Source organism: Thermobia domestica, chromosome 8, assembly GCF_964235325.1.
Source record: "Thermobia domestica chromosome 8, izTheDome1.hap1.1, whole genome shotgun sequence".
NCBI lineage: Eukaryota > Metazoa > Arthropoda > Insecta > Zygentoma > Lepismatidae > Thermobia > Thermobia domestica.
Genome location: NC_137461.1, coordinates 236,783,837 through 236,904,627, shown reverse-complemented (window position 1 = coordinate 236,904,627; position 120,791 = coordinate 236,783,837). Strand labels below are relative to the sequence as shown.

Sequence of the window (120,791 nt, the reverse complement as noted above, 5' to 3'; positions counted from 1 at the left end):
AGTCGTTGACTGTAATTTATATAACTAATTAATAATATGTTAGTACTAGAATGTTCATTAGGACCGGTGTTTCCGGACCTGTGTTAATTAGGATTTGTTTGCTTCTTTTTACGTGTGTATTCATGTACCAAGCGTTACGGGGAACGTTGTAACTCTGTGTATATTGTTCGAAATAGCCCATCTTCGTAAATTTGAGATTGAATAGTACACAGTAAGAACACAGTAACAAAGCACATTGTACCTCAAATCAACATTCTGTATATATATACCATCTCATACACTAGCTACCTTACGAATTCTTCGACAGACTACGTGTGTTTTCTCACAGTTACTCAACCTAATTTACAGAGGTTGTTTAGCCTACGTTTGGCCGATTTCGTTCCTTCCCCTTCCCGGGCAGAATGGACTCACCCGACCTGGCTAGTGGCTTCCTGGGAACGGAGTTGTTTTTCCGCGCGGACGATAATAACGCACAAAACAGGACCATTGTTGTGAGTGTTGTGTTAAATTTGTTTCCCAGTGTATGGGTTTCAGCTCTGTGACCAAAATCCCGCCCAAACTAAGTCGGTTTTGGGAAGGCTGTATTGCTGCTCTTTATGACGCCTACTTTAGTGTTTCTGTCATTAAAAAACAGTGCAAGAAGAATGTTGCAACATCAGTTTAAGAGGAATAAAAAATGTTATTAAAAAGTACAAGGGCAACGAAGCTCCACCATTTGGATCACCAACGAAGTTGCCTAGGAAGCGGGAATGCACCAAAGCCACCTCCACCATGCAGAGGAAACTTTGCAAAATGGCAATGCAAGAAAATCCACCAACACAAAGGTGTATGGATAATCGTCTTGACATGTCTTTAGGGACTGTGAGCCGGACGTTACACCATCAACTCAAGCTGGAAAAAGTCATGAAAGCTCTCGGACATCTTCTCACGGATGCCCACTAAAAGGAACGAAAGTGTAACGCCCGGAAGCTGTACGAACGGCATCTGGCAAAACAAAGGTGGATGTACGTCGTAACGCTCGATGAAGCATAGATTTACCTTTCCGACTGCGGCAAACCGAGAGCCATCATGTACCGAGAGAAAGGCGCCAAGAACTTCAGAAGGTGGGTCCGTGTCTGTAAAGAATCCTTCCCAAAAGGGTTCATGGTCGTTACTGGCTACTGTTACCGAGGTAAACTGAAGATTCATAGGGTGGCGAAGAACTGCAAAATACATTCGCAGTATTTTCAGGAGCAGAACATGCGGCCGATCTACGAGCATGAGATTCCAACAATGTATGGAAATGACGCCAATGTGGTGCGTATTCACATGGACAAGGCCTCATCACATACCTCACGATCGTCCCTCGCATTCTGCAGGGAGATGGAGGAGGCAAGTGGTATACAGGTGATACCTTTCAATGAGGTACCTGTTAAATCTCCAGATGCAAGTCCTATGAACTATTGTGGATTTGGATTGCTGAAGCGGGCTTTGGGAAAACGGCGTGTGACAACTGTGGAAGGACTTTGGAAAGCTGTGCAAAGGGAATGGGACAAGATTCCCCTCCCAGTTCTTCAGAGAAGCCTATTACAGTGGAAATTACGCTGTCGGGCTATTGTTAGGAACCAAGGGAAACACATCGTGCACTTAACGGACCTGTCGCCATGGATTCTTCTAAATGTTTAGGTAAGTCGAAATTGGCCAAATGTAGACTGAATAACCGCTGTATTTAGAACGTTTAAAAATTTAATGTTATATCAGTAATAGAGTCAAGTTAGAAAATCCACTTATATATAAACTGTTTAGCGGTGTAAAAGTATGTGGACTTTCTTTTCCAAATTTTTCCAATATATTTACTCGCGTAAAACATATTGTAAGTAAATATACTTTTATTCGTACACTAAATATAATAAAATAAGACAATACGGTTCAGTATATACATTTTAAAGAATCCTCTGAAGACAACAATAATAAATATACTGTGATAAATTAATTTTATTTTGATATAATAACGTAGTAATAGAATGAATTTTCTTTGTTTTTGTACATAAATTCCCGGAATATTCCAATTTTGGGAATCTTCACGGGAATATTCCCGAAAAATATTTTCTCTAGAATTTGCCCATCACAAGTCGTGCAGGTGGGAGGAGGAATGAAAAAAATTGACTGCTAGACTACTGGAAACTCGAATCCTAATTTCTCGCGTGCTGAACGGACAACTTACCACTTGAACTATCGGCGACATGATGAGTTTTCTGTTGATACGCTTGCTTTTGCACCAGCTAATCAGATTACTTCTAGTGTTATATTTTCTAATATTACTATCTAAAAATAATGATAAAAAGAAATTTACTGTACTTCTCACTCCTGTGTAACCGAAGTTCATCTTGATAGTTTAATCCGTTATGGGACTCTTCCTTGGAGGAAATAAAATAGCTAACTACAGATATGTAAAAAGGTTAAAAACAAGAATAAAATAAAAGAACATACGTGAAACAGCAGTTACGAGTTGTTAAAGAATATATGTGCAATACCTAGCCTTCTGCTTGAGTAAGTCACAGAGATGCGAGTGTTATGTCATAATATGGTACCTATATTTGATTTTGCTGCTCCCTGTTAGTTATCTTTATACACAAGGTGCGGTAATCATATTGTACTGAGATAAGGATTTAACGTCCCGTTTCAAATAGAGATCTGTGAATTGGAACCTACCGATAAAGTGGATACAGTGAATTTCTTATTACTTAAAATTTCCAATTCGTCGTGGACATATAAAAGTACAATAATTTCAAATATGCACTTTAAAGCTGAAAACTCTTCACACAAAATATATTCAATAGGTGGATTGCCACTACGAAGAACTGATAGAAACTTCTCAATAGTTAAGAGGAGAGGAAGAAGCAAGAAACAAAGTTATTATGTTGCTTGTAGCCGCGAGGTTAAACATACGCGTGGCAAGTGGAAGATCGCGGTTCGAATCCTTGTCCGTTCAAAGATTTTTCTTGTTTGCATTTCAGTTTCATACGTTTTGCAAAAAAAAAAAAAAAAAAGTTGATTTTAGAAAGTTTCCTTTTTTTTTAAGTTAGCGTAATTGAGACTTAGTAGGCCATAAATTATCCACTTTCGCACGACATTACTTTATTATTATTGTTACATTATTTGCCGCCTTTGATCTCTGCTACTCCAGTTCTTTGTTTATTTGTTGCTGCCGTATGGTTGGCTTCTTGCAATCTCTGAAACCAACTTTTTTGCCTTAGTCCCTTAAGATTTTCCCAAAAGTTTATTTTGCACTAGGCCATAAAGATAATATTGATTTACGAATACGAAACAGCGAAGAATTTCTCAGTTTTCAATTATGGTAGCTAGTGAATGAGAAACTTGGATTATGAAGTTTCAAGGTCGTATTTTTTATATTTTTGTCAAAGGTGTGAAAAAAACTAGTGAATTATTTTTTCTAATATACTCTGAATTAGATCTGATCCTTATCGTAGTAATTTTGATTCCATTTACTAAGCACCCAAAAAAGCTTGTCAGATATTAACCCTATGAAAAAGTCGATAACATGAAGTTACACGTACCTGGAAAATAAGAAATCGCCTTCATTATTAGCAATATAATGTCTTTCTAAATTGTGCAAACAATGGATTCCACAGTTGTGCAACTCTTTCACAATAATTCTTTCGAAACGTGAAGTGGGTCTGTCCTCCTCCTCCTCCCCCCTCCCAATGATTGTCTTGCAAATGAAACAAATAATAGGCGGATGATACAATGCCTTAGAAATATGGAAGATTCATTAATTTTGAACCAAATCAGATAATGGTGTAACGGGTAATCCTAAAAACATGTCTTCGCGTTTCTCTACATCTCTCAGATTCTTGATCCACACGTTCTACTTCTAGTGAGTACATAATGATCGTCTGCCCATGTAATATCAATTTGCGTTACGAAAACCTGAACAGTACATCAAGTAACAGAATATAATCTGTAAATGCAGTTACTTCTATTATTTGGGAGTGAGTCCGTGTGGCGCCAGCCAATTATCTCAGTGCCGCAGAGTGTCGTTCGTAAAGAACTCACTTCTCACCGCACGTCATCACTATCCTAAAACAGACTTTTCCCCCAATAAACAGGCATTTGCTCGTATCGCTTTGGGAGTTGCAGTCAACCTATCGTTTCACTTTATATCTCAGTGGTTCCCAACCTTATTTCTTGATGCGTCCATTCGTAAATCCTGCATACTTCATGTCCCCTTCCTTTCCATGACAAAGGCAAGTGTCAAACTTAGCAAATTATAAATGATCATTACAAGTGGTGCATTATTCATAATTCACAGATTTATTATTATTATTGTTTTTTTTTTTTTTTTTTTTTCTGTTCGTAGCTTGTGCCACCTTGCTCGCTCTTCACGATTCTCGAGTTGGGAACTACGGTTATCCGAAACTGGTGGTAAATGGTTTCTGTACTGAAATTAAATACTTTTCGCACTGCCTCATGTGTTGACTATTATCGGCTCCAATAGCCGCCTGGAAACACTCACTAGCATTACTTTATTTTTCTAAAAAAAAAAAAAAAAAAGAAAGAAAGAAAAAAAAGAAAAGAAAGAAAGGCGTACGGGGCACAGGCCAAATATTTAAAAGTTCTAAGTACTATCAGTTTTTCACTAAAATACTGTCAGTACTACCTGTACATAACTTTAGAGCTTTTTCTCTGACATGTAAGTTTTCAACGTACTGTTGTTATTGATTAAAAATCGTGAATAACTATTTTCAACAAGATAAATTTTATTTTTGCGAATGTATGTATATTACATAACCTGAGACCAAAAATTACGTCAACAAATCTAGAGCAAAAGAATCAACAAAGGTAATTGATGAATTTACCAGGAACACAAAAGATTTACTCTGTTTTTAATTACAGTATTGTTTAAAGAGTTCAACTTCCACAGGAAATACAATTTCCTATACTTAGAAGCTCTCGCCCTATGCATCTCCCGGCAGCTGGCATTAGTGATGCATATAAATACAACGTGCGAATACTGATAGCACTGGAAGTCAGTCAGTCTTCCGTCTAAATGTTGGCCACACGTGTTCGAGTGGATAAAGCTATGTTGGTGTCCAAAAAAGGAATTATCTTTTCTGATACATAGGTAGCGACAATTGGCGTTCTTTCCTCAATTAGAGTTTCCGTGGTACTATGACCTAGCAAGGTTCTCCATGGCTTCTCGGTTCATTCTGTAGTGATGCCAGCCTTCTTTCTCTGTCAAGTCCAAAGCGCCTTTATCTTTGTAGAACTCTCTCGCAGGATTCCAATCCAATACGGTGAAGTCCATACGACTGCACCCCTTTTCGATACCTCTCTGGAATAAAGAAAACAGTTACATTTTACATTGAAAAACATATTTGTAATACAACCAGTTGTAACCCATAAATTAGTCTTATATGTAAATACTCAAATTTTATAATTTGTAAAATTCATATAAAACTACAGCGATTAGAACTACTTTCAATTCATAGTTTTAACTTGGCGTTAGTGTTGCACTAGGTTCGTTTCAATACAGTTCCTGGCAGACAGAGTGTAAACTTTACAGTTATTTATTTATTTTTACTTTTTATTTATTTATTTTGGTCCTAAATTAACCAAAAGTCTTCCTACAAATTAGACTCGATAATGGAAAGAAGCCGAGCAGTTTCAAAATTATAAAAAAAATATATATTATTTCCATTTTCGAATATTTCTAATCGAAATAATTTGCTTTAATTTTCATTTGATGGTTGCACAAATCGAAAAATTTGACCGTATATGTATATGATGTGTGAAGAGTATCAGGTAAAAATATGAAGATGTAAACTACAACCGAAGTTATTTGAATATTGTATAGTCGGAAACAACAGAATTGAAAGCCTATTTCAAAAATCTTGCTATAAAGGATAATGCAGTTTCTTTGATAGGGAACCTTAGGTTATCTTAAGATTTTAGTAGATCATTGAGTCATATCCCTATAACGTCTAACCCCTCCAGGTTGATATACTGGTTAGCGCGTGTACCTGTAATGAACGTAGTCCCGGGTTCGATTCCTGGTGGGAGACAACAAAAAAATTCAATTTCATAATCATTCACTTTCAGCAACCCTCCGTCTCTTTGGCCTAAAGGCCACAACAGTGTAATGATACACTAAAAAGTTCATTTCATTTTAATATGGTTTAGCGGCCGATGAGTGTTCAGAATAAACTCATATACGAAGGAAATAATAAATATCTGAATAGATTATTATAAATACCTGAGTAATAGGAGCCTGAGTAGATTACTGTTATATAACCTCCAATGAATCCGTGTATTTTTTTTTTTTTTTCAATTGGAATAGTAATTGTCTTGGTTTGCAGTAGAGAAGTTGGCTCGCTAGGCTTAACCCGTGAAAGTAAATATAATAGGTGATAAAATACTTCACATTGTTTCTAGTGTCTAGTCTTCTAATAGATTTCTGTTGATATAGTAGTTAGGGTACGCGCTTCCTTTTTATATAACATTAAATTTCAATAAGCGTAGCGTATATCATTTTCCAGGGAAGTTTTCTGTATTTTCGAGGAATTCCTTTTTTCGTTATAAAAAAAAAAATCTCAGTTTTTCGGCGGTTTAATTTTAAATTAAACAAGCCCGTACCTTTTACTGAATTTCTATAGTTATCTTCTTGAATTACATAAACAGAGTTTTCAGCTAGTTATCACTTACACTAAATCTTTCCTATAATCTCACAAACATAAAACAATCATGAAAGAGGAAATATATTGGAAACCTAAGTGCATCCTCTTGGCACAAAATGCATATCACTATGTATACGGAAGTTAACTACGGAAGTACAGAAAAGTTCACGAAATCACTTGCTCCTTAGAGCAATTTTCTAGGCAGGGCTGATGCGAGGACCCAAGTAGTATAGAGTAAATGAACTCAATTATTCGATTACCAAAGTTGGCTCTATCTCCAGTGCGACTAGTCTGTGCGCACTTTTTATTCCTATTCACTATTGTAACTCTTGAAGTTTAGCTTGAATAAAAGTCACTAATAGGTTAAATCGGAGTGGTTTTCAAAATCTTATTGATACTACAAGCTTAAAACTTATTATATTCTACCAGATAGACTTATGAAATCCTTAGACAATGAAATATATAAGGCATGCTCAACACAGGATTTCATATAAGCCCCTTGAATTGGAAGTTTTACGTTCCTTTCAGCACAGAGGCTATATAAAATCTGGACCTACAACTTAGCTCTGTGAATTGAAGTAAAAATCAAGTTATACCTAGCTATAATTATCTTACGTAGAAAGTGCACAAAAATTAGCAATCTGGATACCTCTTTAAAACTGGTATGCTGTGATTGTAACTGTTTAAATATAAAAAGTTTGGAACTGAAATGATTCATCATTTTCTATTCGTAGTTCACATTATTAAAAAATATTAAAATACTTCCTTTGTATTCAAGATGTTTATACACCCTATGAACACGTCTTGGCGCCATCTCTATTAATTTTCTTCAACCTTCTGGACCAGTATATCCGTGAGTCCTTGTCTATTCACTCTGTTCTCTTGCATTAAATCAGCGTAACTTAAAACATTATTGTATAACCTTATGATTAAAATGGCTTTTTACCTTTGCAACATTAGCTATAAGCTTTGATCCAAGTCCTTTAGTTCTTTGTGACGGTGTTACATAAAGGTCTTCCAGATACACCGACCTTCCTTCCCATGTGGAGTATGTGTAATAATACAGAGCATATCCCACTAGGCCTGGATTCTCTGCCCCGTAATGTTCAGCAACTATACAGCGAAAGTAGGGATCTGATCCAAAACCATCCTCCTCCAAAGCTGGAAAATAAACATAATATAGGTAAGAACTTGTATACCGGTACATGAAATGAAAATATAACTAAATTATTAAGTTAATAGCAAACGAAAGAATACAAAGCATATAATAGATTTAATAGATTTTGTCCTAATTATCACTGGCGGTTTTTCAGGACAATTACATCGGTAGAAACTTAAATGTTATCGCTACAAGTTTTCGACTTGAGTGCAGGCTGACGCCCTACGTTGACAATGTAACCTATGGCAAGTATTGCATTGTTCGTTTGTGAAACCGTTAAGTGCGTTTTGTGTAAACTGATTATTCTGGACATTTCTTACCCAATACTATGGAAAGTGAGCCAATAAGTGCTACTGAATCTATCAAAGGAAATCACACATCATATTCAATATAGAATTTGTGTGTCCTCGCACAGATATCTGTAGTACTCGTAACGAATATGAGCCAAAATGAAATATCTGGAAATAGAAAAAGAAGAAATGCAGTGAAATATCTGCACTGAGGGTTACTAACTCTCAAATGATGGATTTGAAACCCTAAATGATGCCCACAAAAGGACTGCCAATACGTTTTAAGAAAGGAAGAAAACCAAAAAGGGAAGTAGGGAAACGGATAAGAAAGCACTATGTATGGACTTCGGAAAAAATTTAGCACTGCCAAACATTTCGACTGTAAATGCTGTATACTGTGAATGTAAATACTGTATACTGTAAATGGCAGTTATCTATGCATGTTCTTAATATGCCTTGTTTGTCAAATTCAGAGAATTCATTTTTCTTCATCCAGATTATTTTTTCCAAAAAAAAAAAGAAAAAGAAAGTGATAATGGGTGCTCAATACTCCATACATTTTGTTACAATAACTCCATGACTATTAAAAATAGGGAAAGATCATGTGATTCGTGTGCAAGGCAAAATGAAAACTATACTCTTATTCGTATCTTACATAACTTGGTGACAGCAGAGAGAAGATTTGACATAGTGGAGATCATTCAGTTAGAGGGCATTCGTATCCGGTATGCGAGTGTGAGGGTGAGTGGGTGGGATTTACAAACCTGAAATCTCACACAAAAATTACCCACAGACTAGATACAAGTGTTCCAATTAACGCAATCCAGCAGTGTCGGATTTATGTATAAGCTAAACAAGCTATAGTTTGGGGCCTCACTCGCTTGGGGGCCCCAAAAAATTTAAAGAAAAAAAACTGATTTTAATATAATTTCCAAATAACAAGAAAAAGCAAATAAGATAAAACGCACATGCAACAATGGTGTTTTGTACTTTATGTGCTAAACTGTTACGAAGCAAGTAATCTGGCTCTATTTCTCAGCCCCACTTATAATGGAGCCCCCGTTTCCCAGACCTGCTTGTAATGAGTCTTCTGTTTCCATTTAGACATATATTAGGCCCATAAATTAGCATATAACATATATTCAAACCTAAAAAACGGAGACATTTTGTCGCTGAAAATAAAAGCTTGACGTATAAAGGGCCCCATCAAACCTAAATCCGGCACTGGATCTAGACCATTATCATTCAATGCTTTTGAAGCTACTTCTGATAGGTTTCACTATTCTGAAGCCTTTGTACTGTATAAGCAGAACTGTTCTTTCCCCAACTGCCCAATAAAAGAACTAGTTGTAGGTAAATATCATCCAAGACTAGTGAAATTTAGAACAACTTACAATGGTCCAAGGGGAACAGCAGTTTTGAAACCAGTTTCTGCATCTGATTTGCCAGGTTTCCTGTAACTGTCTTCTAGAAACGCGGATCTTCAGGTTCTGAAGAGGTTTTGTGAACCGGAAACCCAAAGTTGTTATGAAAAACCTGCCTTTTCTTTGCAACTTTAAAAGGGCTGATTTCACAAAATTATATATAGAATTGTCAAACTTATCTTGGGATTGTCTTTCTCAAAATGATGATGTTAATTGTACTGTTTCAAAATTCTACGAAATGATTTATAACGTATTCAGCCGATGCGTCCCTGCTAAAAAGCACGTCAATGCCAGTTATCCGTGCTGGTTTACCTATGATATAATCAAAAAAATCAAACGGAAATCTTACCATCGTAAAAAGTGGAAAGAGGGGCTAAATAATATTTCATACCATCGTGAACAGTTCCTGAAACTACGAAAAGAAATTAAATCAGAAATTTCGAGAGCATACAAGGCATTTATTTCACATTCTGAATTTACTGTAGAAAAAGACCCACGGCAGTTCTGGTATTTTATTAAAAGTAAAACCAAGCATCTTTCGTCAGATTCTCTAACATATAATAGTAACGAATTAAAACATAACAAAGAGATTTCTGAGGCATTCGCGCATTATTTTCAGTCGGTATATAGTAGTGTACCCGCTAAATACGACACAGATTATCTAATAACAAATAATTCGGAATGTAGTATATTAGACACCTTTCATATAAAGGAAATAGAATTAGAAGAAATTGAGCAGGCTATTAAAGCGCTGAAACCCAAAACATCTTGTAGTATAGATGACATTCCACCGTATGTGGTGAAGGGCTGTTTAGATATATTCAAGCATCCACTCCACATTATCTTTAATATGTCCATTAAAACCAATATATTTCCGAATAAATGGAAAGAAGGTCTCATTTGCCCTATTCCTAAATCTGGAAACAGGAATGAGATAGAGAACTTCAGACCCGTAGCCATCCTATCTCCCTTTGCAAAAGTTCTTGAAACCATATTATACAACAGAATTTTAAACCATGTTAAGCCTGTCATATCTAAACATCAACACGGATTTTTAAGGAATAAATCCACAACAACCAATCTAGCAATAATAACGGATTACATAGCAAGAGAGTTAGACAAAGGCGGTCAAGTGGACGTCATTTATACGGATTTCAGTAAGGCTTTCGACAGAGTTGACCATGACGTGCTACTACAGAAATTGGTATCTTTCAATTTTTCTAAACGAGCAATAGAGTACTTCGCTTCCTACTTGTGCGATCGAGAGCAAGCTGTCTCTTACAAGGGATACATTACCATGAAATTTACCACATTATCAGGTGTTCCTCAAGGATCCCATTTAGGTCCGCTATTATTTCTTCTTGTAATTAATGATATCTCAACCTATGTTAAAAACTCTCACTTTCTGTTGTTTGCCGATGATCTCAAATTATATTCTAAAATAAGCACAATAGATGACTGCACACAACTCGAGCAGGATTTACAGGGTGTTGAGCAATGGTGTGCCAAAAACAAACTTTCATTGAATATCTCTAAATGCAAGTCTTTATCGTTCTCAAGGAAAGAAAATCCCATCAATCATCTGTATATAATTAATGGCATATCTCTGTGTAAACCAAATTCAGTTAAAGATTTAGGAGTAATTTTTGATTCAAAATTGACCTTCTCTCATCACATTGATGCAATCTCTAACGCTGCATTCAGAAACCTCGGTTTTATCTATAGAATGGGTAAAGAGTTTAGAAACGAGTCAACATTCATTAAACTTTATAATTTGTACGTAAGGTCCCGATTAGAATATGCGTGCGTTATTTGGACACCGAATGTAAATAAATACTTACAAGCGATAGAAAACATACAATTTAAATTTCTAAAAATGCTTACGTACAAGAAAACAGCTTTCTATCCCAAACAGATTCCCTACGTGGATTTAGTAAGGAGTTTGAATTTCCTAACGTTGACGAATCGACGAAAGATGTTTGATTTACTATTTTTATATAAAGTATTAAATAATAAAATTGACTGTCCAGACCTACTCACGAAAATATATCTGAGCGTTCCAACAGGCAGAACAAGACCAGGGAATACTGGTATATTTTTCTGTGAAAGGGCACGAACAAATATTCTCAATAAATCTCCGCTGTGGAGAATGTGTGACTCCTACAATGAATTAAGTCATAAAACTGATGTATTAGATATATTCAGTATGTCAGAATATGTATTTAGAAACAGGATTATTACCGAGTACCTGACACTCGAAGTGCATTGATTAATTGTACGGGTAAAAGTATATATGTATATGTATGTATTATACGACACTATAATTAGGCATTAAGCCTGTTGTGTTGCTTTCTAAAATAAAAAAAAAAAAAAACAATACTCCGAAGAGTCACGATCATAATATCCTTTAGCAATTTTCAGAAGTAATTAGCTATAGAAACATGAAGCATTTACATTAGTATGCTTTGAATGTTATGCACTGAGGCCTTTTCTTCCTTGCAAAAATTTGATCTTACTGTATTTGTTCCATATTATATTAATAAATTGTTATAAATGTGGAATAACATTCATGTAAAGTAGCAAATTATACCTTCATGCTTTGTAATTTTACTAACAAGGATTTTAGGAATGATTAAAAAAAAATGGATCAGAAGATTGAGATCTTGGCTAATAATTAGTTTTGGCATCAGGGACCACAAAATTTTTGAACAGCCTCTAAATCGAGTTTTTTTTTTTTTTTTTTTTTAAGAAATAAGAACATGTTATTGAGTTAAGTGATAGTTTTTTGGTTTGGCTACACTATACGTACGGTAATTCTCCAAGTATAAGGCCTACAAGAAAAAATTTAGTATAAATATATTGGATCTTTTGATCCAAAAATAAATAACCTATTAGACTTGAACAAACGAGAAGAGATTTGATTACAAAAATAGCTCTCTTATAAAATTAACAAAACTGGACTTAGCCCTTTCTCTCTCTGTAACCTTCATTTAATTATCTATACTATTCTGACAGACAAAATATCTCCAACTGCCAAATTGACAATTATATTAGACAAGAGCAAATGTTAAGTTTTAGACAAGAGGGACCAACCTGTTAACGAAAGTTCCAAAGGAGAAGTCAAAGTCAGAGATAAGAAATTGAATAAAATTCTTTCAGAATAGTGTATACTGCTGATCAGTGGAGTACGCAAGGAAGGTTTCAAGGTTTTAACTTCCTGTGAGCGAAAGTAAATTTTGCCATAATTTGGGAGCTTGAACCCCTTCTATAGAACTTCTGCGTATGTCACTGATGCTGAGAGTTGTGGTGATATAGTCAGTAAGACATGTACCCATCAACTGGGCGGCAGGTAATTTGTCATGGCCGGTGAAGACAAAAAATTTTTCGTCATTTAGTAGATAGACCGTCTATATATTTTTTATCACAATGTTTAACACAGGGTGGCTGCAAACCTGGAAAATCGGAAAATGTCAGGAAATTTGAGACATCAAGGTATTTCTTTTAACACTTGCGGAATTTCAATTTGCTAACAATAGCCTATTTTTAAACGATTTTAAAATGAATATATGAAGACAAATTTCAGATGTGGTTGAGTGCTTGTTTTTTTTGATTGGTGCTTTACTTCCTACTGTATATTTGTTCCTTCTCCAGTCTTGTTGTTGTACATTTGTTCGTTTCATTGTACAGACCCTATAATTTCTCAACTTTAGAGTCTCATATATCCATTATCTGGCAATACTGATAACCCACTTTTTGCTTATTTCACGTTTTATGCCAGTTCTTTTAATGACATAAAATGCTATACGTTCTATTTGAAAAATTACAAGTTTGTGTTGGGATGGCAACACTGCTTGCATGACAGTACTGCCTTGTTGCTCACGTGTCCCCCTTCCGTAGGTATCAGATTAACTCCATACATTTTTTTATTTTCTGCCTTTTCCCGCATTTTTGGGGTATAACTGGGTCACTGATTGGTAGGCCTATATGTTAGGGATGGCCAATTCCAGAATTTTTACTTTCCGGTCCGAATTCCAGAATTTTCTCAATTCCAAACTTTTGCCGAAATAGGGATTTTTCCGAAATCCGGAAAATTTTGGCCATCCCTAGTATATGTATTATACGTAGGAATAAACAAGGCATTTCCGCACCGAGTAACTATCACTAGTCAGACTACCAATTTTCATACCTAATTATCTAGCTATCACGATTTACATACGTCCCTTGTTAGATATGTACACTAAATATATATATATATATATATTACATATCTTATTATTAAAATTACGGAACAATTGTTCATGAGAAATTAGGAGCCCATTATCAATCGTACCAAAGTCTAAACTTTATCATATTATGTATGACAACATTGATATCCTTCCTTCATCCATGTGAATACCCCAATACCCGTCTATGTGAATAGCTCAATATGTGAATACCCCTAATGGATTCTGTGGTTCTGATTTTCTAACTGGCGCTTGACTGCCGCGAATACCTCAATGCTTTGGACATCTCTCCCGAGATTTTCACACGTGTCTTGTGTCCTTGTATCCATCTTGATTATAACTTGTAACTTGTTTCTTTTGTGTGTATGTGTGTGTGTGAGGCATCATCTCCCGATTTTTATCGTTTTAATATTATCCTCTATAACAAGACTAAAAGCAAGTCTCACACACCTCACTACTATCGATTCCTGTAGTATAGAATAATGTAGTGGTTCTCAACCTAATTCCTATTACGACATCCATTTTATCACATCCTCTTGCCAGCGACCCCCTTATAATTTCTAGTTTACAACACGCTTGTATGGGATTTTTAATATACCTATTGCGGAGATCTCACAATATCTATCTATTTCTAAAATAGTAGAATCTATTTCTTGTATAGACCCTATAGTGAATACAGTAACTTCCCTAAAAGCGAATGGATTAAAACCACATTTGGTCAGTTCATTCATATTAGAAATATCGAATCCGATCCGTCTTACTGTTTCAAAATGGAGGCCGTTCAAAAATGTTAAAACTTCATAACTCCCTTAATGTTGGATCATATGATAAAACAAATAAAGTGATTTCTAAGTTTGGTTTTAAAAACTTGGACAGTTGTTGAAAAAGTTTGAGTATTTTAAATAACTTAATAATGTGCGTCACAAAGACTGAACCGGACATTGCCGCACCAGTGAAATCACACCATGCTCAGGTATCTCATTGGCTTTCAATTTTAATCGTATTTCAATTTGCAGGTTTTGTTGCATTTGTATTTTTCTGGTATTTCAATATGCAGTTCTCATTAGTTTCATATCGTACCTCTTTCATTTAAATTGATTTTTAAACAACTCTGCTCCTGTTGAAAATATTTAGTAGACCTATTTTTTGTTGTTCTTAACAGTATGTATAAAAATAAAAATATGCCTATCAGAACAAAATTCAAAAAATTATTTAAAAATATTTTCCGGTATTAGATTTTCATATTTATCTCTTCCGCTTATCTTCGCGACTCCTAGGTTAAGAAACCCTGGAATAGTGTATACAGTAGATTTCTATCCCGCGAAACAATGTTTGCAAGCATTAACAACATCACATAGCAACAACTTTCCAAGGTCAAAAAGTTAACAAGAAATCTTCAACACGCAATTGACACGAATTCTACAAAGCAATTGTCGTTGATTGCTCTTTGAAGCCTTAAAAAACCTCCAGTTCTTCAATTAGATATGTTCACGCCTTGATTAGATTCTTCATTAATTTTACCTTGAGTTGTTTAGCGTTAGTGAACATCTTGTTCATATCGGCCAACGAGTCGTATTGATTCTCATGTAACGAAACAAACATTCGGCTTCTACACGCACGGTAAAAACTTTTAAATATAGTGGATTCACTTATTCTTTTATTGGTTTTACTTTTTCGGTAAAGAAGTAGCTACTTTAGAATAGGCTACTCCAGGTGCTCGCAGAAGAAGTAACTTTCGAAAAGAAGTGTCCTCCCCTTTAAAATAATTTACTACATTCCCTAGTACATTACTGCTTTCATGAAGCACGTATTGTAATTCTGGTCCATTGACTAAAATATTTCATTACTAACAACACTACAGACTGCAATTCTCTCTGAAATAACATTTAAAATATCAAGAGATTATTTCACTTTTAAAGGGATAATTTTTTTTTCGCTTTTCAAAATAAAATTCAAATTAGAAAACAGCAAATGTGTAATTTTGGTTAAATTGCAAATTTATTTCAGCATTTTGCTTCCAAATTTGAAGTAACAAATTTACAATAATTTCTGGTTACAAGTAATCATGTAAATACTTACATGGGAGACACTAACACACATGTTACAAAGTGGGATCGAACTTGGCACCATGCGCACTAGAGGCAAGTGCTTATCCAGGTGACTTCGCTTGTTTGTTGAAATGTAACAGCCTTGTCAGCACCAAGGTTATACGTGACTTGGGCCTACAGTTTAAGGTGGAATTCGAACCACTGTTACGTGTTCAAATTTTTTTAATAATCTCCCATCGGAATTCGAACCAAAGGTGCACGCGCTCGATATTAGACCAGCAGAGAGGTCTGAAGTACAAACTTTCTCGTTTTAGAAGCTCGCAGTTTGTAGGAATGCAAATGGCTGACATTAAAACTGGTCCAAAACGCTGCAAATCTACATAGTTAGCTACGTTAGTGTTATACTTACGTTATGTATGAGCTCAAACGATTTATATTTGTACACTCACGGAAATAATTGGATTACCACCCTCCCCATAATGAGTACACGTTGATGAGATAGCAACATTCTACCTGCAAAATTTAGCAACGGTGTAGCAGATCCTGTTATCCTGACATAACTAATGAGTGAAACGAAGGATATGAAGGTTTCATTTGTAAAAAAATGAAATGAAATCTTTAAGTTTTACGTCCCACGGTTATGCCGGTTAGGCTAAAGAAGACGGTGATTATGAGAAATGAGTGAAATGGTGGAATGAAGAAAATGGGAGGAAACGGGAGAACCCGACGGAACCCACGCACACGGTGTTTGTCCACCACAAAGTTCACTTGGCGGGGGAGTTTCATTTGGGTTAATTCTTGAATATATATATAAAAGTTATATGATATCTCCTGTATTGATATTTCTAAGTTCACTTACGAAGTAGCAAATTCGTAATTAATTCTCAAAGAGTAATTAAAACATTGGAAAAGATTTTCTACCAAAAGCATAAAATTAAACCTGGCGTTAGCATGTAGTGTCTCAGTGCCTCCGTAGTATAGTGGTCTAATCCCTGAGTTCATTTCTTATTTAATTAAAAATATAGTTTCTTTATAGATGTATACACGACTAAAAAAGTGCATTCCCACCTGCAATTATCCCTTTCCTGCAATAGTAGGCAACCCAAAAAACAAAGGTTTTGGATCAAACCTGCATTTCGTTACAAATATATCAATGTGGCAAACTGCAAAGAAGAAAATAAGATACATTGTTAAGAATGACGACTTTATTATCGTGAGAGCAATGGATGACAGAGTTACAAAATAATCTTATTTAAGCAGTTCAAACGAGATAAATGGTAAGAAATAGGTATCAGAAGAAAGCAATTTCTCTCCATTTAAAAAAAAAATCCTAAAACAACAAAACTGTTACATAACGTAAAAGTTTAAGATAAAAGCGTAACAGCACAAAAACAACATCCACATGAAACGGAAAGAGATACAAACACAAATTAAGGAACACCAGTGGCATAGCACATGCCACTCCCATGCAAGATAGAGATGGAACCTTAGTTGTAAACTCAATTGTTATATTATTATTATTATTATTATAAACTCGTTTCCTTTCCAAAATCTGATTCTGCCCAAGAGTGTGTCTGCATATAACGATCATCTGTGCACTTTTGTCAATAAGAGGTCGGTCCCAAAGGCCAAAAGGGATGGAAATCTCCGAGACAGAGGAACAAAAAAATTTTCGTATGATAAATAAGGTCAAAGTTCGAAGTACTTGCTTTCGATAGGTGCTTTTTTTCGGGAACAAAAGTTCTGGCGGGTAAGAAATTACAGTATATATTACAAATTTGCAAGTGGATTTATTTACATGCGGTTTGTGATAATAAAAAATCTCGTTAAAAGACCATTATTGTAAAAATTAAGTTTTATTTCATCATCCATTGCAAGTCTTAGGGGCCTCGTATATCTCGTCCTTCCTCCCCTCGATTATTGATATCGAAAATATAGGATGATATATCGATGTCGTTATATTTCCAATATGGAATCTTAATGTCAAAATCGATATCGACGATTTCGATATATCGACGTATCCCACAGGTTTAGATCCGAGAAATGATGCTTGAAATATACTGGAATCAACAACCAAAATCTAAATGTTCTTCCATTTTCGAACCCAGGTTAAGGGGGAAAGGAGTGAACCCGAACAAAAACTGTAGGCCAAAAAAATTGTTAAAATAAAAGTAGTTATACTTCCCCTTAATAGAGAACTAATAATAGAAAACTTACTGTAATTTAATTTTAACTTTCATTTCTGATTGTCATCACAAATCAGAGAGGACCCATACTTTAAACAGTACAGCAGGCGCGCGGTGGCTCACTGGTAGAGCGTTCACCTCCGATGCATGGGGTCTAGTTCGATCCCAGCGCCAAGCGAACTTTGTGGTAGACAAACACCGTGTGTATGGATTTCCTTGGGGTAATCCCGTTTCCCCCACATTCCACTTTTTCATTCATTTCTCATCATCACCATCTCCTTTAGCCTAACCGGCTCAAACGTGGGACATAAAACCCAAAGATTTCATATAGCAATATACTCTGTAATTGTTCACAACTAAGGAAACTGGAAGATGAAATTCCTGTGATATTCAAGTGAAATGTTCTACAAAACAATCATAATTCATTGTCTTTATTTCTATCAGTGCTTTTGCCACATACTCAGAGCTACAAGACTAATAGAACTAGAAATTAGAGATTTCATTCTTTTTTCTCTCAGACTAAAAGACTCCTGCATTTTGCTGATTGCCATGTTTTTAAATATATAAGCCCCTATCCCGGGCTAATTCTGGCTAACGGATTTCGAGCTAATCGGTACCCGAAAGTGTCAAGTTTGTCGACATTCAAATCTCGACATTTTGTTAAGAGAGATTTCATAATTCATATTTCTTCATTACAAAAACGCTTCTGGTTGACTATTCATGGTGAATTACTAAACTTATATATTTACAATTATTAAAATATGAATAATTACTTTTAAACAAAAAAATTACAAATCAGTAGAATGCAGTAGTAGATGCATAAAAATAACAAGGAAATTAAAATATTGTTTATTTGTTGAGACATGAAAACTGAATGTGAATAAAGTTTATGCACCCATACCCTTGCGTGGCAGAGTGTGAAGGCATGAGGCTTGTGTGATTAATGATCCTGTTTTCTAGGGATGGGCATAGGCAAGTTGGAGCAAGTTTTATTTGAAACTTGACTCGACTCGCAAAATTTTCTCCAACTGAACTCGAGTCCATTCAAGATTAAGCATATTCTGGAAATAATACATAAGGACGTGAAGCACAAGAATACGAAGGATCATACGGAATTTCAATATTCACTGCACTATAATTATACTACTAGTACTAATAATAATAATAATAATATATAAAGAGGACGCTTGAAACATTCATGTCAGTTTCAAAATGAGTAGAGGAACTGTACCAAACCCGGGCCCGGGTCCATAAAGCGGGCCCCCTCAATTGCTGCTCCGGGTATTGGCGTATAATGCTAGAAATAAGCTGAATTGTAGTTTACCGTTACTGTTGCATGCAGCGCTAGTTTCTGTGTTGATCAGTTAATCCTTTGTTCTGCAATCAACATTTGACGAGTTTTCATACAGTGGAAAGTTTTGAAGCTCCGACGAGCAAGCATTGTTTTCCATAGTTAGTAAAGAGGTAAGTGAGAGAACTATTTATTTTTTTAATCTTAATGGTAAGAGGTATGTTCGATGTAATTAGCTAGTAATTTAGACGTAGGAGTGACAAATTATATGCAGCGAAAGTAAAAACATGTATGGTCGTAAAGTGGGCCCCCTTGTCAATCCTAAAGCGAGCCCCTACTATGTTGTTCAAAAGTAAAAAATATGTTTCATACCAAATTCTCATAATTCGTGCAATTTATTTACAATTTTCAAGAGGACCAAAATGGCCAAAATAAAGCCGAAACTAATAACACAATATCGTGGCGAGGGCATGGTAGTGTCAAGTCATTATCAAGATCCTATAATCCAGGAAAGTAAAAGACACAGCTGAAGGTGAAAGGAAGAGCCAAGGAAGACGATTCTGATTGTGGCTCAATCTCTGATATAAGGAAGCATCAACAATATTCTCAACTTTAAACGTTCCACCTGGGAAAACATCGTCCACGGATGACGATGCCACATGCATGTCCTGCACTGAAAATTTTTCGAGTGATACGAGAATTGAACTCTGGGTCCATTGTATCATGTGCTCTTAGTGGGCCCATGGAGATTGAGAGGAGACTGACAAAGTCAATTATATTTGTGACTTTTGCCAGCAGAAATCTTAACTTCATGAAACATTTCATTTATCACGTTTAATTTAGAAGTTTCGGTTCTGAAGTTTGAGGATTCTTTTAGATGCCGAATAAGGAGGTTGGAGAAAGAAAGAGGTTTAGATTTATTTCTACCAGTAGAATATTGGATATTTCAGTTTTGAAAGTTTCAGTCTTCAAGTTTAGCCTATATGAAAGTTGTTCTGGAGTTTAAAAAAGAAAAAAAAGACATTTTGATTTGCTATTTCCGTCAGTAAAATGTGGAATATTTAAGTTTAGATATTTTCAGTTTATAAGTTTAATCTATTTGAAAGGTTGTGCTGGAGTTAAGAAAAAGACTTTCATATTGCATTTTGGCCACTAGAATGTGGAATATTTAAGTTTTAAGTTCAATTTTAATGTGTTCTTTACTTTTCGAAATTTGTTTCAATTTCTTCCAATAAAGTCTTTTAAACATTCATATTTCATTTTATTTCAATCCCCAGTGTTTACGATGTTGTTTTTAGCTTAAATACGTAACTCATTTAAAGTAATACAGGTTTTCGCTTTGGGTAATTCATCTAAATTTAGAGGGGCCCGGTTTTGGAACAGTTTTTTCGAATGCCGAAAATGCAGTCCATATGAAAATCCATTTTTTCTCAACCCATTTTTTCCTTGATTGCGATGGGAAGAAACAAGCAAAGTAATTACATATCATATTATTCTCAGCCTGGATAGCATTTTTTTCTGATCAATATTTTCTTAGATATATGGAAAAAACAAAATGGGGGCCCACTTTTGGTACAGTTCCTCTACCAAATTTGGTGGTCAAATAAAATACTCAACTTCCAGATGTAGATCTACAAGACACATTTAGGATAAGATCAAAAGTTTAACACATGCTTTGTTTCGGCGTGGTGCGGTTGCAAATTCGGTAGTATTCATTGGACGTCCTGATCCGAAATACATTCTAATAAACCCAGGAAGTAGCGTATGTCATACCTTCCATTCCAGAGTACTAATGCAAACTTAAAAAGGGAAGAAAAACGAAAAAAGAAAGAAGAAAGTGAATAAGTGCTATTTTACTACTAAATTTCTATCATAAACACTCTATATTAAAAGTTCAAACTATATAATAATGAAAAGTTACACATATTCAAAAGTAAAATTGGACGAAACTCTGCAGCCATTATTTTATGCGAAAAGTTGATACCACATGGTGGGGAATCGAACCAAAATTTCCATTTGGAAGTCTTACACGAAACCACTATTCCATCGACTGCTCTACCCAAACGTTGTTGAACAAGTGGTGTAATGTTTCTGAGAACGATAACGAAAAGTGTATATTACAGATCAATGAAGTGTTTCGAGTGTCCTGGTAATTTTCTTCCCATTTCGCAACCAACATTTGTAAATCGTCTCTATCATGATACAGGTGTTAGTTCCACATTCTTTGAATTGAATTGAATTTCTCTTTATTTCAGTGGGCGAGGTTCAGCCGGAGGCTGCTCTGCCACCTAACCCTTGTCATCATTACAAAGAAAAGAAAGAAAAAATAGACACAAATAAGATACAAGATACAAATAACAACATAACATGATACATTCAATAATACTAATGATAAACAAAACACTCAGTAAATGTAAATGAAAAAAAAACTATACTCATACTGCTAGTCCAATTTCAAACTGTAGTAAACCTTTCATGTGTGCCAATGCTTTGTCTCTGATCTCTAAATAATAATGTTTGGAGTGATGATTTAAATAAATTATACGGTTTGTCAGTGATTGACTTTGGTAGGGAGTTCCAGATTCTTACTGCCGAAATTGAAAATGCCTTCTCTGTTATTTTTAAAGAATGCCGGGACATATTCAGTTTATTACTTCCTCGGGTATTGTAACGGTGAATTTCTGATCTACATGTTAATTTATGATGCAAGTAAGGTGGTGCTTTATGTGAATTTATTTTGTAAAGTAAACAACAGTATCGGAGATATCGTCTTCGAGACATGGTTAGGATATTGTATTCATTAAGTACCGGCAGAATATGCTGAGACTTCCTGTAATTGAGAGAGAAGCGTATAGAGTAATTCTGTATTTTCTGAATTGCTCTAGTATTTTGAGTGGAGAGAGAGCTACCATATATTGAATCGCAGTAATCGAACAGAGGCAAAATGAGAGTGTTAACAAAATATAGTCTTGTTTCTTGCTATAAATAGCCTTTCAATTTATAAAGCTGTCGTAAGATGCACTTAGCTTTAATACACTGTTCAGAAATGTGTTTATTCCAGCTAAGCCCTTGGTCCATTATTAAGCCTAGATCTTTTACAAAGGGAGAAAATGGAATACTGGAATTCACTACAGTTACTTTTAGGTCATCAGGGTTGATTATGCTCAATTGATGTAATGTTCCCAATACAGTGAAAACACATTTTAATGGATTAAGTAAAAGACCATTCTTAAGGCACCAGTTGCTAACAGCTAAAAGATCCGTATTAAGTAACTCTATTGTGTCCATAATATTTTCGTGTGTCATCCGCATAGAAGTGAACTGATGAATATTTTATGACTAGAAAGATCTGCTGAAAAAAGTGAAAATAATAGGGGACCTAATATTGAACCTTGCGGAACTCCTGCCTTTATCAGGGATGGGCTAGATACCTGAGTCTTTTCTCTTCTTAGTATTACTTGTTGCTATCTACAAGAGAGATAGCTGTGGAACCATTTAATAACTGATTCCGAGAAGTTGTAATATTTCATTTTGACCAGTAGGAGTTCATGATTTACTAGATCAAAAGCCTTCGAAAGACCCAACAAGACCAAAACTGTTACCATCGAATTTTCTATTGAATTCAAAATTGAATCTGTAATTTCTAAAAGGGCTGTGGTTGTGCTATGTTCTTTACGGAAGCCGGATTGAGTAACAGGCAATATTTCATTTTTATTGATATAAGTTGTTAATTGGTGAAATGCTACCTTTTCTAGTACTTTGGAGATAATTGGAAGTATACTGATGGGACGAAGCTCATCAAGCAACTATACAACTGTCTTCTTGGGCAGTGGAACCACCTTCGCTCGCTTCCACAGTTCTGGAAAACAACCTTGAGTTAATGAGTAATTTACTATGTGAGTAAGTGGAGTTAAAATAAACGGAACAGACAGTCGAAGCATTTTTCCTGTTATTCCATCAAACGCACATGTGTTGGACTTAATACTGTGTATTGCAGTTTTAACTTCTGTTTCGTTTACAGTGTGAAACTTAAACGTTTCAATATTGCTATTTAGTTTACGCGATGAAATCTAATGCGTTTGTTGATCAAGTACTTCAGTGCTTGTCTCAGACATTTTATAGACACTTGTGAAATGTGAATTTATAGCTTCAATGTCATTTACATCATCTGGAAGAATCAAGCATGAATCGCATTCTTTAGGATTGTTCGTGTAGTATGAAAAGTCGATTCTTCACGATCACTGTAAAAAGACAAATTCGCGGTGAACAGGATTTGAACCTATAATGGATAGCTGTATTACTCGTAAGTCCGTTACGTTACTCTTATACTATCAGTTCAACTAAACCTATAACACAAATATCACTAACTTCAGACCTGATCTTTGGAATGAACGCTTCTTCCTCTAAGGTTATTAAGACCGTAGTGCATAACGAAATTCATTTATTCGACGACCTAGAGACAAATTAGTGCCCACTAATAAACGAGATAACATACTACCCAGGAACATTACAGAAATAACATTATGTAGTAATTTCACAATGCAATTTCAAAAGTACGCGAATAGTAATAATAATATCTATATTAAAAACTGAAAGTGGCTATGTTAAGTTTGTGACTTAATCTATTGAACCGCCTGACCGATTTCGATCGATTTTTTGCCGTTGCTGTTGTTCTGGCCTGGGAGTGTTTCTAGCTATTCACTGATCGTAATACTTACGGATGGGGGAGGAGGCAAGATATGTATATAAAAAATAATAAAAGTAAAATTGATTAATTTTGTGACTTAACTCTTGAACCATCACACCGATCTCAATCAAATTTTCAACAGAAAGGAGGTTCGGAACGAACGTTTTTTATATAATTTCACCTTGACGGTAGTACCTAGGGGGAGGAGAGAAGGATGTATATATATATAAAACCACCCAACCAATCTCGATCAAATTTTCAACATAGATGAGGTTCGGACCTGGGACGACTTTGACAGCACAACGTAGGGGAGGGGAAGATATGCATAAAAATAAAACTGTCTTTTGTGACTATCAGTCTTGAACCACCCGACCGATCTCAATCAAATTTTCAGCATAGATGAAATTCAGGCCTACGATGATTTCTTTTATTTTACATTGTTGATGCGTTTTAGAGAAGGGGAGGGAAGGAGATTTGTATATATATATATATATATATATATATATATATATATATATATATATATATATATATATATATATAATCTAAAGTAACTCTTTGACTTCATCACTCTTCAACCAACCGACAGATCTCGATGAAATTTTCATCATAAATGAGGTTCAGACCTGAGTTGAGTTGATTGAGAGTTTAACGTTCCGGTCAGCAGCGAGACTATATGAGACGTGGACCTACTGATTAACGTGGAATCCGAACCACATGAGCTCCCGCCGAGAATCGAACGCGGGTCTCCGACGCCAAAGGCGCGTACGCTAACCACTTAGCCAGGAAGGAGCTCTAGGTTCAGACCTGATATGGTTTTGTCATATCCCTTTGACGGTGCAACTTAGGGAAGAAACATTTATAAATGATCAAAATTGATCGATATTAGTGTCAATCTGTCATTTCGGGATGGCAAAGATGCACAGTGACACTCCTTATGCTAATTAAATTCAAATTCAGCACCGCAACTTGGGCGAGGGAGAGGAAAAAGATATAAAAATGATCGAAAAATGACCAATATCAGTGTTGAATCCACGGTTTTCGGAGACGCTGAGATCAATAGTGATACTGCCATGCCGTGCTTCGCAACATGGGAGAGAGGTAGGATATTATATATATTAGTGACCAATATTAGTGCCCAATAGATAGTTCTTGGTATCATGAGATGAACAGTGACACTTCTGATGCCTTTAAAATTCAAATTCACACCTGCAACTTGGGAGAGGTAGAGCGAGAGGTATATAAAAATGATCGAAATTACCAATATCAGTGTCGAATAAATAGTTTGTGAGGTCTGTATGAAGAACAGTGACATTTTCGGTGCCGTTTAAATCTAAATTCAGCTGCGCCACGTAGTAGAGAGGAGGGGAGAGAAATATAAAAATCGAAAGTGACCGATATCAGAGACCGCTTCAGTAATGGTAAAAATTGACTGATTAACGGAACATATTACTATTTTTATCTTAATTTAACCCAGCGAAGCGGGTAATTGATGCCAATAATAATAATAATAATAATAATAATAATAATAATAATAATAATAATAATTGACAACTATGCTATGAAGTGAATAATAATAATTATTATTATTATTCGCGTACTTTTGAACTTACACAATGAAATTCCTGCATAATATTCTTGTTTTTGTAATTTTTCCTGGATTGTATCTTATTTCGTTTATTAGTGGGCACTGATTTGTCTCTAGGTCGTCAAATAAATTAATTGCGTTGTGCATTACAGTCTAAATAACCTTAGAGGAAGAAGTCAGTTCGTTCCAAATATTAGGTCTGAAATTAGTAATATTTGCGTTAAGGACTGATACTGTAGGTAACGTAATGAACTTACGAGTAGTACAGCTATCCAACATAGATTCAAATCCTGTTCACACCGAAGTTGTCTTTTTACAAAGTGATCGTTAAGAATCGACTTTTCATACTACACGAGCAATCCTTAAGAATATGGAAGTAAACACCTGTATCATGATAGAGACGATTTACGAATGTTGCTTGCGAAAAAGGAAAGAAATTACCAGGACATTCGAAACACTTCATTGATCTGCAGTATACACTTTTCGTGTTATCGTTTTAAGAAAGAAACACTAGACCAGCAATAAAATCCTATATGATCCTTCGTATTCTTGTGCATCACGTCCTTATGTCTTCTTTCCACAAAAATTAAAATTACATACAGAATATACTTTACCTTGAATGGACTCGAGTTCAGTTGGATAAAATTTTGCGAGTCAAGTCAACTTTCAAATAAAACTTCCTCCAACTTGTCTATGCCTATTCCTAGAAAGTAGGATCATTAATCACACAAGCCTCATGTCTTCAAACTCTGCCACGCAAGGGTATGGGTGTATAAACACTTATTATTCACATTCAGTTTTCATGTCTCAACAAATAAACAATATTTTCATTTCCTTGTTATTTTTATGCATCTACTACTGCATTCTACTGATTTGTAATGTTTTTATGTTTAAAAGTAATTATTCATTTTTAATAATTCTAAATATATAAGTTCAGTAATTCACCATGATTAGTCAACCAGAAGCGTTTTTGTAACGAAGAAATAACATGAATTATGAAATCTCTTTTAACAAACTGTCGAGATTTGAGAGTCGACAAAATTTACACTTTCGGATACCGATTATCTCGAAACCCCGTTAGCCAGAATTAGCCCGGGATAGGGGCTTATATATTTAAAAACATGGCAATCAGCAAAATGCAGGAGTCTTTTAGTCTGAGAGAAAAAAGAATGAAATCTCTAATTTCTAATTCTATTAGTCTTGTAGCTCTGAGTATGTGGCAAAAACACTGATAGAAATAAGGACAATGAATTACGATTATTTTGTATAACATTCCACTTTAATATCACAGGAATTTCATCTTCCAGTTTCCTTAGTTGTGAACAATTATAGAGTATATTGCTACACTACGTAAAGTATGTGTCCTGCCTCTGATTTGTGATGATAATCATAAACGGAAGTAAAAGGTAAGTTATAGTAATAGTTTTCTCTTAAGGGGAAGTCTAACTACTTTTATTTTAACAATTTTTTGCCTTACAATTTTTGTTCGGGTTCACCTCCTTCCCTGTCAACCTTGGGTTCGAAAATGGAAAAACATTTAGATTTTGATGGTTAATTCCAGTATACTTCAAGCATCATTTCTCGGATCTAGGCCTGTGCGATATGTTGATATATCGAAATCGTCGATATTGATATTGACATATATCAACATTCGTATCAGAAATATATCGACATCAATATATCTTAAATTTTCGATATCGATATTCAAAGTACGACTTATAGGGGCCCCTAAGCCTATCGATGGATGAAGAAATAAAACTATATATTTACAATAATATCTTCTGACAACAATTTCTTTATTAATACAAATTGCAATATAAATAAATCCACTTGCAAATTTGCAATATTATATACTGTAATTTCTTAGCCGCCAGTATTTTTCTGTTCTTCTATCAAAAGCAAGTGCTTCGAACTTTGACGTAGAATTTATTATACGAAAGTTTTTTTTGTTTCTCTCTCTCTCTCTCTCTCTCGGAGATTTCCATCCCTTTTGATCTTTGGGACCGACCTCTCATTGACAAAAAGTGCACAGATTCTCTCTCTCTCTCTCTCTCTCTCTCTCTCTCTCTCTCTCTCTCTCTCGGAGATTTCCATCCCTTTTGATCTTTGGGACCGACCTCTCATTGACAAAAAGTGCACAGATGATCGTTATATGCAGACATACTCTTAGGCAGTCAGAGATTTTGAAAAGGAAGAGTTTATTATTATTATTATTATTATTATTATTATTATTATTATTATTATTATTATTATTATTATTATTATTATTATTATTATAACAATTGAGTTCACAACTAGGGTTCCATCTCTATCTTGCATGGAAGGACTGTAAGTTTGCTATGCCACTGGTGTCCCTTAATTTGTTTGTCTCTCTTTCAGTTTTGTGTGGATGTTTGTTTTTGTGTTGTTAGGCTTTTATATTAAAGCTTTACATTATGTAAGAGTTTTCTTGTTTTAGGAGATTTTTTTTTGAAAATGGAGAGAAATTGCTTTCTTCTTATATCTATTTCTTACCATTCATCTTGTTTGAACTGCTTAAATAAGATCATTTTGTAACTTTTTATGTCATCCATTGCTCTGACGATAATAAAGTCGTCATTCTTAGCAATTTATTTTATTCTCTTATTTGCAGTTTGCCACACTGATATATTTGTAACGAAATTCAGGTTTGGTTCAACGCCTTTCTAATTCTCAGCCACCCCAACGAACGTGCTTTTTGGGTTACCTACTATTGCAGGAAAGAGAAAATTGCAAGTGGTAAGGCACTTTTGGAGTTGTGCATAGAATATAAAAGATTCCATTGAAAGTGAAACATATTTTTATACAAGCTAATAAAACCAAACAATGCCTTTGTGTATAAATAGATGTTGATTAGTTTGCAAATATATTGTAATTATTTGGAATTAATCATATCATTTAAAACTTGAGAGATCTGCTAGAAGGCATGAGGGCAGGAAAGAGAAGGAGGTTACAATTGATGGACGATATAAAAAGAGAAAAATCGTACGGGAAGACAAGAGGTTAGTGAAAGATCGTGGAGCATGGAAGCTTCAGTCGGGGCAAGTGACCTGCCAATAATCGCAAAATACCTATGATGATGATAATGCATTGTGAACACCTTTCTTAGATAGTAATCTTTCTAGTCTTTAAACCTTAAATGTTTGTGGATAAGTTCATTACTAACGTATAAAGGGAGTCTATCTATGTCGCAGTTGATGAAAAATTGGTTTGTCATCAGATATAAATGTAATTTATATGCAAAATTTGGTCGATAGAAGTAGATCTACATAAACACGATCGAATGAGTTTTGTAGATCACGTACAGTATATACAAGCTGTGTTGATTTTTTAAAAATAAAAATCCGTGTAGATTAAAAGATATGCAGATATTTCCTGGAAAATTTGCTGTTAAGCCCTATATAGTCTATCAACCCACAAAGGAAGAGTGATGTTTAAGGAAAATATGAATCAACATAGATTTAACGTTGGAAGGTTTGCTTCATTATCATATAATTGTACGTATATAAACATGGGGTTTTGTATAGCATCTAAATCTCAGTTTACGCACATACCCACAATCTTTGCTAATGCGCCTGATTCTGACAACATGCGGGCACGCAAATCTAGTTTGTACAGAGTACCTAGCACAGGTTGCTGCGTGTTTCCGTACCAGTAAATATTTTTAAGTCATATCATTTTTGTGCTGTTTGTACGCATGTGGTGGACATGTACCAAGAAAATAAGACTCTACAGGGCATCATACATTTACACCAAGTTGAGTGACATAATTTTAATATTTGTCTCTCATATTCTTAATCAACAGAAAAATCAACTGACGGACAAAAACAAGCTGTAAGATGTTTTTATTATTCAAAATGAAAAAAGAAGTTGAATTGTAAGTTCTGTTGTGCATTCAATCAGGATAAATATAATTACATATAGTTGCACTACAAAGTAGGTAACTGATTCTAGGTTCACTAGTCAAAACTTTCTTGACATCACTTTAGTCAAAATAAACAAATAACAAGCGCAACTGAAAACAAAACTCATGCTTATTTCCACATCAATTATACAAATGAGGAATTACGAAGCCTGTTCTGCGTTCAAAAGTTAGTCCGCAAACTGCACTCAACTATAACATGCAGTAAAACATGGCGTTTTAGTTTTCCTTTACTTACTATCCGCGTTTATCTTACAGTTAGGTCCATTTGGCAACTGCCCATGATAATCTGCCAACTCCTGAGGAGAAGAAGAAGACATTGCATTTGAAACAACAAAGGAAGACAAACATAGAGTTTTCTTTGTTTTAGAAAAAATGTGTGTAACTAAGGCACAACGGATTTACTTACTTTTCATGTCAATTTTAGGCCCATCTGGCATTTTTTCGAAATCGGCCAGTTCCTGTAAATAAGGTAAAAATTAAAATGCAGAGTGAAGTATACGGCGAAAAATTTAAAGATTAATAATGGATGGGTCAATTTTAACCACGACGTACTTTCGGAATAATTTGTTTCCATTTGGCACCAAAGAAATTTACTGTATGAACTTACAACAGTTACGTTTGTAATGATAACAGTGAGATTGAGAATTTTAGTTATTTTTTATTTTATTTTATTTATTTTGTATTTTATTTTATTTTATTTTTATTTTTTGTCTAAATTTCCGCAACAAGGAACTTTAGAGAACAAATAGATCAAAGGTAAGGGGAGGTATTGCATAAAAGTAAGTGTGAATCAAATACTGGTTTACTATTAGCAGCCATGCTGTTTGGAACCAAAAGTTACTTTTTTAAGTATGTACTTACATTGTTACCGGAAGTAACAAAATTATTTGACTCATCCATTATAAGTGTTTTCCTAAATACAGATAACACATTAGACTTACAGCAAGTTTAGTCAGAGAATATTACACTGGGTATCAGAATATCTGTTTAGGGCAATCAACTGAACACGAGCTACTCTAAGTTATTGGAACGTAATTGATCTACGTAGAAGTAATTTCAGTTAAAGTTCAGGCATGTGTACCAATGCGACATCAGCTGGTCAATAACCACATTGTAGAACATGGTAGATTTCTCGCGAAATAATGTCTTCACATTAATCGATATGACTTCCACGCATTAAGTGTTTCACTTTGGACCTGATTTTAATGGGTTCACCAAATGTGCATAATTACATGGGAATATATTTGGACTGTATACTGCAGGATGCACTCCCTTCTAAATGAATTTTTGAAGTGTGTTCTGCAGAAGCCATATGAGGATAGGTATTATCATGCAATAGGAAAACTCTGGTAAACTATTCGGACCTGTCTGGTTTGATGATTTGTAGCAATCGTGTTCTGCGTAAAGTATGGTCAATAGCCTACAGGCTCACTCTTAATTTGATGTCGTGCATGATGGATGACTACGGCTATTATTATTTAAGCTAGTTATGAGTAGTTTATTTTCAGTAGACTGCCCTAATTATCAAATAATTTGAGAATACGATTTGAGATACAGGATATGTAGAAAGTGATTCTTTTCTGGAGGTACCATAGGTAGGGAAATCGGTGCTTTTCTGAGATCTAAGCTTTCTTTCCAAATGATTTTCAGCAAAATACCACTTCATGCTCTGAATCAAGAAAGAAGTATTGATTCAATGGTGATTGTATAAAACGCATGCAATGTACGTAAAATAAGGACATTGAAGTATGTACTTTACCAAGATATGAACACACGAGTAGACCTACTCATATATTGTTCCAGAAAAAAATTAAAGAGACATTGCATGTACGTATCTTATTCTAAACCATACTCAGTTTCAAATATTCAACAGCTAATAAGTGCAGTACTTTCTGCTACTCAGATGACAGAAACTTAGAATACCACATTATACTGTTAATCGAAAATGGAGATCCAACCTATAAAGCCCTAATATTTAAAAAAAAAAAAAAAAAAAAAAAAAAGCTTCAAATACTTAGTCACAGCCTCTAATACTACTAGTACTACTATACAATAGTAATTACTAGTAAATAATCGTTTCAGAAACACTGTCATAAATTCATAGTCCTCAAATGTCTAGCAACGCAATCCGCCAACGTATGATCTGTCAGGAAAGTAAATGTACACCTATTTTTCGAGTCTGGCATTCCTGCGCTCCATCCGTGGAGAGTATGAGAATTAAATCAATCAAATGTTTACTGAGGGGCAAAAAGAAAAGCTTAATCTGAATAAGACATTGCAGAGGGGCACAAGCTGTGAATACGAATAGTGCATTGTGTAAATAAAGGACGACACCGAAAGAGAAAGCCAGAAACAGCTGTTAAACTTACAAAAAAAGAGTAAAAATTGTCGAAGTGGGAACATAAAACACAAACACAACAAATACGCCGACAACTAAACGATAACCATGCCATGTTCTTGGTGTAGTGGTTAAGGTGCTGGCTTAAAAATGCGAAGGACGCAAGTTCGAATCCCCGGCAAGGATATTTTTAAAAATTTTTGTTAATAATACATACAACTCATGAGAGATGGTAAAAGAGGTCGTATTTAGTTTTTCGTAGCAATTATTATTGGTAATGTTTAGTACTGATAACACTTTTTGTCTTTGCGTATTGCTTTTGTTCTTGTCTTCATTTCGAAAGAGAAGAATATCCGAACAAATGCCACCAAAATTCCTCATATTTTGAATGTAAACGCCATTTGCAATTAGTAGAGAATAAAAATTGAACGTTCCGAAGTAGCTGCAAAAAGTAAAAGAAAAAACATGGAAGTCGACCATACTCATGGTTATTAAAAATACAATTTCTACATGCCTTACACCTCCCGACCACGTTTCTACGTTTGCAAGTAAGAGGCTTGTGTTTAGGTTAGGCTCGGCAATACGTTTTGCAAAGGGCCCGGTTTAGCTCTGACGCACCACAGGTGCGAGAAGGGAGAAAAACACTTTTTCTCTCTCCCTCTGTGTGTCTATTTATCTATCTATTTGTGTATATATATAACGCTATTTGTGAATGCCATAACCACCCTAATTTTCAGCGGATTGAGACGAAACTTGGCACAAACATTAATTGTTGAAATATCTTGATGAGTTCATTAACCAGAATAATCAGATGAAAATGTTCAAAATGGTGGCCCTTCAAACTCTTAAAAAGTTCCAAGAGAACCAAATTTCGCCCATAAATAGGTATTCAGAAAGTTTGAATAAATTTTCCTCTTTTACTGAAATATTTGTGTGCAGAAACTTATTGAAATATTGGACCCGATTAATAGCCTAAAGAAGATTCACGCCCTTTCGCTACGGTCAGTTTGTTTTTTTTTTTTTTTTTTTTTTTTTTTGCAGGATGGGGTTATCTTCCTATTGGAACAAGATGATTGTTAGTGATGATATGAAATTACACATTGAAAGTGAAGTAACTTGTGTAACGTGTTATTTGAAAGAATAATATAATAAATGTGCATTCCTCTAACACAGAGAACTGTAAATCATGTATTTCGAGTTCGGGAGCCTGAATGGCGAGGAGTGTTATTTGATTGCTTTTTAGTAACACATTGCATTGCAAATAAAGGTGTTGTTTGTTTCAAGGCAATATCTTCCTCAGTTCTTCTTCAAACGTAATGATTGTAACGCCATATCTCCCTTACAAACAAAATATTAGCAATTTATATCGAGAGAACGGGAAACTGTAGAGCGATGGGACCAACGTTGGACAGTATGCACCCATAGTACTCAGAAAAATAAGCGATTTCAATGCAAAATGAACGAAGAGTCATTGTCATGGGTACTCATGGGGCCAAGCAGAGCCCTCTTTAGGCAAAATGTCGATAGCTTATATCGAGAAAACAGGAGGTGATACTGGGATGGGACCAACGTTGGACACCGTGGACCCATAAGGCGCATCGAAAAAATTAGGGAGGCGGGCGCCAGCCAGCCTTACTTATTTCCACATAATAATATAAAATTATATTGTCGAAATACACACACGAGTTAGCTACTGATATTTCATATTATTATTATTATTATTATTATTATTATTATTATTATCTACAGCGTTTTTCATTACGTGAGCATGTTTGACATGAAACCAAAGAGAAAATCCATCCTGTAGCGAAAAGAAACATACTTTCTCTCAAATGGATAAAATATCAAGCCGAGATTGATTCGAACTCGCATGAACGGCGCGAAAAGCCAGTGCTTTGTCCACTATTTTTTAACTGACTCACCGAACGTGTTTCAGTAACTTACTTATTGCTAATTTTACTTGCTTCACTCGTTTAACTTGCTTTTTCTAATAACTTATAACGACAGGGACACGAACACTGAAACATCGAGAACAGTTAAAAATGATAGATGCTCTCCCGCCGAGAATCGAACCCGAGACTCCATACACCCAAGGCTCACGTGCTAGCCTCTAGACCAGCTGCGATGGTAACGCTCACTTCCTGTGTCGTTAGGGATTACGACCACTGTATTGCCAGCTATCACTTCTGTAGGTTGTATACTATGATCACATGTTTCTTCTTTGGTGGAAGAGTAAAACCTAGATTATATGTAATACATGAGGTATTTAGACCTACATGCTCTTCATATAATGTAATAAAAGGGTCATGGTGTCGGATTTTAATACATGACGTATTGCAGTATACAACATGCTTTGCATTACTTGTTTGTTTGTAGACAGCTACTAGCTTAGTGTTCTGAAAGGTTGTGTATAAACTAGGGATAGCCCGTTCCGGAATTATTAGTTTTCGGACTCCCGAAAGTAAAGCCGGACAAATTCCGGAATTCGGAAAATTCCAATTTTGTAATAATTTCGAAATTCGGAAAAATCCGGAATTTAGAAATTTCTGATTTCGTTAACATTCCGGAATTCGGAAAATCCGGATTTTTTCGGAAAGTCGGAGTTTTTCACAATCCCGGAATTTTCTAAATTCCGGATTCTTTCCGAGTTCCGAAATTCTTCTGAATTCCGTAGTATAACTGAATTCCATAATTTTGCGAAATCCGGAAAGTGAAAGTTCCGCTTCCGAAAAATGAATTTATTTTGGTTAATATGAATCGTGGCGGAAATAAGTCTTTGACCAGGTAATGGCGACTGCTTTGAAAGAAATGGGGAGTATGAGAATTCAATCTGTCATATTTGTAGTTTCGTGTTGAGAAAGAACGAACTTGTGAACCAGTGGTTTAAGAAAAACTCAAGTTATTAATATAAACTTTGCCGACTTCATAAAAGAAATACGAAAGACATTTTGAATCGAAAAATATAACATACAAGTTTGCAAGCGGAGACAAAGAAACCTAACGTAACCAGACTAAAGACGGATCGTTTACCGCGTAGCGATCGCGGTTCAGTGGTCAAGGTGCTTCTGCGAATGCACGTTGCAATTTTTTTTTCTTACTTTAGAATTTTTGATGGCGATTGATCAGCGATAACATACGTTTTATTATATTCAGATATTTGAATACTCGGATGTTTCAATACTTGAACTATCAAATCTTCAGGAATAATAATAGTAATAATAATAATTATTATTATTATCTCGTAGAAGATTAAAATCTAGAAGCTAAATTATCACTCAGGTCATACCGTTACAAGGAGAAACGTGACATTTGGAAAGAATATTTCGGTTTGGTTTAATGTTGCTCACGAGAAGAGGAGTTTGTCATCTCGTTTCTAAAACAAATAAAATAACATGAGAATTAACATTTTACATTCGAGACGGGTCAGGGCTAAATCAAAATGTTCGTCTCTCTTTGGAGATGAGAATCGAGACGAGACGAAAAGTATCGTAAACATTTCCCGTCTTGTCTCCATTCTCGAAATAGTGTATGTCCATTCTTTAAGTAACAATTGCTCTGTAGACTGAATCTCATAGGCTATTTCGTTACATTGTATTTCAGAGCTCATTGAATTATGCTCTGTGTAGGTATTTTTGTAGCAAAGCTTTTATATTTACCTCTGCATATTCTAAAAATTAGTTTATTATATGCCTTACTGTCGCGTGATATTCAGTTATATTTATTAGTTATTTTCCTCAAAACATACTTTCTACATGCAACTTCAATAAAAGGTTCTAGTTTAAAATGTTGGTAGTTGCAGAGGTGTGTCTTGAAGGTACGGAACCCTTTCCCCGAAATCTCTACTTTTAAGTAAGTTTTGCCAAATTTCAGGGCAAGTTTAAAACTACTACTACTACTATTATTATTATTATTATTATTATTATTATTATTATTATTATTATTATTATTATTATTATTATTATATCAACTCCACGTATACGGTTTGTATCTGAATAGTAAAAGCTAATTGACTGTCGATCTCGGTCGTCTGGAAGTCTTAAGGAGGCAAGGACATCGGTCACGTTCTGGGTTTGAGTTCCGAAGGGGCAAGTATTCGGGCTCGAGCAAAAAATTGTTAAAAGTTATAGGCTTCATCCCAACATAATCAAAACAGCTGGGACCGGGTTTGGGCTTCTCAACGGCTCGAGCGGCTCGGCTTACAGCTCATTCAATATCGAACCGAATCGAGAAGTCAGCCGAGCCAAGAGCTTACCACACCGAGCCAATTTGAGCCATCGGCTTAGTTGAGCTGAGTCGAAACGTGCTGATGAACTAGTTTCAACTTAGCTGGCTCGAACCGGTTCACATGAGCCGAGTAGGTGACCCATCCCAACCGAGAAAGCTCGAGCCATCGGCTCAATTGAGCTGAGTCGATGGCTTGTTCCAACTAAGCCGGCTCGGGTCATCGGCTCATCCCAACCGAGCCGACTCGAGCTTTTCGCTCAGTTGATACGAGCCGAGCCGGTTGATATCACTACCCGAGTTGGTCTTCTGCTTGGGCTCAAGAATTCGACCGTGCAGATCTCAGCCTTGATTTTAAGAACTACAGTATATAATTATAATAATAATAAACTCTTGTCTTCTCGTTATCTAGACGAGACGAGATACACTAAAATTGCCCCACGAGATGCACTAAAATTACGAGATGAGACGCACCTCTGTCGTGAGCAACACTAAAAGTATTCCACATTACTGCTTACATTTCTCATGGCTTTTGCTTTCCAGTCTGATCAGGCCAATATTTCAAAACGAGTTAAAACGAGCTGAACGAGTGAGAGAGCCATTATCAAACTCAACTCAACTCGAAACTAGACCTCGAAAACAGCGACTTGGCTCGGAACTCAATTCAAGAAAATTACCTTTGACTCGACTCAAATTGTACTCGAGTTGAATTGAATTTTGGCTCGACTTGTGCTCATCCCTATTCGTGTTTGTATTTTATGTTTCCACTTCAACAATGTCTACTCTTTTTTCTCCTTTTACCTGCTGTTTCTGGATTTCTCTTTCGGTGTCGTCCTTTATTTACACCGTGCACTATTCTTATTCCCAGCTTGTGACCCGCTTCAATGTCTTATTCAGTTTAGGCTTTTCTTCTTACATTGACTTGACATGTGATTGATTTAATTCTCACTTTCCGCGCACGACCAATGAAAATGTTTTATTATTATTATTATTATTATTATTATTATTATTATTATTATTATTATTATTATTATTATTATTATTATTATTATTATTAATATTATACTATTGAACTTGCACGGCGAAATTACTGTATAATACGATATCATTTCTGTAATTTTACTCCATTGTATGCTATTTAGTTTATTAATGGGCACTAAATTGTCTCCCGATCAACGAATAAATTAACTACGGCATGCACTTTGGTGGAAATATCATTGCAATAAGATTATTGGTTCGTTCCAAACATGTTCATGTAATGATATTTCCACCAAAGTGCATGCCGTAGTTAATTTATTCGTTGATCTGGAGACAATTTAGTGCCCATTAATAAATTAAATAACATACAATGGAATAAAATTACTGAAATGATATCGTATTATACAGTAATTTCGTCGTGCAAGTTCAATAGTATAATAATAATAATAATAATAATAATAATAATAATAATAATAATAATAATAAAACATTTTCATCGGTCGTGCGCGGAAAATGAGAATTAAATCAATCACATGTCAAGTCAATGTAAGGACAAAAGCCTAAACTGAATAAGACATTGAAGCGGGTCACAAGCTGGGAATAAGAATAGTGCATGGTGTTAATAAAGGACGACACCGACAGAGAAATCCAGAAACAATAGGTAAACGAAAAAAAAAAGAGTAGAAATTGTTGAAGTGGAAACAAAATACAAATACGAATAGGGATGAGCAGGAGTCGAGCCAAAATTCGACTCGACTCGAGTTCAATCCGAATCGAGTCAAAGGTATTTTTCTTGTAGTACTTAAAATTATACTGTAGTTCTTATAATTAAGGCTGAGACCTGCACGGTCGAATTCTTGAGCTCAAGCAGAAGACCAACTCGGGTAGTGATATCAACCGGTTCGGCTCGTATCAACTGAGCGAAGTTGTTGTATTACTATACATCTGCTTCCGCCCCTGTAAAATCTGGTCGATCTCGTTGACGCGACATATTTGCTTTTTTATACCCCTTTCTTCGTTTACTGAACAAAACAGTAACTATTCTGAAATATACTACTGCGCATGCCTCGTAGATAAATATTTCTGATGCCAATAGTTTCCGTTTTGTCCAAGGAATGTTCTTCTTCTTATTCCCAGCATGACCCTTTTATTACATTATATGAAGAGCATGTAGGTCTGAATACCTCATGTATTACATATAATGTAGGTTTTACTCTTGCAGCAGAGAAGAAACATGTGATCATAATATACACACCCACAGAAGTGATAGCTGGCAAGACAGTGGTCGTAATCCCTAACGACACAGGGAGAGAGTGGTGCCCTTCCCGCTGGTCTAGTCGCTAGCACGTGCGCCTTTGGTGTATGGAGTTCCGGGTTCGATTCCCGGCGGGAGAGCATCTATGATTTTTAACTGTTCTCGATGTTTCTGTGTTCGTGTCTCTGTCGTTATAAGTTATTAGAAAAAGCAAGTTAAACGAGTGAAGCAAGTAAAATTAGCAATAAGTAAGTTACTGAAACACGTTCAGTGAGTCAGTTAAAAAAAAAAGTGGACAAAGCACTTGCTTTTCGCGCCGTCCATGCGAGTTCGAATTAATCTCGGCTTGATTTTTTATCCATTTGAGAGAAAGTATTGTTTGTTTTCGCTACAGGTAGTCCACTCTTTTCGTATTTTTTGCTGTCGTGCACAGTTAAAGTAACTGACTATTCTTTCTACGAATGATGGATCTTCTCTTTCGCTTCATGTCAAACACGCACATGTAATGAAAAGACGCTGTCGATAATAATAATAATAATAATAATAATAATAATAATAATAATAATAATAATAATAATAATAATAATAATAATAATAATAATAATATGAAATATTAGTAGCTAACTCGTGTGTGTATTTCGACAACATAATTTTATATTATTATGTGGAAATAAGTAAGGCTGGCTGGCGCCCCCCCCCCTATTTTTTTCGATGCGCTTTATGGGTCCACGGTGTCCAAAGTTGGTCCCATCCCAGTATCACCTCTCGATATAAGTTATTGACACTTTGCCTAAAGAGGGCTCTGCCGTGGCCCCATGACTACCCATGACAATGACTCTTCGTTCCTTTGCATTGAAATCGCTTACTTTTCTGAGTACTATGAGTGCATACTGTCCAACGTTGCTCCCATCGCTCTACAGTTTCTCGTTCTCTCGATATAAATTGCTAATATTTTGTTTGTAAGGGAGATATGGCGTTACAATCATTACGTTTGAAGAAGAATTGATTAAGATATTACCTTGCCACAAACAACACCTATTATTATTATTATTATTATTATTATTATTATTATTATTATTATTATTATTATTTTATTTACCACCAATGGTGCCTACCTTTATTTGCAATGCAATGTGTTACTAACAAGCAAATCAAATAACACTCCTCGCCATTCAGGCTCCCGAACTCGAAATACATGATTTACAGTTCTCTGTGTTAGAGGAATGCACATTTATTATATTATTCTTTCAAATAACACGTTACACAAGTTACTTCACTTTCAATGTGTAATTTCATATCATCACTAACAATCATCTTGTTCCGATAGGAAAATAACCCCCTTCTGCAAAAAAAAAAAAAAAAAAAAAAACTGACAGTAGCGAAAGGGCGTGAAACTTCTTTAGGCGATTAATCGGGTCCAATATTTCAATAAGTTTCTGCACACAAATATTTCAGTAAAAGAGGAAAATTTATTCAAACTTTCTGAATACCTATTTATGGGCGAAATTTGGTTCCCTTGGAACTTTTTAAGAGTTTGAAGGGCCACCATTTTGAACATTTTCATCTGATTATTCTGGTTAACGAACTCATCAAGATATTTCAACAATTAATGTTTGTGCCAAGTTTCGTCTCAATCCGCTGAAAATTAGGGTGGTTATGGCATTCACAAATAGCGTTATATATATATACAAATAGATAGATAAGTAGACACACAGAGGGAGAGAGAAAAAGTATTTTTCTCCCTTCTCGCACCTGTGGTGCGTCAGAGCTAAACCGGGCCCCTTTGCAAAACGTATTGACCAACCTAACCTAAACACAAACCTCTTACTTGCTAACGTAGAAACGTGGTCGGGAGGTGTAAGGCATGTAGAAATTGTATTTTTAATAACCATGAGTATGGTCCACTTCCATGTTTTTCTTTTTACTTTTTGCAGCTACATCGGAACGTTCAATTTTTATTCTTCACTAATTACAAATGGCGTTTACATTCAAATGAGGAATTTTGGTGGCATTTGTTCGGATATTCTTCTCTTTGGAAATGAAGAAAAGAATAAAAGCAATACGCAAAGACAAAAAGTATTATCAGTACTAAACATTACCAATAATAATTGCTACGAAAAACTAAATACGACCTCTTTTACCATCTCTCATGAGTTGTATGTATTATTAACAAAAATTTTTAAAATGTCCTTGCTTAAGATTCGAACTTGTGTCCTTCGCATTTGTAAGCCAGCACCTTAACCACTACACCAAGATCATGGCATGGTGATCGTTTAGTTGTCGGCGTATTTGTTGTATTTGAGTTTTATGTTCCCACTTCGACAATTTTTACTCTTTTTTTGTAAGTTTAACAGCTGTTTCTGGCTTTCTCTTTCGGTGTCGTCCTTTATTTACGCAATGCACTATTCGTATTCACAGCTTGTGCCCCTCTGCAATGTCTTATTCAGATTAAGCTTTTCTTTTTGCCCCTCAGTAAACATTTGATTGATTTAATTCTCATACTCTCCACGGATGGAGCGCAGGAATGCCAGACTCGAAAAATAGGTGTACATTTACTTTCCTGACAGATCATACATAAATTATCGTGCAGAAAGTTTTTTGAGAGGAAGACATTCCGCTTTGCAAATCGTTGTCCAAGTGCATCTCAGGCATGTTCAGATACAGATTGGAAGAAAATGGTGGCCAGCTCATGTGATAGACATTTTTACACTCCAAAACGATTTGAGCGGTTCTATGTGGGCATGCATTGTCGTCCATGAACACGAAGTCCGGGCTCAGTGCACCACGGGAAAGATGCACATATCCTGTTAGAGTTTCGTTACAATACCGTTCTCCAAAAATGGACGAACACCACTGTACATGTTTGTAACCGGATCCGTCACCAGGGAAACGGTATTGTAACATTATCCTAACAGGATATGCATTTTTTCCGCGGTGCAGTGCGTCCGAACTTCTTGTTCAGAGACGATAATGGACATCCAACAACACAGAACGGCCCAAGTTGAAGAGATCCTGAAGCGTGAGAATATCTATTGCATGGACTGTCCATCATATTCTCTCGACCTACATCTTATTCATGTCTGAGATGCTCTTGGACAACGGGTTGGAAAGCAAAATCCACCACCTTTGACCCTTCACGCCCTCCGAAAGGAATGGGACAACATATCCCTGGAAATCCTGACTACATGAAAAATAATGTTCAGGTGTGCAGATCCTGAAGTGGTCATACATTCTATTGATTTGCTCATAATCTCTCTATTCTTGACAACTGACATTTCATGTCATCACTCCACAGCTCTCTCCATGTGTTTGTTTTTTTATGTTTTGTCTCTTTCCATGATGGAGAATTCCTGTCGTATCTACTCAAGAAAAAGTGCCAATATATCCGTACTCATATAATGGTTCACTTACTGTACCTTATGTGTAAAAAAAAAAGTATGGCTGAAAATGTTCGTTTGTTTAGCATTATTGCTTTTTGTGTGGACGATCCGAGTTCAATTTTCAGTGTGAGCCAGGGGGGATCCAGAACGGACTTCTGGGGTCGGTGGGCTGTAATACTGCTACTTAGAGCTACTTTTAAGAGCTTCAAACTCTGGGATGGGTTTTATTTATATATAAAATAAAGTTTCCTCTTCTGAGGGATGATCGCCCCGATCGCCCCCCCCCTGGATCCGCCACTGGTGTGAGCTCATAATTGGGGTAATTTAGACCCCAAGATATCGGTCAAAAAATAGTTCCGATTTCGGGAGAATTAAGGAGCCACATCTCGGGAAGCGAAAGTAATACAAAGATCGTATTGGTGTTGATCAATACCTAAGAGGATAGTAAAGATTTTGACACCAAATAGTAACCGGTGAGCACTGGCAAACTGGCTACTGGCTAAATGGCCACCGTTCTCCATGTATTGGCCAAAGAAGTTCGAATTTCGGGAAATCTAAGAAGCCATATGTCAGGAACCGTAAGTCATAGGGAGATGATATTTTGCGAATTTTTGTGAGAAACAGAAGAAGGTATGGATAAAAAGATTTACTTTTTACATGTAGAAACAATCACAGTTATCCTTCCCGTCCCATCTCTCCATTCTATTTAAGTTCATTCTGGCACTGCTCTTGGAGCATTCTCAGCTGGTTTAATTTAAAATAGTTTAATCATCATTGACAATAACCAAGTTTATTCAAGAATGTGAATTACTGTTAAAAGAATTAATAGACTCTACATGGTAAGTGAAGAAATAGCTTATTTAGTAGGCCTATATCAATTCTTGGATACAGCTTTATGAAGCTGTACGAAGTTTTCTTCTCTCAGCCTTGAGCAAGATTTTTTTTTTTTTTACCAATATGACTTCCCTCAAAAGCCGCCAGTGAACATAATTAATTTAAACTTACAAGACTCATGGTCAGAGCTGACAATTTGCACTAACGTTACCTGTCTTCGCCTCACGATGTAAGTTAATATGGAAATAAACTATGCTGAGTTGAGGTTACTGAAGTCACTCTATTAGGTATACAGATTAAAACCAAATAAATTAGAATTAGTAGCAGTGGCGGATCCAGGGGACGATCGCTCCCCCCCTCCCAGAAGAGGAAACTTTCTTATTTTATATATATAAATAAAACCCATCCCAGAGTTTGGAGCTCTTAAAAGTAGCTCTAAGTAGCAGTATTACAACCCACCCACCCCAGAAGTCCGTCCTGGATCCGACCCTGATTAGTAGCAACATTATTTACATACTATGTAAAACATTTCTGCAACTCAAATAATATTCAAGACACAATTTATCACGTTTTCGAAACATGAAAGTTTGTCGGTGAGCGAAATACTTCCATTGAAAATAATTTTCTTACATCGAGCTATACTTAACAGAGGGAAGTGGTTGAGTCAAATGTTACCAAAAACTGTCATAACCCAAAATTACGAATTTCAGCAACTTATAAAGCGAAAATTTTGCTAAATATATAGGGGCGGACCAAGGCAAAAATTTTCACCCGGGCAAGGTGACTTTCTGGCGACCCCCTAATCGTAGCCTATATTTTACATTTTATTACAGTGATTTTAACATTTTAAACCCATCTTTCAAAAAGAAAAATTAATACTGAAATACTGATATACGTATATTTAGTACTTGAAAATATACATATGGTATCAATGTATATTTTTACCAGTAGTTGAAGTACATATGGACTACTAGTTGAAGTCCATAGCATTCATAAAACTTATCTCATGAAATTGTACAAAAGCTGAACACACAGGTTTTATCAAGTATTAGAAATCCTCTTAACTTTCGTTAGTTTGGTAAGTAAGTAAACCATATCAAAGTCAATTTAGGGAACTTTATGAGAAAGCGTCATCTTTTTCTTCCAATAAAAACAGTACCTTAAAATCTACAATAATTTACAAAAATTATTTTCCTAATTTTCAATTTTTGGCCTCAGGCGTGACAATAAATAGCATAACAAAACTTAAGATTTTTTTTTTCGTAGTGCCGCTTCTAACCCCTTTTATGTTGTTGGAGAGGGTATATTCAATTTCATAAACACTATCGAAATGAATGATTTGGCAAGACGTGGTTCGTTTCTAAGAAATCAAAAGTAAGTGCTATATATACTGTTCCTCCTCCACTACCACTTTAAAAGTAACATATATAAAAACCAATAACACTCATTACATAGGAAAAGTTCACAAAGAACATGGCTCGCTATAAAGAATATCAATTCCCTCTCCACTCTTTCTTCTACATGGTATGTCTCAATTTGTCGATACACCCCTAGAACTATAAAACTCTCTTCTTCCATGGTAGAATGAAAAAAAAGATGATGTAATTGACGCTTCTTTACACGAATATAAACCAAAAAGTCAGTAGAAAACATAAAATTTACTTTGAGGCTCATTTTGGCGCCCATTTGATTTTGGCGCGCCCTGGCCCTTTGTTCGTTCATATAAGTTAGGGTGACCAGATGTACTGATTTTCGCAGTACAGTACTGTTTTTCAAAGAGCTGTGCTGCGCGTTTCAGACACCTAGAAAACCGAGAAACGTCCTTTTTTAAAATCTCCTGCGAAATGTCCTGATTTAACTTATTTGCAATACTTTAATGTTTCATTAATGATAAACCGCTATGTTTTTCAACACTCCTCAAAAGATTATTGTTAGGAAAGGAAAATAATTAACAAATCATTGTTCTACATTCAAACGAAAAATATGTCACCACGCACTGTATTGATCTGTAGTTGGTAAACAAACGTCACATATTAATGAAAATAATTTGTTAACATTTTTGGAAAAGGACCGACCAAGATAAGGGATAAATAACCATTAAGAGGAACTGCACTTTTATGTTTCATCAAAATTTTATGTTTCAACATACTTAAGTTTTCTTTTGCATTAAAGTAACTCCTTTATGTTACTCCATCAAATTGTTTTAAATTGTTTGCGTCAATCTTGCCATTCGTAAAAGTGTTGGGGTTACATTGAATTCCTTCAATGTTTTTATTGAGTAACTTGTTTCATTTTAACTTCAACTGTAAGTGAAATAAGAATATGCGTATTGCCGACATAGTAGTATATCATATACCACTAGGCCTATAGTTATGTCCTACTTTTCGCTTGTCAGAATCTGGTCACTCTACTCATGGGCGGCGATTAGGGGGGGGCAAGAGGGGGCAGTTGCCCCCCCACTTTTTTGAAGTGACCACTTAACTCGTTTAAATTATATCATCTATTTTTCGGTGATAGGCTAGAATCTTTTTTATTCGATTGTAAAAAGTACCAAAAAAGCTTTTTACTTCTTTTTTCTCAAGTCTGGAGGCATTGTAGAACACGTTACATATGCTTTTACGCCTTTCTGCGTCGAGACGTAGAGTGTGATGACGTCATAAGTAAAAAATATTTTTTGTTGTGACTTTTTAATTACTTTTTGCAGGGCTTACTTTTGTACCTAGAAGATTGAAATTTTGCACGCACATTCAGCGCATCCCTTAATATTTTCCAGATTCTTTTCAGATTTCTGCGATAAAACAGGGTTGTCCAGAGGAGAAAAATTTAAAAAAGGATATCTTTTTAACTAAGATCCCTTTTTTCGCGATTTTCCCTCCTCAGATACATGATGCAGACATGTGAATGGTATCGTTTGAAAGGCTGTTCTGTTCTAAAAAGAATGATGTACGAACCATGATTTTAGTATAAATAGGATGTCTCAGGGAATTTTTACCTGAGATCCTTTTTTATACGAGAATCTAGAGTATTGTAGAGATATAACTTTTGGCGGGCTTACTTTTGCACCTAGAAGATTGAAATTTTGCACACACATTTAGTACACCCCTTAGTATTTTTCATATTTGTTTCACATCTCTGCGTTAAAACAGGGGGATACAGAGGGGCAAAAAGGTACAAAGAAGGAATATTTTTGAAACAATCCATTTTTTCATGATGGAGACATGTGAGTGGTACCGTTTGAAAGTATTTTCTATTCTAAAGGGAATGATGTACGAACAATTATCATAGGATAAATAGGGATGTTTCAGGTAAATTTTGTATTACATCCGGGTCATCTGGGGCATTGCGGGAATGTTCTTAGCTCATTGGTAAACATTTCTCGCACTTAGTTTTCAAGATAGAAGCTTGAAATTTTTTATACACATTTAGTACACCCCTCCCCTTCGTATTTTTCAGTTGATTTTGAGATCTGTGGGTTAACAAAGGGGTCCGGAGGGGATCAAAGTTTGAAAAAAATCAAATTTCCCTCAAAATTTCCCCTTCTTAGGGACACGATAGGAAAACGTAAATGGAACCGTATGAAAGTAGTTCTATTCTGAAGAAAATGAGGTACTAACCATGATCCTAGGATAAATAGGGATGATGTTGTAGCTGACTGACTGAAATTCAATAATTTACCTTTAAAAAGCCATAATTAAAAAGGTTAATGTATATAGTTTCATTTGGAAATATAAAGTTTTTGCATATATTACTGGTTCATTGAAAAAAATGGTACCATATAATATTTGTCGTTGCGTGTGTATTGGTTATTTGTCTTCCCATGGAGTCAAGACAGTTACAGGAATTGCGTTTTAATTGCAATTCAAAGGAATTAATATTACAATTGCGTCGTAGCATATGCTTGTAGTATTTACTGTATTTCATTTTCTAAGAGTAATAACATACATTTAATGGCAAGTGTGGAATTAAAAATGCAAGTTGTTCATTAATCCCCAGTTTGAATATAACTTCTACAAAACAAGCCTGATTATTCATTAGTATGATTAATAATATCCTTTCTATTTATTTGTTTTACAAATATGTTATTAAATAATTTGAGCACACAATTTTCCTGACAGAATTTTAAGATGTTATTGAGCAAGAAATCAAGGGTTAGTACCTACATGTGCGTTGCTCTTGTCAATTTACCTCATTAAATATGAAACACGATATACGGTATTTTAACTAAAGAAGATAGTATCCTATTAGTTATACAACCTTTCGTCAAACAAAGTGTTAGAAACAACCAGGAACAGTAACATTGATATACACATATTCAGATCATATCTTGCCCCCCCACTTTTAACGTCCAAACGCCGCCACTGACTCTACTGTAAATATATATTTAATTTAAAATAATGTGTGGAAATAATGACCAAAATATTTGTAATTAAAAGTATGTAATATCTTATTAGAATAAGAACTTTCTTTATTTCTTTTTACGAAGCTGCATATGACGAGGAAAATATGTACAGTAATTATGTAAGAATAGGGGACTATCTGTAATAAAATAAAAGGGCACATTACATACGTAATATAAACAGGAAATGCTTTCCTTGTATCATTCCTAATAGATTCGTAATCTGAAGATAAATACTGCATTCCTTTAGTAAGCAGAGACCTGACCACGTCAACATGTGAAATAAAAGTCACTTGCAATATGATGTTGGCAACCGCTCGTGCTCTGTATCGATCGTTGGCTCGGAATGAAACGTCCCGGGAGCGAAAGCAAAAAGAGCCAACTAAACAGCCGGCTAGAGACGATCAATACGCGGAAAGTAGGTTGCTTTGTCAAGGTCAGCGTTAGGCGCCAGATCATCGGAAATTTCCTTTTCCAAATTCTACACCATGCAGATATTATACTGAATACCCAACTAGGGCCAGTGCCTCAATTTTTATTCGATATTAAATATTTGAATGTAATGACCAAGTGGCTAATGAGTATTCTTCTTTTCCTGCGTAATCTTGGGTTCGACACTCAGTGGGGTACGAAGATTTGGATAGAAACTGAGCAGTTGTTTCGGTAATGCTGAAAAGGTGTTCTCGTGACTGACATAAAGAAAACTCCAATCAACAGTCGGGGATATGGTAGTTCAGTGGTAAAGGGGTCACCTCCAATAAGCGGTGACCTTGGTTTCAATCCCAAACCATATTCAAATTCAAACCCGGGTCAACAAGAATACAAAGAACTGTTCATGTCTTACTTCTTAACTGTTACTTTTCATTTCAAGGACAAGAAAACAACTGTACTTCTCACAGCTTGTTAGCAGTAAGATTATTTCGTTCTTAAATACGAAGCGAAGTAGCTTAAGTGGTAAAGCGTTGGCTTCGCATTCGGGAGGTTGTGGGTTCGATTTCCGGTGCCTACCATCCTAAATGGGGGTTTTCCAGGGTTTCCCTCAGTTCTACCAGGCAATGCCGGGATGGTACGTACTAAACAGGCCCTGGCCGATACCTTCCCAAATCCTTTCCATTGTTATTGTTGTTGTTGTTGTTAGATATCCAGTGTAAAATGGTCTCTTAGCTGTATCTGATGATTGTTAAATAAATAAATAAGTTTTAATCTCGCCTTTATAGATTTTTCCCTTTCTTTGTTTTAAGATATCTCGGCCAAGTTTTAGTTATACATACGAGGGTATTTCCAAAAGTTTCCGGACTGACATTGAAAGATCGCGCCACTAGTAATAAACCGTTCATGGTATACAGTGCCATCTATGGAATAAATAATGTATCAGTTTTAACTGTATAGCTGCATCAAATCGTTGGAGCCAGTCATTTGAATCAGTCGCTGTGCATTCATCTCGCATATGCATGACAATGCTCCAGTCCATATGGGTGTTGTTGCCAAAGCTACAGTGCTAAATCTGGGTTGTAGGATGAGTGCTAAATTTCCTCGAAGCCATACTCTTACACTTTTGATATTACAATAGGAAATAAAATTTACTTTTTTGTGAATACCAATTCAATAAGTCGTTCAATTAGTTCGATTAGGTCAATAAGTTCAATTATTCTTTTTTGAATGCCCTTTGATTAGTCATTCAAATTAACTCGAGCATAGTTTCAATATCCGTGTCTTGGACTTGACATTTATTGTGAACATTCTCGTTCAATAGCAATACGAACGAAATTAGGGAAATTATGATGGTGTTTCTTTTGACAGCTGGTGGATTCTTTACTCGGTCTTAATACATTACTCACCTATAGTCGACCCTGTTCGATTTAGTAAACTTCCAAATTACGCTATGCATTTATAAGTATAAAAAGTGATATTGTTGACAGCGATCAGAACCAAAACCAACAAAGAGATAGCGATGAAGTTTTTTTTTTTTTTTTTTTTAATTAGGACTCAGCATTGCAAGAATATGTTTAACTATTAAATTAAAAGCGCTAGAAGTCTGCCGGTCTTGGTTTCAATATTGATCCATACAGACCAAAAGCAGTAAGACACAGGGTGAAATATATTTGAAAATTCATTTTTGCTCTTATCTACTGTTACCCATGAGATGAGAAGTACCTATTTAAATTCAATACGAGCTCCTCCGTGGCTAAGCAGTTTGCGCACACGCCTTTGACCCGGGTTCGATTCCCGGCGGGAGTGCATATGGTTCGGATTTCACGTTAATCAGTAGGTCCTGTTTAATATAGCCTTGCTGCTGAAAGGGACGTTTAAACTCAAAATCAACTCAACTCATTTAAATTCAATACGAGACAAGAAACAGGGCAATTCTCGTCTCATTTCCGAGGCGAGAGGAGGAATCTCACGAGTGTTGTGAGCAACACTTGTTCACCCAAGTCTTAGATATGAAACTCTTTTAGTGATACATGATTCACAGTATAAAAATTAAAATTCATAAAATAATTGTAGGAAAACAACGAAGAGGCTTTACGCAAGTCATTACCCAATTTACTCTAATAATAAATGTGGATTAGATGTTGCGAACTTCTCGCGACGCGAACTTCTCACACCTTTCGCGAACTTCTCGTGACGCGGAAGGATTCTAGATGAAATTCAAAAAAAAAAAAAAAAAAAAATCCGGGCATAAATGCTCAGTATAAATTCGCAAAACGAGACAAAACGAAAACAGCTTTTTCGAGAATCGAAACAAGGCGAGAACGAATTCGTTGAGAATCGAGACGAGACGAAACTTCCGCAAAATTTACAAGATGAGACGAGAAAACCTTGTCTCATCTCATCTCGTAGGTAACATTACTTTTATCCGTGTATTGAAACTGGAATATCTCCACTATTATAATTTCCAGTTTTAATATTTGATTCTCATACAGTAAGAACAGTAAGAATGAAAAACGTATTTTTAAAGCAGATTCAACGTCACAAGAATTCATCTACGCTCTCATCTCTCTATAGATACTAAAAAAAGTGACAGAATTTAGCACTATCGGTTTCAATACACGGTATTCATAGATCAATCCTAATCAGATAATGATTCAGGTTCAATAATCTCTGCCGTTACTTCTCTCCATTAATGGCTAAGTGGTAGAGCGTTCATCTGTGGTGCTAGGGTTCCCGGGTTCGATCCCAGCCCCCGCCAAGTGGACTTTGTGGTGGACAAATACCGTGTGCGTGTGTTTCCTCGGGGTTCTCCCGTTTCCTCCCACTTTCTTCATTCCACCATTTCATTCATTACTCATCATCACCGTCTCCTTTAGCCTAACCGTGGGACGTAAAACTTAAAGATTTCATTTCATTTTTTTTCTCTCCATTAAGATGGAAATCAGTCCCACTTATAATAATAAATGCGTTGAATTTGGAAGTCTACAGCAGTTTCGAAACGTAAAATGCCAAAAGTGGTAGATAATTTGTTTATATATCGAACCCACTCCACTCGTTCAGCTTAAAATTTGAATAGAATCCCCTTCAAATGGCAGGCAGGGAATTATCTATATGGCAGTCGATTTGTCAAGAGTAATACTGAAATCATGAATGATTTGAAAACACAACCTATTTCGTTACATAACTACTTGACCTATTAGATACCGAAATCTTTATTTGGCACAAACAGTAATGTTACGCAAATATTGATTCCAATGCTTCATACATGGGCGTAAGCTGAAGGCAAGCTATGTAAGAATGTCGAGACAACACAACTTCAAGGAACTGTTTTAACACTATTGATCACTGCAGTATAAAAGCTCGTGTTGGCAAACACTCTCTTTTACAAATAAACCTTTGGATGCGTTTCGCAAAGTTCCACATTCCGTGAACCGAACCCTATCACCCGCGCTATTTTTAGGCCTGCATTTCGTCATATCGTCAATTCACAGCACAAAAATGAATAGCGATTTTTGGACAAAACAGCGATTTATATACTATATATTGTCATACAAACATATATTGTCATGTAACATACCGTAAGACTGGATTACTTTGCACCAAAATTAAGGAATTTTAAAGGAAACTTACAAACTCGCATGTAACTTACAAACGTAATAATTTAGAACGCTGTATTAAAAAAAATATTAAAAAAATAAAGAAATAAAATCTTTCAGTTGTACGTCGCTTTGTTATGCCGGTTAGACTAAAGGAGACGGTGATTATGAGAAATGGATGAAATGGTGAAATGCAGAAAGTGGGAGGAAACGGGAGAACCTCGAGAAAACCCACGAGCACGGTGTTTGTTCGCCTCAAAGTCCACACGGCGCGAGCTGGGATCGAACAAGGGACCCCAAGCACCGGAGGTGAACGCTCTACCACTGAGCCTCCACGTCCCCGCTGTATTTTAAACTTATAATAGCTAGATATAACTTATAAGGAAAACATTTGTGCAAGTGCATTAGTAAACATTTAGTATGACATAGTTATTACTTAGAATATAAACTTTGGTGCAAAGCAGGGATAAAAGTGTGGGGCAACGAGGGCAACGCCATCCCCCTACCTCCAAAGAATATGTACGGCGTCCCCCCAGCTCCTAAAAAATTACAATGGGCAAAGATAGGCAGGGGACGGCGCGACGTCATACCGCTACCTACCGTCCCCCTACTTTTTCAGATCCACTTTTACCTCTGGTGCAAAGTAACCCCATAGGAGGGGATACTTTGCACAACATACAAAATATATAATCAACATACGAACATAATGTTTCTGTGAAATATTTTCCCTTCAGTATTTATACATTTCACTTCCTACACAAAACTGCATGCAGTCTACAAATATTGATATTAGAATAACGGGACTGGCACCAGTACTTAGTATGAATTATCGATATTTGTAAAGAAAATTATGTATTTTCTTGTACTGGCACAGGAACCACATTCTGATAGTTTAGTATATGCCCCACAAAAATAACAACTCAGGAACATAAAAAATCCCCGTGAACTGATTTGCCTTGGCTGCTCTTTATGTCCGAGAATATCATCCCAAACGTAATCAGTGGAATATTTACGGGGTTTGGGACTTTTCAGGCTGAAGCCCACCCAAATTGCATGATTCCATTTAAAATATATATATATATATATATATATATATATATATATATATATATATATATATATATATATATATAATGTTAGTCATTCCTATGCGTATAAGTTTCAAGCCCTACCCCCAAAAGTCTAATGATTTCTTAAAAAAAAAACAGCTTTTCTGAGTGAAGCCCCTCAAACTGATTTTCTAGACCCGCCACTGTTCCAGATCCAACAAGAAATCCATTCCGGCATCTACCTAAATAGGAATTTTACCTAAAGTTAGAAGGCAGGAGTTGCCAGCAGTAGTAATTTCCTATCTAAGGGGTTACTTTGGACCGGTGCAAAGTAACCCCAATTAGAGGCTGAAATCGCCTTCTCCCAGTTTTATGTTTTTTATGACTAAAACGTTTCGCACTTCAATTTCAACTATTTTTTCAAAATCCCATTATACACAGTAGTATTCTGCGAAACTGACTTAATTTTGACGGAAATTCTTGTGGGAGATATGTTCAAATTTTGTCGGCGTTTACAGTGACTGCTTTCCATATCTTTACAACAACAAAGTCTTCGTGTAATTAGCACTGATATTAACCAACAACATTATAGCCAAAATACAGTTAGATTTCTATCTTACGGTGCCACTTGAAACTTTCTCTTTACAGTTCATGGTTTTACCGACAGAGGACTGTGGAACCCTTTTCATATTTTGTATAAAGTTACCCCGTCTTACGTTATATTGTATATAATGTATGTTGTCATATAAACATGAGTATGATTTTCAAGACCTTATCTAGAAAGCATTTTAATTGATAATGGTAAGTAGCTCAGTTATGAACTCTGAGTTGTTATGGGAAGAACTAATTATACGAGTATTAGCCCCAGGACTTCAAGACTTACGCTACAGACAATGGATTTGATTCTGAGTTTAGCGTCTCTCTTAGCAGCAAGAGCTCCTTAATGGCTAAATGGTTAGCGTACACGCCTTTGGCGTGGAAGACTCAGGTTCGATTCCGCGGCGGGAGCTCGTGGTTCGGATTCCATGTTAATCAGTAGATCCACATCTCATAGAGCCTCGCTGCTGAACGGGACGGTAAATAATCCATAGCTTAACGTGGGATTCGAACCACATGGGCTTCTGCCAGGAATCAGACCCGGGTCTTCCACGCCAAGGGCGCGTAGCCTACGCTAACCACTCAGCCACAAGGGAACTCCGTTCTGACAATTATTAAAGTCTAGGGTTAAAGAGTGTATACTTTCCAAAACAGCCAGGAATAATCTGCATATAAATGTGAAATATGTAAACAATAAATACAACTAATATACTATACACTGTATTGTACTACATATTTGAATTTTAATCCGATATAATTGTGATGTTAGACGCATGATCTTAGTCCATGTGTTATGTTGCTGAGAAGAATTTTCAATCAGACGTCAAAGCGGACATTTCATCTGCACCTATCTACTACAACTTGTGCACGATATTAAAAAAAAAAAAAAAGTAGATCCTGCACTGAAAATTCCAGAATTGACAGATATACGTTGGCTCAGTCATTATAGCATTTAAGGAGTATTCAGTCCAATAGTAATGACTTGTGATCATTCACAGTAGGATGACGTAGATCTGGCTGTAATGGCTGGTGAAATTATTGGACCAAGAGTCAAGGGGCGATAACTCCGCCCCTAGGGAACTTTTACCACTATATTAGAAATGTTCCTTAGGGTCCTCAGAATAAAAAAAAAATGGTTGGTCAACATATAAGTGCAACACCTGGGTCCTGGGGCCCATGGGCGGCGATTCGGGGGCAGTTGCCCCCTCACTTTTTTGAAGTAGCCCATTAAGGTATATAGCTTCATTTGGAAATGTAAAGTTTCTGTATGTATTAGTGGTTCATAGAAAAAAAATAGTGCCATATAATATTTGCCGTCGCGTGAGTACGTATTGGTTGTCTTTATGTGGAGTTAGGAAAGTTACAGGAGTTGGGTTTTAATTGCCACCGAAAATAACCCCAAAATTAACCTATTGGAGCATAATTCCAACATAGTTTCACTTCTAACAAGATATGTTAGCCGCTTTGGAACTAATTGAGAGAACATTTCTCAAAAAAAGAAGTTTCTCACAAGTTATTCTTTAATTGCAGAAAAATTGACACTTCCTAAAATGTATTTTCTTCTTTTTAATAGTAAGGAATATTGATTGAAAAAAGAGTAATATGAAACAACTATCTTTTCCATTGTTTTCCAATGTAACATATGAGTTAAGTGGTGTGTTAAAAGTTCGCCTTCTCTTTCTCTCTCTATATATATATGTCTCATTTCTGAACCTCTGTGTAATAGACATCCATTGGTTTCAATTTTTCATTGTGTGTGTTTCAGTTTCTCCCTAAATTAACTTATGAATCTTGTTTCGTCTCGGTTTTATTATTTCATTGTATCGATACTAATACATGTGTAGTTTGAAATTAGAATTTCGTTCATGTTGTTAGCTAATTTTAGTATGGGAGAGAAGAAAGGAGAAAGAGGGGAGTCTCTTTACCAGACACGATTATAAGATAAGAAGGTGTATATTGGGTGGCCTAGCTGCAGGGCGTTAGTTGTCGCAATTTTTTTGATGCGATGTGTACCACAAACATAGCATTTATATACCTAGCTCAGTTTCGCACTCTAACAGCCATTTGTTTTTATGTCGTCACTTGGGACATATATCTGTCATGTTCTAGGTACGTCCTTTAGATACATATTGTTTCAGATACCCTAACAGCACAAGATGTGCTTGGCATTCACCATTTAGATGCTCTAAATTCATCTCCCACAGTTGATGCATTTGTTGCTTCGTTTTCTAAGAGATTGTGTACTAGGAGGAATAAACGCATCAACTTTATTGGACGCCGATCATTTGAAAGTGAATATGGAAGAACCATGAAATAAGGTAAATAAATGCTCGTCAATTTGTTATAAAATTACATGGCGAGCAGATTTTGTCTGATCCCAAACGGTTATAGTCGAATATGTTCGGTTAAAGGAGCACTCTGATTATCCGAATGCAAAAGACCTCAATAATTTATCCCTCTACCAGCGACGTTCTCTTCATCGCCTCAAGTCGGAAGAGCACGCAGCTAATAATTCAAAGGTTGGTGGTTCGCGCCCTCCCTAGGAAGGCCCTACATTTTTTACTTGTTTAAACTATTGTTTAGACTCATCTTAAAGTAAACACATTACGCATATAGGCGATTTAGCATATTTTGGGGGAGTAATTTTGTGGTTAATTCACGCTTACGGTATGGGGAACATACTAGGCACATTCCGCAGGTATTATACATGTCAGACATGTGCCTAGGGGCGGACATAGACTGTAACTATCACTTGTCATCCATGTAATTTCTTTCTCAGAAGTATATAAGGCACTTACTGGACAGATTCCCATGTACCTGAGGGAACATGATAGGCATATGCCTGCTATGTAATTTTACTGTTAGGGCAGTAGCACATTCATCCTGAAATCCACGTGTTCTCAGTTATTTTGAAAGAATGACAAATAAAAAAAAAAGCTAGTCAGACAGACGACAATTGCAACAAGAAAAGGGATTACTGTTGTGAAAAATAGAAAATTCTGTGTAACACACTACGCATAAAACGAAACTGACATGAGGACGACAAATTTCATTAAAAAAAAAAAAACTTCCGTAAGAACTTTCAGGTCAAAGTACTGCGGCAAGAGACTGACATGCAAAACTGCACCGCTTAACATCAATTTGCATCCAAATTCCTACAGAATACGACAGAAATAAACACGGATCATTGAGACTACCAAAGTTTCACAAAATTATTACGCTTGCTGTCAGTCAGTCTCCTGAATCATGTGTAGCGGAAAATTGTACACTCTTGATGAATAATTCACCATGAACAATGTCATCTGGACGATCTGGTACAAGTTGTAGTACCTCACTTCGGTTGCTAAGAATTCCACTTCTTGAATCTGTAGCAGTAGTGATTCGTCTTCCTATCGAACCTACCTTTTTAAGTAAGCCACCTACAATTTTTTCCCTCAGTGTAGGGAGTCATGCACCGCCAGTTTTATGTTGCTGTGCACAACTAACTAACATTGATCGTAGCCAATTGCCATATACACGGATTTACCAGGATTTATTTTGAGATCGTTTGAAGTACACCAAAGGCTGATTGCCGCAAGATCACTATTCATCAATGACACATCCCTTTCAAGAGTTTGAAGACTTGTAGGCAGGTAAAGTTGAGTGTCATCTGCATAAAGGTGAGATGTACAAAACCGAATAACTTTTGGTAGATTAGCAAATATAAGGCAATTAACAATGGTCCCAATATAGAACCTGGTGGGATACCAGCATTTAGAAACATCTTTTGTGATCAAAGACAACTATTACTAGGAAGTACAAGTCACTGACTTCTGTCCTGAAGTATGATCTGGACCACTTTCTTGCGATGTGTGAAAAGCAATAATATTTTAACTTAGCTAGCAGTAAAGGATGACGCACCGTATCAAAAGCCTTGCTTAAATCAAGAAGAGTAAGTAGAACGACTCGCTGGTGATCTGTTTCACACAGGATATAATCAGAAATCTTAATCAATGCAGTGACTGTACTATACTCTGCACGAAATCCGGACTGTAATTTAGGAAGTTGTTGATTTGAGTCTACATAATGTAACATTTGTTGATGAACAATTTTCTCCATATCTTAAGATAAAACTGGGAGAAGACTAATTGGCCTAAAATCATTGAAACCAGAAATAAGTGATGTTTTAGGTAGGGGAATAACCCTAGCCTCTTTCCAAATCTGAGGATATGCACCGACTGATAGGGAATAATTTATAATATGGGTTAAAGGTGATAGTATACACCGTGTATAAGTCAACGCGGGCTTAATCATTTTAATGTTAATTCCATCAGCTCCCATACTGTTAGAACGAATTTTGGCTATCACATTTCCAACGTCATTGTCAGTGACCTTATGAAAATCAAAATGTTCTTGAGATGAGAGAACTTCGTTGTTTGGATTGGATTTTAGCATCCTTTCAGCACCAAAAATATGAGACTTGGACCTACAACTTAACGTGAGATCCGAACCACATAAGCTCCGCAGGAATAGAACCGGCTCTGAAGACGCGTATGCTGGTTATATAGTCACGAGGGAGCTAGATGAGCAAACTTTGTCAATATTCTATAAGTCAATAAAGTATGCATCTAGGAAATCATTAAAAATAAATTTTAAATCAGACTTCTATTGTCTTCTTTCTCAATTCTTTTTCTTTCATTTCACCTTTGCGTTCTGAACAAAGATGTTCGTTTAAAAAATAATAATAATAGCATTGTTCTCTGAAATTATTTGACGGTAGTTGGCAATTTTCTCATTAGGAATGTGCTATTAATTTCGTAATTTGTATCTGCACGAATTTTATTGCATTTTGTTTAGTGTAATTAACTTGCATTCAGAAGAGACTGAATTTAATGTTGAGCTTTTATTTGTTTGATATCTCATGATAGACTCACAGATCTACGAATAGGATATTTACAATTACGTGGGCCATTCACTATATACAGGGTGTTTCAAAACAACACCGACAACGTTTGGGGGGGTGATTCCTCACACCAAGATACGACAAGAAATGTAGACCAACCTGGGTGCACAAATGCTTACTTTCAGAGTTGTAGGCTGCCGAAAACATAAAAAAATGAACTTTAAAGATCCATAGCTCCAATGCTGTAATACCTACCGTAGTCGGATTAAGACTTTATTTAGGAACTAGTATGTGCCCTCTCCAAATATCCATCTTTCAGAATCCTGCGGTCTTTCGCAACCATTTTTAGAGTAGTTGGTGAGTACTTCAAATTAGATGCCGTAGCCCAACTCTCTATAAAAATTGTGTATCTTAGGATTTTGAAGCACATATCTTTGGATAGCGCACATATTAGTTCCTAAGTGGTCTTGACCCGACTACGGTAGGTCCCATAATTTTGGAGCTTTAGGGCTTTAAAGTTCATTATAAAGCCTATAACTTCGAAAGGAAGCATTTGTGCACCAGGTTTAGTCTTACTTTTCGTCTTATCTTGGTGTTAGGAGTCACCTCCCAAACGTTGTTGGTGTTGTTTTGAAACACCCTGTATATTACTACAGCATTAAACTACATACATTACAATAAATATAGTGCATGAAGGAGGGACTTGAGCCGGTTAATCTCCCCCGTCATATGCATACTCTACTATTTCAGGTGCGATTGGACTTGTTTCCTGGCGGGAATGAGGATTCAAATTCAACTGTAAACTGTAGAATTAGGTCTTACATAGCCTTCGTGGTGGAAAAGTAAGCTAAAATACAAAGAAATAAAAAGGTAAAAATATTCTTACTATGAATATAAGAAAAGAGATGTTAAAAATAGAATGTCGTTTATCGTAAATTACATATTCTACACGAAAACGATAACTACACATCCAAGGATATGTTCAGTCTATCCAGAGGCGAAAATGAGTGTGAAAAGAAACAATTTTTCAGGTGATCAGTAACCAAAAGAATGTTTTTCCTACCTGAATGAGCCGCCGCAGTTCTGCGCAATCTTCTCTTCTTGCGTCACGTATTTTGATGTTATTTTCCATCCTCACCTTCTTCTCGTGTATTGCACTGGGAATCCAAAGTTCACTTCCTAGCCTATGAAAAAAAAAATGGAGATAGTATTTGAAGAAGGAATATAGTAAAATATTGAGCCAGTTGTGAAAAGGAAATGGGTAATGAATCAAATAATTCATTATGGAAGAGTTGGCGGAAGAAAAATGTAAACGAAAAGAAAAGGAATGATAATTCCAAGGAAGCTCACACACACAAAGCTCCCATATTTCCAGATTGAAAAACCGGGAGACCCTATAAAACTCTACACTATATTCGTAGTTATGGCCTTGTTTCTGGCTGAAAGATCAGAAATAATTAAACACAATACGTGAACGCTCACCGACAGTAAGTAACAGAGAGTAGATTATTTGAGATCAGTTGAGTATTGGTGACTAATGGAAGCAAAATCTTTTTAAATATTGCACGATTGATACTAACAGTAAGTTACGTTTTGGAGGGAAACCGGGACTTTTGAATTCAGATCAATTTCTACGGAAGGAGGGCAGATCATAAAATTCCGGAACTGTTCTGGTTAAAAGTCTTCACTACAGCGCAATTTAACTACCGCTAATTTTAGAGTTTTTTTCTGTAATATCTTCAAAACAAATAAAAACATTCGAAAAACAGAAACATAGTGAACTAGACAATACGATTTTGCATGTAATACCGTTATCACAACTCATCTATCTGCTTTCGATTTGCAACTGTAGATAGATTGAGCATTTTTTTTTTTTTTTTTTTTTTTTTTGCGGGTTATGTAAATAGCGGCATACCAAAAGCAAATAGGTGAATTGTGGTAAAGGTACTACATGCAAAATCGTATTATCTAATTCACTACGTTTCTGTTTTTCGAATATTTTTATTTGTTTCGAAGATATTACAGAAAAACTCTAAAATTAGCGGTAGTTAAATTTCGCTGTAGTGAAGACCCTTTAAACCAAGACGTCTGGGAGCCCCGAAATACGAGGGTCACTACGGAAGTTTTGAGATGTGAAATAACTTACATACTTAAAACCAATTTAACACATTTTCTCAAAGTATTCACCATTACACTGTACACACTTTTGCATCCTCGAAAACCACTTTTGGAAGCAGTGTTGCCAGTCTTTTTCTTCAAGTGTTGAAAGTTCATTCTCGTAAGCCACTACAGCTTCTTCAGGGCTCCAAAATATCTTCCCACGCATGCGATCTTTGATCCTGGGAAACAGAAAAAATCACACGGGGCCAGGACAGGGCTATACGGCGGATGAGTCATAAGTGTGACCTCCGTAGATTCTAAAAACTAAATTGTGATGTTGGCCGTGTGTGCGGACGCGTTGTCTTGATGAAGCAGGATCCCACGTAATCCAGTTCTTGGATGCCGTTCCCGAAGCTTCTGGAACACTTTTGTTAGGCAAACAGTGATGTACCAGTGAGCAGTAACAGTCCTTTGTTCTTCAAGTAGAACGGTTGCAACATGGCCAGATTTGAAGAAGAAAGTTACGACCATCTTCTTCCCCACATTTCGCGGTCGCTTCACTTTCGTGGGTGGATTTTCGTCTGGAAAGATCCAAACTGTAGACTGGCGTTTATTGTCAGGGTCAAATTGATAGATCCAAGTCTCATCACCAGTAACAATGTCAGAGACGCGTCGAGAATTGCCTCCATCAAATCTTGCAAGCATTTCTTCACACCATTACACACGCATGTACTTCCACTGTTCAGTCAAATTGTGAGGCACCCAACGAGATGAAACTATCCTGAGCCGAAGATGATCATGAAGAATTTTTGTTACTGCTGGTGATCCAATGTTCACTATAGATTCAATGTCCTTGAAAGTTGTTCGAGGTTTTTCTCGAATCATTTGTTCCACAGCGGCAATGTTTTCATCTGACACAGCTGTTGCCGGACGTCCAGCTCTCTCTTCATCTTTAGGCGATGTAAGACCTCTTCTGAATTCACCAAACTACCGAAAAATTGTAGCACGGGAAGGAGCAAGCTCCCCAAATGCCCCCTGCGAACGGTCAAGGCTTTGTGTCTCGTTCAAACCACTTTTGAAATCGTAAAGGATCATTGCCCGAAAATGTTCCCTTTCGAGCTCCATTCTAGACAGCCGAATACTGCTCACATCAACAAACAACTGAAGACGATACAGCCATGCCGATAAGCGAGGCGAGTTGAAACTTGCTTCGCTTCTTTGCTTTGGATACCACTACCGAACGCAATTGTTGGAATTCAAATACTGTGCCACAACAATGCGTATCTCAAAACTTTCGTAGTGACCCTCGTAGACATGGAAGAGGCGCACCCACGGGGGTCCACCGAGTCCGGACCCCCTCCAAACTTCGTAACTCAATATACATTTATACACTTTCTCAATAAAATTGTATTGGTTTAATAGGGAAATCCTGATCTAGCATGAAAATTTGATCTTACACTTCATCTGTAGACCTACTCTTATTATTATTATTATTATTATTATTATTATTATTATTATTATTATTATTATTATTATATTTTTTTAATATAGGTGGAAGTATTGTACAATTACTTATCGTTTTCTCCGGTGCAGAATAATACCAGTTTAATAATACATAAACGTTGTGGTTTGTAGTATTGGACTTTTCCCAACAAAAATTACTGGATGAGCCTGAGACATGGTATTGTCCTACGCAATTACATTTTATGCTGACAGTGAGATCAAACCTGAAATCACTTTTTAGCCGAGGTGAGCATTCCACTATTCAAACACTGCTATACGTCCACCCTTTTTTTTCCTTAAGAAAGATAAGGTTCAGTTCTTAAGAAAGAGAAACGGTATTATTTCGATTTTCAATTAGTTTAATTGAGATTGTTGATATGATTGCCAGCAGTTGTTAACTAAAAGTGCAGATATGTTGTAAATTATTATATATTACATAAAGGCTTAAACAACGTCTTTAATTATTTTAAATTAAAAGTATAAATATCAAATTTCACATTTCTAACCTTAAGAGATTTTCAGATATGGTCATCTTATTACAACAATTGCAACCCCATCCCTTTTTCTTCCCACCTTTTATCTTCCCAGGCAGAGGATATAATTTACCACATCCACATCCTTAATTATTTTAAGCGAAAAGTCTAAATACCAAATTTCATGTCTCTAATACATAAAGGCCTAGGAGGATTTCGAGATGTGGTCATCCTGTTATAACAATTGTAATCCTACCCATTTTCTTCCCGTTTTCACACCGACTCATGGGAAAACCTTCAAAAGACTGTGGAATAAATGTGTAATTATTAAATGGGAAGTCCACATATCAATTTTCACGTCTATCCTTCAGGGGTATGGACATTTTACAATAATAATTGCCACCCCCATTTCCCCTTCCTCGAATTTCCAAAAATTCTTCCTTAGTGGTACCATACGTCACAAATCCTATACACTGTCAATATTTCAAGTTTATAATCTAAGCGGTTTGGGCTTAGGGACTGATCAGTCAGTTACTCACTCAGGACTTCTTTTGTATATAGAGATTCCAGTGGATAGGGCAATTGTTGCCGGTATATATACAGGGTGAATCAAAAGTATGGACCATATGCCAACTCCGTTATAGAAAAAGAGGTGGTTGTTGGAGATAGGTAGTTCTAAATCTAAAATAACGGATTTTTTTCAATCGTACCAGCCGTTTGAACTCCACACTACTAAAGCGCACTATGTTACCTTTAATTGGCAAGCATTGGAAAATTCCCGTAAAAATGTTCTAGTTTGCTTTTGTGGTTAAAACAAGCCTTGACTCTACGATAAGCATGTGCGAAATAGCGGTGGGTCAAAATATCAACAGAATCTTCATTGCAAACTCTATGGCCACTCGTATGAATCTGAAATGGTGAGACAGGTGTAAAAAAAAAAAAAAGCTAGAATGTATCAAAGTAAAAAAGAAATGTCCCAGGGTCAACCGCAGGATCCCAGATGTGATCCAACTCAAAAGTTTCAAATGCCAAGTGGGCAAATAAGCATATCATGCGAAAGCTCGTGTTAAATGATACAGAATTGGACATTGAACAAGTCTCAACTGTCGATAAGCATTGCAAAATTTCAGCGGGTCAAAATATACTCATCAAAACATCTATAGCTACCCCTATAAATCTGAAACAGTGAGAGATGTGGAAACGGGAAAATGCGTGTTCCGTTATTTCACAAGTAGAACACACTGACGGATTTTGTTTTGTCAGAGATCCCGATGAGATCCATTTGAAAATGTGTAAGTAGGAAGGAGGTTTATCTGGCATATCGTTTAACCTTTTAATTACGGAGCCTTTTTAAAAAAAATAAAGCCTGGGATACAGCGCCAATTTCTGCAGTTGCCTAGTATGCATAAAGTCTCCTGAAGTCTCCTGAATAAAACACATGCAAGTGCATATATGTGATACCCAGAAAGTTAAAAAAACAATTAGGTTTAGTGGGCAAATTGCAAGGTATCTATAAATAGTTACTTCGTATCCCAAGCCTTATTTTTAGGTAACTAAATATAGTTACTTCGTGTCCTAAAGGTTAAAAAGCGTTATTAAACAAGAGATGAAAGTATTGACTTTCTGCGAAACCCTTTGCAAAATAGTAGGGGTCAAAATGGCAACAGCTTTACGAAAATTTGCATGGTCAGACCTAGAAATGTTAAAGGCCTTAAACACTACGGAGGGTCTAAGACACTTCTTTTACGTTGATACGTTGTACTTTTGCAATGATGAATGATACATTTTGTGGCCTTTGGTTTTGTTTTTACACCTATCCCATCGTTTCAGATTTGTTGATATTTTGACGCACCGTTATTTTGCACAGGCTTATCGTAGAGAGTCAAGACTTGATTTACCTTCTTTCATTACATTTACCTTTTAACATCAACTTTCATACGATATGCAACTTGACCCGCCTTTCCATTTAAAAATTTTGAGTTGGACCCCGTCTGGAACCCTGCAGGGGACCCTGGGACAATTTATTTTACTTTGAAACGTTGTACTTTGGAAATGATGAAAGACATGTTTTTGTGTTTTCATATCTGTCTCACCGTTCCAGATTTTTTGGCGTTTCAACGGACTTTATGGGCACGCTTCAAGATTTTAAGAAAAATGAGTAAAGCGGAATGCATGAGACCTCCCCAATTTTGGTAACCGGTTTTGATCTTACCTTGATCCAAGCTTTCACGAAATATATACATCATCCCAACTTTGTGGGTTCAGGTTCAAGTACATCCCGGGTAAGTTTCAGACAACGTGCACCCTTAGGCACCGCTCTCGTAGGTTAGGGTTGCCATATTTCAAAATGAAAATCCGGGATGCTACTGAATTACGAGAATCTTTGAAATGCTTAAAATTAAAAGAAATGTTATATATTAATTTACTTCCTTCCAGGGGGCGGATCCAGGACCGACTTCTGGGGGGGGGGCGGTGGGTTGTCATACTGCTACTTTTAAGGGTTCCAAACTTTGGGATGGGTTTTATTTATATATAAAAAAATAACAAAGTTTCCTCTTCTGGGGGGCGATTCCCCCCCTGGATCCGCCCCTCCTTCCATTAGATAGAGTTTTTTAAATATTATATAATCACATTTTTAGTCATTTTAGTAGACCTTTTCCTCCCAAGATAAGCAAACGTAAACAGATGATTTACCCCCTCCCCATTTTCCCGCAGGATCTGTTATGTTTCGTGTATTTTCAGAGTCTGTTTTAGTTTATTCAAGGTATGACGTTTCCTTTCACACGTTTTGCTTGTTCGTGTTGTGTCTATTTTATTCTTTTTCAGAACAGTTAATTCATTGGCAATATGTTCTGGCGGCGTTTGTTATCTTCAAAGAACTTCTTTCGCGAATCTTATTTCTGTTATTTTCAGAAGCAAGATGCAGATTGAAACAGAGTAGTAAAGATAACAATAAGATTCAGCAGTAAAACCTTTTGTTTCTCGCTCAATGAAATGAATGCTTCGTTCAATGTTAAAGTAGTTAAATTATGAACTTAATTAAATCCATGTTTTATGTATTCAAGTTTTTTTTTCTTAACTTTTGAATTGCCATACTCAGAAGTTGAAGAGAATAATTATATATCTAATCCTATCAAAAAATAATAAATAATTAAAAAGCAAACTAAAATATTCCTTTCCTTTCTTCTTCGCTGAAATCCGGGACATTTAAGCGTCCCGAGAAATATTTTCGGGACGACGCGACGCAGATCTCGATTGCGTGATGGTCCCGGATTTTCCAGGACGAATGCCCATCCTATCGTAGGCCCAGTGTTAAATCTAGTGTTAATACGTGCCCTTTCACTTTCAAGTCTGTTCGTCTATTTTCGGAAGTCAAAGTTCGTTAAATATATAAATAAATATTTTTCTTATTTTGCTAAATTATATATAAAAAAGAGACCCTGTCTGTTTTAATGTATAAGGGCCCTGGCACTTCAAGTCTGGGCTTGCATATATATTCATATTAGCACTCTTGATTTCTTTTTTTTTTTTTTTTTTTTTTTGTTAAAATTGAACTTGTCAAGCATTTCATCAAAGGCTCCTTTCCTTCTCTGGTCCTATTATGAATTGGAAATTACGGGGACAGTAGTTATTCCACTGTTTAAAATGGAAATTAAGTTAATAGGTTTCAGTTTGTGTCAACCTGAAAGTGTGAATTTGCCTACTTCATACACGAAACTCGTATATTCTCAATCCATCGGTTTGGTGAAACGAAATTGTTAGTTTTATGACATCTTGGAGGACCCCTTTCCAAAGCTCATGTGCGCTCCCCTAGTGTATTTATAAATATACAATATTTGGCATAATTTGAATGCAATTTGTCTTAAGATCCTCATATATATACCTTCTGCGTTTGAGTGGGCCCCCCCAAATTTACAGAGAAATCGGCGCCCTTGCACTCAGATATTCCCTTTAAGTTAAAGAATACGGATTATAAATGAGGGTAACTATGAAAGAATTAGTAGAATATTAATGTGGGATGAAACGGGAGAACTCCCAGACACAAGGGCGCCGATCCTGGGGGGCGACGGGAACCGGGCCCCCCAAAGCTCATGTGGGCCCCCGCATTGTATTTATGAATATACAATATTTGGCATAATTTGAATGCAATTTGTCTTAAATTCCTCATATATATGCCTTCTGCATCTGAATGCCTCCTCCCAAATTTACAGAGAAATCGGCGCCCTTGCCCAGACATTATATAGCCCTAGTCCACTACAGAATCGTGTGGCCGGGGATCAAACCAGGAACTACTTACAACCAGAGGCGAGCACTCTAGCACTGAGCCAGCATACCTCAATCCTTTACATGAAGCCAATAAATATTATAGAGTATATCTGAAAGTATTAGACTTTCCTTTCAAGCATTTTTCATTGAAAATTTTGTGAAGCAACCAATAAAGGCAAACCAAACTGCAGGCACAAAACTATACATAAGCCTAATTCTAAATAAAAGGGAAGTGGCAATACATTTGTGATAAGATTGCGTAAATAAAATTTATAGTTTCACGTGTTTTCAGCATGTTAAAATATGTTTGTTTAACTTACCGAGATTAACAAGTGTTTCAACGTCTAGTTAGCATGCAGGAGATAACACACATTACTTTCACGAAGATCCGCTCACTCGTATACCGATATCTGTGGACCACAACACAGAACTGATCTATAACACAGCTGACGACGGGACGAGAGCTGTGAGAAAATAAAGTTGTGTAATAATGACGTCATTACTCGTGTTGAAGTTCGACAGTGGCGCCACAGATGTTCGCTTTTTGCAACTACTTGGAACAATCTTTCGCATAAGTGGAAGAAGTACAGGCATAAGTGGAAGAAAACAAGGTTAATACTTTTATTTAGAGGTGCAAAAAAGCCGGCTTTTTTGAATCGATCTTTTTTTTTTCACATAAAAAGCCGGCTTTTTTGAAAAAAAACGAGAATTTTGGAAATTTTGGCTTTTTTTCATTTTCATGATTTTTCTATCTAAATAGCTTTCTTATAGTATATTCTATAGTTAGATAAGAATTCCATGACCTAAATGTGATATTTCGCTCTGAAATTCACCATCAAGATGGATGGAGTACATGTTTTACGAATTAAAACTAACATGAAGAATGTAGTATTTGAGGGCAATTTTAGAGGCTATTTAACTTTATTTTAACATTTGAGTTATCGACATCTTTTTTCTTCTCTAGATCATTTTAGTTTGACATCCGTGTTTAATTTCTAAGAGCTTTTAGTACTCTAGCTTCTAGCGCAAAAGTTAAACTTGCCCGTTTTTCTAGTTATCCGTCAAAACGTACGTTTTTCAATGTATCCGTCAAACCGTACTTCCACGTTTCTGTTATACTGTAGCTGTGAAGTGATTTAACAATAATTTTCCGGACACAACCTTGAATACCAATTTATACAAATAATCAGTAACGGATTAGAAAAGTACTTCAGGAAGGGTTTTTCTGATTGTTTCGTTTCCTAAAAAGTCCTAATTTTATTTGGGAGGTGCTTGAAGTTTATGAGTACAGGCATAACTAATATTTCGTTTCGTTTATATGTTTAGCAATAATCTTCCGGATACAACCTTAAAAATCACTGTATACTGAGAATCAGTGGCAGATTTAGAAAAGTATTTTGGGAAGGATGTTTCTTACTAATGTTCAGTTTTTCTAAACATTTGTAATTTTTATTTGACGGGAGCTTAAAGTTTATGAGTAAAGGCATAACTAACAAATATTTCGTTTGTTGCAGACATTCCGTAACTTTGGGGATAGGGGTGTTCGATAAGGCTGAAGACCTATCGAACTTCGGGAGTGAAAATTTATCGAGTTGTCATCGGTTACTCGAAACCGTTAGAATATCTGAAATTATCGAAGTTTCGGGTATTATCGAAATTTCGAGTATTATCGAAGTTTCGGGTATTATCGAAATTTCGAGCATTATCGACATTTCGAGTATTATCGAAGTTTCGGGTATTATCAAAAGTAGTGATGAACAGTTAGGTTCCTTCACCTCTCCAATGATTTCTTCTTCCAGCCAAACTAGTCAAACAACTTTTTTCATCTGATAAATTATTGCAAAGTTGTATTGGTCGAAATCATATGTAAAATTATTTTTCTGCCTGCCCCGTTATTGGCGCAATCGGCAAAGTGACTATTAGTAGACTAACGTTGTCTTGGATTCCAATTCCATTCGAGTGATGCACGTTTTCTCTTCCTCTTTCTCTCTTCTGACAGACTGCTTAAACTTTGTACATATCTGTGGGGAAAAAACTTTTCCTTCACTACGTTGCTAAAGAGAGAAGTTATAAAATGAACATTCTGCATATATGTAATACATATTATATACAACTATGATAACCTCGAATACATCGTTCCTTTCGAACACACCGATAATCCCGAACTTTTCTAAATATTCAAGCGACTCGACAAATGCGATCATATTGATATATTTCTGTATTTGCTGCTTTCAAACAATTCGAGATTCTCGAACAGTTCGAGTGTCTCGAAGTGTCTAATGTTTCGTACATTTCGAGTGCCTCGAACACTTCGAGAGTCCCGAACATTTCGGGAGTCTCGATCATTTCGAGAGTCTCGAACATTTCGGGAGTCTGGAAAGTTCGATAATTCGATAAAATTAAAATTCTTTATCGATGAAACTGTTTTGAAATGTTGTCGAATTGTTATCGATTACTCGATTATCGGAACAGCTCTATTTGGGGAACGGGCTTCAGTCCGAAAGACCGCCACCCTAACCTTCGCAAAACCGTCACTGCTGGTAATTAGTAATAATAACGATTTAAAAACAATAAGAAAGGAAATCGGCCAACTCACAGTACACGCACTATTTCTACATTCACAGATGGAATGAAGAAAAGCTTTGTCAGAATGGTCGAATGCTGGGTTGAATCCCGGACTTCCCGATAGAAGCGCAAAAGCTAATCACTCACTCATGTTTGTTGTGCAGTTGTATTTAGCTTAACTTAAATATATTCCGTAGTCCTTTTTTTTGGGGGGGGGGGGAGTTCCGTAATATGTTGAATCCCTCTTGTTAAAAATTCAGAAAACTTGAGGATTGGGTAAACCGTGATGGTGGTTATATAAAACTTAACTGTAGAATTTCAAGAATATACAGAACCAAAAGCTCCAGATGTGCAGCCTTTAAGTGTATCATATAAATCTACAGTAAGTATTTCTCTTATGTTTTATTTAAATTGTTTTTTATGTTATGAGAAAAAGACTCATAAAATGCTTCGTGTGGAGTGTTGTACTGTATGGGGAGGAAACGTGGACATTACGTAAAGGTGATGAAAATCGACTGGAAGCCTTCGAAATGTGGGTGTGGAGAAGAATGGAAAGAATTAGTTGGGTCGAGCGGAAAACGAATGAGAGAGTGTTAGAAATGGTGGTTGAGAAAAGAACACTTTTAGATATTATTATTTGGTCTAGGAATTAATTCGTGCGGTTGGTACGCACAAATTGAAGCTGTAGTACAAACACAAAATACATAAATACCTTAAGAAAAATATTGTCCATCGCTAGCCACCACTTTCGCCCATCTGTCAGGCAATGTACGGATTCCGTGGCGAAAGAAGTCCTCATCCTTGGAAGCGATCCAGTCAGAGACCCATGTTTCGATATCTTCTGAAGAAGTAAACCTCTGTCCAATCAAATCGTTGTTCATGCAATCGAACAAGTAGTAGTCCGAAGGAGCAACGTCTGGTGAATACGGCGGGTGGGGTAAAACTTCCCATCCGACATTTTCTAAATAGGTTTTGACCGGTTTTGCGACATGTGGGCGAGCGTTATCATGTTGAACAATAAGTTTATCATGTCTGTTCTCCCATTCTGGTCGTGTTCTGGCCAGAGCTTGCTTCAAACGCATTAATTGTCGTCGATAACGTTCTCCATTCATAGTTTCACCCGGTTGCAGCAGCTCATAGTACACCACACCTTTCATATCCCACCATATGCACAGCATAACCTTTGCACAGTGAATATCTCGTTTTGGTTGTGATGGACCTAGTTCACCTGGTTTCACCAAGGCCTTTTTTCGTTTAGGGTTCTCGTAATGGATCCACTTCTCATCACCCGTAATAATTCGATGCAGAAACCCCTTTCTGCTCTGTCGTTGAAGCAGCAATTCGCAAATGGTTTTTCGTCTTTCAACGTCTCTGTCTTTCAATTCATGTGGAACCCAATGTGACATCTTTTGAATCATTCCCATGGCTTTCAAGCGTTTGGAGACTGTTGTTTGATCAACGCCTAATGCTGCTGCAAGTTGTTCCTGCGTTTGATACGAATCCTGCTCGAGCAATGCTGTCAATTCTTCGTCTTGAAATTTTTTTGGCTGTCCAGCTCGCTCTTGGTCTGCCAAGCCGAAATCACCACTTCTAAACCGTGCAAACCACTTCTGACACGTTCGCTCAGCTAGAGCATGGTCACCATACACTTCCACCAAAATACGATGACTTTCAGTCGCACTTTTCTGCATGTTAAAGTAATGAAGCAGGACACCCCGCAAAAACACTTTATCAGGCACAAATTGCGCCATGTTCACTTAACTACAAACTGGTGTTGTTGACGCTTTAATCCACTGCCCTATACTACGAACGATACGCGATGACAGGGGTTTGCAACACATGTGTGGATACACGGAACTGTGGGACGCTCCGTTCGTTGCGCCATCTCTTGTCCACCCGCACGAATTAATTCCTAGACCAAATAGGAAGGGGAAGAGAAACTGGTTGGGACATTGTCTAAGAAGAGATTGTATCATGAGGGACGTCCTAGAGGGTATGGTGGCGTGAAATAGAGGGAGGGGGCGAAGGAGACTACAATTAATGGATGATATTAAAACAGAAAGATCATACGCGAAGACGAAAAGGTTAGCGGAGGACCGTGGACCATGGAAGCTTCTCAGCTGCGGCAAGTGACCTGCCAATAAAGGCAGAATACCTATGATGATGATGATAGTTTCTAAAAGAGGGTATGGAATATTTTGAAGTAAAAATACCACATATTATTTTGCTAGTTATTTGTGTATTTTTTTAAAAGAAGTGTTTACTTTTAGGGTTGGCTGGTTTACAACTTTTTTTAAAATAACTGGTTTAAACCAAAAAATAAAAAGAATGAAAAATGCGAATCGTGTGAACTTCATGGTGACATTTTCAGATATCAAACCACCTGCAATAGTTTTATTTCCCTTTCACCTTTTAATCAAGGTGTCCCATGTTCATTTCTCGGTCGAACCACAACCCTTCTTTCATGCGTAAACCAAGTAGCGGTTCGGATGTCAGTTTAAGCGAAAGTCTTCTCCTTGATAACCTCGGGTATTTCGTAAGGATGTTAAGCCTAAACTTACGAAACCAACCAAATTGTATATTTCTGCATGCCTAAATGCCTGTTGTTTTATAAAGAAGCCAAGATTGCTTAAATATATTGATAGAAATTGGCAAAATTTATCGATTGCCTACGTAGCTTCCAACATTAGCTTGGATTGGACTTTCAATGATATCTACGTACTAAATTTGTAATTTAATACCTCAGTTTTAGCGTACTGATTATGATACGTTGACCTTTAAATTTTACATGCAAAGCAATAACAGGATTTTCCCGTTATTGTCTTACATTTCAAGTAATGACGGGATTTTCCCGATGGCTAGGGCGGGAGATTCTCAATTTAAGAAATTTACTGAACGGACTTCTTTAAGCTTATGGGAGTTCTTCCGGCATAACCCCGCTGTTGCATAATAACACCAAGGCGAAACAAACTTATTTCTGTGAATATGTAATATAAATACATAAAGCAAAAAAATCTAAATCAAAAAAGCCTGGTTTAAACATCCCCCCAAAAACGGGTTTTTGGCATTTTCAAAAACAACCATGGTTCTTGCCAACTCTGCTTACTTCTGTATATAGGAGGTTAAAAAATTCTTATTATATACATTATATAATAAGACTGGAATTCCTGTGGAATTCATAATGTAAATATGTTGAAGAAAAATTGTTTGAAATATCTTTTCGAAATTCATAGTTTATTTTCGAGATTTTATATTATTATCAGCATCAACCAGTAATTAAATGATTTCTTGTGTTGTAGAGAAGCGAAACAAAGTCTGCTTTATCAATTTAAAGCAGAATTTTGAAAAAAAGCCCAAAATTTCCCAAGCAAAAAAGCGAAGCAGAAAAAACCGAGTTTTTTCCCAAAAAAGCCGGTTTTTTCCGAGCCCTTGCATCTCTACTTTTATTACACACTTATTCAACTAACTTTCTCTCTCTCTCTCTCTCTCTGTTTCGTTTAACTTAAAATGGTTGAACTGTATCCTCAAATCTTGGAATCTTAATTTAACTCATTTCCACAATGATGAAATTTTGCACAGCTATGGTACGTAACTCGGGTGACAATATAATATTCCATCGTTGTTTTATTTAATTCTATATTGTTTTAAACTAATTCTTGAATCCAACGGCACCGACTTTCCAAAATTTATGTTGGTGCATGTCAAGGGCGGGACGTCTATATGTTTTCAGAGAAGTCTCGATATTTGATTGATTTATTTTTAGTTAAGATCTTCTATGAACATTGCATAGGCTGTGCTGTGATGAAGTAAAATATACCGGCCCAGATAGCACGAATACTTGCGGCAAATTTTTGCTTCGTTTAGTGGAGCAAACAATCTGAAAGTTTGCGAAGGCAAAATTTCTTAATATTTATTAAAAGCTTTCAATATGATCTGCAAATTTTCGCTGATTTGTAAAAATAAATTCACCACTGCAATTAACTTGCATCTTTTTTGAAAATATAACGTTGAAAGTTTCCCGTCGCAAACAGTTTGCAACTCTGTAAAAAACATGTTTCGAAAAACTTGCTGAAAGCAAATATTTGATGATATTACCGAGTGCAAGCGCATCGTACTCAGAATTCACTGCGCTACATCAACTGTGACAAAACAAGCGGGAAGTGAGAATCGAGAAAAAACAATACATCAGAGGACTCCAGAATAAACTCACTGGTCTCTTATCAGATGTTTTTATTGACCCAGGCAGCCTGACGTTATTTTGTGAATGTGTGTGAGAGTAAGTACAGGGATATGATCGTTAAGTAAGTAGAAAAATTGCTATATCCTTTGTCTGTGCGTTTATGGTTCGTAAGTTTCTTATCTTTGGCAAGTAGCTAAAGATGTTTAATGCTTGCCACTAAGACAAGACGGATCTACATTATTAAAATTTTGATGTTTCATAAAGTTAGGTTTCACTGTATAAATTTGCAGCAAACATTATCTGATACATTTGCAGCAAACATGATCTTGCGATCGTGAAAACACTTTCTGCAATGTTGCTGCAAACCTTTTAATATTTTCACCAAATTTATCAGCTCATTTTCGTAAATTTTGTCAAAGAAAATTTGCACAAAATATTTGCAGCAAAGTCCTGGCAAACTTTCTTGCTGTGCAGTCGCAAACATTTCGTTTGTATTGGCAGATATTTTCATTTTCTGAGGCAACTTTGCTGCAAACTCAGCCAGCGTCAACTTCGTTATTTGCATTGAACTTTCGGCAAATTTTCTCATTTGAAAAGGCAAGTTTTTTGCAAACTTTTTAGTTTGCCTTTGCAAATTTTTAAACATTTTAAAAACATTTTCTGTGCTATCTGGGGGTACTATAAGGATAAGTAGGGGCTGCCCAAGCTCAGTTGGTAACACGGCTGACTTAAACGCAAGAGAAACGGGTTCAAACTCGGTTCCAAACTAAAAATCTTGTGGATTTGTGTGGGTGCCGGAGTTCATTGATAATATATTATTATTATTATTATTATTATTATTATTATTATTATTATTATTATTATTATTATTATTATTATTATTATTATTATTATTATTATTATTACTAAGCATATAAACAAACCTTTAATCATTCAGCTCTGTATTAAGAATGCTCACAAAAAAATTCTTCGTAGTCGTAGTATTATATTTTCCCGCTAGATGGTACTCTGCTTCGGTCAAACAGAGAGTATGGTCACACACTATCATTCACATCCACTTCCCTGATGCATAGTCCACACTCATGGAAACCGATCAACTCAGAGGCAACTAAACTTGCCAGCCAGCCAGCTCGTTAATATACGGTTACAAATCTGCCAGTCAAACGTCCCGCGATTATGTCCGTTATGCTAAAGATTACAGACGCTTAAGGTAAGTGAACGATGATGGAAGAATTGGTGGAATGAGAAAGTGGAAGGAAACGGAAGTACCCCGAAAATATCAATGGACACGGTGTCGATCACGAAATTACTAGGCCGGGGATCGAACCAGGGCCCTCAAGCAGAAGAGATAAGCACTCTATGACTGTGTCGGCGTGTCCCTAAGAACACTGGTACAATGGGGCAAAGATGAAAGCGTACGAGTTACACGATTCTTGCTGTGAAGACCAGCCTTCGGTTTCTACGTGGTCGTCAAGTGTCGAATTTCGTAAGAAAGCAAAAGAGACCGCATTCACGGCTGATAGCAGTTGTATTCACATTCGTCAAAAATTATGAGGAACTTGGAGCATGAAAAGAAGATAATAAACTTATTAATGTAAACTCTAGTTTATATTTGTAATATTAACTTTCTTTTATAATGTTGTAGGACTACCGCCTGTATCCCAGTGGTAGCCTGCAATATACGCCACTGCCTCATGTAGACTGTAGTATCTTAACAAGCATGTAGAAAAGAAAACAAACAAAATTCTATACAACGATAGAAAATGTATTTAATTTTGACTTAGAAAGTAGAAAATAAAATAAAATATTTTTAAAACAAGTAAGTATCGGTTCAAAGTGTGAAAAAAAAACGGTAGACTTCCAAACTATGCGAATTTAATACTGAAACTTCAAGTAGTACATTTATAACTATTTTAACAGAGAAATAAGTTCAAAGATAGAACCTGTTCCTTGGATGCTGATCCCTATCAAATACAGTGTCGTGCAATCAGGGACATTTAGGGGTGCAGGGAGGGGCAATTTCCCCCCTGAATTTTAGATTTATATAGATTTTATCAATAGAATAGTAGCAAATCAGTGAAAAACGCGAAATTTTACTTATATCAAGGGGTCTTGCCAACCCCCTTCCCCCAAAGCCAAATCTGAAATGACGCTCCTGTGTGGCATGGAAAATCAGCGCCTGAGGCGAGAGTATACGACGGCGCCCTCATACATATGTTCCAAGTAATTTCTACTCTCTTTCTTTCCTTTTTTCGTTATCTCTTACTCCTTTTGCTCTCTCAATACCTTAATCGAAAGTGCTAATTGATGTCTATCATCTTCGATTGTAAGTAGAGGAATACAATCAGGGATAAAACATATTCTGGTGATACTGAATCCACTTGAAAACCTGCCTGTCACTATATCTATTTAGATTTCATCCATTATGCGTAGTGATGAGCGCAAAAGTCTTGGTCTTGCAGTTTTTGCAAGAGCTTTGCATGCAAGACCAAGAGCAAAACCAAGACCAGGAATCCCAATGCAAGACCAAGACCAAGACCAAGGGGTGCAAGACTAAGACCAAGACCAAGACCAAGACTCTTGCGCAAGAGTCTTACACAAGTACCGGCTCAGTGGTAGAGCGTTCACCTTTGGTGCTGGAGTCCCTGGTTCGATCCCACCTTGCACCATGTAAGCTTTATTAATGGATACAGACCGTGTGCGTAGGTTTTCTCGGGTTTACCCGTTTCCTCCTGCTTTCTTAATTCCACCATTTCATTCATTTCTCATCACCATCTCTCTTAGCCTCGGTGCATAATCGTGACACGTAAAACTAGATATTACATCATTTCAAAATATTAATGGTGTTCTTCTTCTAAAACTAAAGAGAAATGTAGTATTGAACATCGGTAATTCCGTGCAGCATAGGTGGCGGCTACATGGATATGGCCTTGGCTCAAAGGATCAAAAAATCCGTTAGAAAATTTTAATGTGTGCTCAAAAAATTAATATCGAAATAACATTTTCATGACACTGACACAAACTTGTGTGTGACCGTAAGTTTGATTTCATGGGCGGGTGCTTATACATTGAATAATTGTTATCAATATAACTTTAGCCTCCTCAGGTATATGGCACACGAGGATTGAGCGATATAACATTATACAACAATAAATAATCCATATTTACAAGTGAGAGTGATTTTGTACAGTTATTTCAAATAACGTGGAGTTTGATTCTGTGTTTTTGTATTTCTAATATAGGTCAAAAATATTTGTATAAGTTGAGTTTACACAAAAGACATAAACATTTGAGTCGTTTTAAGTTTTTACTCAAGTTATACTAAAATATTAAGAGGTTTAATTATAATCGATGCTATTCTGCTATTATTGGCAGGTCACTTAATGCAACTCAGAAGCTTCAATATACGGTGCCCTCAGTTAGTCTTTTCGTCTTGACGTAGCAATTTTCTGTGTTAATACCTTCCTTCAACTACAGTATCCTTTGCCCCATCCCTCTCTTTCCTTCCAGCATATTCTCTAGCATGTCCCTCATAATAAAGTTCGTCCTGAGCCTATGTCCCAACCAGTTCCTTTTCCTCCTTTTAATTACATCTAAAATTTTTCTTTTCTCCCCTACTGCTATAATTTCTAACACCTTCTCATTCGTTTTCCATTAGCTAATCTTATTTGAAAATAAATAAATAAATAAATAAATATCTGACGCATTCATAGTGTAAAAATAATTTAGCAATTTATGGTATTTCAGTAAGCTGTGCCGTCTTGATTATCTTTCAAGCGTCTCCAGAATTTGGGAACCAGTAGAGTATTGAATATGTTAAAAAAAAAAAAAAAAAAGTACGAAACATTGTAATTTATCTTATAGGTAGTGAAGCGTGGGGACCAATGAAAAAAAAATAAAGGTTATCACCTACGTTGTATACTATCATCATACACGAAGGTGAATTATATTCTATTTAGAAACATACATTGTATTTCCGTTACTATTGGCGCATTGTAGAATTTATCCAGAATAAAATTTACGTATGAAAAGCATAAGATTTCTTAAAAGCAAGACTTGCAAGACTCTTGCAGCAAGACCAAGACCAAGACCAAGACTGGGTGTGCAAGACCAAGACAAAGACTGGATGTGCAAGACCAAGACCAAGACCACCCCGGTCTTGGTCTTGCATTTGCTCATCACTAATTATGCGATCAGCATTGTAACTGGAAATCGCAAAGTTTCACCACTTCTGTTTTGAACAGATAGATAAGAATAGAGACAAATCTTGTTCTTGCTCTCTCTCTCTAACTTTCTATTACGATTTGTTTTATTTCGTTTATTTTTTAAAAGAAACTATTAACATTTCATTTTGTATTTTTCAAATATGATTTTAAAAAAATAAACTGCATAACACACTCTTCATCAAAGTAACATAGTAACTGAATATATATAGTCGTAAACTCAAAACGTATTAACGAATGATTGTTTTAATAATAATAAGCATAAAGTGAAATCACATATTAATCGATAAATTTCATTGAGCTAAAAATGATATTCCTAATGCGTAGTTTGCGAGAGAATCGATAAAAGCGAATTTTTATGACGCTAAAAATATTTCGTTTGTGACTAATAATAGCAAGTTCCATAGCTAAGCATACCGTGCTCGCATCGTTAGCCTAGTGGCTAGTGGGTGGCTTTTGGTATATGGGTACCGAGTTCGATTCCTTCTGGGGAGTTTTGAGTTTTGAATGATTGCGTTGCTTAACATTCCACCTTACAGTATCAGCCCATGCTTCGTACAGCTTGGTCCTGGAAAAGACACTCTTACAGCTAATTAACCAAAATCTCTTTCCATCGTGACACTAGCAAGAGAAGGGTAAGGAGAGTACACATTATGGTTAATGAGATGTAAGAACCTAAAATTATTATTAATTCTTAATTTTAATTGTAATTTATCTCAATTCATGTTTTCAAAATTTCAGAAGTTTTCTATCATTATAGTAGACCTACCATTTATTATTATTATTAATCACTATTTTACATTTTAAGCTAAAGCAGGCGGTAAGAGATAAATGGTGATAAATACATGGATAGTAAAAGAAACAATACACACTTCGATCGGATTTTGAACAGTCGACAGGAAGGTCATGAAATTGCCAGCCTAATGCCTTCTAGAACCGAGTTTTTCAAACCTTTTTTCAAGTCCGGCCGATTTTAGTTGCATTGTCCTACAGACTGCAATAGTCTTCTCCACTAGTGTCATTGAGATCATTTATCAAAACCGATCCTATAATTGGAATCGTAAATTGATTTAAATTTATTATTATTATTATTATTATTATTATTATTATTATTATTATTATTATTATTATTATTATTATTATTATTATTATTCTGCAATACAAAAACATACTATGCGGGTTTATGGTAGGCAGCATCGTGTCCAAGGGTTTTCTCGAGGTTTCTCGTGTCCTACATTCGCATAATTATGATATTGTGTTAGGGGTTCATGGTCGCTTAGTTCAGAGAACTGAAGGAAATTTTCCTGTATTCCAAAGGTATTTTAGAGGTATTCCAATTTAGTACCGCCTATAATTCCTCCCACATTTTCATTTTATAATCATTCACTTTCATTAATCATTTGACTCCTTCAGCCTGAAGGTCATAGCTCTTGACAGGTATTAACTGAAATGATTCATCAGCGGAAATCGGTTCGCAACAACGCAACGGAAAATTAGCGTTTCTGACAGGAAACTAAACATGTAATACAGAAAAGAACAGTGTCTGCACATCGGTAGAATTGCGTTTCTGTTTGTTAAGAAGGTGTGGAGAATTAAAGTGTCATATTTCAACTGCAGCATGTCTTTATCAGGGACGATGCAATGTCAGCAGAACTACTGTTGTATTTTGAACTTCCATAGGTAAATATATTTTGAAAGCAAAATAGCATACTTATCACCTTTAATAATCAGTGGTAATCTGGATCAAAACTGTAAAAAATAACTTGGCTAGATGGGTTTTAATAGGACATATTTTGTTGTAAACTAGTAATTTCAGTGAATGACATCACAATGAACTTAAAATTTGAAACAAAAATTTTCAGAAGCTTTTCAACTTGTGCAAAATCTTTCAAAGTAAAAATAAAAAGTAGCATATGGAAAAATTTAAACAAAAATTTCAGACTAAAAGTTTTACTCAAAAATTTTCTGAAACAATTTACTAAGTTAAAAAAAAGTCAAATTTGAAATACTGTACGTGAAACAAAAATGTTCACACAAAAAAATTAAAAGAAAAGATTTTTAAAAAGTCCTTCAAAAAATTTAAAGGTTTGAAAGTGATCAGCAAATTATATTGTGCAGGAATAACTTTCCAGCAATGACCATAGACTATGACTTGTGACTAAATGTTGTTGTCGAAGTATGAGATTGTTATGGTTCCCTATCAATATATTTTATTAATTACCTTATTAAGTTTCAAGTCATAAATTTTTCTACTTATGACTTTAAAATATGAGTCATAACTACAATCCAAAGTTTCAAAAATTTTCGAACTAAAATAATTAACAACAATTTTGAAAGTAGTTCTAAATTTTTCAAACTAAAAATTTTTAAGGAATATTTTCAAAAAAATAACGAAAATTTAACTAATATTTGAAGTTGATCAGCCAATCAGATTACACCAAGAATAACTTTTTACCAATGACCTATGGTTATAAATTCTAGCTGAAGTTCAAAATGTGAAATTGTTGTCGTACTTCAATTGGTTTTAATAATAACCTATCAAGTTCCAAGTCTTAAATTTTTACACCAATGACCTTAGACTATGAATAATAACTACAATCCTAAGGTTCAACGTGTGAAATTGTTGATGTATATCAAAGTGCCTCAATACTTACCTATCAGGTTTCAAGACCAAGATTTGGAGTTAATCAAGTCAGGGATCAACTAATCAGATTTCACGAAAAATAACTTTCCGCCTGTGACTTTGGATTGTGTATGAATATGACTACAAACCCTAAGGTTCAAAGTGTGAAAATTGTTTATAAAAGATCGATTTTAATAATAGTCTATCAGGTTTCATATTCTTAATTTCAAGTCCATAATTTGTAGTTAATCAAAGGCAGTGATCAACCAATCAGACTGCAAACGAACATAACTTTCTGCCATTGATCTTAGTCTACAATTCCTAAGGCTTAAAGTGTAAAATTCTTAATCAGAGGCAGGGATCAACCAATCCGGTTGCAGTAAGTATATTAAATTTTTGCTAATTTTTTACCCATTGAAGGACACAAGTTGAACCATCTAAATTTAAATACCGAACTCTTAGAGAACAATTACCAATTTTCATTTTCTACAGTTCCTAAATTTAAGGCTGAACCAAATGTACGTCTTCCAAAATTTAAGACAAGTGGATCAAGAAATCACTGCTTTATGAAAAAAGATAGCTCCATATGTTGCAGTGAAACCACATCTTAGAGGACAAATTAGGTTTAAAAATCTCCCAATTTGATTATTTGACACTGTTTCATCCACGAAAGATTCAACATGAACCACACAAACTTTTTAGTCTTGTCAATTCCAATTCTGGAATTTAATGTGACCCAAGTGTATCCCTCCCGTAATTTGAAAAAGTGTCTCTCAAGGTACTCATGTCGAATGAAAGAAAAGAAGACCGTGTATCCATTCATATGATTCACACGTAGCAATAAAACTACATCGTAGAGGATAAATTAAGTCACAAATTTCTCAAATTTGATTTTTTGATAATTTTTTATCCTTGGAAGGAAACAGCAGAAACCATCCAAATTTACAGAAGTATATAATTTAGTCGTAGAGAACATTTACCAACTTTCAGTTTTGCCAGTCTCCAAACTTGAGGATTGGTCAATGTAAACCTCTCGAAATTCTAAAGTGGTACGTCATAGTATCCGTGTCCTATTCAAGCGAATAAATCATTGTACTCATCCATAATAATCATATGTTATAGTAAAGAATACATGGATACATTAAGTCAAACACCGACCACGTGGTATAACGTATTTTTTGCATTTTATTTATTTATTTTTTTACTTATAAAGGGAAAAACATGGACCATCCAAATTTATAAATATGTACATGAATCCTAGAGAACAATTACCAATTTTTATTTTTTGACTATTCACAAATTCAAAAGTGAGCAAAATATACATCTCCCACAAAGTTGATAGGAGTACACCAAGATATCATTGCTTTAAGAAAGGTATTTGGTCCTTAAATCCATCCTCATAATCATATGATCTAACAAACTACTTGTTTGAAGATAAATGAAGACAAAACCCGACCATGTGGCAATAAGTATAACTTACGTTTGTATTTTTGACAATCTTTTATCCTGAAAGAAACAAGCTAGACCAACCAAACTTACAGAGGCATATACCTTAGTCCTAGAGAAGAATTATCAAGTTTTACTTTTAGCAATTTCCAAAATTTAAACGTGGGTCGACTGTACATTTGAGTGTTGTGCATCGTGATACTCATGTCATATGAAACAAAACGAACTCGAACATCCAAGTTTAAATTTACTTTTGCAATTCTCAAATTAAGGGGTTGACCATATAAGCCCCTCCCGAAATTTCAGAGAGTTAATTATAAAAAGGGGACAAGTATGACCACTTCGAGTCCTAGAACACAATAACACAATCTTACTTTTTGATATTTTCTAAATTTAAGGTGTGAACCAACACACTCCTCCCTAAAATTGAGAGACGTGCATCAGAAGTAGTCCCGTATCACGGGGGATCGGGCCCCCTTGATTTTTACTGGTCCCCTGACATTTTCACCGTAGGCTTGCAAATGAACTACAGTATGGTTGGATCGGGCCTCCTTAACTTCTGCCGCCCTCCTACATTTTTGGGCTGGCTACGGGCCTGATCAGAGGTACATAGTTCTTTACTGTCATACAAAATTTTAGTTTTAGTAATTTCCAAAATTTAGAGGGTGGTCCTATGTACCCTTCCCCAAATTAAAGGTTGATGTACTAACTTACTCTTAACCAAACTTTAGAAAGAGAGGTACTAGCTATTACTGGTTCGTAGTTTTCGGGCCAGGAAAAGTTTCGCTGACTCGGGTAGCAATACGCAATCCAGTACTACTGACGACCACAAGGGCAAACCTCAAGAACTGCTTGTGATGTCCGGATCAGTTTGAAAATTGCTTCCTTCGACCACTGCACCAATCGTCTTAAATAATTCTCATTACCAGCAGAGAATGTTAATACCACGTAGTTTTACTTAGATAGTCTTTATGCAGATAATAAACAATAGAGAATAATACATTATAGTAACAACTGTAATAATTAATTAGCGTACTCTATACGATTCGGGTGCCTACACGAGGGCATTGTGACGCAAAGTGCTTCCCTTGAATTTAAAGGTAAGAGAATGAGAAACTTGAAAAATGATATTCACAAAAATATTGTTATACAATAATAGCGTTTTAATCAAAGTTGTGTCCAGTGTTCGGCAGTAATTGAAAACCTGGACCACTAACAAGTTTTAAAACCAGGCAATGCTATTGGTCGAAAATGTCTGGTGAATTTGGAGCAAATTAAGGTTTTGGATACTTTTCACTTTTGCCAGTTTACAGATAAAATCTATTAATTTATAAAGGAAGAGTAAGGAAAAAAGAACTTACTGATGTACAGTGCAAAATCTGCACCCGGAGCGAGAGAATACGATGGCGCCCCCGTATATATGTGTGAGGTCGACATACCAGCCGCGAAGCGCCACCATGGTTGCCGCGAAGGGTAAGAAAGTTTTCAAAAATAAAACCTGCTTTTCATTGATTTTGAGCACTTTTTATTACTTTTTTCCTTCCATTTTATACATGAACACATGCACTTTCCTAACATGAGTAACATTATAGGACCATTTCCTAAAGAAGGAAGAGTATTTAAGTACGGTACATACTAGTAATATTCCAAGTAATTTTTTTTTCTTTTTCCTCCCAAATTTTGCACCTTCTTACTTCGGCTCCCAGTGCCGTCACCCGGCTCGCCCCCTTCTCCTACGACACGGTTTATGTAGACGGAAAAGATGTAAATCATCTGCGAACATAGGAACAACGTTTAAAAGCGTGGTCCATTATTAGGAAATTGTAATGCAAATGTTCAGTGAACAACTAGCACACTTTGATGTGTATTTTTCGCACTTTCCTTTATGCACATACCCAACAACGCTGACGTGCTTGCTCATGTGTACCCTCCAGCTTAGCCCTCCCCTAAACCGGAACAGATGTAACGCTAGCTTTTAGTGATCTCATAGCACAAGTTAATTGTAGACCTGATTTGTTTAACATCCCAAGTCTACTGGGATATTTTTTAGGAGGAAGAAGTAAACATTATATTTGGCATGTTATTCTATTCACCTAAAATTATTCTCTCTCTCTCTCTCTCTCTCTCTCTCTCTCTCTATTTTTTTTAAGGTTTAATTGGACTTAGGATGGAATATTAGCAACTGAATACCTCTTGGAACTTAGATAATGAAGAATAAAAGAAAAGAAAGTAAGAGAAAAGTGGATTTGGGATGTTTTGCAATTCGGGTCCTTTGGTGTATTAACCTATCGGTGGGATCAGGGCCTTCGCGTTCGGATATTCTTCACTTTCGAAATGAAGACAAGAATAAAAGCAATACGCAAAGACATAAAAGTATTACCAGTATTAAACATTACCAATAATAATTGCTACGAAAGACTAAATAGATCTCTTTTACCATCTATCATGAGCTGTATGTGTTATTAACAATTTTAAAAAACCTCCTTGCAGGGGATTCGAACTGGCGTTCTTTACATTTGTAATCTAGCAACTTAACCACTACACCAAGATGAGTTGCCGGCGTGTTATTTGTTCGTATTTGTATTTTATGTTCCCACTTCAACAATTTTTACTCTTTCTTTTCTCCGTTTAGCAGCTGTTTCTGGCTTTCTCTTTCGGTGTCATCCTTTATTTACACTATGCACTATTCGTATTCACAGCTAGTGCCCCTCTGCAATGTCTTATTCAGATAAGACTTTTCTTCTTGCCCCTCACTAAACATTTGATTGATTTAATTCTCATATTATCCATGGCTGGAGCGCAGGAATGCCAGACTCAAAAAAACAGATGTACATTTCCTTTCCTGATAGACAGTACATGCTTTTACTATGTTGATGTCAGTTCAAAATAAACAAGAATAGCATCCGATTTCAACAATTTAATCCATGGTTTCATTAACATTTATGTTTTAGCTACAAAAGCCATTTATTTTAAAAAAATAACATAATACCAACTTCATTTATCTTAGATTCCATATTTAAATCTAGAAGTACAGAATAAACTCTGGTTGTTTCTCATAACACACTGGGGGAGCGCCTTGATATACAACATATGCCCGGGCGCATACAACCCACGAGACGGCCCCGTGTGGGATCTAAGTACGTAGCCATATTATAAACCTGTAGGAAAGACCCGGCTAAAGCGGACCTCCAACTGTATCCTCCAGACTAGTGCTGCCATCTGTCAAATCCTCAACACTAGACAATTCCAGTAATTGAACGATAACATTTGCTACGTTATATAACAAAAGTACGTTTTCAAGGATTTTGGTTATAAGCTCTTTACTGTACCTAAATATACTCGAATAGTCCCCATAATGAAGTCGCGGTCGGCAAGAGAGATTGCCGCCGGTAGGCAGCCGGCACCCGTCCGCGGCGGCACGACGATCCAATTGTTCAAAGTTGCCGACCATTTGCCGAGGCGGCAAGTGGTCGAAAATCATAAAAAAAAGAAAATGCCCTTTGCCGACTGTTGCCGACTGCTAGAGTCGGCAAAACAGTCGGAAAGGCCTTTCCGACCCTCTGCCGACCCCTTATGCCGGCCTCTTTTTGACGGCGCCGCCGGCGCATTTACTGAGCCTTTACGGCTGTGTACCGACTGCTCGGCAAGGCAACTATTCGACGGCGGCGCTGGCGGATTTTATGCACCTTTTCTGCTGTTTGCCGCCTGCTCCTAAAGGCTCATTTCCAGCGCCGGCGCATTTTATGCGCCTTTCCGGGTGTTTGCCGACTACTCGAAAGGATTTCTTTCCGAAGTCGGCTTCCCAATTCTCGCACAGGCGGCATCCGACCTCTTGCCGCCGTCGAAAAGTGGCCCTTTGCCGACTGGAAATCAACCCTTCAGGAAGGCAATATTTTCATCGTCTTGCCTGCCTTCCCCCATGCTATGATTTCTCGACAAGGAGCAATCTTGCAAGTTCTTGAAGTATAATACTTGCATTGTATGTGTGTCCCAGTATAAAATTTCTTCCTTTTTGCTTTTTTGAAGAACTCTATAAGCCAAAAAAGCGGAAATTGAACGGGACATGCAAGTATTATATACTTTCAGAACTAGCAATTGTGCCCTTGCCGAGAATTCATAGCACGGAGGCAGACTTAGGCAAAGCTACTGTAAAAGGTGGTGAAAATTTTGCCTTCCTGAAGGGTTGATTTCCAGTCGGCAAAGGGCCACTTTTCAAGGGCGGCAAGAGGTCGGATGCCGCCTGTGGGAGAATCAGGAAGCCGACATCGAAAAGAGGTTCTTTCGAGCAGTCGGCAAACAGCCGGAAAGGCGCATAAAATGCACCGGCGCCGCAGCTGGAAATTAGCCTTTCCGAGTAGTCGGCTCGGCAAGCACCAGAAAAGGTGCGTAGCAATGCAATGAAAATCATGGCGGATTTCCACCAATAATGTTGCACTCGGTACATACGCAGTACATTTCTACTATTCTCGGTACGATTTAAGTGCCATATAGAGGGAAAATATCTGGGAATGACTTACAAATGCTTGAAAGCGACCTAAAAATAACAAGTAAGCCGCCAATAATGCCCGTTAAGAATAATTCAATTAACACGTCTGTGGGTCTAATGTGAAAAACTTATAACAGCCAGTACATTTTAACCCTGAAAGCACATTTTTCACTATCAGGACCACTAGGAACAACACTGTTCTATGCATTTAAAATTTGCTCGTTACAAACGCTTTTTCGGAGAAAAACAAGCAGCAACAATCCGTCGGAATACGGAGTTTTCAATCTGTCTTTTTCCCATCAACTATTTGAAAAAGGATTCTAAACGTCAATTTAAGTTTTTATAGGTAAACATGGCCAAAAATCGGCGACTATAAACAAAAGAATAGTCATAGTTTAATTTGTCAGATTTACTGTTCCACTAATTGCCTGTCCAAAAAAATCTTTGTAGTCGCACGCCACCAGCATTTCCCATTGACAATCCGCTGGTGGGCCGAAAGCGGGCCTACAACGGCCAAGAGCGGCTAAACAGCGGGCCTCGGGCCAGTATCGACAGCGGCCCGCCAACGACTTTGCACTTTTTCCAATGTCGGCTCGCTTAGCGGTAACGTGTCTGCTGTCGCCAAAATGTCGCACGCGGGTTGGTCAGCAATTTGTGATTTTTACGACTACAAATCTGTACACAGGCAGCCGGATGAATGAATACCAGAGTCTTAAGGACCAGGCTTTGGAGGAACCAAGTTAAAGTGCCGCTAAATATTACCGTTTTTCCGTAATCAAACAAAAATTGTTTTGTAGGATGAGTAGTGTGCATGAGACAGTTATCACGAGTCGGCTAACTGCTTTCGTTAATGCGAATTCGTTTTTCAAGAAAGTGCCGGCAGTGTATTTTTGCTGTCGTCGTCTGACTGTTTCGGGAAAGCTTTATACGAGGGAAATATAAGCCCTAATTCGTATTTTAAAGCAACAAATTACCTTCTAACTCTCTTTGTTTTCTTTTGGTGAACGATGTTTTTGCTCGTCGCGGTCGAAAATCGCGCGGAAAGACGCCAGTGTCCGGCGCCGGCAATCCGATCGCGCCATCTGGTCGGCTTGGACAAATTGTCCGACTGTAGGCAGGATCCTAATGGAGGAATATCTAATACATTATTAACACTAGTTGTAGTTTTGCAGTGAGGGATTAAAGGTCAGACATGTATAGATAGCAGCGACGACGCCAGAGGGGGGGCAAGGGGGGCGAGCGCCCCCCTGGTGGCTACTCCTGCCCCCCTAACTGCCATCCAGACTGCCCCCCCCAGACTCCTACAATCATAAAACATTCTACACAAAGTATTTTATATCAGACTCCTACAATCATAAAACATTCTACACATAGTACTTTCTCTCATTGTCAAATTGTAGTCTTATTTCCATGCATTTACTATGTGGCAGATTAGTCCTCAAGCTTTCTTCTTTGAGCGTCTGGGTATGCACACATATTTCTGTTTTCTAATTTAGCACCTTTTCCGGTAAATTTTAGTTACAGTTCTTTCTTATGAATTTTAATTACTGTGCCTAGCGAACAATTGTAGATTTGGTCGACTTGTTTTCTTCTCATTGGATCAACTTCGATTAGAAACAAAAGAAAGGTAAAACCAATTACATAACGTGTTTGTATTTATCCAGTTTTAAAGTTTTCAGTTTCATATTTTGTTTTATTTAAAGGTTTTATACTTCTATTGAACATTATTCTCGGCTTTCAATATTCGGAGGATGGGCTTATAACAGCTTAATTTGCGACTACCAGGGCTTAAGTTTTTGAAGGAAAAGAAAGTTGTGTTTTCCCTTCCTGCAAATGATAATAATAATAAATATATGGAATTAAATCGATTATTTATTTAGCTCCCAATAAAACGCATTGTCAGAGTGTTGATCTTTAGTTAGTAATTGGTATGCACTACTGCTCCCTTACTTATTTTCTTTCAAAGTACTGACATGACGTCTACCATATTGACTAGAAATGTACGTGGAGCTGCTGAAAAATTCGTAGCCCAACCCAGGAGTGCACGTAGAATGGTGAAGTTTTACTTCTTCTACACTTCCCCCGAGAGTCAATATACTACCTTGTACAGTGCTCCAGTTTTGCAGAAGTTAAAAAAATCTGGAGACTTCCTCGCACCACTATTCGTAACACTACCCTTGTCAGATCTAAAGTTCAATCAGATCTAAGTTTAAGAAATAAGTACAGGCAATAGTTAGACGGAGCTAAATCTGGGGAATAAGGATGATGATCTAGACATTGAAATCCTAGATTATGCAATGCTAATTGTGTTCGCAGGGATTCGATGGACAGGTGTATTCTTTTAAAGGAACACAATTCCTTTCTTTTCATTTTCCGCGGTGTTGAACTTTGAATTTTTCTTTCAGTTTTGTGAGTATTGCAGAGATTCTGAATTAAATTTCTGACCGTTGCGGAGATAGTCAATGAGTACGACTAGAGAGCGCACGAGACGATTCGAGACAGGATTTTCCTGACAAAATTCGACTCGAGACATGGCTCTTCCAATAGAGAAATATACATTTTTCGAGTCGAGACATCACTTTTGCAGCACATTTTCGAGACGAGACAGCCATAAATCTTGTCTCGTGCGCATCCCTAAGTACGACTCCATACTTATCCCAGAAGAATGTTGCAACAGTTTTTCAACCTACTTCTGTGTCTTGAACTTTTTGGTGCGAGGAAGAAATGAGTGCTACTACTCCATTGACTGTTGTTTCTTTTCAGGATCATAGTGGTACAACCATATTTCGTTCATGTTTACTATTCGTGAGCGAAATACTCAGCATTACATTCAAATTGGAAGAAGACTTCTCGTAATGCCGCTACTCTTTTATTCTCCTGACAGATTTTTAGGAACCCATTGTGTCAAGAACTTGCGCATACCCAAGCCATTCTGAATTATACTACCGACGCATTCCAAAGAAATGCCCACAATCTCTGACACAAGTTTTACTGAGACGGTAAAAACTGGGAAAGGGGGTTGCAACCAGACCTCAGACTATAATAAGTATATCGTGAGTTTACTATACACTTTTAAAAGTGTATAAATAATAGCTTAAATTCTTTTTGTCAGTCAAAACCTGGGGTGGCGTAGGAACCCCGGCCCCAGGTTATATCTATCACTGGCTGAAATGTTGCAATTTTTCAAGAATAATGTCACAAATTGCATCCATGATTTCGGGAACAGTCACTAGATAATTTGTTGAGAAACCGCCACGTTTGAACTAAGCCATCACTTCTTCACCACTGTATATAATGGAGGAGAGTCCCGCAGTGTTTAACTGATTTTCTTATTAATTTATTTTGGTGACTATCCTTGGTGGAACAAAAATGTTATAATAGTTGTGATCTGGATGTTCGTGAAATTCGCTGTTTGGGCACACATAATCACTTCAGAGGCCTGAGAAAGCAATAAGAATTTCATTATTAATATGAAAATTTGTTTTCATTATTAATATGAAAATTTGTTGAAAACATGTTTTTCAAAACTACAGTTTCATCTTTCTACCTAGTACCTACACTCCTTCTGGGTTGGGTTGGATTACGAGATTTTCAGCAGCCCGTCGTAAATTTTATATATACTGTATATACGTAGCATATAGTACTAGACGAATTTGTTACTTGTAGAAAACGTGAAAGTAATTCAATTTAGATTTCAAAACTTGCATTGAAAAATATTTCATGTACAGATGTTACTTATTTGTTAGTTACAAATTTTACTTGAAATAAGTTTATCATATAGGCCTAATATAAAAACAACAACGAAATACACAATGTAAAGTCAAACATAATAAATGTCATTTTTGGTGTGGAAAATAGCCGCCCCCCGAAAATGTATCTGCCCCTCCTTTGTCCCCCTAGGAACTTACGGCTGGCGTCGTCACTGATAGATAGACATAAAAAAAGGGTTAACTGTCTCAGATGGCGACCCAAAATGCAAAATTTACGGATAAATGAACAAAATCAGATGAAATATCATTATGAGAGTAACCGAAAGTAATGATGGTCATCAATGTAGGATGATTGATTAGGGAGGAAACCAATGTTAACTTCTGGATTATATGAGTTTGCGGTTTGATGCGATATGAGATGAACTGGTAGTAGAGCATAATGACAGTGTTTCAAACTTGCTGTTATTAAATAACGTAGGATGAGTATGCTGCTGTAATAGAACTACATAAATATAGAGCCGAAACTAGTAAGAGGGGAGTTTCATCTGAGATAAATATAGTGAAATGGGACAAAATTTTTTTTAGTGTTATCCCATGTTATTGAGGCATAAATTTATAAAATATACGAGAAATATCGTGTAGTGTGATTTTGCAATTGGATTGTAAAAATAATTTTAAAAAGCACCGGAATGTACACGTTAAATGTATAATAAGATAAAAGTACGGAATGGAAAGGGTGCTCTATACCACATAATATTCAATGAAAGGAAGTGCTATTTCAAGACAGTGTGGAAAGTGATAGAGGAAATGTCGCCAAGCTTTGCGACACTCATTGCATATGTTTTATGCTTTATGAATTGTTTTTCTACTATCGTCATTTATACGTATACTGACCGTCACTGACGCGCCTCCTTTCTACAGACCAACCCCCCTCGCTATCGCTCGGGCGACCTTGCTGCGCTCCTGCCAAGACTCAGTTCTTGCCACTGTAGTTCTTATACCATACATCCACACACTGTATTACTCAACCCTCATAAAGTCAATCTGCACCTATTAATGAAGCTCCTTCTTTAAGAAACAATTTCTGAGGCAGTAAGAGATTTAGAAAGAAATTAATTTTTAATGAATATAAGTATTCCTCCATTGGATTGTTAGCATGCAGGAAAGAAGTATTTTCGTATGTGTCTGTAAATTCCCAGTGACATGTCTTTAATAGGAGACTGAACCCCAAACGTCCCTGAAACAAGTAACAAGGAAGGATGATATCATTCACGAATTTTTAGTCAGTTTCGAAGTCAGTTCATATATCCTTCATCACAGTGAGAAGTTCTGAATTCATTCTTTAATGCTGCTTGTAGACGATCCAAGAAAGCATGAACAAGACCATTCAATACTTCAAATTAACACGTTCAAAGGAGTATTGTTCAAGACACTTGAACAAGAGTCTTGAATGGACTTGAAACAACTTTTACACGATCATAGAGGTATTGGATCCGTTTTATATCCCTGTTAATAGATGGCAGTCTAAAACAATTGACTAACTATGAAAACAAATGAAAGCGAAACTGCGTACTGATTTAGTTCAGACCTGCGCATGAATAGCTATAATATTAGCATATTTTTTTACTTTTTGCAGGCATTTGTAATTTAATAGATTATACTAAATAATTTAGAAAACAGGTTAATTGATTTTGCAGCAAACCCATCGAATTTTCACTAACTATTTTGTCCCTTTTACATTAAATGCAGGTTAGGTTAGCTGACGTTAAAAAAGTAAAGTGCTGCTTAGGTATAAAATCGTTCCCTATACTAAGCTTTTTCAAAAATTTGATTCTTCAAATGGCGTGCTGATGACAGAACCACACTCAAAAAGAACAAAAATCGAACTGTTTCCTAAACTTGTGTGTACTACGAGGCAATGACTGCCTTTTGATATTTATGCTATGGCATCGAAGACTGTTTAAAGAAAAGGCTGATATCACAGAAAACCAAACGAAGCAATAATAATATTTTTCAGCTACTAGACTTACCGCCCATATCTGCATCAGACTTACAAAAGTCTTATTAAATCAAGAAAAGTCAGTTATATATATATATATATATATATATATATATATATATATATATATATATATATATATATATATATATATATATATATATATATAATGGACTCTTTCCTAATCTACACCCGGTATTGTATATTAAATTCTCAAATTAATAATTCTTATTGCCTCAAAATTTAACAAATGTTATGGGTATGCAAGCATTATAACTATATAAATCGTGTATGTTATCAACAAAAAATACTAACAATATCTTCCGGCGCAAATATTAGCTTTTGTTTATTATTATAATGCACACTTGGAATATCAGATAATTATGGAAAAGAGTAACGAAAAGATATTTATTCAACAACTGCAGCTCTGTCTCATGACGCCATCATACTTATTTTGTATTTTCCTGCACACAACTCGAGCGCTGATTGGCTATTGAATGCTCTTGAATTCGATTGTTTAGAACAGGACCGAAACTAAATTTCTTGAACGAAACTATTGAATTCAAGACAAAAGTGACGTCGGTGCTGACGTCTTTTTCATCAAATACTCTTGAATGGTATTGAACAAGTGTCTTGCTCAAGCTTTCTTGGATCGTCTACAAGCAGTATTAGTAATTTCTGAGTAGTGTGTAGTTTGCAACACTTCACAGTTTGACGGTACTAAATTGCGCAGTAATACTATATGGATGCATATTGATGTAAAAAGAGCAAAGGAATATAAAATAAGAATATTTGTGATTAACAGTCCTCATCAGTGAATAGTGAAGATCTGAAACGAAATAGGGGTAATTGTAGGTAAGATATATGAAAATAAGAACAGATAAGTAGTAATACAATTTAGAAAACAGATTCATGTGGGTCTTATTCGCCATCTGGGCTTGTGTATAGCCCGCTCCCCCCAGTTCTTTGTCACCGGAACTGGAAGAGTCACTACTACTACTTATATTGAGAACAGAACCCAACCAACCCCTGCGGGGCTTCTAACCCGTTCCTACTACTACTACTACTACTATTGCTACTAACTACCACTACTACTACTACTACTACCGCTACTACTACTACTACTACTACTACTACTACTACTACTACTACTACTTATACTAAAACTAACTTACCACAGAATTTACATCTTAAATCTTTATAACATGCGGTTCCGATTCATTATGAACTAGTATGAATCGTTAAAATCATTATGATTCGTTAAAAATCACTGGGGGGAGCGGGCTATACTCAATCCGCCATCTGCGGCAGTTTAGCCCAAAAAGTAAAACTTTAGAAGGTATTAAGAGATATTATGAAAGTTTTTTTTTTTCATTTATTATTTCTGGTGATACATATGAAATTTACCTATTCCAGATAGAGTATCAGCATGCACCAATAAAAGCAGAGAGTAGAAGATAAGGGTACACTATTTCCACGAAAACATGTGGGTCTCACTGTTGTGTAAGTTATGTCTCCGTATTCTTAATCTGTCCAGTGAAGGTGGAGGGCAAGTATGTTATGGAAAAGACTCCCAGACGTCCAGATTTAGACGGGGCAGTTCCGGATTTAAAATATCTATTTCTTTCAAAAATTGTTCAACATTTCAAATGCCCGTTTTTCTCCACAAATCCCGCTTTGTTAGTCATCAACTAGGCCTACGTATAATATGCTATTCCTCATTAACTTTTGGTGAATGTTGACCTATTATTTAATTAATTATGGTAGGGAATTTTAGCAAAATTGTCTAACAATGAAAATACAGTAAATTTTCGCACGGTGGCTCTTTCTTAGTCTCAAAAATCTGGTTGCTCTACTCATAGAACAAGGTGAATGATAAACTTTTACCACTATAATAAGTGTCGGCTAGGAACTCATGCTCAATTACTTATTCTATAGCGAAACCATACATTTTGAGTACAAGTAATATCATACTAGGTATAAATACTTTTATTACCTAAACAATAATTACCAATATATGAACTTCACTGGGTAACGGCGTTAAGATCAAAAGCACAATCATTCATTGATTTTATTCTTTTGCGAGGAGCCTTGCTCATAGGCACGAATATTGCAACCTAGTTGCCTTTTTCTTAGTTTGTAATAAAACATTATACAACTTATAGACGATCCAAAAAAAAAAAGCTTGAACAAGACCATTCAATATCTAAAATTTACATATTCAAAGGAGTATTTTTCAAGATACTACTGATAGTACTGGACTCAAACAAGATCCTATATTAAGTCCTTCCTTCATTTTAACAATCCTGTCTCTGATTGTACAGTATCCATTCTCCCACAATGCCTCTAATCCTTTTCTTACCTTCTTACTGTCCCAATTTTCTATTCTCTTTTCATTCATTTCCTCTTCTATTATTCTCAATATTTCTTCTCTCTTAAGGCTCGGGAACGTACTCTTAACATCCAGACTAAATAGCACTGTGCTCTCATTTCTTCTTCCTAATTTATCATCCTCTTAACCTCTTGCGTATTCTCTATTCTCCTACTTTCATGTCCTCTCACTGCCTCGACTATCCTCTTAAGCTTTTTCTCCAACAGTTCTAACATATTATTCCTGCAGTTAAGCACCGGCCTCAACTTCACTACTTGTTTCTGGATTTTTGGAAATCCTTTCATCCTCGGTAACTTTCCTTCTTTCACTAACCTCTTGAAAAAGAGAATAGAAAATTGGGACAGTTAGAAGGTAAGAAAAGGATTAGAGGCATTGTGGGAGAATGGATACTGTATAATCAGAAACAGGATTGTTAAAATGATGGAAGGATTTAATATAGGATCTTGTTTGAGCTATCAGATATAATAATGAATCGGTGGGAGGAGACGATAGAAAGAGGAGGAGAAAGATTGTTTCTTTTTTGCCGTTATGTGAACGACAGTTTAGGAATATGGAAGGGAACGAAAAGGCAGCTGGAGAAATTTGTAAGGGACGTGGAAGATAAAAAGAAAGGGATTCGACTAGAAAATGAAATACAAGTAGACAAGGAGATAAGCTTTTTAGATATGAAAATAAAGAAGTCGGAAGGAGGAGAGTTTATTACATCCTGGTACCAGAAAGAGTGTGCAGCGGGAGTGTATTGCCACAAACGAAGTGATGTGGATGAGGGTACAAAGAAGAATTTCATAAAAAGCATGGAAGAAAGAATAGGAGACCTAAACACAAATGAAGAACAGAGGAAAACAGATTTAAAGAAGTTCTGGACACAACTAAGGAGAAATGGATACAACAAAGAAGATAGGGTCAGAAGAAACATAGCAAGAGAGAGAAAGAAAGAGGAAGAAGACAAGAACAAAAAATGGCTTGGAATAGAAAGCCTAGGCAAAGAAACAAAGAAGATAAAGTGAATGCTTCGGAAAGCAGGAATTAGTACGTACAGGAAAGGAGGAAGCAGAATAATTGAACTAGTCAGGAGAACCAAGAGATAAGCAATAGCGGACAAAGGTCAAAGGGGAGTAATATATAGAGTAGGATGCGCGGAGTGTAACAAAATTTACGTAGGAGAAACGAAAAAGGAAATGCAGGAAAGGATTAAACAGCACCAGGATGATGTAAGATTGAAAAGGGACAGCAATGCGATATACAAGCATCACAAAGAGACAAACCACAGGATAGAGTGGGTAGGAGCAGAGGTCATAGAAGTAGAGAGCAGAACTTTGGTGAGAGAATAGAAGGAAGCCAGGGAGATTATGAAGGCAGGAGACAAGGTGATGAATTGGAATGCAGGATTGTCGATAAATAAAGAGTGGGAAAAGATTCTGCTTAAAGAAGAATTGAAAAGGAAGAAGAAAGAAAGAGACAAAAAATAATAAGGATAATTAGAGTACAGCATGTATCCAGCGAAAAAAAGTAAACTTTTAATTGGACACGTGTGCAGCTAAAAAGTGAAAGTGAAAGCCACATAAGTGTTACTTTTTAATGAAGGGGCGGAGCCTAAGTAAAAGTATCTCCTGAAAGTATATAAGTGATTACCAACTTTCAAGCAGCCAGAAGGAGTGGAAGTCTGATGAAGACACAGTTATTGTGTTGAAACTGTTACGTGATAGTGTTTTTTTTTTTTTACATATTATCACATAGCCTTGCTCAGTGTGTTATTGTGTATTGTAAAAGTTCTATTCTTTTATTGTTAAAGAAATAACATTGAGAAATTAGATGATTTATCATACCAATATCTCATTCGCATCAACATATTTTTTCTTTATAAAATGAAGTTTAGTTAGCCGGCGTTAAAGTAATGTTTAGTTACATATGATAGTATATGATTAATTTGTATCTCGACCATTTTTCAATGAATTTCTATGTATATGATGCAAGTTTCCAATAACGTTTACCTCGATTAGATCAGATTTTTGTCTTCCATTGAAAGATTCGTAATTTTAGGTTATCTATGATAAAATGCTTGAAATTGTTAAATTACAGTTTTATATTGGTGCTGATGTTTTTGTCCACTTAGATTTAGATAATTTATCAGCATTATCATTAAATTTTATATCCACATGAAATTTCGCGCAAAGAATTTTTACTTTTAAGTTTTTATAGTATAATGTTTGATAAATCTTTTTTGATTGCAATTAAGTTCCAATATGTTTTGGACTTCCCAGTGGTGATTAATGCTGTAATGACTCTCAACGCGTCAGAGGATATTCCTGCGTTCATAATCTTTAAGTGCTTTATCAGGGTAAAATCTTGCCTTTAAGCAAAGCATTCCCTTTCAAAAATAGAAGTAGACATCGGCAGTTAATATTGTTTTTCAATAGATAAATGTAGCATAAAACAGCTTCTCTAATAGGTTCATATTTTGTTTCGAAGCATTAATAAATATGAGCTTGCATTCTTTGATTTCGTAATGAAATTCAGATGCTGTTATTGTTGGAGCTTTAGATATTCTTGAATTGAGCTGTTTTTATTTTTTATATCTTTTATATATCCATGTAGATTGAAAGTGTGAGGACAGTTTTTCTCTGTTAAGTACTTCTATCTTTTCTAAACATTTATAATTGACGATGAAGATTTAGCCATCTAGATAGTATAAAAATTACCTTTACTTTTAAATTCATTTATATGGGAATATTGTTGGTTATCTCTAACGTAAGACTGCATTCTAGGCATTAAACTGGTTACGAGAAAATGATTGTTGTTTCATATTGAATCGTTTGTATTTTATCGTAAAAGTATATTGGGTTGCTGGTATAGAAAATGCTTCCGTATAGTATTTTAGCCGTTAAAGTTTGATTTTTTAACTTATTCAATAGTTAAGGATTCACATCTCTTTTTTGCACTTAAGCCTTTTATATTCATATATTTCCATGCTTCATTAGATAAATGACTTAGGTGTGACTTTTATGTTAACCTTTTATCTACAATTTGTCCCAAATGTTATATTTGTTTATTGCAATATAATCTACTGTTCATTATGCTAATGATTGGATCTCAATATTTTTGATAAATATTGTGAAAGAAGATTTTAACAAATTAATATCTAAACCACTTTCAAAACTCAAATTCTGGAGAATTTTAGGAATTATTTCAGTTTTGATTGTTCCTGATTCCTAATAGCTGGAGGTTTCTCAAAAGATTAAATCGTCAGCATATAACAATATTTATCTTACTTTTTAAGAAATCATTCAATTCCATGGTAAAATGATTGAAAATTACAGGGCTGACTTTATTGCCTGTAGTAGACTGAATGACGTCAATCTTATCTCTGTATAAGCCTTATTTGTTTTAGTATGGACTTCCCTGTCAAAGAATATGTTATGAATTATGCGAATAAAATAAGATGGAATATTAAGTGCAAGTTACTAAAAGTCCAATTGCATCAAATATAGAACTGCCTTTCCTGCAACTTGTGATATCATCTGGTAAAACTTATTAGTATTCCACATACCAACCTGGCCTGTTTAAGCATGTTTAAGATGACTTGTTCAAAAATTGTTAAACTACAAGGTAATAATGCTATCGTTCTGTAATTTTTAGCATCGTTGCATTTTTGTTAGGTTTAAGAATATTAACATTCACAGATTTTTTCACTCAACTGGAATAGTACCAGTACAACTTTCCCAAATTTGGTTATATAAATCCGTCTTCTTCACCGTGAGACGTTGCCGGCATTATCGTGAGACGTAAAACTCAGATTTCATTTCTTTTATTTTCATTTCCATTTTTGGTTTTATAAATTAAATAATGCTTGTTTTTCTTCTATTGATAAATTATGTAATGCAAGTAGTGAATACCTTCAATAGCTGGCAATGATTTCTTGTTAATATGATTCGGAGCAACACTAGATCAGTGATCGCCTAGGTGCTTGCCAGTTGGCGAGTAATATGCGTGGTTTATTAACCCTTAAAATTAATAGGGTCTTTTGGTGAAAATTGGGTAGTTTTGCTTAAAGAAGTGTAACTTGGTCCATAACGGTAGCAATGTGATGATTTATACCTCATTGGATTTATCAAAGACCACGCTTTCATATTCCGTAACACTGGGACTTATATGAGGTCCCTCAGAAAAGCAGTGTTGTCAAAAGTAGGGAAAATTCACCTATTTTTACGAAAAAAAATGTAAAAACAAATGGCTGGCAACACTGCTTTCATGCTGGAGAAAAATACTGGAAAATGTGAGCTGGACTATTTCCAATATATCCTGCAAGTATCGCAAAATTCTAGCGAGCAAGTACTAAGAAAAAAATAATACGTGAAACCGTGATATTATAGGGTTATTTTCGCACATACATTGTTGCAATGATGCTTATGTGTAACTCGGGATATGTAACAGGGGAACAATTGATACCTTGTTGGATTCGTCAAAGACCATGTTTTCATATTCCCGTAATATCGAGACTCATATGAGATCTCTGAGGAAAACAGTAGTGAAAAATTACCTATCGTTAGGAAAAAAACATACATAAAACAATTGGCTGGCAACACTGCGATTACTTATTTCACAGCTTAATAACACTGAAAATAGAAGATAAACATCGCTGTATCGTATAACGAGTGCTAACAAATTGAAAGTCCTCATGTGCTTTTCTGCTTTGATCTGCGTAAAAGCCTGTGTGTAAGAAATGAGTCACAGGTTTATTTTTAACTAATTAACAATGACCTTTTTGGCCTGTTGAACCACAAATTCTGATGGGAGGGTTGGAGACGAGGGGGTGCTTGGATTCAAGGGTGAATTGATGAAGTAAAATCTCTTATCGTTACGAATGAATGTGCTATATTTATTGTAACTGAATCATGGTTAGATAAATCTGTTAATACTGAACAAGTTGATGTACAAGGGTATTCCGTTTTACGACAAGACACGAGCAGGTGTGGGGAGATAGTAGTATATTATCTTAAAAACCTAGAACTTGAGACTATTGCCTCCAGCTCTGGTGACGGATTAGAGAGACCAAACAGAATTTCTTAACTTTACTGTAAAAATAATTATTTTAAGAGTTTAAACTCTTATTCAATAGGTTTTGCTGCATTATACAGATCACCCAATATATCGTATACTTCACTATCAATCATTGAAGATATTATCATCGAGCTCTATCCACAGGTCGATTCTTTGTATTTAATTCAGTGATGCCAATTCCTTCAGAGCCGTTTTCCCTTCGCAAGCTTCAGAATTTCCCTTTTCCAGACAAAATTTCCCTTCATCCAAACCGTTCAAGTACTGTATTTAGTAAACGCATTTTCAATCGTTTTTGCTTCACCCCCTCCCCCAATCTTATAACCACATACAAGCAAATACCTGACAGCCTTCCTTTGAGCTTACGCTGAATTTGAACTTGATTTGTCGTTTAGGTATCTAAGGCGTCGCGATAGAGGAGGGAAAAGGAGATGAAAGGGTGTAGGTCAGGACCTATGTTAAAGGTGCAATCTCTGCATTTGCCTGGTGTGACTGAGGAAAAACTATAAATACCTCGGTCAGGACGGACAACCTAAATAATTCATAAAAAATATAAAAATAAATATTATGTAAATTTAATTTTTATCCTAGATATCATGATAGATTTTAATAGTAATGTAACCTAAGATACAAAGAAAATATTAAGTATATATTTGGTACGTGCTTACTTAAGAATAGCACTTCCATATTTACTGAAACGAATACGAACAGTTACAAAGAAAACTCTAGCTGCTACTGTCTTTAGCTGTACACGAGGAATGTTCGTAAGCACAATACAAACTAAATCAAAGTTTAGAGATGCGGAATTCTTAAGAATTTATAATTCTGTGCGCACAGTCACCAGAAAATTGTAAACTCACAATCTCTCACTGGCTGCAACCAATTTTGAAATTGCGGGTCTTGCATCCCTTCAGGTCCAAATTTTTTAAACTGCTCACGAGGAACTTTCTCCTCCCGGAGAGTTCATTTCTTTTTGCCCGTTTTTTCACTGGAGTTCATGCAGATTCAAGCGAACAACTGCCGTCTTCCATTCTGTTACCACTTAACAGTATGGTATGCTGGTGATATAACACTTCAGATCGTTTTAACAGTTACAAGAAACGTAAGCCAGAGCTACGGACTAAACTGCAAACTCACCAACACAGCACGTCCCGGACACGAATCCAAACCAAACCGTTATAATAGTTGGAATGATAATTTAATTCAGAAATATTTCATCTTATTGCATTGCATTTAATTCAACAATGGGAAGATTAATTTTGATAAAAGATTTTAAAATATGTTATGTTGATCGATGTGTAATGTTGATAAATATTAAAGAATGCAAAGCAAGATAACTTGTGAGAAGTTATGTGAAATATGTGCAACGGATTGTTTGGAACAAATAGGATGTTGAATTTATACTGAATTTTAATGAGTTTAATCAGATACGTAAATACATTCAATCCATAAATGATTGAAGAAATGTTCAAATTTCCCTGCAATATTGAGAAATTACAAGCAATTTCCCTTTTTCCCTTTTCTCCAAAATTTATTCAAAATTTCCCTGCGCCAAGGGAAATTTCCCTTCAATTGGCATCACTGATTTAATTGGCGATCTGAACTGTGACCAAACTTGCATAAACAAACCTGAAACGGTATATTTAAACTCAATATTAAATAGATTAAATCTTATTCAAATAATTAATGAGCCTACTAGCATAATTGAAACAAGTGAATCTTTGTTAGATGTTATTGTTACTGATAACAGAGATAGACTGGAGTGGCATGGTGTTAGTCCCCCTATTGGAAATTCTGATCATTGTGTTATATACATGGTTCTTGATATTAATAAACCGCCTAGTCCGAAACTTGAAATTCTTAGCTGTCGAGATTATGTTAGTTTTGATTTTCTTTAGCGATGCTCAATACATACACTGGAAAAACATTGAGTCATTTGAAACAATAGACGGGAAGGTTTCCTTTGTACAGGACGCTTTAACACGTCAGTACACGCCCCCCAACTGTAACATGAGGACACGCCATGACGGCAATTTGCTCACGCAAGTTTTGATAGTTAATTTCAGTATTTTTACATTTTTATTGAGAGTGAAAAATTTATTCTATAAAATTTTGGCTTCTTAGCTTATTATAGACACTTTTAGTACCTAAAAAAGATTAACCTAAAGATTTTGAGAAAATTTTTGTTATGTTTTCACAGTTTTTGAATTTTCTATTATTACACGAGAACACGCCACGTTAGCATATTGCTGCACTCTTGGATTTACAGAGTAACGCCAGAACACGCGCTGTGAGCAAATTGCCGCATTAGCTATTTGGGCTATAGGAAATTTTCTCCGTCATATTGACACTCGTTTTATTATTACAAATACAAAAAAAAATGTACAAAAACATCATTAATGTATTAGAACAGTGATGTTATGAAACTAGTCCAGTGAAATTTAGAACGTATATTTACATGTCACCTTCTCCGTCCATATCGTTTACAGCTGGTCCTTGGCCACGCTCGGTGCAGTTTGTACATGATGGTCTTATGTTCCTTGCATTTCGGAGTGTTGCAGTTGATGCATAAGACAGTAGTTTTCCTGTTCTTTCTACGAGGGCAGATACCGCAAACTCTATTGTGACCTCGCTGATCAGGTGCTGCTTGAGGTTCTTGTCTAATAGGCTGAAGTTAGAATATTTCAACTAGCCGGTCTTTTATTGTTCTTGCGATTGGATAGTTTGCAGCTATTCTTCTTTGCGCATGATCCATAATAAGCTGTCGACCAAGTGATTTCAAGAAGTCTTTTCTTACGGGCTTGTTGAATTCATTATATCCCATGTTGTTGGCTTTCCGAATAACAAACGAATTTATTCCACCAACATTCAATTCAAAGAAAAACATTTTTAGTGGCCAGCGATTTGATACACTCGATACGCTATACTCTTTTTGCATGACGTCACTGACATCTACACCACATGTTTTTGTTGTAGATGGTTTGCATGCATCACCTGTACTTTCACCAATCACATCGTCCTCATGCCATGTGGAAAGTAATACAATATACTTGTTCTTTGCAGCTTTGTACGATACTAGTGCCACCTGTTGTTCTACTCTTCAAACAATACATTTAAAGAGTGAACAAACGGCCCTTAAAATACAACACTTAACACTAGAACACGCCCGTTAGCAGCCTGCTCACAACAATCTTTACGTGGTTACACGCGCCGTTAGCAATTTGCTCACGGTGACCAATACAAACCCTCCCACTCCAGAACCATGCGCGTGAGTGGAAAAACTGATCAGGGTCAGGTAGAGGTGGGGTGAATAGGGGATAACTCGGCCCCTCCGCCCCTATTGTCTTAGAATAAGGAAAGTGCAGGTGTTTTTGCAAAACTGCGGCAATTTGCCGCGGGTGCGTGTAACGACGAGTTAACACATATATTCGATGTGCATGCTCCTATTAAAAAGATCAAGCTTTCTAAAACTAAACTCCCATATCTCTCAAGTATACTGATGAGAAAATGCAAGACCAAGACCAAGGCCGGGGTGGTCTTGGTCTTGGTCTTGGTCTTGCACGTCCAGTCTTGGTCTTGGTCTTGCACACCCAGTCTTGGTCTTGGTCTTGGTCTTGCATGCAAGAGTCTTGCAAGTCTTGCATTTAAGAAATCTAAAGCTTTTCATAGGTAAATTTTACTCTGGATATAAGGGATAATAAACTCTACAATGCGCCAATAGTAACGGAAATACAATGTATGTTTCTAAACGTAATACAGTTTAACTTCGTGTAAGTATAATGATAGTGTACAACATAGGTGACGACATTTATTTTATTTTTAATGGGTGTCAACGCTTCACTACTTATAAGATATGCTAAATCACGTTTCGTAATCTGTTTATATTTTTTTAACAGATCCAACACTCCACTGGTTCCCAAACTGGGGAGGCTACCCTTGAGACGCATGAGAGAAAATCAAGACGACACAGATTATTGAAATACCATGAATTACAAAATTATTTTTACACTCTAAAGGCGTCAGATTTTTCTTTTCAACCACGATTAGATAATTCTTGTATTAAACGAACTTCCAGTTAAATATTGAGATTTTGTTTTACTGATTCCAATATGTACTCTATGGTGCAGAAACATGGACATTACGCAAGAGCGATTAAAAAAAATTGCAGGCTTTCGAAATGTGGGCATGGAGAAAAAAAGAGAGAATTAGCTGTGTTGAACGTAAAACGAATGAGAAGGTGTTATAAATATTAGCAGTAGGAGAAAAAGAAGAATTTTAAAGAGGAGGAAGAGGAACTGGTTAGGATATTGGCTGAGGAGGAACTGTATTATGAGGGACGTGCTAGAAGGTATTGTGGAAAGAAAGAGATGGAGGGAGCAGGCCCGTGCTGGGTCACTAACGAGGGCGGTGGACAAGTCTATCAAAAGGGCGCCCATACAAACGTGAATATATATATTGTCACGTGAAACGTGATATTGTCAACCGTTGAGCACATTGCAAAGATGACATTGCCGAAGCAAATTTTTCCGCGTGCGGTCAAAAACACCTGAAATTTCGGAGGTGAATGTCCCAGCTATGTTAACTCGAGCAACAAGTTCTTCGGCTGCCGTGGCTAGTGTTGAATACAAAAGGCGTTTCATAACGCCCCAAATAAGAGATCAAGGGGCGTGAGGTAGGGTGAAAGAGGTTGTCATAATACAGGTCAATCTCTCCCAATCCAACTATCTGGGAATGTTTCACTTAAGTAGGTCTGCATATACATGTCAAAATGTGCAGGTGCACTGTCATGCTGGAATCACATCTACTGTCTTATGTTCAAGGACACATGATCTAACAATTTTGGGAGAACATTACATAAAAAGTAAATTATACGTACTCCCACACAGGCAGTCCGGTAATAAATAAGGTCCTACCACAAAATTTTTCACCATACTGCGCCGCGCGCTCACTCTAAATCTCTGTGCTGATCGTTCACTAGAGTTGCATGTGGATTTTTACGCCCTACACATGGCTACTGCTAGTTTCAGGACCATCTTTGATAATTCCCAAACCGCTGTGTTCAAATTCAACTGTCCACATGGTGCAATTTCCTCCGATTTCATGTAGGGGAAATTAAAGAGACTCTATCTCCCGAAGGCGAATATGGAGGCGTGGAAAAAATATAGGGAAAGTTACTCTCCTATGAGGGCTACGGTTACGATATAAACGCCTTGCCTCTGGGATATTTCCCCTTATCTTTCCATAAATGAGGTGCATATATCTACCAGCTGGTGAACAGGGTAATCTGCCATTGTGCAGGCACATTACTTAAACGCCAACGTCTACAGTTTTACACGACGTGAATACCTGGACACTACACTCTACCAGCGTACGCAACACTTCCTATCCTGTTATACAGCAATTCTACACATAACATCAGAGCATCAGACACTGTACATTACTCACAACTTGTGTCAGATGCCTACTATAACACAGCCACGCTAATTTATGCCATCCACATCAAAACTGCAATACAGCCTTCCGCGAGCCACTTGTAAGTGGCATACAAGGGACGATAATTCCGTAAGTGCTGCTACGTCTAAGCAAAAGTACACATTCTCTTTCCTCCGTGTTGGTATTTCATCCACCTCCAAAGTACATAGAGAACGTCGAAAGAATATTTTCCATTTGTTGCATGTGTTTTCTTCTAGAAACAATTTTCTTCTAAAAAATTGTCACACCAGTGACAAAATCAAAATATAAGTGGGCTACACTACGACACTATTTTGGCATATTCACAACAGGAATGTAGTTACTATTTTGGCATATTCACAACAGGAATGTAGTTTTTTGTAGGTCAGGATTAAAGTTGGCTTTTCCAACTCCAAGAGAGGGGAAAAGCCCCTCAAATGTATCCCTGGAAGAAGGTTTACCTAACGGATAAATTAAGTATACTGTTCCAGCGCATTTCTTAGTATCATTATGCAACGTGTACAAAATCTGTGTTTCATCATTTTTTGTTGCTTCTGTGCACAGAAGTATCATATTCAACGGAATTACTTTCGCCCAATATGTATCTGGAAAATTCCTAGTACACTCGTTGACTACATGTGATCTTTGCCTTTTTGAATAGCCTACATGTTATGTTTCTTTACATAACATGCACGCCTGACTGTCCTATGCACGATCTTTTTAAACCTAATCTGGATCACCGCGGTTACTTTGGCAGACATCTGCTAGCAGACATTTGAGAAAAAACCAGGGTTGAAAGAATACAAAACAAATATTTCAATACAGTTACGTTGGAAGAAAGAGGCCAATTGGAACATAATTTTATAACTAATAAAACAATGATGAGAATTACAGAAGTGGTTTCATCGTCACGGAATGGTTAAAAAAACATATGAAGGTAAAATTAATTATCATAAGAAAGAAAATTGGGTATAAAGTTTACAATATAATGTAGCGCAACATAAAAATTTTATTTTAGAAAACTAGACAAAAACATTTATAAATAGTAAAAGTACGACGAGAAATGAAGAGGGTGCACCCATCGTAACGGCCCGGTAAAGTAACATAAAACCTTAAATTAATAATCACGAGACAGAAAACTGGGTCTGCAACTAACAATATAAGGTAGCGCAACCAAATAATTGTCTTTTAGCAAACTAGACACAACTGTCTATAAATAGTAAAAGAACGACGAGAATTTGAGAGGGTTCACTCATCCTAACGGCCCGGTAAAGTAACATAAAACCTTAAATTAATAATCACGAAACAGAAAATTGAGTCCCCAACTAAGACTATAAAGTAGCGCAACCAAATAATTGTCATTTAGCAAAGTAGACACAACTATCTATAAATAGAAAAAGAACGACGAGAATTGGAGAGGGTGCACTCATCGTAACGGCCCGGTCAAAAATGAAAAAATCTTAAATAAATAATCACGAGAAAGAAAGCTGGGTCTGCAACTAACAATATAAAGTAGCGCACCCAAATAATTGTCTTTTAGCAAACTAAACACAACTATCTATAAATAGTAAAAGAACGACGAGAATTGGAGAGGGTGCACTCGTCGTAACGGCCCGGTCAAAAATATAAAAATCTTAAATTAATAATCACGAGATAGAAAACTGGGTCTGCAACTAACATATAAGATAGCGCAAGCAAATAATTGTCTTTTAGCAAACTAGACAAAACTATCTATAAAAAGAAAAAGAACGACATGAATTGGAGAGGGTGCACTCATCGTAACGGCCCGGCAAATTAATATAAAACCTTAAATTAATAATCACGAGACAGAAAACTGGGTCTGCAACTAACAATATAAGGTAGCGCAACCAAACAATTGTACTTTAGTAAACTAGACACAACTATCTATAAATAGTAAAAGAAGGACAAGAATTGGAGAGGGTGCACTCATCGTAACGGCCGGGTAATATAACATAAAACCTTAAATTAATAATCACGAGACAGAAAACTGGGTCTGCAACTAACAATATAAGGTAGCGCAACCAAACAATTGTACTTTAGTAAACTAGACAAAACTATCTATAAATAGTAAAAGAACGACATGAATTGGAGAGGGTGCACTCATCGTAACGGCCGGGTAATATAACATAAAACCTTAAAATAATAATCACGAGACAGAAAACTGGGTCTGCAACTAACAATATAAGATAGCGCAACCAAATAATTGACTTTTAGTAAACTAGAGACAACTATCCATAAATAGAAAAAGAACGACAAGAATTGGAGAGGACGCACTCATCGTAACGGCCCGGTCAAAAATAAAAAATCTTAAATTAATAATCACGAGACAGAAAACTGGGTCTGCAACTAACAATATAAAGTAGTGCAACCAAATAATTGTCTTTTAGCAAACTAGACACAACTATCTATAAATAGTAAAAGGACCACGAGAATTGGAGAGCGTGCACTCATCGTAACGGCCCGGTAAAGTAACATAAAGCCTTAAATTAATAATCACGAGAGAGAAAACTGGGTCTGCAACAACAATTTAAGGTAGCGCAACCAAATAACTGTGTTTTAGTAAACTATACACAACTATCTATAAATACAAAAAGAACGACGAGAATTGGAGAGGGTGCACTCAACATAACGGCCCGGTCAAAAATATAAAAATCTTAAATTAATAATCGTGAGACAGAAAACTGGGTCCACAACTAACAATATAAGGTAGCGCAACCAACCAATTGTCTTCTAGAAAACTAGACACAACTATCTATAAATAGTAAAAGAACGACGAGAATTGGAGAGGGTGCACTCGTCGTAACGGCCCGGTCAAAAATATAAAAATCTTAAAGTAATAATCACGAGACAGAAAACTGGGTCTGCAACTAACAATATAAAATAGCACAACCAAATAATTGTCTTTTAGCAAACTAGACACAACTATCTATAAATAGAAAAAGAACGACAAGAATTGGAGAGGGTGCACTCATCGTAACGGCCCGGTCAAAAATAAAAAAAATCTTAAATTAATAATCACCAGACAGAAAACTGCGTCTGCAACTAACAATATAAAGTAGCGCAACCAAATAACTATCTTTTAGCAAACTAAACACAACTATCTATAAATAGTAAAAGAACGGCGAGAATTGGAGAGGATGCACTCATCGTAACGGCGCGGTCAAAAATAAAAAAATCTTAAATTAATAATCACCAGACAGAAAACTGCGTCTGCAACTAACAATATAAGGTAGCGCAACCAAATAACTATCTTTTAGCAAAATAAACACAACTATCTATAAATAGTAAAAGAACGGCGAGAATTGGAGAGGATGCACTCATCGTAACGGCGCGGTAAAATAACATAAAACCTTAAATTAATAATCACGAGACAGAAAACTGGGTCTGCAACTAACAATAAAAGGTAGCGCAACCAAATAATTGTCTTTTAGCAAACAAGACACAACTATCTATAAATAGTAAAAGAATGACGAGAATTGGAGAGGGTGCACTCATCGTAATTCCTCGGTCAAAAGTATAAAAATCTTAAATTAATAATCACGAGACAGAAAACTGGGTCTGCAACTAACAATATAAGGTAGCGCAACCACATAATTATCTTTTAGCAAACTAGACAAAACTATCTATAAATAGTAAAAGAACGACGAGAATTGGAGATGGTGTACTCATCGTAACGTCACGGTAAAGTAACATAAAACCATAAATTAATAATCACGAGACAGAAAACTGGGTCTGCAACTAACAATATAAGGTAGCGCAACCAAACAATTGTCTTTTAGCAAACTAGACACAACTATCTATAAATAGTAAAAGAACAACAAAAATGGGAGAGGGTGGACTCATCGTAACTGCCCGGTCAAAAATATAAAAATCTTAAATTAATAATCACGAGACAGAAATCTGGGTCTGCAACTAACAATATAAAGTAGCGCAACCAAATAATTGTCTTTTAGATAACTAGACACAACTATCTATAAATAGTAAAAAAACGACGAGAATTGAGGAGGGTCCACTCATCGTAACGGCCCGGTCAAAAATAAAAAAATCTTAAATTAATAATCACGCGACAGAAATCTGGGTCTGCAACTAACAATATAAAGTAGCGCAACCAAATAATTGTATCTTAGCAAACTAGACACAACTATCTATAAATAGTACAAGAACGACGAGAATTGGAGAATGTGCACTCATCGTAACGGCCCGGTCAAAAATAAAAAAAAATCTTAAATTAATAATCACGAGACAGAAAATTGGGTCTGCAACTAACAATATATAATACCTCAACCAAATAATTGTCTTTTAGCAAACTAGACACAATTATCTGTAAATAGAAAAGGAACGACGAGAATTGGAGAGCTTGCACTCATCGTAACGGCTCGGTCAAAAATATAAAAATCTTATATTAATAATCACGAGACAGAAAACTGGGTCTGCAACTAACAATATAAGGTAGCGCAACCAACTAATTGTCTTTTAGCAAACTAGACACAGCTATCTATAAATAGTGAAAGAACGACAAGAATTGGAGAGGGTGGACACATCGTAACTGCCCGGGCAAAAATATAAAAATCTTAAATTAATAATCACGAGACAGAAATCTGGGTCTGCAACTAACAATATAAAGTTGTGCAACAAAATAATTGTCTTTTTGCAAACTAGACACAACTGTCTATAAATAGTAAAACAACGACGAGAATTGAAGAGCGTGCACTCATCGTAACGGCCATGTCAAGAACATAAAAATCTTAAATTAATAATCACAAGACAGAGAACTGCGTCTGCTACTAACAATATAAGGTAGCGCAACCAAATAATTGTCTTTTAGCAAACTCGACACAACTATCTATAAATAGCAAAAGAACGACAGGAATTGGAGAGGGTGAACTCATCGTAACGGTTCGGCAAAGTAACATAAAATTATAATTAATAATCACGAGACAGAAAACTGGGTCTCCAACTAACAATATAAAGTAGCGCTATCAAATAATTGTCTTTTAGTAAACTAGACAGAACTATCTATAAATAGTAAAAGAACGAAGAGAATAGGAGAGGGTGCAGTCATCATAACGGACCGGTCAAAAATATAAAAATCTTAAATTAATAATCACGAGACAGAAAACTGGGTCTCCAACAAACAATATAAGTTAGCGCAACTATGTAATTGTCTTTTAGTAAACTAGACAGAACTATGTAAAAATAGTAAAAGAACGACAAGAATTGGAGAATGTGCACTCATCGCAACGGCCCGGTCAAAAATATAAAAATCTTAAATTAAAAATCACGAGACAGAAAACTGGGTCTGCAACTAACAATATAAAGTAGTGCAACCAAATAATTGTCTTTTAGCAAACTAGACACAACTATCAATAAATAGTAAAAGAACGACGAGAATTGGAGAGGGTGCACTCAACATAACGGCCCGGCAAATTAATATAAAACCTTAAATTAATAATCACGAGACAGAAAACTGGGTCTGCAACTAACAATATAAGGTAGCGCAACCAAACAATTGTACTTTAGTAAACTAGACACAACTATCTATAAATAGTAAAAGAACGACGAGAATTGGAGAGGGTGCACTCATCGTAACGGCCAGGTCAAAAATATAAAAATCTTAAATTAATAATCACGAGACAGAAAACTGGGTCTGCAACTAACAATATAAAGTAGTGCAACCAAATAATTGTCTTTTAGCAAACTAGACACAACTATCTATAAATAGTAAAAGAACCTCGAGAATTGCAGAGTGTGCACTCATCGTAACGGCCCGGTAAAGTAACATAAAGCCTTAAATTAATAATCACGAGAGAGAAAACTGTGTCTGCAACAACAATTTAAGGTAGCGCAACCAAATAACTGTGTTTTAGTAAACTATACACAACTATCTATAAATAGAAAAAGAACGACGAGAATTGGAGAGGGTGCACTCAACATAACGGCCCGGTCAAAAATATAAAAATCTTAAATTAATAATCGTGAGACAGAAAATTGGGTCTGCAACTAACAATTTAAGGTAGCGCAACCAAACAATTATCTTTTAGAAAACTAGACACAACTATCTAAAAATAGTAAAAGAACGACGAGAATTGGAGAGGGTGCACTCGTCGTAACGGCCCGGTTAAAAATATAAAAATCTTAAAGTAATAATCACGAGACAGAAAACTGGGTCTGCAACTAACAATATAAAATAGCACAACCAAATAATTGACTTTTAGCAAACTAGACACAACTATCTATAAATAGAAAAAGAACGACGAGAATTGCAGAGGGTGCACTCATCGTAACGGCCCGGCAAATTTATATAAAACCTTAAATTAATAATCACGAGAGAGAAAACTGGGTCTGCAACAACAATATAAAGTAGCGCAACCAAATAATTGACTTTTAGTAAACTAGACACAACTATCTATAAATAGAAAAAAAACGACAAGAATTGGAGAGGACCCACTCATCGTAACGGCCCGGTCAAAAATAAAAAAAATCTTAAATTAATAATCACGAGAATGAAAACTGGGTCCACAACTAACAATATAAAGTAGCGCAACCAAATAATTGGCTTTTAGTAAACTAGACACAACTATCTATAAATCGAAAAAGAACGACAAGAATTGGAGAGGACCCACTCATCGTAACGGCCCGGTCAAAAATAAAAAAATTTTAAATTAAAAATCACGAGACAGAAAACTGGGTCTGCAACTAACAATGTAAAGTAGCGCAACCAAATAACTATCTTTTAGCAAACTAAACACAACTATCTATAAATAGTAAAAGAACGGCGAGAATTGGAGAGGATGCACTCATCGTAACGGCGCGGTAAAATAACATAAAACCTTAAATTAATAATCACGAGACAGAAAACTGGGTCTGCAACTAACAGTAAAAGGTAGCGCAACCAAATAATTGTCTTTTAGCAAACAAGACACAACTATCTATAAATAGTAAAAGAATGACGAGAATTGGAGAGGGTGCACTCATCGTAATTCCTCGGTCAAAAGTATAAAAATCTTAAATTAATAATCACGAGAAAGAAAACTGGGTCTGCAACTAACAATATAAGGTAGCGCAACCACATAATTATCTTTTAGCAAACTAGACAAAACTATCTATAAATAGTAAAAGAACGACGAGAATTGCAGAGGGTGCACTCGTCGTAACGGCCCGGTAAAGTAATATAAAACCTTAAATTAATAATCACGAGACAGAAAACTGGGTCTGCAACTAACAATATAAGGTAGCGCAACCAAATAATTGTCTTTTAGCAAACTAGACACAACTGTCTACAAATAGTAAAAGAACGACGAGAATTTCAGAGGGTTCACTCATCCTAACGGCCCGGTAAAGTAACATAAAACCTTAAATTAATAATCACGAAACAGAAAATTGAGTCCCCAACTAAGACTATAAAGTAGCGCAACCAAATAATTGTCATTTAGCAAAGTAGACACAACTATCTATAAATAGAAAAAGAACGACGAGAATTGGAGAGGGTGCACTCATCGTAACGGCCCGGTCAAAAATGAAAAAATCTTAAATAAATAATCACGAGAAAGAAAGCTGGGTCTGCAACTAACAATATAAAGTAGCGCACCCAAATAATTGTCTTTTAGCAAACTAAACACAACTATCTATAAATAGTAAAAGAACGACGAGAATTGGAGAGGGTGCACTCGTCGTAACGGCCCGGTCAAAAATATAAAAATCTTAAAGTAATAATCACGAGACAGAAAACTGGGTTTGCAACTAAAATATAAGGTAGCGCAACCAAACAATTGTACTTTAGTAAACTAGACACAACTATCTATAAATAGTAAAAGAACGACAAGAATTGGAGAGGGTGCACTCATCGTAACGGCCGGGTAATATAACATAAAACCTTAAATTAATAATCACGAGACAGAAAACTGGGTCTGCAACTAACAATATAAGGTAGCGCAACCAAACAATTGTACTTTAGTAAACTAGACAAAACTATCTATAAATAGTAAAAGAACGACATGAATTGGAGAGGGTGCACTCATCGTAACGGCCGGGTAATATAACATAAAACCTTAAAATAATAATCACGAGACAGAAAACTGGGTCTGCAACTAACAATATAAGATAGCGCAACGAAATAATTGACTTTTAGCAAACTAGACACAACTATCTATAAATAGTAAAAGAACGACGAGAATTGGAGAGGGTGCACTCAACATAACGGCCCGGTCAAAAATATAAAAATCTTAAATTAATAATCACGAGATAAAAAACTGGGTCTGCAACTAACATATAAGGTAGCGCAAGCAAATAATTGTCTTTTAGCAAATTAGACAAAACTATCTATAAATAGAAAAAGAACGACATGAATTGGAGAGGGTGCACTCATCGTAACGGCCCGGCAAATTAATATAAAACCTTAAATTAATAATCACGAGACAGAAAACTGGGTCTGCAACTAACAATATAAGGTAGCGCAACCAAACAGTTGTACTTTAGTAAACTAGACACAACTATCTATAAATAGTAAAAGAAGGACAAGAATTGGAGAGGGTGCACTCATCGTAACGGCCGGGTAATATAACATAAAACCTTAAATTAATAATCGCGAGACAGAAAACTGGGTCTGCAACTAACAATATAAGGTAGCGCAACCAAACAATTGTACTTTAGTAAACTAGACAAAACTATCTATAAATAGTAAAAGAACGACATGAATTGGAGAGGGTGCACTCATCGTAACGGCCGGGTAATATAACATAAAACCTTAAAATAATAATCACGAGACAGAAAACTGGGTCTGCAACTAACAATATAAGATAGCGCAACCAAATAATTGACTTTTAGTAAACTAGAGAAACTATCCATAAATAGAAAAAGAACGACAAGAATTGGAGAGGACGCACTCATCGTAACGGCCCGGTCAAAAATAAAAAATCTTAAATTAATAATCACGAGACAGAAAACTGGGTCTGCAACTAACAATATAAAGTAGTGCAACCAAATAATTGTCTTTTAGCAAACTAGACACAACTATCTATAAATAGTAAAAGGACCACGAGAATTGGAGAGCGTGCACTCATCGTAACGGCCCGGTAAAGTAACATAAAGCCTTAAATTATTAATCACGAGAGAGAAAACTGGGTCTGCAACAACAATTTAAGGTAGCGCAACCAAATAACTGTGTTTTAGTAAACTATACACAACTATCTATAAATACAAAAAGAACGACGAGAATTGGAGAGGGTGCACTCAACATAACGGCCCGGTCAAAAATATAAAAATCTTAAATTAATAATCGTGAGACAGAAAACTGGGTCCACAACTAACAATATAAGGTAGCGCAACCAACCAATTGTCTTCTAGAAAACTAGACACAACTATCTATAAATAGTAAAAGAACGACGAGAATTGGAGAGGGTGCACTCGTCGTAACGGCCCGGTCAAAAATATAAAAATCTTAAAGTAATAATCACGAGACAGAAAACTGGGTCTGCAACTAACAATATAAAATAGCACAACCAAATAATTGTCTTTTAGCAAACTAGACACAACTATCTATAAATAGAAAAAGAACGACAAGAATTGGAGAGGGTGCACTCATCGTAACGGCCCGGTCAAAAATAAAAAAAAATCTTAAATTAATAATCACCAGACAGAAAACTGCGTCTGCAACTAACAATATAAAGTAGCGCAACCAAATAACTATCTTTTAGCAAACTAAACACAACTATCTATAAATAGTAAAAGAACGGCGAGAATTGGAGAGGATGCACTCGTCGTAACGGCGCGGTCAAAAATAAAAAAAATCTTAAATTAATAATCACCAGACAGAAAACTGCGTCTGCAACTAACAATATAAAGTAGCGCAACCAAATAACTATCTTTTACCAAACTAAACACAACTATCTATAAATAGTAAAAGAACGGCGAGAATTGGAGAGGATGCACTCATCGTAACGGCGCGGTAAAATAACATAAAACCTTAAATTAATAATCACAAGACAGAAAACTGGGTCTGCAACTAACAATAAAAGGTAGCGCAACCAAATAATTGTCTTTTAGCAAACAAGACACAACTATCTATAAATAGTAAAAGAATGACGAGAATTGGAGAGGGTGCACTCATCGTAATTCCTCGGTCAAAAGTATAAAAATCTTAAATTAATAATCACGAGACAGAAAACTGGGTCTGCAACTAACAATATAAGGTAGCACAACCACATAATTATCTTTTAGCAAACTAGACAAAACTATCTATAAATAGTAAAAGAACGACGAGAATTGGACATGGTGTACTCATCGTAACGTCACGGTAAAATAACATAAAACCATAAATTAATAATCACGAGACAGAAAACTGGGTCTGCAACTAACAATATAAGTTAGCGCAACCAAACAATTGTCTTTTAGCAAACTAGACACAACTATCTATAAATAGAAAAAAAACGACAAGAATTGGAGAGGACCCACTCATCGTAACGGCCCGGTCAAAAATAAAAAAAATCTTAAATTAATAATCACGAGAATGAAAACTGGGTCCACAACTAACAATATAAAGTAGCGCAACCAAATAATTGGCTTTTAGTAAACTAGACACAACTATCTATAAATAGTAAAAGAACGACGAGAATTGGAGAGGGTGCACTCATCGTAACGGTCGGGTAATATAACATAAAACCTTAAATTAATAATCACGAGACAGAAAACTGGGTCTGCAACTAACAATATAAAGTAGTGCAACCAAATAATTGTCTTTTAGCAAACTAGACACAACTATCTATAAATAGTAAAAGAACCTCGAGAATTGGAGAGTGTGCACTCATCGTAACGGCCCGGTAAAGTAACATAAAGCCTTAAATTAATAATCACGAGAGAGAAAACTGTGTCTGCAACAACAATTTAAGGTAGCGCAACCAAATAACTGTGTTTTAGTAAACTATACACAACTATCTATAAATACAAAAAGAACGACGAGAATTGGAGAGGGTGCACTCAACATAACGGCCCGGTCAAAAATATAAAAATCTTAAATTAATAATCGTGAGACAGAAAATTGGGTCTGCAACTAACAATTTAAGGTAGCGCAACCAAACAATTATCTTTTAGAAAACTAGACACAACTATCTAAAAATAGTAAAAGAACGACGAGAATTGGAGAAAGTGCACTCGTCGTAACGGCCCGGTTAAAAATATAAAAATCTTAAAGTAATAATCACGAGACAGAAAACTGGGTCTGCAACTAACAATATAAAATAGCACAACCAAATAATTGACTTTTAGCAAACTAGACACAACTATCTATAAATAGAAAAAGAACGACGAGAATTGGAGAGGGTGCACTCATCGTAACCGCCCGGCAAATTTATATAAAACCTTAAATTAATAATCACGAGAGAGAAAACTGGGTCTGCAACAACAATATAAAGTAGCGCAACCAAATAATTGACTTTTAGTAAACTAGACACAACTATCTATAAATAGAAAAAAAACGACAAGAATTGGAGAGGACCCACTCATCGTAACGGCCCGGTCAAAAATAAAAAAAATCTTAAATTAATAATCACGAGAATGAAAACTGGGTCCACAACTAACAATATAAAGTAGCGCAACCAAATAATTGGCTTTTAGTAAACTAGACACAACTATCTATAAATAGAAAAAGAACGACAACAATTGGAGAGGACCCACTCATCGTAACGGCCCGGTCAAAAATAAAAAAAATTTAAATTAAAAATCACGAGACAGAAAACTGGGTCTGCAACTAACAATATAAAGTAGCGCAACCAAATAACTATCTTTTAGCAAACTAAACACAACTATCTATAAATAGTAAAAGAACGGCGAGAATTGGAGAGGATGCACTCATCGTAACGGCGCGGTAAAATAACATAAAACCTTAAATTAATAATCACGAGACAGAAAACTGGGTCTGCAACTAACAGTAAAAGGTAGCGCAACCAAACAATTGTACTTTAGTAAATTAGACACAACTATCTATAAATAGTAAAAGAACGACGAGAATTGGAGAGGGTGCACTCATCGTAACGGCCGGGTAATATAACATAAAACCTTAAATTAATAATCACGAGACAGAAAACTGGGTCTGCAACTAACAATATAAAGTAGTGCAACCAAATAATTGTCTTTTAGCAAACTAGACACAACTATCTATAAATAGTAAAAGAACCTCGAGAATTGGAGTGTGTGCACTCATCGTAACGGCCCGGTAAAGTAACATAAAGCCTTAAATTAATAATCACGAGAGAGAAAACTGTGTCTGCAACAACAATTTAAGGTAGCGCAACCAAATAACTGTGTTTTAGTAAACTATACACAACTATCTATAAATAGAAAAAGAACGACGAGAATTGGAGAGGGTGCACTCAACATAACGGCCCGGTCAAAAATATAAAAATCTTAAATTAATAATCGTGAGACAGAAAATTGGGTCTGCAACTAACAATTTAAGGTAGCGCAACCAAACAATTATCTTTTAGAAAACTAGACACAACTATCTAAAAATAGTAAAAGAACGACGAGAATTGGAGAGGGTGCACTCGTCGTAACGGCCCGGTTAAAAATATAAAAATCTTAAAGTAATAATCACGAGACAGAAAACTGGGTCTGTAACTAACAATATAAAATAGCACAACCAAATAATTGTCTTTTAGCAAACTAGACACAACTATCTATAAATGGAAAAAGAACGACATGAATTGGAGAGGGTGCACTCATCGTAACGGCCCGGCAAATTTATATAAAACCTTAAATTAATAATCACGAGAGAGAAAACTGGGTCTGCAACAACAATATAAAGTAGCGCAACCAAATAATTGACTTTTCGTAAACTAGACACAACTATCTATAAATAGAAAAAAAATGACAAGAATTGGAGAGGACCCACTCATCGTAACGGCCCGGTCAAAAATAAAAAAAAAATCTTAAATTAATAATCACGAGAATGAAAACTGGGTCCACAACTAACAATATAAAGTAGCGCAACCAAATAATTGGCTTTTAGTAAACTAGACACAACTATCTATAAATAGAAAAAGAACGACAAGAATTGGAGAGGACCCACTCATCGTAACGGCCCGGTCAAAAATAAAAAAAATCTTAAATTAAAAATCACGAGACAGAAAACTGGGTCTGCAACTAACAATATAAAGTAGCGCAACCAAATAACCATCTTTTCGCAAACTAAACACAACTATCTATAGATAGTAAAAGAACGGCGAGAATTGGAGAGGATGCACTCATCGTAACGGCGCGGTAAAATAACATAAAACCTTAAATTAATAATCACGAGACAGAAAACTGGGTCTGCAACTAACAATAAAAGGTAGCGCAACCAAATAATTGTCTTTTAGCAAACAAGACACAACTATCTATAAATAGTAAAAGAATGACGAGAATTCGAGAGGGTGCACTCGCCGTAACGGCCCGGTCAAAAATATAAAAATCTTAAAGTAATAATCACGAGACAGAAAACTGGGTCTGCAACTAACAATATAATATAGCACAACCAAATAATTGTATTTTAGCAAACTAGACACAACTATCTATAAATAGAAAAAGAACGACATGAATTGGAGAGGACCCACTCATCGTAACGGCCCGGTCAAAAATAAAAAAAATCTTAAATTAAAAATCACGAGACAGAAAACTGGGTCTGCAACTAACAATATAAAGTAGCGCAACCAAATAACCATCTTTTCGCAAATTAAACACAACTATCTATAGATAGTAAAAGAACGGCGAGAATTGGAGAGGATGCACTCATCGTAACGGCGCGGTAAAATAACATAAAACCTTAAATTAATAATCACGAGACAGAAAACTGGGTCTGCAACTAACAATAAAAGGTAGCGCAACCAAATAATTGTCTTTTAGCAAACAAGACACAACTATCTATAAACAGTAAAAGAATGACGAGAATTGGAGAGGGTGCACTCATCGTAACGGCTCGGTCAAAAATATAAAAATCTTAAATTAATAATCACGAAAGAGAAAACTGGGTCTGCAACAACAATATAAGGTAGCGCAACCACATGATTGTCTTTTAGCAAACTAGACACAACTATCTATAAATAGTAAAAGAATGACGAGAATTGGAGAGGGTGCACTCATCGTAACGGCTCGGTCAAAAATAAAAAAAAATCTTAAATTAATTATCACGAGACAGAAATCTGGGTCTGCAACTAACAATATAAAGTAGTGCAACCAAATAATTTTCTTTTAGCAAACTAGACACAACTATCTATAAATAGTAAAAGAACGACGAGAATTGGAGACGGTGCACTCATCGTAACGGCCGGGTAATACAACATAAAACCTTAAATTAATAATCACGAGACAGAAAACTGGGTCTCCTACTAACAATATAAAGTAGCGCAACCAAATAATTGTATCTTAGTAAACTAGACACAAATATCTATAAATAGTAAAAGAACGACAGGAATTGGAGAAGGTGCACTCATCCTAACGGCCCGGTCAAAAATAAAAAAATCTTCAATTAATAATCACGAGACAGAAAACTGGGTCTGCAACGTACAATATAAAGTAGCGAAACCAAATAATTGTCTTTTAGCAAACTAGACACAAGTATCTATAAATAGTAAAAGAACGACGGGAATTGGAGAGGGTGCACTCATCGTAACGGCCAGGTCAAAAATATAAAAATCTTAAATTACTAATCACGAGACAGAAAACTGGGTCTGCAACTAACAATATAAAGTAGCGCATCCAAATAATTGTATCTTAGTAAACTAGACACAACTATCTATAAATAGTAAAAGAACAACAGGAATTGGAGAAGGTGCACTCTTCCTAACGGCCCGGTCAGAAATAAAAAAATCTTAAATTAATAATCACGAGACAGAAAACTGGGTCTGCAACTAACAATATAAGGTAGCGCAACCAAATAATTGTCTTTTCATAAACTAGACAGAACTATCTATAAATACTAAAAGAACGACGAGAATTGGAGAGGGTGCACTCATCGTAACGGATCGGTCAAAAATATAAAAATCTTAAATTAATAATCACGAGACAGAAAACTGGGTCTGCAACTAACAATATAAGGTAGCGCAACCAAATAATTGCCTTTTGGCAAACTACGCACAACTGTCTATAAATAGAAAAAGAACGACAAGAATTGGAGAGGGTGCACTCATCATAACGGTCGGCAAAGTAACATAAAACCTTAAATTAATAATCACGAGACAGAAAACTGGGTCTGCAACTAACAATATAAAGTAGCGCAACCAAATAATTGTATCTTAGTAAACTAGACACAACTATCTATAAATAGTAAAAGAACAACAGGAATTGGAGAAGGTGCACTCTTCCTAACGGCCCGGTCAGAAATAAAAAAATCTTAAATTAATAATCACGAGACAGAAAACTGGGTCTGCAACTAACAATATAAGGTAGCGCAACCAAATAATTGTCTTTTCGTAAACTAGACAGAACTATCTATAAATACTAAAAGAACGACGAGAATTGGAGAGGGTGCACTCATCGTAACGGATCGGTCAAAAATATAAAAATCTTAAATTAATAATCACGAGACAGAAAACTGGGTCTGCAACTAACAATATAAGGTAGCGCAACCAAATAATTGCCTTTTGGCAAACTACGCACAACTGTCTATAAATAGAAAAAGAACGACAAGAATTGGAGAGGGTGCACTCATCATAACGGTCGGCAAAGTAACATAAAACCTTAAATTAATAATCACGAGACAGAAAACTGGGTCTGCAACTAACAATATAAAGTAGCGCAACCAAATAATTGTATCTTAGTAAACTAGACAGAACTATCTATAAATACTAAAAGAACGACGAGAATTGGAGAGGGTGCACTCATCGTAACGGATCGGTCAAAAATATAAAAATCTTAAATTAATAATCACGAGACAGAAAACTGGGTCTGCAACTAACAATATAAAGTAGCGCAACCAAATAATTGTATCTTAGTAAACTAGACACAACTATCTATAAATAGTAAAAGAACAACAGGAATTGGAGAAGGTGCACTCTTCCTAACGGCCCGGTCAGAAATAAAAAAATCTTAAATTAATAATCACGAGACAGAAAACTGGGTCTGCAACTAACAATATAAGGTAGCGCAACCAAATAATTGTCTTTTCGTAAACTAGACAGAACTATCTATAAATACTAAAAGAACGACGAGAATTGGAGAGGGTGCACTCATCGTAACGGCCCGGTCAAGAATATAAAAATCTTAAATTAATAATCACGAGACAGAAAACTGGGTCTGCAACTAACAATATAAAGTAGCGCATCCAAATAATTGTATCTTAGTAAACTAGATACAACTATCTATAAACAGTAGAAAAACGACGAGAATTGAAGAGGGTACACTCATCGTAACGGCCCGGTCAAAAATATAAAAATCTTAAATTAATAATCACGAGACAGAAAACTGGGTCTGCAACTAACAATATAAGGTAGCGCAACCAAATAATTGTCTTTTAGCAAACTCGACAAAACTATTTATAAATAGTAAAAGAACGACGAGAATTGGAGAGGGTGTACTCATCGTAACGGCCCGGTAAAGTAACATAAAATCTTAAATTAATAATCACGAGAAAGAAAACTGGGTCTGCAACTAACAATAAAAATTAGCGAAACCAATTAATTGTCTTTTAGGAAACTAGACACAACTATCTTTAACACGTTCGCTGCTGAGAACGCCCATCGGCGTCCAGTACTGAATTTGGCATATGCGCCGGACGCCTCTCGGCGCTTATCCCTGCAGCTGATTCACTTGCACCTGCACCTTGCACCAATACCTGCACTAGCGCTGGCGGGAAAGTGA

The 120,791-nt window shown here is 36.0% G+C and overlaps 1 protein-coding gene across 6 annotated transcripts; it reads right to left on the bottom strand.

Moving 5' to 3' along the window:
* Positions 1–4,736: 4,736 nt before the first annotated feature.
* Positions 4,737–93,158, bottom strand: LOC145693497 (thialysine N-epsilon-acetyltransferase). Of its 6 annotated transcripts, none has more exons than XM_081769560.1 (5): positions 93,060–93,158; positions 58,538–58,658; positions 29,923–29,974; positions 7,624–7,838; positions 4,737–5,335 (listed from the first exon to the last, which is right to left on the bottom strand). In XM_081769560.1, exons 2-5 carry the CDS (start codon positions 58,604–58,606, stop codon positions 5,171–5,173), a joined length of 501 nt encoding a protein of 166 aa, XP_081625686.1. In that variant the 5' UTR covers positions 58,607–58,658; positions 93,060–93,158; the 3' UTR covers positions 4,737–5,170. The 6 variants fall into 6 exon arrangements, with proteins under 6 accessions (XP_081625686.1, XP_081625682.1, XP_081625685.1 ...); XM_081769556.1 differs by lacking the exon at positions 29,923–29,974 and adding an exon at positions 29,752–29,812; XM_081769559.1 differs by having other exon boundaries at positions 93,045–93,123.
* Positions 93,159–120,791: the final 27,633 nt, after the last annotated feature.

What these genes read in the sequence shown, in the direction of transcription:
- LOC145693497 (XM_081769556.1), bottom strand. Translation starts at nt 58,606, where the DNA reads ATGGAAAATAACATCAAAATACGTGACGCAAGAAGAGAAGATTGCGCA. An exon ending in AACTGCGGCGGCTCATTCAG is followed by an intron (nt 29,813 to 58,537) that starts GTAGGAAAAACA and finishes TCTTCTCCTCAG; the next exon opens with GAGTTGGCAGATTATCATGG. An exon ending in CTGTAAGATAAACGCGGATA is followed by an intron (nt 7,839 to 29,751) that starts GTAAGTAAAGGA and finishes TTTATTTTCCAG; the next exon opens with CTTTGGAGGAGGATGGTTTT.